At 44.4% G+C, this 104688-nt stretch overlaps 4 protein-coding genes and 2 non-coding genes across 6 annotated transcripts in view; 3 read left to right on the top strand and 3 right to left on the bottom strand.

Moving 5' to 3' along the window:
* LOC119650678 (calcineurin-binding protein cabin-1-like) overlaps positions 1–21517 on the bottom strand; it is a 261076-nt gene extending 239559 nt beyond the window's left edge. Inside the window, exons 1-20 of the mRNA XM_038053631.1 lie at positions 21257–21517; positions 21084–21197; positions 20901–21020; positions 10697–10992; positions 9997–10635; positions 9770–9938; positions 9589–9710; positions 9396–9527; positions 9039–9329; positions 8749–8932; positions 8532–8688; positions 8316–8469; positions 8121–8249; positions 7943–8066; positions 7722–7876; positions 7318–7659; positions 7084–7257; positions 6810–7023; positions 1994–2225; positions 1466–1791 (exon numbers count right to left, since the gene is read on the bottom strand). Coding sequence (XP_037909559.1) covers positions 1466–1791; positions 1994–2225; positions 6810–7023; positions 7084–7257; positions 7318–7659; positions 7722–7876; positions 7943–8066; positions 8121–8249; positions 8316–8469; positions 8532–8688; positions 8749–8932; positions 9039–9329; positions 9396–9527; positions 9589–9710; positions 9770–9938; positions 9997–10635; positions 10697–10992; positions 20901–21020; positions 21084–21197; positions 21257–21346 — 4164 coding nt within the window. The 5' untranslated portion in view covers positions 21347–21517. The remainder of the gene's footprint in view (positions 1–1465; positions 1792–1993; positions 2226–6809; positions 7024–7083; positions 7258–7317; positions 7660–7721; positions 7877–7942; positions 8067–8120; positions 8250–8315; positions 8470–8531; positions 8689–8748; positions 8933–9038; positions 9330–9395; positions 9528–9588; positions 9711–9769; positions 9939–9996; positions 10636–10696; positions 10993–20900; positions 21021–21083; positions 21198–21256) is intronic.
* Positions 21518–29090: 7573 nt separating this feature from the next.
* Positions 29091–69934, top strand: LOC119651171. Its single transcript, XM_038054589.1, has 5 exons — positions 29091–30184; positions 41136–41438; positions 41541–41738; positions 41995–42159; positions 67684–69934. Exons 2-5 carry the CDS (start codon positions 41190–41192, stop codon positions 69424–69426), a joined length of 2355 nt encoding a protein of 784 aa, XP_037910517.1. The 5' UTR covers positions 29091–30184; positions 41136–41189; the 3' UTR covers positions 69427–69934.
* Trnaq-uug lies at positions 52200–52271 on the bottom strand. The gene has a single exon. It is a non-coding gene; the product is annotated as a tRNA-Gln (tRNA).
* On the top strand, positions 58998–59137 carry LOC119653282. Its single transcript, XR_005249678.1, has one exon. It is a non-coding gene; the product is annotated as a U4 spliceosomal RNA (small nuclear RNA).
* A 7265-nt stretch (positions 69935–77199) lies between the features above and the next one.
* LOC119651491 (ATP-dependent RNA helicase DHX33) lies at positions 77200–80219 on the bottom strand. Its single transcript, XM_038055105.1, has 6 exons — positions 79760–80219; positions 79082–79696; positions 78950–79025; positions 78498–78884; positions 78037–78432; positions 77200–77869 (listed from the first exon to the last, which is right to left on the bottom strand). Exons 1-6 carry the CDS (start codon positions 80038–80040, stop codon positions 77459–77461), a joined length of 2166 nt encoding a protein of 721 aa, XP_037911033.1. The 5' UTR covers positions 80041–80219; the 3' UTR covers positions 77200–77458.
* Positions 80220–87268: 7049 nt separating this feature from the next.
* On the top strand, positions 87269–89309 carry LOC119651492. The gene is made up of 4 exons (XM_038055106.1): positions 87269–88045; positions 88111–88245; positions 88296–88427; positions 88494–89309. Exons 1-4 carry the CDS (start codon positions 87873–87875, stop codon positions 89218–89220), a joined length of 1167 nt encoding a protein of 388 aa, XP_037911034.1. The 5' UTR covers positions 87269–87872; the 3' UTR covers positions 89221–89309.
* Positions 89310–104688: the final 15379 nt, after the last annotated feature.

Genomic DNA, 104688 nt, shown 5'->3' on the forward strand with positions numbered 1-104688 from the left:
TCGTCGGATACCAGCCGACTCAGCTGTGAATGAGTACCTGAGTCAAATCAGGGTAAGAATCTCGGCCGAGCGCAATGCTGATCACATTGCCTCCTACAGGGTACTGTAATCCTGTAGTGTGCCGTTACGGTCTTGAAGTGCTCTAACACACTTCAAGGCCCTGATCCAATATGGATTGTTACGCCAACGATTATTATTATTAAGACAGCATGGAATCAATCCGCTGTGATGGAATCAATCCGCTGTCAGGGAGTTCTCTCTCCTCTGTTATGGCTCCTGGTAATGGACACCTTGCTATGGCTCCTGGAGGGTACAAAAGTCTTCGTACAAGCATCTGGGGTCGATCTAGCCGTAATAATTATCGCCAAGTTTGCAGGCACAGTATGTGACCGCCTGAATGCCATACTGCATGTAAACCACAGTTGAGGCCTCCATAATGCACTCACGATCAACGCTAGGAAGACTGCACTACACGCTACCCACCGTAGCAGGGGCGGAATTATCCAGGAACCTATAGATCAATTAGCAACGACTTCGGCATAGCAAACTGAACTACTCTTTTGAATAGTGGAATACGCAGTCTCTTTATCGAATGGGCTCACTTTAAGAACTCATACTCCTCCCGTCATAACAACAGCATCCTCGCACGCCTCCAGGAAACAGAAGAGCTCAAGCGCAATGATCTCGGATCTCCCACGATCTTTATTAGGACCGCAGCCCATAATAGTGTCTGATATAAATCATACATAATATTAAATCGCAACATAATATGGCCTACATATATCTCACGGGACGTCAAAGTATAAAAGAATTCCATCATCTTGGACTAACGTCACCTATTATCAGGTGACATGGACGACAATAAAAAGCGATTTGAAGTAGATGGTTTTAAAGAGCCAATGGAAGAGATTCAGGGCGTCAATCTTCACTAGATATAAATACAAATCAGTACAAATACAAAAAGATAAACTGCATTAACAGCAACTTCCCGAAAAAAACAACGAAAACAGTGTCGATTTTCGTTCTTTCGTTGATAAAAAAACTAATAATCACTGGATAGCAAAATTCATCGTCAACGACAATTCCAACCCTTATTTACGTTCAGAGATAAAAAAAATATTAATAACAAATAAAAATATCTAAAATCTTTTATGTTAAATTGTCGTATAAATACACCAAATTTCTCTATTTTGAAGATTTTTTTTTATAACAGCTTCCCCGATTTCGACCCAAGAGCGCATTACTATTGTCGAAATGCAAGCTCAAATCGTTGACCAAAGGATTCCCGAAAAAAACTAAATTGCAGTAAAGTCCCCAGTAGGTCGTAATATTCAGCTGCCCCGAGTACCATTAGTGCATTATAATAAATATGGACAGTAAATATAAATCGATCTGTTTGATCATTTCTCGACGATCCTCTAACCCCCAATTCACGTAAAATTAGAATAAAGAATCTTCCACTTACTTGTGATCCACGTCTAGATGGACTCTCCGTTTTTCCCTCGTTTCCCTCGCTAGGAGTATGAGGTCGACTCTTTGCTTTCGGTACGTCCGCCCCATTTGAACTAGTTGCTTCGTCCTTATCCTTACTAGTTTCAACACCTTCGACTTTTTGTTGAGGAGGCTGTGATGCTGGTTGCGTTGGTGGAGGCGGTGAAGGTTTTACACAATCACTAGCACTTTTCACTATCACTAACGATGGATTTGTTTCAGACGTTTCAAGTTTTGCATGTTTCGCGGAATTTTCAACTTTTTCAGCAAGTTTTCTTTTGTGGAGGAGAATGCTGGTATCTGAAAGGAGAGAGGAAGGAGAGTCGATTTAACCTTTTAAGCCTTCTATTTCAGAAAATCATGAAAATTTCTTAAATAATGATATACGACCGTTGGAATAAGATCAATACAAGCTGATCCCGTTATCGAACGGCACAAAGATTGAATAGGCAAAAAATGGTTATCATTAAAAATACCAAACTCCTCGGCATCGGATACTTACTATCGATTTTTGCTTGATTGCAGGCAAATGGACTGCTTGCTAGATCCTTCAGGACTTGAAGGAAAAGTCGGCCAACTTCTCTGGATATTTCACTATGTTGCTCCAAATACTTGATGATCGACGATGTGGTGCGATAGAATACCTCAAGGGCCTCTATGGATAGCGTGGATGGGTTGTTATGGTTGATTTTGAATGGATACGCAGCATTGTTCTCATATAAATATTTCGCGGCCTGAAATTAGTTAAAATTAAATTTAAATATATAAAAATTCATAGTTCCTAATAAATAAAATTAACTAAAAATGCTTTTACGTCCAACACGGAGTAGCCACACATTGAAGTGTTCCACATCGTCATACAGGACTGCAGGCGTTAAAAAGTACTATGCATTGCCAAACTACGGAAAAGACAAAGCACACGCTAACCTACCAAGCAGTAGTAAGAGATTCTCGGGAAGCCCCGCCTGGACGACACCAACCAATTCGTTTGATATTCAGCCAACAATTATCCGAATCGTGCCCCGAAGGGGGTGCTAATGCAAGATCCATAAGGAGTTTCGCTTCCTCAAATGAAGGAACGCAAATCAGATAAGAGCTAACTTCGGGGGGGCGGCAGGTAGTGAAAAAACGAATTCCGTAAGTTGGAAGTTGGTTAATGAAACTGAATCCCCCCTCCCTTTAGCATCACCACTGTTCCCAGACTACATGGAAGAGAAAATGGTCTGTGGCTGAAGAGGAAAATTGAAGATGTGCATTGTGTGGTTAGCATCGATATCGGCGAGATCAATTCTGAAATCAGATCTTGTTAAGGATCATCCACGGGGTAAAGGTACATGCTGCGGGCAACTGCAGGCGAATCAACAGACAAATAATACGCAGAGTTTAATTGGGCGACGTAGCAATCAGTCATGTTTTCTGATAACCAATATCACAGACGAGCATCGGCGTTAATTTGTACTTGGGCAATGAATCGTAAAATGATAGAATATTAACACCTTGATGGAACCTTGTCAGACAGAACCAGTTCATTCAGATTTACCTAAAACATCCATTGTAGTGATTCCGAGAAACACCGACTTAACCTGATCAAACCAACAACGGCATTCCTATGAAACCCCATTTTAGCGCGCCTTTTAATGAAAATTGCGTGTGAGAAACGTGCGCCGGTAAAGGTTTGGAATGTTGACGAAACTGTCTCTAGGCTTCGGTGGCATACCGCGGTGACAGCATGCTATTACTAACAAATATTGCTATTGTGGATCTGTTATATTATACCTCACAAAGCTTGCCTTCACTATTCTGAACCGAATTTCGGGGTCGTGGGGATTGAAGTTCCGGGCCCGGATTTCCTATCTACGGTTACGTTAGGTTCAAAGATTAGGGAGGGGGGGGGGGGGGATCGTAGGTGCAACTGCCAGGAGGCATATCTTTTGCTAGGCCCAATCTACTATCCGCCTTTTAAACGACCTCTTCCTTGCGGCGTTAGCAGAGTTTAGCGAATCTGAGAATGTTTTCCTCCGTTGGAGGAAACCGACAGCTGCAGATGGAATGCAGGGCTGCCTCCTCCTCTTTCTCACGTTGGCTACATATAGCCAAGACCATCACCACAATTTTTTCCATGAGGTGATTTAGGGAACATTGTTCCATTAAAAGCCCTACTAAAAAATAGTAAAAATGCCGCTCTAGATACCTCAGGTATCAGGTTTCTCGATTCGGCTTGAGAAGTGTCGATAGTGGATGACTTAACACTAAATGCTGGATCTAGTCCCACCATTATGGAGCCGGACCCTTTGGAAATCTGCCAGCCTGCCTATTACTATCGATTTTCAAGAGGTCTTTTGTCCACATAAGAAATGTTTCGCTTAGTCGGCTACAGCAACTGATGGCAACTCCACACCAACTGGCTTGATATAGCGTTGCTTTTTAATGTTAATAACTCGTCCTCAATATCAGAACAGATTGGTATGGTGCGACCTTTCTACTCTTACCGCAAATGTTTTCCTGCTGACAAAAAAATAGCATATATCTTCTGCTGGAATATGGGTCGTTATATATCCAAAATGCCAGGCTAATTGCATAATCGGATTTTTCGAGAACACTTCTGAGCTCTATAAGTCTTCAATGATTACTCCAAAAGTCTATAATCCCGAAAGACTCGTGGCAATTTGTCGACCATTCTTACTTTTAATGATTACGGTGTCTCCTCAAGGCAAATGCAGAGACTTTGCACGTGACAATGTTACCAAGTCCATATGCGACGTTAAACGTTTTCATTTCACCTCCAAATAAATCGACTCAACCGTTAATGAGTGCCTAATCTAATCTGACCAAATTGCCTCCTATGCGGAACTGTAATCCTGTTGTGTACCTTTACGGCTTCGAATGAAGTGCTTTAACAAACTTCAAGACCTAGATCAAATTGGATTGTTGCACCTATGATTATTATTACAATTAAATTTAAGATAGATTCTAGTGCCACAGTCGATCTTTGAATCTGTGCTATCAACTTTGACACGGGCGAGGAGGTGTCGGTTTTCCAGTGCATTTGTCAACGTCTCCTTAAGGCCGGACTTGTTCTAAACGTTGAAGAATGCAAATTCCTATAGAAGCTGGTGACATTTCTCGGCAACATTATCTACTCTGACGGAAGTCAATCAGACCCCCGCCAACCATGGTGAAGGATCTGCGAAGGGTCTTGGGCTTGGTAAACTTTTGCCCAAAGCCACTCATCACCAAGTGATCCGCAACGCTTACTTATCTGAGCCCAAAACGAAAGACTCTCGCGAAGTTGCGTGGTCTACTAAGGCTGTCCAGGCGTTTAAAACTGTCAAACAACAAGTTGTCGATGCTACACTACTGGTATGTCCTCGGCCAGATGCACCCCTACACGTGTTTTTCGATGCCTCAGACACAGCGGTATGCGCCGCTCTTCACCAATGGATGAACCAAACCTGGCAACCATTGAGCTTCTTTTCGAAACAACTCAACCCAGCTCAACGTAACTACAGCGCCTACGATCGTGAGCCACTCGCCGCGTACCTCTCCATTAAATACTTCCGTTTCTCCCTTGAGGACAGGCCGTTCACCGTGTTGACGGACCACAAGCCCCTTACCTTCACGCTTAAACAAAAGCCCAGCAAAGCGTCCCCTCGCTAACATCGACAATTGAGCTTCATCTGTTTACTTCCGACATCATGTGTCTGGAAAAGACAACGTCGTTGCGGATGCTTTGCCACGAATCTCGGAGGTCACAGTTCCCGCCGCGGTCGATTATACGACAATCACCGTGGCGGAGAAAGACGACACAGAACTTCAGAGCCTGAGGGCAAACTCCCAATACGTGTTCAAGGAGTTTCCTATCTTCTGTTCATCCTCTTTACTCTGCGAGATCTCAGATAAGGGACCCATACCATACCAAGGAAGTATTCCACGCTGTACACGATCTTAAGCATTAAAACATCAGGACGACAAATAGGCTAATTACCGGAAAAAAATTCCGGCCATCCATGAACAAGGACGTAAACTCTTGGACCAAAGAGTGCATCGCGTGCCAGAAGTGTAAGATCAACAAGCATGTAAAAAAAGAAGTAGGCGTATTCCCTCGGTCGATCAAACGCTTCCACATCATCCATTTCGACATCATTGGCTATTTGCGAGACTTGCATGGAAACAAGTATTGCTTCACACTCATCGAAAAGTTTACGCAGTGGCCTGAAGCAATACCTTTCACTGACATTACGGCACAATCATGTGCCGAGACCCACTGTCGAGAATCGATCCCGCGCTTTAGTGTACCAGCAGAAATCATCACGGACCAGGGAATGTAGTTTGAGTCTACTCTTTTCTCGGAGTTAGGCAAGCTCCTGGGTTTCAAACGTCACAGGAGCACTGCATGCATACCATCTGCAGTCCAATGGGATGCTGGAACGTTGACACCGGACACTAACGGCCTCCTTAAAGGCTTGCTTTCGCACAGCCCATCGAGAGAAGTTCGCGGTGAGTCCCGAAGAGATGGTGTACGGGGAGAGTCTGCAACTCCCTGCCGGCCCTGTATTAAATATCAGATCAAGGATAAGCGACTCCAGACTGCTGCGTCTGCCCAGGGACGCGGCTCCGAAATTGCGGCCGACTCCACCTTCTCGAAGGTCCACATTACGGTCCTCGGAGGCCGCTGCCTCTACCATATGAGGGCGCCTTTGAAGTCCTACCGCGACGGGAGCACGGCTTCAATCTCGACGTTCGGGGCGGAATCAAATGGGTCTCTTTTTCGAAGCTAAAGGCCTTCGTCGAACCGGGGGACGCTCCAAAAAAGCGCAAGCGAAGCGTCAAATCCGCCCGGTAACCCCATTGACAGAACCTGTGCGATTTCAGCTGGGAGCAGAGTGATGTGGCGACACATCGGAAGCAAGAACCACAACGTTCTGAACTGCCACCAGCACAACTGGCAGCCTGGCACGTGGCCGGCGCGATGCACTTCCACTTGAAAAGCAGTCATATCACATTTGCGAGTTGGTTCGTCGAATTGGGCGTGTTAACTCCTATCTTATTCAGCTAAACCTCAAAATCGACAGGTAAAAAGTGGTTTACGCTCCCCGGCAAGAAAGAGAAAATGTAAAAGGGCTAAGAAGGTAATATTCGGTTTTCTAAGAGAGTCCAACTTGGCCGACTCATCGCTTTTAAGGACTCTACAGAGCCTTGAAGTCTCTCTTTCACCTTTTAGTTCCTCGCAGTATGCTCTAAAGGAGATTAGCTTCGAACATGTAATGAACCTCGTACGAACCCGTTCGAAAAAAAACAATCTAAAATGTTTCACTTACCTGAACGTAGTGATCAAGATAAACCTTAGGATGTTCCTTGCGCTTTTCGGCGATCTTTCCAAGCATGTAATGATGCAGCCATTTCTCATCATGCGAATCAGTTTCTTCGTGTGATATGTCCTCCTTATGTTGATGCATTATCTTCTCGGCAGTTGTGAAGCATTGGTACGCCACATTCAAATACTCTTCTTTCCGAGCTTCCGCAAATGCAAACCTTGAAATACAAACACAAAATGAAATTCAAGAAATCGATTATGAACAAAATGTATCTTACATTTCCATGGATAACGTGTCGCATGAATGCTTGATGTTTCGGGAACAGAACGAGTGAATCGTGTATGCAAAAGATCCGTATTCTATCCAGAAGAGTGTATGCTCTGGATTCAATTTGATACATTGCTCGAAGCATCGTTGTGCGTTCTCGGAGTGGATCAGAAAATCAGTTATGCTGCAAGAGTATATTCGTTTTTAGTCTTTACAACAAGAAACACCTCCTCATCTGACTTACTCCAAAGGGGTGCATGAATTTAGCTTAGTTTCCAGTTTGCTCGCTTTGGAAAGTGCCAGTCCAGCCCATGAATCAAATCGTGTGGGTTCACAGGCCAAATCCAGCACATAGTACCGTAAAGTTTTCGAAAAATCACGGCTTTTGAAGTAATAATCCGCCAGCAAGTAAAAGATGCATGAAATCCGTTGCGGCAAAAGATCAAAACGTGGTGGCAACTCGCATGTTTTCCCAGCTATAAACTCGCGTATGGGACCCGTAGATGAGTTTGGATCGATTTCTCTGGGAATCAATGGGAGTATCTTTAGGAGAAGTTGCTCCATGTCGGCAGATATCGAATCTCCTCTGGGAAATAAATTGAAAAAAGATATTACAATTGAAAATAAAGGAGTCTTTTTAGCGCTCACTTATAGGAATTGAATTCTGGCAGCGTTTCAGGACGATAAATATCGAATAATTGGATCGCCCTTTTCCAAGTCAACTCTACTGGACTAGCGTCATGCTCCTCGATGTGCCGGGATCTCGGCTTTTTGGGCGGATAACCGTACAGGCAATAAGTTATCTAATTGCAAATGGAAATCATTCATAACTTTTTATCTTTCGAATTGATTTGTTAGTTTTGCTTTACCTGCTCCAAATACTCAAAAACGTAATCCCTATATGCATCCAGAAATGGAGCTCGCAGCTTCGGGACAATGATGTCTAATGTGTAAAGTAGTAGCTGTCCGTTATCTCTAGTGCACCATTGACGTCTGCAGAAAAAGATTTAACAGATTTACTGAAATATGACTTACACTCAGCATTACCTTCCTAGCGATTCGTGGGCAGTGAATAGGATCAACAGCGTATGCGGGATCAATTCTTCAATGTCTTCATTTTCTGGCAGCACGTCCGGGTTGCGAACTTTAATTACAACTGGACTGTTATCCTCGTCTCTGTAAGGGTCGAAGCAAATTTTCTATATGACGAAAGCACGATTATGGAAGCAAACTTCTTTGTACCTTTGTAAAACTTGTTGCAGAACAATCCAAGGTCTTTTGATGTTGATGGGGTGGTATGGGTTGTTGTTTTTATCAAATGGCACATCCAGTTGGTGGGAGAGAATTTTCGTAAGACTCTGAACCAAGCGGCTTTGATACTTTTCAAGACAACATACTGCAAGGGATTCAGACGGATTTTACAAATCTTTCATGTGAATCTGATCATGGGTTACTCACAGATATCATAGCCTTCCTTCAATATCAACTCCTCAATGTAAATTAGAATAAAATTCACAGACTCAGCCCATTCACGATAGCGGTAGGTATCCGTCGGAGCTGAGAGAAGATTGTCCACTGAATACTTTAAACTCCGCTCGGACCAAATTAGGCATTCCTGAAAACAGTTCTTGGTTAAGTGGGAAAAGCCTGTCTAATTCGGGAATAAATATCTCACATTGAGTCTCCCAACGTTCCAGAAAGATTCCAAAAGGACTTCAATTTGTGTTTGGATTTTCATGCAAGTGTTATCTGAATTTTTTATTTCAATACTATTGACCATGCTATCCTTGAGGATTTCAATCAAACTCTCGAAATCGTGACTGTCATAGAGATTCTTGACGTTGTTCAAGCTGATTCGTCTGCAAAGGAACGTATTGTGAAAGAGCGCTCTCCCAAATTCTCCCCAATTGTAGGCTCAAGTCCAATACATAAACAAAAAATAAACAGAACTTCAGAGCTCCAAACCTTTGCAAGTTAATCCTTGTATTACGAACACTTTCCAAGTCAACGAAGCGCCCATCCTTCAAATTAGGGAACTCAATCTTGAAATTTGGCTCCTGTTTTTCAATCAAATACTCCAAATGTGAAAGACATTCAACTGATCGATGCAAGTCATTTTCAAATTTTGCCGAACAGTAGTCGATCCATATCAAGCGAATTATATTCTTCTCATACATGTCGTCGGCCAGCACAAAAGCGAACCCTGAGTGAAACATGAGGTGATAATAAAGCATCTTCCAACGTGCATCGATCTCGCTGTAAAAGTACAACAAATCCCCTCAGTCCACTTCAAATCAAGTAACCAATTTACAGGAAAATTACTTTCTAACTTGTCCTCTAGCTTTTATCAGCTCCTTGTCATGATCCAATTCCAAGAAGAACAACATCATTCGGAACGAGGCATTGAACTCGTCATTGGACAACTGGTTCCATGTCTGCATGTCATAATGATTTCTGCAAAAAGATTTCTTTAATTTCCCCAAATTCTTCTCACCAACCCAAAATGAACTCTTACAAATAAAACTCGAAGATTTCATGATACAATTCCTTCATTTCCTCCGTAATAGGACGATCCCAGTACTTTGAAATGTACTTCAACCACAAAAATATGATCGCAATCAAATCGAAACTCTTAGCCTGAAAATGAAATTTAAAATTCGAAAAACCACTTTGTTACCGCCATCAAAAACCTCAACCTTTAACTCCTTTAAAAACTCTTCAAAATCCGCCTTGGTTTGTGACTGAAATATCTCATACGACGCCTGAATTTCCTTCAGCTCTTCAGCAGGTTTTTCGTGCTTAGAACCGCACTCAGCATCAATTTTCACATCAGCAAGAAAAGGAGATTCTTCGTCGAAATTTTCCCTATCATCCAAACGAAATTAATGAAGACTTCAAAAAAAGGATAACGCCAGAAACTTACTGGAAATACTTCGCTAAAATCCTTCTCAAAAAACCATTAATCGATGTATCAACTTCCGGACGATCCTGTTGACTTTTTTTCCTTGAGGAGTATCGTCGATTCTTGTGCCAGCCCCATTGCTCTAGGAAGCTCAAATCGCTGCATCTACGTCGAGGTTTCGGTTTAGCTGATTCCGCCTCTTTGCTTGTATTATCGGAATCCTCAGCATTTGAATCTGGTTGTGAGGTCTGTCCACTTGGCGGTTCCGATGAAGGAGCGATAAAAACAGTTGAGTCTTCGTTGGTATTCTCCGCTGGTTCTACCACTCCACTTTCAACACCATCCCCTTCTGCTTTCATCTCAATGTCTTCTGGTTTTTCAACGTGTCCATTTTGCGATTCTTCTTCAACTTTTACTTTCAGCATGTCGTCAACGGTGATTATGAAAATTATCGTTTGTTTTGTTTCGGTTAAGTGATTGTACAAGGACGTAATGAACCTCCCGACTGTTAGCCAGTTTAGCTCAGCCACCTTGAAGTCATCCAAATTTGGTGTGATCATACGCTCAGGTTCATTGCTGATGATATCGGCTTCCGGAAACACACTTGGTTTTCTTACCTTCACAGCATCCGCAGGGGTTGTATAGACTTGATTCCAAACCCTATTTAAAACGAAGCAGTCAATCTCCGACCATGAAAAAGTCCATTTAGCGAAATACTCACTTCTCGAAAAACGGCAAAAGATGTCCAAATGTATCATTGATCTCTGTCAAAACGTCAATGGCGCGCTCATATTTCGGATTCTTGTTGTACCATTTCAGGGCCCAACCATATGCCCCCAGGATGTTTTCGTTTTGACACATAACTTGCAGGATACCATCTCCTGCTGGCCAATGGTTTGGGTTTTTTGCTAGACACTTTTCAAAAGCGTATTCCGCCAAATTCACTTGTTTCAGCTTTAAGGCTAGCTGACCCAAACGGTTCATTGTGTAGACATCAGAGTCATCGAGATGCATGGCCTACGATAGCCGTTGATTAGTGATGTTAGGATAAGAAATGATTCGTAGAACGATCTTATTCTAAAAGAACGAACAATTTGAGGAAGCAAACAAATTCTCCAAAAAGCCATACCCCGCTCTTCTTTACATTGGTTACAATTAGCCAAGCCAACCGCCCCGACTTTCCTGACTCTAATAATATTCATGTCAGGGACTAGGTCGCCCTGACCACGCTTCAGGTTAAAGTCGCATAATTCAGCAATTCCTCATCCTCGCGATAAACGCTAGAAACCGTCTTCGGACGGGCCAAAAGTTTGTAGGGCCGGGCTGGGAGTAGGCTCATCCAACTCACGAAGATCGGTTTGTCTGCTAGAAATGTGTTAGGGGCAAGTGGATCTGGCGGAGAGATGAGCCGAAGCGACGGCCCGGGGGTCTTCCTCCCTGTACTGGAGAAGATGCTAATAGGACCCCAAGCCAAGGTGGAACAGCATACGCCGAAGGCTACGTGGCCAATGAGGAACTTGGTCTTTAGTATGCGAACTGTGAATACCTTGGGCACTTTCAGTTTCAATTAAGACTAGATTAAGAATTCCACCAACAAAGTAACGTAGCAGTAATATACAAACGGCGAATTGGTGACCCCGGACGCAGGTTCCCGGACGTCCCACCAAAACTCCATTTATCGTGGAGGACGCACACACGCGAACGCACCATCTTGTTTTGTGCCCCGCAACTTCGCAACTGCGTATTTTGCAAAGCCTAATAACCTTGGCAGAAGACGATTAGTTTTCCGATGCAAAGAGTTTGCCTGCCGACTGACAATTCAATGAGGTTAGCAGCCTTTCTGCATTCCAGTTATCACCGTTTTGGAAAGCGTACCCTGCTTTGTGGTTTGCGCGCGTCGAAGCGCAATTTCGTTCGAACCACGTCGTCAAAGACGACATTATATTCGACAAACTGATTGGTGAAATCGATCCGGGTATCCTGAGTCAGATCACGGATATCATCGAGTTACCATCGGAATCCGACAAATATCTGACCATCAAACGACGAATCATGAACGTCTAAGCAGTCTCGGAAGAGGTAGAAATTAGAAAGCTGCTAAAGAAATTGGAGCTAAGAGACCAGAAGCCTTCGCAACTTCTCCGCAATTTAAGAGGTTAAAGAGTGGAAGCATCCTTAAGTCACTTTGGCTATAGCGCCTGCCGGCCACTGTCCAGGCCATACTGAGCATTTCGCAGACAACCGATCTATCGCGCTTGTCCGAAATGGCAGATAGAATTTTAGAAGTGCGAGAACCATTTCACGTCTCTACCGCTGCTTGGATTGCAAAACTGCATCAAGGAAGACATCGCTAGTTCACCAGCAGAATTAGTTTTCCGAACCACTCTGAGAATTTCTGGAGAATGGTTCATGGACAACGACTCAGCAACTGACCCTCGCATTTTCCTCAATCGTATTCGGCAAGACGTGAGATAGTTGCGTCCTAAACCGTTTATTTATCGCAACAATCGAACAATATTCGTCCACAAGGAAATGAATACATGTCCTCATGTATTTTTGTATGTGGACTCAGTAAACGATCGCTTACTCTACCTTATACCGGTCCGCATCGGATCGTAGAACGAATCAAGCCAACCGTATTTCGAATCAATGTTAATGGAAGACTGGTTAATGTGTCGTCAGACAGACTCAAACCAGCTTTTGTGATTCCCAAGCCTAACGAATCGTTCATGACATCATCAGCATCGCAAAGCCAACCGGAAAGAAGTTATTCGAATCCTATCGATCCTATTACGAAGCCAAGCGCATCATCGGAAGACGAGCTGCTGGCATCCAGTCAGGAAACAGTAACCGTCGAGAGCAGTACAATCGATACCACCGCTGTGCTGAAACTCCGGGGCAAGGCGGCAGGCGGAGTAGTGGTTTCCAGCCTGGAATCCACTGCCCTCGAGCTGGGTTTAGCAAGTACCAGACATAGTACTCCTAACCTGAAACCCTCGACGTCGGAGATCCTTTTAAAGTAAAAAACGACAAGAACGTCGATCACTCGAAACCGATTAAGAAGCGAAGGTCCACTGGTGTCCTGTTCAAGAGTTAGTAACAGAAGGCCATGCATATTCTCAGCAAGATTGCTAGGAATGAGGAGGCCGGTATTGTCGACGAGAGAAAAAGACCTCGCTAAATACCATGCGATTGTTGAGGAATATAACAGCAAGCAGTGCTCTGCTACTTGGAAGAAGACCTTCTGAAAAGGTTCGCCTGCCTGAGTGGAGGGAGGAGGTTCGCCAATACATAAAACTGGCCTCCCTATGTATGAGCGAAAGCTAGCTCACCATCAGGGATAGCTTCTACAAGGTGACCTCAAGAGTTGCAATGATGAAAAAAATAGAAGATAGGATGGAAAAAGAGGGAATAATCCCTCCTTTTTTGGGTAAGATATGTAGATGATGTCCTTGCCGTTGTCAAGAGACAAGACACAACCTCCTGGTAAGTCTGAACAACATCCACAGAATGATTATATTCACAATCGTGACGAATGTGAACCACAGCCTGCCTTTCCTGGATATCAAAATAATAAACAGAGACGGGAAGGTGGAGTTTGACATCCACAGAAAAACCACCCACACCCAACAAACCATCCCGATAACATCTAACCATTGATGGGAGCAAAAAATAGTCCCCTTCAACTCCATGACCCATCGAAAGTACACGATCCTCCAAAGTGAAGAACGCTTCAAGAAGGAGAAAAATACATTCTCATCATCGGTGAGATGAACGACCACAAGAAGAAAACGATGAAATGTATAATGAGACGAAAGTAAAGGCAACTGAAAAGGAGGGAATTGACGCACCTAAGTGTACAATAACAAGAAAACTCAGGGGACAGAAATAGATTCCCCTGCATCAAGGCCAACGCGTATCATTAAAAAATTAACGGAGAAGACAAATATGGTGCCGATACCTACAAGCAGGAAACAGCAGCTAAGACAAAAACTGGGTTCCCTAAAATATTGCCCGCAAAAGAATGAGAGGGGTAGGATCTACAAAATCGATTGTCCGAAATGTAATCAAGTCTACGTTGGATAAACCAAGACTGGCGGTCACCAGGATCAGAGAACATATAGGGGAAGCACGGGTTGCATTGAAGAAAGGACGAGCAGCGAGCGAAATAAATTCCTCAGTAGCCAAGCATATGGTAAGCAGAAGCCGTAACATCACCATGGATAACTACGAGATGCTGCACACGGTAAGAGGAACACGGTCATTGGACATCCTACAAAATAGGATGAACTCTGAACTTGGGCATTGTCTCTAATAAAAAAAAATCAATCTTTTCATTTCATTGAAACAGGAACAGTTCAATGCTACAAAAATACAATGCGTTCTGGAACGAAGATGGTTGTTCAACTTATGTTTTCCAGTAAAAATTATCCATTATTTTCGAAAGCTTGATCGACAGAACCAGCCTACTCTGGTTTCCCCTCCGAATCTTCCGTGTTAGTGTTCTTTCTATATTGCTATATTGGTTTAGCACATGGAAAGTGACCACCATTGTCCCTCGAAGGCTCCAAACCTTCATCAACACCTGTTTGCGTCGTATCATCGGAGTACGCTGGTCTGATACTATAACAAACGACCACACAGGCCTGTTACCCGCAGGCGCTGTGATCAGAAGCCAAAAGTAGCACTTGATAGATCACACATTAAGGAGGGGCGACAATTGCATTGCTGGCTACGCCATGCAGTGGAACCTACTCTCGCCAGACTGCCAATGGGTGGAGCGCCCCAAGAGCACTTGGCACAGAACCGTAGAGGAAAAGTGCCGATGCCTCGGGAAGTCCTGGGGGAGCTGAAGCACATTTCAGGTAACCACGAATGATGACGAATGAGATAACGGAAATTTGCACCAGTTTTTAAACGGTAACACCTCAACGTGACTAAAACCTCAACATTTTTTTAGATGATCATTTATACCTAAGAGTCTACAAGACATATTCATGGTCTGTCCCACTTGCCCCACGTTGAGAGATGAAGACCAAATTATTTGGTCTAGGGACTATTTACATTGTGCAAATTTCCAGCGACACAACAGGCTAAATCCTAATCACATTGATCAGCCTGACAACCATGTTGATCACATCAACATTCTTCTTTTTCTTCAGTCTTTGTCTCGTTCACAAACGGGGTCGTGTCGTGATCTGTTCCCCCCATTTTATTTTATCAAATGCAATCGCGAGGGTTTTAAATCCCCATCCAGTGGAACAAGCCACCGTTGGGTTGTTTTGGCAGGCTTTTTGGTCGCTTACCATCGACTTCGATGTTCAGATGAATCTTGGCGTGTGAATCCTCGTTAGCGCGAATTACGTGACCATACCATCGAAGACGGCTATCTTGCAATTTTTCCACGATCTGTGCAACCCCATATCGATCGCGGATATCCTCATTTCAGATGTGATCAAAACGTCTCACGCCAATGGTCCAACATCTTCATCTCCATTATCGCAAGATGCCGTTCATTGTCTTTTATAGTCGGCCAACACTCAAAACCATAGAGGGCGACAGGACGGACGACATTGCGGTAAATTTTAGATTTGAGACGTTCGTTGATATGTCGATCACAAAGAATACCAGTTGTGGGACGCCACTTCATCCAGGTTGAAGGAGAGTGAAACAATTTCATAACGCAGTTCTCCATTAGCTGATAGCGTTGACCCGATGTATTTAAATCGCTCAGTTCTGGGCAGATCACTGCCGCTGACAGTGATTGTGCCTGTTTCATGGGGATCGGTCGTCAAAAATTCAGTTTTGTTTAGATTCAATCTGAGACGGTGTTGTATGAGGCGATCATTCCATTTTTGGACAAGTTGCTCGAGATAATTTTTACTATCAGATGCTAGGAAAACATCATCTGCATAAAGCAGTGTGTAGGGCGCTGGACGTTGGATGTCCCATATGACGATGTCGATAACAAGAACAAAGAGGAGTGGTGAGAGGGCGCTTCCTTGATGAACACCAACAGAGACACGAAGCAGTTTTGATACACCCGCCATATTTCGAACTTTACTTTTTGGATCGCGGTAGAGCATGAGCTCTTCTGGCACTAAGTGTTGTCGTAGAGCATAGCATAGTTCGTGTGGCACACGATCAAACGCTTTCTCCAGATTCTGAAATGCAGCGTAAAAAGAGGGATGCTTCTCACGATGTTTCTCCGGAGCATGTATTACGTCAGTTGTTCCGAAGTTCTTGACAAATCCGAGTTCATTCACGGTTATTTCAACGATTTCGCGAATACGGTTGTCAAGAATGCGTTCAAAAATCTTCATGGTATGGGATAGTAACCGGATCGGATGGTAATTTGGACATTCTGCTGGACTACCTTTCTTTTTCCACATTGGAACTATGGTACTTTCGTGCCAGTTAGATGGTGTTCTTCCTTCCTGAATAACCCGATTAAAGAATTCACTGAGCCACAGTGTTGGATCTCAGCTCTTCGCTTTCCAGAACTCAGATAAGAGGTCGTCCTGTGACTTTCCCCCATTTCATTCGTTTTATTGCCTCCTCGACTTCATTTGGGCTGACAGTTAAGTCCTTGAGGGTTTTATGTGAGCACCTGTTTGGAAGACTTAATCCCACGGTCTTCTTAGGACACGGATTGATTTTGTGACCACAATCAGAGCCCCGCTGAAACAAGCGCAACGGTACCAGTCTATACCAAGTGCATGGCTTAGCATTCATACTGGTGGATGCAAGAATTACCTAAATCTCTACCGAACTATGGAGTGCGGCACCCGTGTTGATACGCAACACCACGTCGAGGACCGAAGGTCTCTTCTCGCTCGAGTACAACCACAGCCCCCATGAAACTCCCACTAGGGGGCCAACCGCAACCAACCGAGCTGTACTCAAATACGACAGGAATTCTCCTGAAGTATAAGAGTCCAGGGGCTACCTCGGTTCCCATGGTACCAGTATACCCCTGGTAAGGTTTCGTGACCGAAGCCACTTCAGATGAGTCCCCGTGCAGACTCGGGTCTGATCGCCCTAGCTAGGCCTTGGAGCATTCGCCTACTGCATCACGACCGGCAAGCCAATGCCATGTGGAGCTTCTCCTCGGCCACTTGGTTTTGATTCAGCCGACAGGGTTGCCGCCCCGTTGTGGAAGTGGAGGATGAGCAAATTCTTCAGTTGAAATCTGTTCGAAGTATTCTCGCCATCTATCCGTTGCGGCTCGACGGTTGGTAACCAAAGTACTACTGTTCTTGTCATTAACCCACCAGAAGTGTTCGATATTCTGTGTACGCTCCTTTCGGCAAGTCAATACAGATCTCTCTCGCCATCCCGAGTGTCCAGTTTATCGTGAAGATTTTTGTAGTCGTTCGCTCGGGTGACAGCGACTGCTTTCTTTGCTTCCCGGTTGGCATTTTTAGAAATTTGCCAGTTGGCTCGCGTTTTATCGTCGAGAAACTTGTGGTAAAGGCGTTTCTTTTCACGGACCTTCATTTCAACATCATCATTCCAAAGCCAATTATCTCGGTTGATGTAGCGCCTACCTGGCTTGATGACTCCAAGGTTGCAGAGGCCACTTTGTGGATCGTGTCTTTCATTTGGTTCCACGATTCTTCCACATTCGTAATGGTAATCGCGAAAGTAACATCATTTCTTCTTTCTTCTCACAAAACCGCTACCATTTAATGCGTGGCGGGCTAGTGCATTCCTCACGCTGTTTTATCGGTGGCTTGATTCGCAGGACGGCAATCAACGGCCGATTTTGAAGTGCGCTGGTCTAATAAGGAACGACTTTGCAATCATGGTGGGTGTCCACAAAACCGATTATACGCTCGCCACCCTCATTGCCCACTCCAAACCTGTTACCGTCTGCCTTTTCATCCACAAGATCATTAAGGCCGCCGGCAATGATGATATAGTTATCAGCAGGCACGTTGCAAGTCTTTGCATCAAGAAGTTGCCCGAAGTCATCTTTCTCGGCATCAGGTCGACCTGTATGTGGTACGTACGCGGTGAAGAAGTGAATAGTGCGATCAGCTGATATAATGGTGAGCTTCATTACCCGATCATCAAATCATTCGACTTCTTTAATGGTATTTATTTATTTAATTTAATTAACGGGCAACAAACAGAAAGAATTCCAATTAATTATTGTCCTCAGGAGGAGGAGAAAGCAAAAAACTTATCCTACATTTAAAACTACTTAAAGTAGGGAAGTTAAAAGGACCAAGCTGTTTTGCATTATAATTTCGGCAAAGCCTGGGAATCGGGGGATGAAAATAGACTTCGAGCTCCGCGAAAGGCACATTGAAAATATCTGCGTTACATGTGTTATAAGACGCAGGACGGCAGGTGATCTCGTCAGCGGCGGAGCAGTCCATCAGGCCCGAGGAAAGTTTAAAGAATGTGCATAGATCCAGATAGGATCTACGCTGTTGTAGGAAGGGAAGGTTTAGAAAGCGGAGACGGGAGGGGTAATCCACACGAGGGAAGCTTTTCTTAAAGAAGAGAGAACGGGTGAATTTACGTTGTACATTTTCAAGGGCAAGACAATCACAGTTACGAGTGGGTGACCAGATCACGGAGCAATACTCGAGGGTATTTCTCACGAGGGAATTGAAGAGAGCTAAGGAGGGTTGGATGGAGTCAAAATCAGAGGAGGAGCGAAGAATAAAGCCTGACAATTTTGCTGCCCGATTGATGACATCGAGGGGGAGCTTATTGTCGAAAGTGACTCCGAGGTCTTGAGTGGAATTTAAGCAGGATAAGGAATGTCCGTTAAGCGAGTAGGAGAAAGAAGTGGGTGAGGATTTTAGGGAGTAGCACATAGAGTGACACTTTCTGACTTTTAGCGCTAAACCATTAGTCGAGCACCAACGAACCCGAGTGTCCAGGTTATTCTGAAGGGAAACACAGTCCATAGGCGACGATATAGCGGAAAACAGCTTAAGGTCGTCTGCATAGAGCAAACAGGGACAAGTAAGGAGGGAAGGAAGGTCGTTAATAAAAAATAAAAATAGCAAAGGTCCCAGAATAGACCCCTGTGGGACGCCAGAAGAGGGGGAGAAGGAGCGGGAAGTACAGCCGTCAAAAGAGACCCGGCAGGATCGATTGGGAAGGTAAGAGGCAAGCCATAAAAAAAGTGGTATGGGAACGTTTAGGGACGAGAGTTTGGATAGAAGTATCTTGTGATTTACAGTGTCGAAGGCTTTCGCGAAGTCAGTGTAAATGGTATGCACTTCTTGCCGTGAATTTAGACATTTGGCGACAAAGTTGGTAAAATCAAGCAGGTTGGAGGCAGTAGACCTACGTTTAACGAGGCCGTGTTGTTCTTTCACTATGTGTTGGCCAAAGTGGGCGGACAACCAGTCGCTGACATATCTTTCCAGGATTTTGGAACAGGAGGAGAGGAGGGAAATGGGACGGTAATTCTCGGCAAGCGAACGATCGCCACTTTTGTGAATGGGGATAATGAGAGCCTCTTTCCACAAGCTGGGAAAATGATATCACGGAAACCCTCTGAGATGGCAATACCAACGCCGTATTGAGTATGTGGGCTACCAAAATAGAGAAGTTTATAACCATTTTTACCGCTTTCACGTTCTATGTGGAAGCTTTTGGCACCAGACCATCGGGTTTCTTGCAGAGCGCAAATATTAATGCGCTCTTGCGAGTTCCTTGGTCTTTCCACTTAGGGTGCCAACAATTGCAGACACGTATTTTGTTTTGTTTGTTTTGTTCGGACTAACTTGCTTACGTCCTGATGCCCATTTCTCGACAGGACCGGGGCTCGCCCTGTTGCGTCGACTGAGATGAACGCCCTAGCATTTCTCCGACGCTTGTTACTCGATCCGATCATGTTATTTCTAACGACATTGGATGCATTTTTTTGGTCAGCCTGTCGCGGGACTAGCCACCAAGAGAATTCAGGTAGGGTCTAGTCGAATAGCTCCAACTATACTTTATTAATCGCTTTCCCTGATCTCAACATTTTATTTTTGGTTCACTGCACGATGTAGCTTCATATCTGAACCACTGAACGAAAGTAACATTTTCGTCTCCATTTTCACAAGGCAGCGTTCATTATTCTTGGTATTCGAGCAGCACTAAGAACCATGAAGGACATTAGAGCAAATTACACTGCTCTGATCGCAAAGGGCGACAAGCCGCGACGGTGTGTGAACAATTCATAACCGTTGGTTCATAGCTTTAGCAGGAACACAGAAACCGTTGGAATTTAGGAGAATTTGAGTGTTAGAAGAAGAACGTGGTTCTATGCCTGCACGGCAAGTGCTTATGTAAAACTCTTTGGATGGTCATGTCACTTCAAAAACGGCAGCAATCACTGCAACTTACATCGAGAAATTTTTCGAATGTTTAGTTTTCGTAAGAATTATAAGGCACGAATCAGTCGTAGGAAACTGTAAGCTCCTCGGAAAGTCCTGAAGAAAGATGGAACATGTTGCCATAACCCGGCAAAAATAGCCTATCGACGTGGTTGTTCGCTATATCCCAGATATTGGCTCACTACAATTACACCAACTTCCATAAAACCCTCCAAAGTCAAGAAAATGTAGGTGAAGGTGAGTCCAAGTCCAGGAACTGTTCCAGAAAAGTCCTCCAATGGCCAATATGACCAATACAGCAGGATTCGGAATGACAACTAACGTGCTCTTTGCATATTACACTCTTGGCGCGCAAAATAGTCCCACCAGGCTCCTAAAAAGATCCTAGTACCCCCGTTCCTGTTTGAGGCCAACTTCCTTTAATACTGGCTCCAATTTCTTCTAGAAAAATCTCTTGGCGGATAAGAAAACATTTTCTACACGGCCCCATATAGGATGCGAACCCTGCATATGCACGGTAGGAAGGATGTCACACCAAGCAAAAACTCCTCTTCTGGAAATCACAAACTTTACCTCCATAAAATGCTCCAGAGCCTTCTCCTCCTCGCCTTTATCCTCATAAATCAACGCCAGATTCTTATGGCAGTTGTAGCGTATCGAGAACAACTTGTCGTCCTTATCATCGAAGGAGATCTGCAAAGAAACAACCACCGGTTCCCGTCTTCCATCCATTCCAGTTACCAGTTCCCGACCTACCTCATTCAACACTCTAGTCTCCAACAGTTCCCTGAAAAGGGTCTGCGCGTCCGCGTCCCTGCCCTTCTGCTTGAACGACAGCGCTCGCATGTACTCCGAAACAGCGATCGTTTCCTAAAAAAAAACAACCACAATCAGGAGAGTGTCCCCAGTTTCCCGCCATCGATACCAACCTCTGCTTCCTTGGTCACCTGGATTCCATCCTCGTTCTCGTCCGTGTCCGCCTCATTCTGCACCTCATTGAGGGCCACGATTCGCATCATCTTTACCAGCTTCCCTCGACGTTACCGGGCCAGTTCCAAGTTTTGTTTACTTCCCGGGTCAGCACGCGGACAGCATCCCACTCGCGGTGCAATGTCAAACGCGGTCCAAGTGTGCTGCAAAGATGCAAAATGCCGCTTGGCCGTGGCCTTTCTCCGGGGAGGAGCGCGGGAGAGGGGGCAATGTGTACAATCCGAGAACTGTCAAAACATTCCAGTCCGCTTCCAGTGAATCAGATGTTTGTGTTTAGAAAGTGGTAGGGGTTGATTAAGAGGGGATTCACCTGGGTGTATGCGTGATTTTGGTAGAGACTGTGGAAGCGGGAAAAAAATTTGAAATTAGGAGGTTTTTGATAGGTTATATGTTTAAGATGATAGATTTCGAAAAAAAATTAATGAAAATTGAAAATTATATTCGTAATTGTGGGAAGAGTAGATGCCTTACAAATTGCTAAGTAAGCAAAGAATAGACAGCGATGTGTACAAGAGAAACTTTTTTCGTAAAAATTCTTTAAAGTTATAAGAATGGAAACGTTTTATTTGTCCAGATAATAAAAGTGCTATGAAGTCAGACAAAAGTAGACAGAAGAGCAACCCTGCCAACGGACTCCACACTAAGAGGCCAAAGAAAACCTCTACATATTCGTAGCTCTCAGGAGGATTTCCGGGGCATGTGTTCTCGGTTCGGTTATTTGGGGGTCGACCTCCTAGTGGGAGTTTCATGGGGAGTTCGCTTGTGTCCGCCAAGCGAATGGCTCGTGCTGCCAATTGTTCTCGCTCGTGCTTGCATCGGGCTTTTGTGCTGTTACCAAGTTTGCAAACATTGTTATTCAATTGTTTAGCTGATTTAACGATAAAGCAGTGTCAGTTAGAGATTTCAGTCACTGCCTTCTCGATAACAAAGTGAAACCGGAACAAGTCTCGCGCGCAAGTGCAGTACATATCCTTACTCGAGGGTCACTAAACCACAACGTGTAAAGGACGCGAAACCAGCTTTCACTATCGAAGCCCGTGGCTAGATCAATTCTAATATCTCCACACAACTCCTGCATTCGGTCGCCAAGACCGTTACGGCCGAAGAAATAATTAACAACGACTGCCCTGCCATAATCATCGCGGACGACCAGAGCTTCCGTTCAGGGGGCTATCCTGGTGCTCAGAACGGTGAAGGAAATTCCTCTGTCAATTACATTCAAGGAATCCAAGAAAAATTCAAACTTGCTTCAGGAAAGTCTGTCTCCAAGCGACGACAAACGGATTCGGGCATCTCGGACACCAAGACCCCAGAGAACAAAAACTGCTTCCATCTTCTCTCTGACAACAAGCATCGCCCTGAAGCGATGCACGGATGTCCCGGAACTTCGAAATCTGTCGACACGGCAAACCCAACGGTAGTTAAAGATAAAAATAGAATTAGCTTTCTCCCGCCGATTTCTCTGTATGACTTGATTGCCAGGGCACTGGGCCTTGTTATCAAGAGAATTGACGAAAATGCTAAATTTGAGATTATCAACCTACCGGCCGACAGGCTCATTAGCCCCAATATCCTCCACCTAATCAAATCACCAAACTGGAAGGTCATCCTTCACACTAAAGGAGAAGAGAAAGCCAACTGTCATCCTCAAAGGAATCTTCCCTCATGAATTCACTCCCGAAGACGTGGCTTCGGAAATTAAAAAGTTAACGCAGGTCACACCGATCCGCGTATCAAGGCTTTCCACCCCGCTGTCACGAGCCAGCGACACCAACCTGAGCCTCTTCCGTGTGACGCTCAACTTTGAGGCAAATATCAACATAGTCCATAAACAAATTATCTTACTTCATCAGTGGATTAGCTAGGAGAAACCCAGAAAAGGGGATGACACCCAACAATTTAGCCACGTTTCTTCAAAATACGGATATGAACCCAGATGTGTCAAGTACGCAGGCCCACGTACATCTAGGGACTGCCCCCGCTCGACTGAACAAGACAACGCCGACAAGGAGTCGGCAGCGCCCCTTAAATGCGCAAACTGGGTCACCCAGGCAACTTCTCGAAATGCCCGTAGATAAGAATTAATCTAACGTAAAGAGAGAGCTCTGCTTCGTCCGTCCCCCCTTGCCTAGACAATCTTTCCGCTGCTCATGTCTCTGAGCCTAGCTCTCTGCCTCATTCCAACTGAACCACCCCTCCCTTACTCCCTTACTTCTTTCGCGCAGTGGCCAGAGGTCGAATAAGACCCGAAACCTTAACTCTTCAACGCCAGTTCCCTATTCAACATGTCATTCTTCTCCCTGTGGAATACAATCTCTGACTTCTACCACGTCTACCTCCGTTTCCTTCCTTAAGACCAACCCGAAGCGTACTAACAATTGCTCTTCAAATTGCTAGACAACCAAAATGAAGGTGTTCACACTCAACACTAATTCGCTCATTTCTGATGACAAACGTTTCCAAAAGCTCCTCAAGGATTCCGATCGTAACCTCGGTTTTCTAAACGAAACCAGACTGGGGGAAGCCTCCAACGTAAAACTATATGCTCCCGGTTACACTACTTTCCGCAACGACGCGGGCAGAGGCACAATCATCCTATTCAAAGCAAGACTAAGGACAAATAGCATCCTATTGAATGCATTGGCATCAAACTCCCTGTTAGCAGTATTCAGACTTCCTGTCGTCCTCCGAATCCCAATCGGCTCTCTCTACTTCCCAGGCAGCACAGGTCGTCGCCTCACTAGCATTCTTTCCGAACTCTGGGAAATCGTGGCCAGTTTCGATGCCTTCATCCTTGGGGGTGACAGTCAACATTGAACAACGAAAACGGCAAAGTGCTCTTCGATTGGCTCCAGTCAGGCCCATTCCTTAACGCGGACATCATTAACGCTGGAGTGCCATCTTTCCCTAGTGGCTCCTCTTTCCTAGACGGCTTTATAATCTGGTCCAATCTTTCAGCATGTGTCACTAGCTGTTCCTCTTTGGCAGCCCATTCCAACCACCATGCCCTCAGCCTCTCTCTCCATCAACAGAAAATTCTTCCTTCCCTCCACCATTCGCATAAATGCGGATCCTTCATTCTGACAAACTGGGACGATTTCCAACGCGACTTATCCAGGCCCCTGGGTCCTCCCCTGGACAAATTGCGCATTCACTCTAATGATAAGCTAAATACTTACATCTGGAAATTCAAGTCTACCTTCGAAACTACAATCGACAAACAGGTTCTACAAATACGGGTGCCTTTCCCTCCCAACCCTGCTCTTAGTCCGTAATTGAAACAGACTACTGCAGCGCAGGAAATGAGGCTACGGAACAGATACAACGCGACCTACCGTCTCCTCTCCGAGATCATTAAAAACCTGTCCAGCAAAATCAGTGGAGTTGTTCGGTCCGAACTGAATTCATCCTACAAGAAACTCATCAAATCCCTCAAACTGGCCCACAAATTTTCAGCTCGTTCGCCTCCTTCTTTAACTCCCTAGAAGAAGTCGAACTTGCAATCACCCGACCCGACAATAAAAAATCATCGGGCCTCGACGGTATTTCTAACTTTGTCCTGCGGAAGTGTGCGCCTGTCATCAGTGAGCGGCTCGCCAACTTCTTCAATAATTGCCTGAACAACGGACACTTCCCAGTATCATGGAAATCAGCCCTCCTTATACCTATTCCCAGCAAAGGGTGCTCAGGCGATCTTAAAGATATAGGGCCTATCTCTTTCCTTTCCCCTATTGGAAAAATCTTCGAACGTATCCTGCTAAGTCACCTCAATAGACACTACTCTCCTATCATTCCACTTCGGCTTCGAAAACTTCAGATGCACGGAGCAACCAATCCTATATCTGCAAGACGGCTTCGCACCATAGCCTGCGCCTTAGACCTTGAAGAGGCTTTTGATTCTGTTTGGAAAGAGGACTTGCTCTGCAAACTAATTCAGACCAATTGTCCCCTCCCCTAATTCAGAATCCTCGGAGATTTCCACTGGACGCTCCATCGACTTCCCGATAAAATCAGAAGTCCCTCAGGGATCTATTCGAAGCCCCAAACCTTTTAACATCTTCCTACACGATATTCCCCTCCCTTCTTTAAACTTATCGTCCACGCCGCGGCAACTCAAGCAGCCCGGTTATGAAAGGAGGAGGGATGAATAATTTCAGTCTGAATAGCTGTATATCACCGCAGCATCTCAGGGGGTAGATGAGCAAAATGCAGGAACTTTGCAGTCTTGCAGATAACTCACTGAGGAAGCTATCACTGCACCTGGCAGCTAGGAATAAAATGCACCACCAAAAATGAGAAGAAGAAGAAATTTGATGTCCGGTACGGATAATCGGCGGGAGTCGTCTGACTTGGTTACTGGGTCGGGCTCCCGTAATGGACAGGACGGTGTCGAAACCGGTTAGACGACGACCAGGAGCATTGTTACGCTTGCTGCAGCTGTTTCGCCACAATCTGTGGCGAGCACTTCTGCAGGTACACGTAGGCAGCGGATGAATTGGATTGAAGAAATGAACCTCTTTATCATCCGCTCCTACTATGAAATAACGGCGCAGGCGGGTACAACATCCTACCGCCTCTTGTTGCACCAGAGATTCGTCGAGCGTTTTCTGCAATTCGCGCACGTGACTGTGCACCGAGTCGCAGACCAGCACCGCTTTATAACTCGCAACGACACAATCCCGCCATCATTAGGGAGCGTGTTCGACTTGATATCATCGCTGAAAGTGGTGACCGAGAGTCGTTGGAGGCAGAGGTGGCGGCATCAACAACACCACGCCGCACTGGAAGCAACAGTTTCAGTACTCGCCGAAGCACTCTTCTCCAGCGTCCAGCTGAAGTTTCCGCTGAGTTTGGGGACGAATTCCAAAAAGCGTGTATAGAATTCTCGGGAATGGATCCTTTGCATAGGTCAGGTATTCCCAGGCTTTATGCATCTCCGAAAATTGCTAGACTGATTAAGTTCAGCACTGGCAGTGGCAGCAGACGGATAAGAAATAAAGTGCAGAGGGTTTACGGAAGCTATGCCATCCCCAGTGAGACACCCGTAGTTGAAATTTTGGACACACTAAAACAGAAACTCTCTGTCATATGCAGTCGGTTACGACGGAATGGCGAAAGTCATTCAAGACGTGTCCAGAATGCAATATACGCGAAGAACCAGGGGAGCTTTTTCAGATCTCTCAACGAATCCCAACAGAGCGTCCAAACAGTGCAGTTTTCGGTAATGGAGGCGAAAGAATACTGGGGTGGACTTTGGGGGTTACCCGTCCAGCATGCTGAGTAGATCACCACCGAAGGCACCCGCCATGGCACCATGTCTAGCATGAATTTTGCGGATGTTACCGAAGAAGAAGTTCGACGAGCCATAAACAGCTCGAAGAACTGTAGGGGCCCAGGTCTGGATCGGGTGCAGAATTTCAGGTACAACAATTTCACCAGTATACATGATCAGTTCGCACACAGCATAAATCAGGTCATTAGTCGGCCGGAGGAAGTTCCACCCTTCCTCACTGCGGGGATTACCTATCTTATCCCTAAGAAGGATACAGTACAGGACCTCTCAGACACAAGACCGATTACTTGCTCACCAACCCTCTACAAATTCATAACGTCCATTATTAGTGGAAGAGTCAGTGTGCACCTCGAGACCAACAATATTTTGTGCGAGAAGCAGAAGGGCTGTAGGGTCAAGGAGTTGCAAAGAGCAACTCATTATCGGCTCGGTAGTCGTAGGACGAGCAACTAGAGGCCAAAGAAGCCTCTTTAGTTGCTATATCAATTATGCCAAGGCTTTAGATAGCACCCCGCATACCTGACTAATCGATGTCCTACATTTGTATCGCATTGATCTGCACCTAATAAAGTTCTTGGCGACAGTCATGGAAGGATGGCATACCATCTTATCACTGCGCACAGTCAAGTTCAGGGGGTATCCTATCCTTTTGTTCGTGGGCCGCCTATGTATTTGGTACATAACCGGATCATCGGCAGAATACACAAACCCTTCGGGAGGAATTGAGCCTGTCGTGAGAGTTTTGTGGAAATACAGATCATTTGGGTAGAACGGCTTGGAAACCCAAGGATTCTCGCTATGCAAAATGGATCGAACTATATGATTCCGAATCAATCTAACGAAGATAGGAAATAACCTTAACATTAAGGCTAAGAGGTGGAGTATAAAAGAGTCTTCGAAGAGACATGAATGCTTTGCGAGCGCTTTCTAGCGCAATTTTAATGTGCTCGTTAAATTGGGGACGCTCGTTAAGACGCACAACTTTAATGTGCTCGTTAAATTGAGGACGCTCGTCAAGACGCGAACCCAGGTATGTAACGCACTTCTTATGAGGAATGCGCTCAAAACTATCCTCGTTCGCGACAGTCTTCACATTTTTGCGCGTTGATTCTCGTCCTCCAGCTGTTCGTGAAGAACTTAATATCATCGAGCATCTTCTGAAGTTCAACTCGCACCTCAGTTACCTTTTTGTGTGCGGTGTAAGCTAGCAGATTGTCAGGAAAGGCATTCAATGACTTTTTAGGAAATACTGAGAAAAGTGCGGGCGCAATCACTGTTCCTTGCTGGAATCCATTCAGAATATCAAATTCTTTACTAGTAGTGAGACTTCCGTCCGTGATGACAAAGCATTTGCCATACAGCATACTACACATCATCGCTGCGAGGGGGCTGGCAAGCTTGTTCTTCAGGAGCTTGAAAATTAAGCCATCCAACCAGACGGTATCAAAAGCCTTCTCCATGTCTATAAGGCAAGTGCCTACATACTCACCATTGTTAATCCGCCAGCAAATATCAGACGTTACCTTCATTATTGCATGTCCAGATCGCAGTCCGAATTGTGCACTCGACAATAATTCCTTCCTCTTGATATGCCCGTTCAAACCTCAAACACCTTGTGATGTTAGCCAGGAAACTTATTGGGCGGTAGATCTTAGGATTGGATGAATCCTTCCCTCTCTTTAAGATCGGGAACACTCGGGCTTTCTTCGAAGGAATGGTTCAATAAATTATTGAACAAGATGCAATAATTACGAATGGCAATGTCTGGTAGATGCCTGAGGACCGCGTTGGGAATGCCATGCATACCGGATGATCTCTTATCGTTTACCCTTCTAAATATGGAGCGAGATAAGATTCCGCGCCATCGTAAGTAATGATTTGAACTCAACTAATATGGGATGATGATAGTCCCGATATCTTCGATGGATTCTCTTAACGCGAGTGAGCGGAAGGCTTTTCACTTTTTTGAGCCGTTTTATGGCTGCAGTTTCATATCCTTCCATATTATTGCGAGGTTTAATCTTAGGGACGACTTGTTCAATTGTATCCAGCGTCATGTTCTAAAGCTTGAGAAGATACTGAAGTACCATAATTCCTCGTTGCTTAAGTTCCTGTCACCTGGCGCAATTATATTATCGCTTTCCTCATCAAAAAGTTGGCATTCCTCTCGATATTCCCGAATAAACCTCTCTTGGAATTTCTTCCAAAAGTTCAGCCTGTGCACGCCATCAACCATCGACTATTTCCGGCTCTGTGAGCATATTTAATAACAAATCCAAGAATCCAGCAAAGAATCTTTCTTTATCGATGAGTAATACTTGAATTCCGTTATCAACTAATCAGTTAATTTTTTTTCTATTTCAACAACAAATTTCGAACACACCCTACCACCATTCAATCTTCGCTTCATTTCGACCAGTCACGACTAATCGCAGCCATTTTATCATCCATCAACTATTCTCGCTCACCCACCCGCACTCAAAGCTGTCCGCCTCTACCGCCATCTCCCTCCCACAGTCCCAATTCGCTCGGTCGGCTCTTCTCTTGACAAATTCCTCTTCCCATCGTTGCATAGAAATCTGATTTCCACGGCGACGGCGATTTCAACTCGGCGAAAAAGTCCGAACGCGATAGCTGCAAAAAGAAAAATCAAAAACGGGAAAAGGACGACGCGACCGAAGAAAAATTCCCGAAAAAAACCCAAGTTCGTGAATCGGGCCGACGGGACGGGAGATACGTTGGATTCCTAAACGCCGCGCTCGGCAAATAAACAAAACTCCTTGGCAGGCAAAAAGAAGGCTGCGAGTGGTTTTTTTGCAGGCGAACGAACGGGCGAGATATTTTCTACGTCTTCGTTGGGCGGTCGGACGAGTGAAGTTCCTCCAGCCCGCCGTCCACCAGTGCCGCGGAAGGAAATGAGATTTCGGGCGCGCATTCGATCGCAAGTGGAGCAACTGTGCCTTGAGCTTGTCCGCTGAACGGGCGGGCGCCGAGAAATGCTGTGCGAGTGCCGTGGATCGATCGAGCGATCGGCCGCCCTGTGAAAGCCCCGCACGGACGAGGACGCTGCTGGCCGTGTCGTGGGGACTGTTGTCCGCGGACTATCAGGACTCCTGGTGTGTGTGCTGTGTTGCGGGGGACTGGGTCGGGGAGAAATCGTACTGCACGACGGGGACGTGGGTCGCGGGCGCCCATGCCGCGACTTGGAGCGCGGCGGAGAAATCTAGGCGAAAGTCCATTGCGCGCATTTTGACGTCGGCGGGCCCCCCTGCGTGACCACTGCTCGCGTAGAAACAGCAAAGGATCCAGCCCGACCACTGGCCTCTACCCGGACAGTACTGGACAGCGGCACTTCCAAAATCGCCATTAAAAGTGATTTGCGCGCGACTTGCTGACCACGACGACACGGAATAGGAGCGAGGCGACGACGGCGACCAGTTTGCATTTAGCGCCGTCCAGCGAGGGAGAAAATTCACGTCGAACGAGGAAAGTTTCCAGCGACTGATTGGACAGGCTCGCCAGGGAGCGATCGCAGGCTGAACCGCGCGGACCAGGGAGCTGCAGGCCGAATGCGGTACGCGTTTTTCATTTTCCCCAAACTTTTAACACCAAATTCCGTTTTTATGTAATCCGTGAGCGGTGTGAAGGCCGCACACGCTTTTCTCGCGGTCGCCCATTTTGAGGTCAATGGGAGTCAAGTGAAGCACCGTCAGCGTTTGGAGCGTACACAGGGCGCCGTTCTTGCCACAGGATCGGGCGGAGCGCCTGCGAGGCTCCTGGGACATTTGCACGCAATCCAATGGGTGTCGAGGTGCGTTTCTAGCAGTTCTGCGTCATCAAAATTGCGACACATTTTTGGCGTTGCGTTCCCATCGATTCGAGCGAATGCCGCATGTTATCATGTCGCCGTCGATTGAATTGTTTACTCCGAAGCTGTTCATGGCCGGCGCTTCGTTTGCACACGGTATTGGGGCAGATTTCCAGCGATAAATTGCAGTCGGACGCATTCTAATTGCGGACGACTGACAGCATGCCGAGATGTCTCGCTCTTGGGCACGTGCCCCGGATAAGTCTGTCTCTTTTCGACCAATGGAGTTTTGAAAAGTTGATTTTCGTCGATTTTGCTAGTTCTAATGTAAATTTTGATGGGATTTCTATTGAAATTGGCCGTAGATATGTTGTTTCATGAATACACAAGAGTATGTCTATGATTGGAGGTGATTTTGGGGTTGTGAATTGTGGCGCCAAGGGTCCATGGATGACGTTACTCAGCTGACTAAGATGCAATGAACGCGAGAGGACGGATGCGTCAGGTGTTGTGTCATTGGAAATGTTCTCACCTTGTTAGGGGCAATTGGGTGCGTTTCTGATTGTTGATAGCAAAAAACAGTCAAATATCCTCGCCGATAATCGAAATCAAACCGTGGTTTTGGTTGGTCCATCATATTTTACTTCAAATATTCGGATGGGTTGATCCTCACCTTGTTATAATAAATTGAGGAACTGTCCGTCCTCCTTAAACACTGCCCATATTTCCAATAACTGTTAGAACTCACCTTCTGTTGCCACTTTTCCAAAATAACCTATGAATACGCCAGTGAAAATCAGATCATGGTCCCATTACACTTGATCCAATCATTATTTTCGACCGTGATTCCAATTCCAGGCTCAGCGGTCATCACACTTTCCACATGATCTATTGCATGTGACCGTATGCCGATGGCTAGACGTTCCGGTTCAAATAGGTGACTCAACGTTTTGTCATATTCATTGGACTGTTCTTCGTTCTTCGGTTGATGGTTCGGCGTGGAAACAGTTGCAGTTACAGGTCCGTCCCCGATATCACCCCCATCAACGCACCTAATACAGTCTGGTGCTGGACCGCGCTGAACAATTCAGTCTCTGAAGGTCGCCATATTATTATCTCATTTTCAATTAAAAATGTCAAACTTGTCCGCAAAATTACAATCGGCCTGAGGTAGCTGCAGTCTCTTTTTGAAAAGCGCACCCTCAACCTTCCTATGACAATCTCGTTAAGGCCATTCAACGCTGTATTCTCAAAGTATCTTTCTCTGTTGGCAACCACACCTTAAGCTCCTTTTCTTAGCAAAAATAGCTCCTTTGAAACTCTTAGGGCCTACCCCAACTGGATCACCCATAGTCGACTCAAGGAGGCTCAACGGAATTGGTTGGAAGCTGTGATTGCCGAAAAGAAGAAGCTCTGTGAAGCTACTCTCGTACTCCGACGCCAAAGACTTCTGGTTCAAATCGGCTCACGACGACAACAAGGGACTTGTGGTCTGGGACAATCAAAGCAACAAACCATATCTGGGCATGCTATCCAAAAAATATCCAAATCCTCAAACCGCCATCGAAGTCTACTTTTTATCCCCTTTGTTCAGCAACCCCTTTCTTCTGAAAAACTCCACTCAGTACTCCAAAGCATAAAGGCCGTTCGGTTCCTGGGGTGGACCAGATCAAATATCAATATGTGGCCTGGCTTATTTTTGGGGTCAAATCGACTGTCTCAACTTTTGCTGGCTTTGCCTCACATTTCCGAAGGATTGGTCCGTTATTAAAATCATCCCTATGCCAAAAAAGGGTAGAAATATAAACAACTTAGACAGTTTCAGACCATTTTCTCTCATTTTTGTGTTTGCCAAAATTGTTAATTTCATCGTCAAGGACAGGCTGATGAGATGATCTTTCTTGAGGATCGATAGCTGCTATCACCCAACTCCTACACTTACCGAGGGTGCTTATCCATCGCCTCTTGCATCAACGATTCTCTTCTCAATATCTCCGTCGCCAAGGCCAAAGGTCTTTATGTACAAGCCGTTTCCTTCGACATAAAAAATGCCTATGAAAGGGTTGATCAGTCCATCCTGGAAAACACCATTAGAGATTTTCAAGTCCCTATTGATCTGTCTGTCTGGGTTATCAGGTTCCTCTCACGCACGCACTACCTCTCAACTTGGACAAATCCAAAATCATTTCCTTTAAAAAAATGCATATCAAGTCTCTAAATCTCAGGGTCAATAACAACTTTTCTGAGTACATTAACTCCATTAAATTCCTAATGAGCATCAGAAGCAGTTCGCTTGCCCTCAAGGATCACACGGATGAGGTGTCTTGCAAGGTAAAAAAAGCCCCTGATGCTCTCAGATTTATCTTGAGCCGCTCAGGAGGTCGTCCACCCAGGCAGAGTCTAAGGATCTATCCTCTCTTCCCCACCCCCCATGTTGCTTTTGCCTTGGCGGGTGAACCGCTGCCCCAGGAAAGAAATTTGCTGCTGGTCGCAAATTAACTTATTAGACTCAAAGCCAAATGCCCAAATACTTTCCTTACGGTCCAGGAAAAAAAAAGTCTTTCAAAAGTTTACAAAAATGTTCTTCCTTGATGGGCTGAAGGTCAACGTACTGCCAAACCTTTCCCCTAAATTACTCATTCAAACCAATTACGATCTTGATCCCAATTCTCCCAGACGGATGATAGCTAGGGCATGTGAACTCCATTCATCATCCCTCCGTAGGCAAAGTTTCTCTCTTGTTGCCTCTGACGCTGCCTATCTTCGTCTTCAAACTTCCTGCGCCTGCACCTCTCTGGACCTTATCCTTAACAGTCGCTTCATTCTCAACAATCTGTCTACCATCACAGCGGAATTATTTGCCATTCCTCAAGCCATCACCTAAGCACATTAAAGAGAGATTAGCAAACTTGCCATAATCACTGATCCAAATGTGCAAAGCACCACGCTAAATGTTCCTTATGTGCCTGCACCTACTAGCCGCCGTCAAGAAATCTATCTATGTAAACTGGAACAGTTACTTTCAGGTAAGCTCTCGGTCCAAGGGTAGATTCTTTGCGGGCCTATTTCCCCACCCTACCAGTTTTGATTAGTGAACTCACCAACCCCCCTTCGGGAGCTGAGGAGAAAACCCTACATCGGCTTAGGTCTGGTACAGCAAACTTTTCGTAAACCTCATGAAAATTATAGAATAGCGATGAATGCAGGATTGCTGAATCCAGTGAACATTTAATCTTTCGTTGTCCCAAATACGCCCAGGTCAGAGCCAAATATCGTTGGAGAAAGTTTTTTTCGTCTCTTCATATGCTCCTGGAAAACGGGGACCAACAGCAGCCTCAGATCTGGGGGTCAACCAGTAGCGAACACACTATGCCCCACGCATCGTAAGGAATTGTCCTTCATCTATCGAGCACGCTGGCAATATAGGCTCAGTCCTAGCCATCAGTCCACTTGGGGTCTTTTCAGGCTTGGGTGATAACTCAAAATCATACATAGACATAGGTTAAACTGAGTATGACAACGAAATGCTGGACACGTTAGAGTTTTAGCAGACCAATGCTTTCGGGAAGGATAGATCTCTCATATTTTTGTGATGTTCTTTTGGCTTTCATAGACGATGTAATCTGCTACGGAGCCTTCCCTGGATTTGGAATTGATTGTAGTTGTTGCAACGTCAATAGTGGCCTTTGGATTAACGACCCGGATTGGTTCTGGTTCGACCGCACGCACCACTTGGTTCCAGTAATCTATGAGGACATCTTTGTAGCAGGTAGCATTTACTTAAGTGAAGGGCCACCATTTCGGGATCCCTAGCAGCTGTTTGGCGTCTACATTATCTACATTATCGGCCGTCAGCCACGTTTTCTTTTTTTTTTAAACATAGATATTGCTGTCCCACTTCATGAAGATTTTTGACAACCATTACAGTTGAGACACACGGTTTGATGCCGTTTACATATTCCACTTCATCTACTGACACATATTCTGACGATTAGTTACTTCAATTCAGACAGATGACTCACGACGGGCTTCCGGCATCCCTGGCTGGAGTTACTTCCACGAAAAGTGGGAAGGTCGAACCTACAGTTTCGGCACCGGCCACAGAGTTGCCTAACAATTTCAATCCCAAAAGAGCTAAACTGTCAAACGGCCTAATAAGGGGGGGGGGGACAAAATCACAAAGAAAACTAACGCGCACGGAATGACCGGGGAAGGACCAGCATTTAGCCGATCCTGTCACCTACGCGATGAGTGGCCCCCGTCTTTCTTTCATGACATGGTGGCCCTATATATGCCTACCCCAACCTAAACTTTTACCCCCTGTCGCTTCAAATATAATGGGAGGAATACAAGTACATGAGAGACCTGACGTCTTCTTCTCTCCTCTCATCCAGCAGAAAAAATTCTCCAGCCGTTTTGCGCGGCAAAGCGGTGCAATGCACCCATAACGAGAAATTTCCATTCCATGGCCGAAGTTTGGTATCCGAAATTTAAATTTTCAAACCTCGCATGCGGGCAAGAAAATTACATCGATGTAACAACCTTTTAGAACCATTTCCAAAGCCTGGTCTCAAGAAAAATCTCGATGTTTAGATGCCACACAAACTGGCGCAAAAGAACCCTTTGGACCGAAGTGATGTCTACGCAAAATCTACCCATTTTCGAAGTGAAAAAAAAAAACGATAAAAAGTGGTTGACGTGCGTAAACAGCATCCGAGATATTGGGTGAAAATATAGTCCAAACTTGACACCAAGAAATTATTATTTTTCCAAACATTTACGGAAAATGGCCCTCAAAAGCGACTTGTCAAAATGAGCTGATCAGGTTTTTCTTTTTCTTCGGCCTTTGTCCCGTTCACAAACGGGGTCGGCTCGTCGTGATCAATTTCGCCATTTGGCAATATCAAATGCCTGATCTGGATGCAATCGCAAGGCTTTTAAATCTCCCCCATTACCATCGACTCCGATGTTCAGACCAATCTTGGCAAGTGAATTCTCGTTGGCGCGAATTGCGTGACCATACCAGTCCGGATAGCTGAGTGGTTAGAGCGCAAGGCTGTCGTATGGAAGGTCGCGGTTCAAATCTCACTGATGGCAGTGGAATTTGTATCGTGATTTGACGTCAGATACCAGTCGACTCAGCTGTGAATGAGTACCTGAGTCAGATAATAATCTCGGGCGAGCGCAATGCTGACCACATTGCCTCCTACAGTTCACTGTAGTGTACCGTTACGGTCTTGAATGAAGTGCTCTAACACACTTCAAGGCCCTGATCCAACATGGATTGTTGCGCCAACGATTACTATACCATTTAAGACGCCTATCTCGCAGTTTTTCCATGATCGGTGCAGCCCCATGTCGATCACGGATATCCTCATTTCGGATGTGATCAAAACGTGTCACACCGCTAGTCCAACATACATCTTCATCTCCATTACCGCAAGACGCCTTTCATTGTGTTTTATAGTTGGCCAGCACTCAGAACCATATAGAGCGACAGGACAGACGACATTGCGGTAAATTTTAGATTTGCGACGTTCGTTGATAAGTCGATCACAAAGAACACCATTTGTGTAACATCACTTCATCCAGATTGCGTTAATGCGTGAAGCAATTTCATAACGCAGTTCTCCATTGGCTGATAGCTTTAATCCGAAATATTTAAATCGCTTAGTTCTGGGCAGGTCACTGCCGCTGGCAGTGATTGTGCGAGTTTCATGGGGATCGGTCGCCAAAATTTCAGTTTTATTCAGATTCAATCTGAGACCGTGTTGCATGATGCGATCATTCCATTTTTGGACAAGTTGCTCGAGACCATTCTTGCTATTAGACGCTAGGAAAACATCTGCATAAAGCAGTGTATAGGGCGCTGGACGTTGGATATCCTGTGTGACAGTGTCCACAACAAGAACAAAGAGTGGTGAGAGGGCGCTTCCTTGATCAACACCAACAGAGACGCGAAGCGTTTTTGATACACCCGCCACACTTCGAAATTTAGTTTTCGGATCGTGGTAGAGCAATTGAACCAAGTGCACGAGTACTTCTAGCACTAAGTGTTTTCACAGAGCATACCAGATGAGTTCGTGTGCCACACGGTCAAATGCTTTCTCAAAATTCAGAAATGCAATGTAAAGAGGGCGATGCTTCTCACGGTGTTTCTCCATGAGTAGCCGCGCAGCGTGTATGGGGTCAGTAGTTCCACCGTTCTTGACAAATCCAAGTGTCTCGGGTGATGAACCACTTACCTGGCTTGGTGACTCCGGGGGTTGCAGAGGCCGCTTTGTGGATCGTGTCTTTCATTTGATTCCACATTCGTAATGGTTGGTAATCGCAGAAGTGAGATCATTTCTTCTCACGAAATCGCCACCATTTATTCGTTCCTCACGCTGTTTTATCGTTGGCTTAATTCCTAGGACGGGAATCAACGGTCGATGTTGAGGTGCAATGGTATCATAGGGAACGGCTCTGCAATCAGTGGCGGTGGCAAAATGTTGGCGTCTTATGAGAATATAGTCGATAAGCGTTTTACTGTTCCCACTATAATATGTGGGAAGATGAGACAATCGTTTGATGAACCAGGTACAAGGATTATACAGTCACCACCCTCATTGTGCGCTCCAAACGCCTTTCCCCTGGAACCTTTTATCGTCTGCTTTTTAATCCACATGACCATTAAGGTCACCGGCAATGATGATATAGTCATCAGCAGGCACGTTACAAGTCTTTTAATCGAGAAGTTACCCGAAGGCATCTTTCTCGGCATCAGGTCGAAGGCGTACGCGGTGAAGAAGTGAATAGTGCGATCAGCTGATATAATGGTGAGCTTCATCAGCCGATTATCAAATCGTTCGGCTTCTTTAATAGCATCACGGAAACCCTCTGAGATGGCAATGCCAACACTGTATTGAGTGTGTGGGCTACCAAAATAGAGAAGATTATAGCCATTTTTACCGCGTTCAATGTCTCAGCTTTTGGCATCAGACCATCGGGTTTCTTGCAGAGCACAGATTTCAATGTACTTTTTCCGAAGGGCTCTTGCGAGTTCTTTGGTCTTTCCAGTTAGGGTACCAACGTTGAGCGTGCAGACACGTATTTGTTTTGTTCCGACTAACCTGCTTACGTCCTGACGCCGTCCGTGCGTCAAGAACCCTTGCCCTATACGACCCTCAGAGTCACCAAGCCTGTTAACTGGTTGATCAACCGAAATATTTGACTTAGAAAATGACGTCTAAATAAAGGTGAAAGGAAACGCCTTTCTTATAAGTTCCTCGTCGACAAAACCCTGACCAATTGGTAAATTTTACAAGATTTCGAACCGAGAAGCAAAGAAATTGATTGGTGGCCATTACAAAGATCTTAATGATAAATTGGACACTCGGGACAGTGAGACCAACTTGTCAAAAACCAACACCAACGCACACAGAATATAGAACACGTCTATCGCGTTAATGACAAGAACGGTACTCTGCTTACCGGTTATCTGGTACCATGGAACCGGGGATGTATTCCTCGGAGACCCGGGTTTTCAGCAAAGAAATTGCGAACTCTTGGCCGCGTTCGAGAGAAGATTCCTCCGAAGAATTTTTGGCCCCTACATGAGGGTGGACGAAAACCTGGCCTAAATAATAACGAAATCTATGGGCGATACCACGACCGTCTGGTTGAGCGATGGCATAGGTAAAAAAGCCACACAGATTTTAGGGATATCAAATTGATGGACCTCGGCGTAAAACTGGAGTTCCTTACTAAGGCAGGCCTAAACCGGATACCGGTTGGTGCGCCGTTGATAATGATGATAGATACCAAGATAGCTTCCCGGGTGTACATATCTCATGAGGATTCCTGGGGAACGTGTTCTCGGTCGGGTTCTTTGCGATTGACCCCTCTGTGAGGGTTGTAGTTGTACCCATATTGCGGGCAGAGCTCTTTGCTTGTGCGTCGTGCAACTGGTTCAGAGGTTTTAGGTAGAGCTCGCATCTACCGCATGCACTCAATATAAACCGGTACCGCTGTGCCAATCACAGCAGGGACCTAGTTGTGTTCTCTAAATCAATTCCTGTCCGAAGTTGTTAGGCCTACACGGCCGATACTCTTGTAAAACCACCAGGACTTAAATGTCAGCTCCAAAAGTTGAGGAAGCAATCAAACGAATGAAATGGGGGCAAACGAAAGCGAGAACTGGGAGCTCTAACTGCCGTTGACAGGAACTCACTTGCTAAGAATTGAAGTTTTAACTTCTCAATTTAATTAAAATAAAATTTTATTGAAGCCTTACGAGGTTAGACAATTAAGTAATGAGACTGATTCCATAAAAACCGTATATTTAAAAATTATTCTACAACTCTGCCATCCCCTTCAAAGTAGTCCCCTTGGGCAGCTAGACAGCGATTCCAGTGCACTTTTCACTCTCACTCAAAATGGGTTCCTTTGACCACCGATTTTGTTGTAGGGAACAAAAGAAAGTCACATCGGGCGAATAAGTCGGCTGTTGCAACACGGCGATCCCATTAGAGGCTAAATACTGGGACACGCTGAGGGCGGTGTGACACGGCTCGTTGTCGTGATGAAGGATCCAGTTACGAGCGATGTCTGGGCGCACCCCGTTGACTCGTTTTCGCAATCTTTCAAGCAATTGGCGATAGTAGACTTGATCTACGGTACGCCCCGGTAGAACAAATTCTTTGTGGACGATTCCACGGCTATCAAAAAAGGTAATAATCATTGGGTTCACCTTCGACTTGTTCATGCGAGCTTTTCTCGGGCGGGGTGCGTGTGGAGACAACCATTGTAAGCTTTGACGTTTAGTTTCCGGATCGTATTGGAAAAACCAACTCTCATCGCCTATAATAACTCGATCAAGCAGCGTGGGATCGTTTTCCACTTGTTCCAAACAGTCTTCTGCGACGTTCATTCGATGCTGCTTTTGCTCCTCAGATAGGTTCTTTGGAACCATCTTTGCGCACAACTTTTTCATCGCGAAATCGCCTGTTAAAATTTATCTGATTGTTTCACGGTTCATACCCAGTTCCGTGGTCAACATTCGAACTGCTAAACATTGATTTTCACGGATTAGGGCGCGCATTCGCGTCAGTCTGCACCTCGACTGGTTTCCCACTTCGCGCCTCGTCATCCACGCTTTCACGTCCCTCCTGAAACTCTTTATGCCATCGAAACACCTGGGCACGACTAAGAGCGCTATCACCATGCACTTTTACCGGGTGTACTCTTCATTAATTTCCGGTTTTTTTGTGAATAAAACATATAATTCCAAGGGAACTGTAATAGTTATTTTATTTGAAATATTTTCCATCGCTTTCTACACATTTCTCCCACCTTTCTGGTAATTTGTGAATACCACGCCAGTAGAATTGACTGTCTTTGGAGTTGAACCATCCAGTGAGCCATTTCCGCAATGTTCGGAGGAGTCGAAGTGCTTCTCAGAAAGTCCGTGGCCCAATGAGGCAAAGAGGTGGTAATCCTATGGGGCCAGGTCTGGTGAGTAAGCCGCATGGTCAAGCACCTCCCACTTGAGCTTTTCCAGCAAACCACTTTCGACTTACGCGGTGGTGCATTGTCATGGAGGAAAATCACCTTCTTCTGTCTTTTTCGATATTTTGGTCGATTCTCCGCAATCGCCCGGTTTAAATCTTTCATTTATTGTTTATAGCGAACGGTGTTTACAATTTCAGTAGGTTTCAGCAGTTCAAAGTAGATCACACCGGTCTGGTCCCACCACATATACAGCATGACCTTCCGACCGCAACGATTTGGTCGTGCCGTCGATGTCGATGCTTCACCTGGACTCACCCACGATTTGTTGCGTTTAGGGTTCTTCAAGACAATCCACTTTTCGTCGCCCGTAACAATTCGATGTAGAAAAGACTTTCTTTTGTACCGTTGAAGCAGCATTTCACACGTAACTTTTCGGTTCTCCATTCGTCTCTCGGTCAGTTCAGTCGGCACCCACTTTCCATACTTCTGAATTTTTCCCATGGCTCGCAGACGTTTCCAAATTGCTTGCTGTTGAACTCCCAACGTATCTGCAAACTGTCGTTGCGTTTGCGGGCTGTCTTCATCCAATAATGCTTGCAATTCGGCGTCATCAAACTATTTTCGTTTGCCGGAGCGTGCGGCGTCGTTCACGTCGAAATCTCCATTTTTGAATTGTCGAAAGCACGTTTCACATGTTCGAAGTGCTAATGCACGATCGCCATAAACTTCCACAAGTGCACAGTGGCTCTCGGACACTTTTTTTCCTTGATTGAACATGAAAAGCAATGCATGGCGCATATGCTCGAAATTCGGTACGTACGCCGAAATATTTGACGCGCAATAAAAACTTGCTTTACGTTTAGGCACCCGACAACAACTAAAAAAATGACACAAAATTAATTAGGAGTACACCTGGTACAATTTTAGCGTACGTTTCCGAAGCTGTTTCGTTCAATCTAGCGCAGAATTTTATTGCGACGTGTTGTTCTAGATTTCGTTTCTCCATTTTCGTGACGAACACCACCAACACAACTAAACAAGCTAGAGGGATGGTGCATATACCAATCGAAAGGGGAAGGATGCCGGAGAATTTGAAGATTGCAGGTTTACCACAAGCGCGGCAATAAAATCAGTCTCATTACTTAATTGTCTAACTCCGTATTTCTACAGCTTATCTTGTAAATCTTTCAGCTTCATTCACAGTTCGATTTTTCTCCCCTTCCAGGATAACCTTTTTTAAACTATTCGAAAACTAAGGCCATCAACTTATACCCCCACAATGGAGGAACCCGACGAAGCGCAACAACAAAATATGGTTTCAAATTTACCACTTTTATTTGCAAACGGTTATCCAACATCACTGGATAAAATATCAGAGAAGGCTCTAGAAACATTCATTCCTTTTATGGTTCAATGTTCACTAGGAAATATCAATATACAAGGACGCAGCGATATAAGCGAACCAGAATGGTGGCCTGAGGATGTACCGTTCTCGATACCACTTGTGAAACCGAAAAAATTTGAAGGCGTAAGTTGAATTTTCAGTATTTTATCGAAAAATGTCCTGTCATGCATTTTCTCTTGAATGAGATGAAACACGGATTTAATATGTTTCTCTTTTTTGTTTCAGAATTGGTTGGACAAAATGAAGGAGATAGTCGTGATTTGTTATCAATTTCATAAGAGCATCTTTTTGCTAAGATTCTGTTATGATCTTGCTGCCTATGAACCGACGCGATTACGCTTCATGAATAATTACAATTCGACCACGTCATTGTACGATAGACGCTGCAACAAATTGTTGGTCACATTCCGCAATGAAAATATGGTAAAAACACATTTACAAAGTTAATATTCCTTTCCGATGCTCCTTTCTTCGATTAATTGTCGATTTTGGTTTTGAATTCATCAATTCTAGTTTTTGTTTGATATTTTTCATCTGTTTTTCGGTTTTCACACTCCATCTTTGTATTTCGCAAATGCTCGCTCGGCTCTTGGAGGCTATTTTTTTTTTAATTTTTCACGCTTTTTTTCACTCTTTTGAAAAGATAGTTCTTTATGTGATTATTTTTCGAACATTCTAGTCTTATGATCAGCCACAAAGAAATCGTAAAACGTTGCTGCAAAAATCCAGATCTCAAACAAGTGAAAATAACAATAACACACAACAAATGGTTGAGCCGGCTCTTTTTGATATCTACTTGTGCGATCATTGTGATGCTGAACTGTATTCATTAGAGGCAATAACGGTAAGTTTACATAAGATAGTTCCTCTTTTAGTCTTGATAAGAATATATAAAATTAGAGCTCATTCAAAATTCATGCTTAGGAGGCTAAATCCAGCCTCGAGGGTGAAAAATATGACTCCCACAGCAGTTCAAAAAGCTAATCGAAACGCCTGACACCTGAAACTTGGAATCATGCCAATAAAACCGTAGAATTTCGATTACTTAACTTGTAATTAAATTAAATGTTTCAATCATGCAAGCATTATTACCCGCATTCGCTACTTGCCTGCATAAAAGACTATCGAAAAGATACAATGCGAAATTTGTGTACCGATAAAACAGAAACAAAGGAATCTGCTCGCATTCAATTTTTATTAAGTCTTTCGCGTGTTTCAATAAACCTGGCGATAAATTCTTTGAATGTATATCGACTGCAATAGTAATTGTTATGTCGATAGTTCACGATGCAACGAGATTGTAAGCGTTATCGCTTGAAATGTGTTTATTAAAAGCTGAGTATCAATTGTGTTTACATCAAACGTGCTGCATGATTCGGGTTTGGTGTGAGGGTCTTTGTTTTAAGTGGGTTCATGGATTTATTTGTTTAGCTTTGTATATTCCTGACAAACAGAATTTATTTGGAAAATTATGAGAATTGAGAGGCGGTAGTTAATTCTCTAAGAATTAAACTAAGAGACAAATTAATGAACATCTCTAGATCTTTGGGGCTATATTTTCAGCAATTAAACTTTGCCAATTACATGGTCCTGTCACCTTGTGCCTCTATATACTGTGGAAGCTACATTTAGCACAGTTTCTCTTTGGATTTCTTTCACTTCTGTTGGCGTACCCTCAACCTGTATCTTTGGATTGGAGATTGATACATTCCATCTAAGTGAGAAGCTGAATTTACGTACAGAAATCTCCCGACGCTGATAGCGCGACCTGTAGCGCCAGCATTATCGGCATGTTTAATTTTCTGCGGTTAGTTCACGAATTCCTTATCTATTCCACACCTAAGGCGCCATAAATCTTAATTCGAAATGCCACTTGACAAACTACAACTACAATTCCCTACTTTTGATATCAATTTTGAGGTCGTGTATTGTTTCACCGTGATAATTTTCGAGGCATTGTTAGTTGTGATTACCATTACAGAATGATTCAAAACGTCTGTTTATTCTCGTTTTATTGAGTTCTGATTATCTGACTCCATTTCTTTTTTCGTGAATAATAAAATACAAAATAGATGAACATGAAAATAGTGAAGCAATCAATTAAGTTTTCGATAAATTATTCCCTTCCTCACTTATCCCGGTGTAGAAAAATATTACCAAACCAAATATGATCGATAATAAAACATATGTAGACGCCACGATGAGGAAACTAAAAAAGAATGAAAAAAATACGACCGACTTGGCGTGTGAAGCCGAATATCTCTACTAGGATAGCACAATCACACGATATAAAGTCAAATCGTACGGAATTGCATGCCTACTTGACACTGCCCTCAACCTGGGATTCAATGCTGCGCTGCCTTCTGGGTTCGAATCCCTTCTAATCAATCGCTATAGCTTTAGGGCCTTTTAGGGCTGACCAAATGCAACAGGCGCTATCATTATCAGTAGCAGTGACTCGCCCAAAACTGAGCAATTTGAATATCTCGGATCCAGGCTATTGACCAAAGGGGAACTGCGTTAGGAAATTATTTCACGCATTAGCGCATTCTGGATGAAGTGGCTCCCCAGAACTGGCGTTTTTTGTGATCCACGTACCAACGGACGTCTCAAATCCAATCCCTCTATCGTTCTGATTGTTGGCCGACTATAAAAGATAATGAACGGCGCCCCGCGGTAATGGAGACGAAGACGTTGTGTTGGGCGAGTGGCGTAACGCACCATGATCGCATCACAAATGGAGATATTCCCGATCGATATAGGGTTGCATCGATCGTGGGAAAAATGCGTGAGAGGCGTCTTTGATTGTATGGTGACGTAATCTGCGCTAATGAGAATTCACTCGCTTGATCTGACCATCGAAGTGGATGGGAAATGACCAAAAAGCAGGCCTAAGCTATGATGGCTTGATATGCTGGATCGTGATTTGAAAGCCTCTCAACTGAATCTAGATCAGGCCTTTGACAGAGCCAAATTGCGCAAAGATCAAGACCAGTCATCCCCTGTCTGAATTGAACAAAGGCTGAAGAAGAAGAAGTAGAGCCGACATAACCTTGAGATTGGGGAGTGAAAGCTGTCAAGTATCACGGTGAACTTCAAAACGTCTCCGCTACTTGTGCTCCCGGGAGCAATGCGGAAGATAATATCCGAGTAGGTACCAGGCAATAGCAAGCCAATACAAAGTTTACACATGTCAACAAAGGTTCAGCGTTTTTGAAAGTAAGGGAGATTAAAAGTGTGGGGTCGGGAAGGGTAGTCCACACGGGGAAAGATCTTTTTTAAAAAAGAAGAATCGGGTGAATTTGCGTTTTAAATATCTCGGGTCAATGCCCGTGCAATGGAGAGCTGCTAAATGAAATTACTTCGCACATTAGCGCAACCTGAGTGAAGTGCCGTTGTCCGCCATGCCGCTATAGCTCTGAGTGTTGGTCGACTATAAAAGACAATGAATAGCGTCTGGCGTAATGACGAAAGTTTTGCGTTAGACGCGTGGCGGAACACTTCTTCATCACATACGGCATTCGCGGTAATGAAGACGAAGATGGTGTATTGGACGAGTGGCGTAACGCACCATAATCACATCACAAATCCCCGATCGATATGGGGTTGCACCGGTCGTGGAAAAGATGCGAGAAGGGCGTTATCGATGGTATGGTCACGTAATTTGCGCTAACGAGTATTGATTTGCCAAGATTGTTCTGAACATCGAAGTTGATGAGAGACGACCAATGGCCAGCCGAAACAACGGTAGCTTGATACGCTGGATGGGGATTTGAAAGAATCGCAACTGCCTCCAGATCAGGCAAATGACAGAACAAAATAGCGCAACCAATTATGGCGAACCGATCCCGCTTGTGAACGGGGCAAAGTCTAAAAAAGAAGAATAGTGAATTTGTGTTGTACGGTTCCAAGAGGGAGGCAGTCACAGTTGCCAGAAGGAGCCCAAATTGCAGAGCAATAGACAAGAATGTTTCGGACGGCATAGTTGAAACTAATTAACGAGGTAAAGTCGAAGGAGGAATGCAGGATAAAATCGAGACATTTTGGAAGCACGGTTGATGTCGATGAAGCGAGAACTGAAACGAAACTTGTCGTTGAAAATTTAACCTAGGTTTTGAAAGAAACTCAGAATTGATAGAATATATCTACCAAGAGATGTCGAACGGCGGATGAGGTAAAAAGTAAGTGGGGAAGAATTGAATGGTTTACCGGAATTACGAGTGTGGAGCCAAAACAGCTTGAAATCACCCCGAGCTCAGGCGAAGCTATTTTAATCTAATTTCACGCATAACCCTGAAATGAGCGTTGTCATGGAAATTCTTGGAAGGCTGAAACTTCTTGCGTCTTTCAGCCGCATGTAACAATGGATTTCTGTGGTGAACCAAGTTTGATAAGAGCGCAGACATGTGAGAGAAGAGGAGACGTTACAGAAGAGAATATCAGTAAGAATGCTGTAAAAATTACTCAGAGCTTGATCGCAAGTTAAATTGAGAGTACCGAGGTTAGTTTTGCGGAAATTGAATTTAGTTGATTCTCGCACAGAGTTTGCTTCGAAAAGAGAGGCTTCCGACTAGTGTGTTAATTGCGATGGACGAGTTAACGAACATCTTATATCCAAAATATACTGCAATGATGTCCTGGTTCTCTTTATGGTTCTGAAAGCTGGCCAACTAGCAAAGAAAACAGCGTGGATGTTGTGTTGAATCAGCAAAATAATACATGATATATATATGGTTGCCATTCACCTTTGAATGGGGCATAGCGTGTCAACCACGCCTACCCGCCGTCATCCACGGTTTGCGGAAATGTATTTCAGCTCCCTCCAGGGCTTCTCGAGGCACTTGCACTCTTCCAATATTTGGCGTCATGTGCTTCCGCGGGCGAACCACCAGTCGGTAATCTTGGGATAGTGGATTCCACTGCACGGCATAACCAGCAATGAACTTGTCCTTTAATATGTTATCTATCCAATGTCACTTGCGCCGTCTCGGCAACACCTCTACGGGTGATTTGCCTGTGTAACGAAGTCTTTCGTTCGATATTGTATCAGGCCAGAATACCTCGATGACTTCTGGAGCGATGACTGCTTGGAGCTTTTTAGTAACGGTTGAGGTTACCTTTCATGTGCTACTCTCATATAGCAACACAGAAAAAATATTAGCGGAAACTAGTCTCAACTTGATGTTATTGTCAAGATAATCACAAAGGACAAAGCAGCAAAAAAGGATCTAGTATTACTAATGCGTCGAGCGATATCAAGTTCGGTGCCGCCGTCGACAGAAACGACGATTCCGAGATATAAAAATTGATCAACGCCTTCGATGTTCTGTCCGTTAATGCAGATATGAAGAGTGGAATGAATCTTCAGAAAAAGAACTTTGGTTTTGGTGGTGTTTATCCTCGGAATATCCATGAATCGGTCAGAGAACAAGCAGATGTGAGCACATAGTCAAGGTATTTTAAGAAAGATGTTATGGCCCATTGAAATCCTCCACGTCCTCCGGGTAAGGCAACACGAGAAACGTCACCGAAAACAAGAGGAAGTAATATCGATGAAAAGATGGAACCCTGGTGTTTCTCTGCTTTAGACCTCAAATTCCTCTGAGATCTCCATGCAGTACGTAACATTTTGCGCTATTGTATGTCGCTCTAATAATATTTATTAGTTTTTTCATATTGCTCTTCCTATAGAGGCCACTCGCAGACACTTTCCCTGTCGACCTTGTCGAAAGCCTTCTCGAAATCGATGATGAGTAGTTGCAACAGAGACCTGCGCTACGATCACGCTTTCGGAACGAGAACTTCTGCGATCGACGTGGGGTTGCACCAATCGTGAAAAAATTCACACTGACGCCAAATCACTAGCTACGACAAACGACCAACAATTCAGCCGAAACATAGATGATGATTTGAAAGCCTCTCGATTCCACTCAGACCAAGCTTGTGATGTGTGACTTTGCTACTGAACGAGACAGACTATTTTTTCTTCTGTTTATTTTTGAACAATGCAAGTGTACGCTACAGTAGTAAATTGAGCTCTTTTTCTCGCCACCCTTCTTTTTGTCGGTTTCCCCACCTTGTATACCTTGATTTTCCGTCGATTCTTCTGCAGATTCTCGTAAATCGGGAAAATGGCTGTCTAGTTTTAGGAGCTAATCCTCTTATTTTCTTCAAAATTTTACAGAAATATAGGGAAATAATTATTTTAGACGGAAATTGGGGACAACGAGAAAAAAAAACTGATATTCTCTACTGTTTCTAACACAAATTGCAATCACAACGTGTGCTCTGGGGCAAACTTTTTTCTAATTTACTGCAACGTACGTTCAACTTGGAGAGGGCTAGAACTACTATCCGTACTGTCTATGGTCAATCATAAGGGCGTAGCTATCACAGAAACCTAAAGAAAAGTGACGTGCATACCTCTGCGCTTGCCAGGATTGGGCATATATGTACAGGCCTTTTAGACACCTTAGTCCCTCTCACGGCATTCATATAATTTTCCACGTGAATCTGGAATGTTTAATGGAAGAATATGGCAATTTCTGAAAAGTCATTATCTGTGTGCCGCGAACGATCATAGAAGATTCACGACGGATGACATCCACATGTAATCTCTCTTCTCTGATCTCCATCTCTTCCCAAATCGTGGCATTTCTCGATCATTAATTATGGAGATGTCCCCTTATGTGGTGTGAATTTCAAGGGGAGTTAACACAATAATGACAATAAACACTCAAACAGTTCGACATGCTGTGCAGGTAGGTAGGTAGGTATCAGTGGCTCAATTAGCGCTGTAATCCGCCGTTTTGATGCTAGGAATTTCTAAGACCATGACTGCGGTTATGAGAACAGGGAGGCACAGTTCAGTCGGCTCAGATCTTCATAGTTAGTTCGTAGCATTCACGAAGGAAAGCAGCTCTCCCACCCTGCAGCTAAAAATCTTTCTGAGGTCCCCAAAGAATGGTTTACCCAGTGTCCATAGCTTGACTCTAGCTAGAGGTGACCAATTGCAAAGGAAATGCCTGAGGGTTTCCTCCTCTTCTTGGCAGCTTTGGCAATGCTTAACTTGTCACAGATGGTGAGCCTTCGCCATCTGAGGTCCGCCGCTGCTAAGTAGTGCGAGTAGATTCAGCCCTTGGCAGTCGCCAGCAGTAACCGACTGTATCCGTCGGAGGACTGCCAAGAGCAGAGTCTCGCCTGGTCAATCCATCAACCCGCTCGATCCCCTCTATGTTCCTATGACGGGGAACCCCGAGGAAGGTGACCTTAAGCGTGTCACCAAGACTGTTCAGCGCGTTTTTGCACTGTCCCATCAGTCTGGAAGATGTCGACGTTGAGTACAAGGCCTTAATGACCGCTTGCATGTCGATCAGAATGGTTATGTTATGCTTAGGGCTCGGATCATGCCCCAACCAACATCCGGCTTCCAGTATCGTATTGTGGTATAGCGAGAAATGTTAGGCCGCCGAAACTGCTAATATTGCGCACGGAGTGTATATAACCATACCCCACTTCCGTCAGACTTTCAGGTTCCGAAGGTCAGTAGCGCGTGAACGACAACACGATAAAGCTCGGTAATTAAGAAAAAAAAATCGCGATTATTGCGTTGCATCAATGTGGGAATACGCCAAAAAAGATTTATAGTTTCAGAGTGAAATTATGCGGTGTTTCCAACGATTAATTAATGGAAGTAATGAAAACTTGTTGTTTCGTTTCCGTTGGTGTAGGTATTTTATTCTTGCAAATACCGATATTTCGGCTCCCGCTCTATACATCGCCCGAATGTCATGCATGTTGTGCGTGAGTGTGTTCGTTTTAACTCATATGAGCCCTATTTTACGAGAAGATCTTGGCCTCGGTATTTTAGTCACGTTAAAGCCAAAACTGAAGGAAATACGGCGAACTTGGTGTTCTTGGTGTTGCTCTTCTGCAACGATTTTCCGGTAAAAAATATCGCAAAATTCTATTTTCTGATGAAAAAATGTTGACCATCGTTGAAAAATTCATCTGACAAAATGATCGAGTATACGAGGTTAGACAATTAAGTAATGAGACTGATTCCTTAAAAACCGTACATTTAAAAATTATTCTACAACTCCGCCATCCCCCTTCAAAGTAGTCCTCTTGGGTAGCTATACAACGATTCCAGTGCGTTTTTCACTCTTCGTAACATTTCTGGAACGCTTCGAATGGGATGTCCGCAAGTACCCTCGTCACGACCGTTTGGATGTCGGTAATTCACTCAAAATGAGTTCCTTTGATCACCGATTTTGTTCTAGGGAGCAAAAAAAGTCACAGGGTGAATAAGGCGGCTATTGCAACACGGCAATCCCTTTAGAGGGTAAATATTGGGACACGCTGAGGGCGGTGTGGCACAGCGCGTAGTCGTGATGAAGGATCCAGTTACGAGCGATGTCTGGGCGCACTCTGTTCACTCGTTTTCCAATCTTTCGAGCACTTAGCGATAGTCGACTTGGTTTACGGTTTGCCCGGTGGAACAAATTCTTTGTGAACGATTCCACGGCTATCAAAAAAGGTAATAATCATCGTTTTCACCTTCGACATGCTCATGCGAGCTTTTTTCAAGCGGGGGGCGTGCGGAGGCAAGCATTATGAGGTTTGGCGTTTGGTTTCCGGGTCGTATTGGAAAAACCAGCTCTCATCGACTGTAATAATTCGATCAAGCAGCGTGGAATCGTTTTCAACTTGTTCCAAACAGTCTTCTGCGACGGTCATTCGATGCTGCTTTTGCTCCTCAGAAAGTTTCTGTGGAACCATATTCGTGCACAACTTTTTCATCGCGAAATCGCCTGTTAAAATTTGTCTAACTGCTTCACGGTTCATACCCAATTCCGAGGCCAACATTCGAACTGCTACACGTCGATCTTCACGGATTAGGGCGCGCATTCGCGTCAGTCCGCACCTCGACTGGTCTCCCACCCCGCGTCTCGTCTTCCACGCTTTCACACCCCTCCTTAAACTCTTTATGCCATCAAAACACCTGGGCACGACTAAGAGCACCAGATCACCATGCACTTTTACAATTTTAGCGAACGCTTCCGAAGCTGTTTCGCTCAATCTGGCGCAAAATTTTATCGCGGCGCGTTGTGCTAGATTTCGTTTCTCCATTTTCGTGACGAGCAGCACCAACACACGTTTACTCAAGACGACACAGCAGGCGAATGAATATATCAATGGAGAGGAGAAGGATGCCGGGGAAGGGAATTTGAAGGTTTCAGGTTTACCCCAAGCGCGGCAATAAAATCAGTTTCATTACTTAATTGTCTAACCTCGTATGCTCATAATTGTTATGAAGTCAAAGAAAATGATCCGCGAGTCCAATGCCGTCCATCCATCTGACTTCCGTCATGGTATGGTGGAGCCTCTCATATCACGGAGTAATTGAAATGAATATTCTGCGAGGCCGGCGTCAAAACCAATGCGAGCGTGTACGAAAAGTTGTTAGAGGATGTAGTCCAGCCAATGAGTGAATTTCTATTCGCTGGAGCCGTGGTGCTTCGAACAGGACTCGGCCCCCGCTTACAAAGCCAAGATAATTCAGCAGTGGTTAGCGGCGTATGTTTCTGACTTCATAATCGTGGATGAATGGGCCTCAAGCAGCTCAGATTTAAATCCTCTGGACTACAGCCTTTGGGCTAGAGAGAGGAGACTGCCTGCAATCGAACTTACACCGATTTGGAGAGTTTGAAGGCCAGCATCGTGCGTGTAGCTCGATAAATGCCGTGATGCGGTCGATGCATGGTCACACATTCCGGGCCTGTATAGCTGTTAGCGGCGGCCATTATGAATATTTTTTTTTTCGTTTGAAAACTCTATGTTTGTCTTCGAATGGTGTACTTTTTGAATTATTTGATTTATTACTTCGTGGGAATTAAAGATTTGTTTGATTGACAGAACTTATGGCTATACTATGTATAGAGTGAAATGAAAATTAATAAAAGAAAGGAACAAGACTATCGAGCAAGGGATAAAAATTTTATCCGGATGGTTGTTATCACATATTTTCGAAGCTACAATATAATCGTAAGAAGGCTGCTGTTTTTTAGCGATTAGCTGAGAAGTTAAGCCGGAACTATAGTCAGCAATGTGGCAACGTACCTGAAATCCTTTGATGAGAATTAAATGTGACTGTTTATATTGGACGTTCGTCATGAAATGTTCCCCTCCGAGAGTTTCGTTAAGCTTCCGTTAAACACAGAAAATTCGGTAACAACCGAATTCAGCATAGGAAATGTCAAACAGATGTTAAAGAAACAGTGTAAGCAGGTGAGAAGTGAGATGTTCGAAACATCCGCTCGTAGTATTCAAAAGAATCAATGCGATTATGGGCGAGAATGAGTTTTGACAGATCTCTAATTTACGTTCGTTAAAATTTTGATGTTATGATATGACCATTATAGTCCCGGCTTTAAGCAATCATGTGAAAAACAACATTGAATAGAAAGCGACAATGCGAAAATAGTTTATTCTTTCGCTCTTTTTTCGAGGAATTTATGAAATATCTAGACAGCTTTCCGGTTAAATATTTAAATAAGTTTATGAAACGCTTAGCAAGTGATTTCTCATATCCATTTATCACTAGACATGCACAAAAACAAAGTATGTGCACGTGAATCAGAAAGTATTCATCATTCATTATCACGGATCACGATTTTCAACCCACGCCAAAACTAAATCCAGTTCCGCTGTCTCCCAATTGCCAATAACCCAAATCTAATCTAATCTTGTGTGCATTTTAATGCTGATTACAAAAATAGATTTATGCACATTGTATCCACAATTTTACGAATTCCTATAATTCCAATTTCATCTTTTTTCTAAAAATTTATTTGAAATTTTCAAAAAAGTTTTGCGCTAGGCAGGTTCCACCGAGAATTGAACTCGGATCTCAGGATTCAAAGTCCTATGTGCTAACCATTACACCATGGAACCACATGGTATACCGTTTGAAAAGAGGCCTGATCAGTAGGCGGCGAAAGCGAACAAAGTATCGATGCTTTCTGTGGACGGTTTTGTCGTAGTTCGTATTCAGATTTCGTTTGTAATCTGAGATTTATTTAGTGTTGGGGAAAATTGTTGAGGTTGCATTTTAGTGGAATTAATGGGGAATACTAAGGGAACTTGGAAACAGTGCGATCATATAGGTCATGTGCATATGATGTTAATGTGCAAAGAATGCATTATCCATGTAAATTAATTAAATAATTACTGACATGGAGAAGGTAAATTAATGAAATTATGCTTAGCTTCTTGAAAATGTTGATGAATAACATGGATCCGCAGTGAAGATCAAGATATGCCACTCCCAAAAAATAGCCCAAGGTCGATCCGAAATCATGAGGGCCTAAAATATCTCACAATAATTACATGAAACCTATGAGAAACTTATGAATCTTCTACACCGAAAAATAAATGAAAATCTTTGAAACAACGAAGGCAACGCAAAAATCTATCATAGAAAAAAAAAATTCGCCAAAGTATGTGATCGTTGTTTGGTATTTATTCATATGACTTAGATGTTGAGTTGTAATTACAGGCAATCGTCTTTTTAGTGCACTATTGTAGATTAGACGGTAATGTGCCTCCTCTAGATAGATCACTTAATGAATTTCCAATTAAATACAAAATAGGGTAAAAAAAATTCTTTTCTTTGGCTGGGGAACTTTCCAAAACTTTATTTTGTTAGCGCAATATTGCATATGAGATAATACAACAACAGAAATAGTTAAAATGGAATTTTTTCCTAATTCATGTTTAAAAATTGATTAATAACTATACTCCATTCACAACAGTGACTCTCCGAATCGATCGTCTCGAAATTTTATGAGAACACGTGGTCTGTGTGCCCCTTTATATGCAGCGATTGGCACCATTTTGTGCTGGGTTTGAAGGGGGGCTTCCCATACGTGCGAAACATTTTTCACAGTATATCATGTAGGGTATCAAATGAAAGCGCTCGATTAATGCTTTCCGAAACTTTTTCTGATATTAGATGAAACATAGAGGAGTGAGGGTTCAAAATGTGTGCCCCAAAAAGTGTAAACAGGTATCGGTCTCAGAACCTATCCAACTTGAAAAAAAATGACAGTGACGCATCTATGGAAAATCTAGGCCTCAGAAGGCATCTGCACAAATAAAGTTAGTAAAATTATATTGACATGTTTTAGAAATTTACCCGAAAACCCCCCTTAAGTTGATCCTAGAAGTAGAAAATTCGGCAACAGTGTAGCTGATAATGTAGGACAATTCTGGAATATTCGAACGCAATCGAACTATTATTAACAAAGTTATTCGAAGTCAAATTATTGCATTTCATGTAAATTTATTGCATCCTAGGACGTGTCATCATCATATGTATAAAGTGAGCTTATATGAAAGGCTGGGTTCATGGAGATACTTTCGCTTTTCTTTTTTGGGTTTTTTTTCAGTTATTTGAATATCTGTATCAATTATTGGACACAGTCATGTGTGTGTATATGCTAATGAAATTTGCAGGTAGTGTTGAATAAGATGAACGTCTGTATACGTATGAATGCTTTCGTGCACAGAGTAAAGTGCGTTAGATCAATTTTCCGCACAATATTTATGTCTTTAATATGAATGTATATATGCATATTTTGTTTGGAAATATATGATGGAATATGTTGCACTCTTGTATGTATGTATGAATGGGAAAACGTCCATAGAGAGTTACTCACATAAAATGAACACAAAACCTCTATATCTGAAGCACCAGCTTCCGGAATTCCGACTTGTTTGAAACTTGCTATGCAGTTTTTTCTATAAAAAAGCTTTTCTTATGCAATTTTGTTATTCTCGTCCTTTCTTCTGTCTGACGATGCGAGGTGAGTTGGTTAATCATCCGCCTTTCGATCTTGTTGTCCCGGGATCGAATCCCGGTTCCTCGTGGATGTTTGTGTTTGACTTAGTGCTATCTCGTTGCTATCGGTTTATTATTTGTACAAACTATATAAGAACATTGCCTTTTTGATCACGGAATCATTTGATAAACATGATATTTGTTTTCCCATCGAATGCGATTCCTACCCTTATGACTACATCGCCACTTCTTTTTCGTTTAATCAATAATAGTGGCTCTTCCCTCACACCAAAGTAATATCGGAGACTGATCGATTTTATTTAACAATTTGAATATTATCGGTCGGATTCATCAATCTATCATGCATTGCCACCAACGGTCAGTTTGCTATAATTTTGTCACCCTGACTGAAGCTAAACTGATGAAAAATTGACTATGTGAAGTCAGTCTAAGAATTAAATTACAGAGTTTCAAACGTTTCCAAGTTTGCCTTTCTCCGATACTTCCATTGAAGTAATTTTCTGACGTAGGGGCCTAAAACTTTTACTCTCAGACTCCGTGAGTTCGCAAAAGCGATACGGCCAGTAATATTTTGGATGAAGTACCGCGCGAATCCTGGGCATTTCCATCGAATTACACCATATGCAAGCTGAGCTTCAAATGGAAATCTACTGTAGACTTTTTAAGGAGGGCAGACTGAAAGACCCGCAATACATTGTAGGGTTACGATATGGTATTCTTTACAGACGGTGTAGGGTATGATTTACGACGTCAAAGTGGAAGTGTATTCTGGAATACACACAGTATAGTCAAGTAGTACAGCCTTTCAGGATACGTTAGATTATTCCAACCGGAGGTACTGACGATAAACTGGTGGGGCAATGCAAAGACGCGTTGAACTCTCTGGGTGACACGTTCAAAGTCACCCTCTAGGTTCCCATGCACATAGATGAAAATAAGCGAGCCGATGGACTGACCAAGCGTTCCGCGGTCTGCGTCCTACTGTGTATTGTGACAGTTGATTCTACATGACGAAAATTCACTATGTATGCTGAGCAAAACAAGATGTGGCCTGAGTACAACAAAACCCGAGCACAACAGCCTTGGAGGCAGACGTGCGCATTGGCCCATATGGGACCATGCCAGCATGATACTCGGTTTCATGGATTTATATCTGTTGACTGTGCGGGTCATTCTATTGATGTGATGTCCTTTTTAATCTTTCTATTCCGCGCGTAGTCGGCTGTGTTCCCGAGGAAACCTTGTGCTCGGATTTTTGTCAAAATGTTTACAGGTAAACGCCGGTAAACACTTCTAAATTCCTTCTATCCTTTCTCCGTTCAGAGTGATAGTAAACATAGAAGCGAACAAGGTCAAAAAGATGATTCCTCAGTAAAAACTGCTGATTTTCGAACGTTGCTCAGGCTAACCGAGATTCCTTTTCGCCCTACCGTTGTAAAATAATTTTGCTAGAATATTCAAACGATTATTTAAAAATTGAATAGAGTTAATAAAGATATAATTCAGCAAAGTTTAATAACTCGAACGAATTCATACACTAACAACAAAAGGTTACAACTCAGCATTTTAATACTTTTTTTGGTCAATTTGATATTGACATCAATAATTTTTCTGTATGCAACTGGGAAAATTTACTCCATTCTTCTTAGATAGCATTTTTCAAATTTTCTGCTTGCGTTCTTTATATTTTAGTTGTGTAGCTACTTTCTACACACATGTTCCATATTACCGATGCCATTCGAGATGAAAAAATTGTATCTTTACTTATCTGTGAAAATTACACATGTCCAGGAGTTACAGTTCTTTCGCAAAATTCAAATGCCTATTCCTATTAGCTGAGGGGGCAGAGAATTAAATGGACGGAGGGGATAGGTGGGCAGGACAGCGGGAGTTGCGGTGGGACCTCAACACTGTTCAAATATTCGTTTCTGGACTTACGTATTAAAGATTTGACCGAGGAATGCAGAGTTTTGAAAAAAAACTAAGTCAGATAGTCTGAGTGAAATTATGCGGTGTTTCCAACGATTAATTAATTGAAATAATAAAACTTGTTGTTTCTTTTTCGTTAGTGTGGAGTTTCAAGCTTGTTAGCACTGATGAAGGGAACAAGTGGTTCCCGAAATATCGGTATTTGCAAGAATAAATATCCACATCAACGAAAAAGAAACAACAAAGTTTTATTATTTCAATTAAGTTAGATAGGTTCTAGAAGACAGGAGCTTCTTCCTCGCGGTGTGTTTTTGAAGAAGTTTTTTTGCGGATTTCAGTGGTGAAATGGTCTAGAAGATGTTGAGTGCTTGGTCACACGTTAATGGAGAGAAGAGGGAAATCTAGTGGATTGCCGCTAGACCTGAGTTCGGACTTTTGACGTTCGCTTTACGAAAGTTGAACTTGGTAGGCTTGAGCGCGACAGGAAAGTGGAGTCATGATATCTAAACATCGAACTCGAAAGCAAGATGATGAGTGTTAGCGGCAACGTAAGACGGGGCATGAGAGGATTGGGAAAGGCAACACACAGGAAGGTTAGAGAGGACAAGGTCAAGACTGCGATCTAAGTGGTTTCTAGAAAGGTTAAATTGGAGGGCCGCACAGGTGTACATAAATGTGGATAAAGGAAGGGAAAGGTGGGTGAAGAGGAGGCCAGGAGAGCATGGGAAGATTAATGTCACCACAGAAGATAAAAGAAAGGGAGGGGATCAAAACGATTAGGATCTGTCATAATCTATCGAAGAAATCCTCGTATAGAGAAAGCGGGCTAAGACAAGGAGAATATACACACGATATGATAAAGGGGCATACGTTTGGCGGAAAGACTCGTATGGTGAATCGAAGGTAAAGGAGGAAAATATGGCTTCGACACGGAAAGGGGGCTTACGGTTGTCTTCCCAAGCGCAGCGCAATCCCTGTCGCAACGAAAGATAGAGTAACTTTTGAGGAGCTCGGAGCTTTAGTGCCCAGCAGACGATATCGAAGGAAACCACTTTATTCAAATATTGCTGCAAAATGTCAGCTTTCCCCGGTTAAAATTGCTCAGTCTATTTCCCAGCATATTATTTGGTTTGTATTTTTCAACGACATATTTGCTTTGAGTTCGATGGTATTGGATTCCTTTTGAATTTTGTCAACGTCGTCCAATAGAGACTTAGCATTAGCCATAATTACAGCTGCCTACCGAAATTAATAGTAGATGTTCCATTTTTTTTAAGAACGGAGGATCGACTCCAACTTAACTTTGTAACAGTAACAGATGTTCCTTTTCATTTTTTCCTTATATTTTGAAATTGTACGCATAGTTGATTTCGACAATTTAAACTCACGACCAACTTTTGTAGCAGCAACTATAGCCTCTTAACAGGTTTTCAAGATTTTTCTGTGAGCACCTGTTTGAATTATAGTCTGCAAGTAATATATCAATGGATTAAGCAACTTTTCAGGAGTAAGAAAAAAATTTACTAATAATTTTTTACAAAATGGCGGCTGTAGGACTGTACAAACGCGACGAGCAGTAGAACTCTCGTGGATCTAGAATCCTACCAAAATTTTTTTCATGAACTACATAAGTGTAGCAAGTGAAGTATACGCGTATACAATTTTAGAATCTTTTTTTGCAAAATGACGGGGCTTAGAAACAAATTCGGTTTTTCGACAAAAAAAAATTGACTTAAAAAAATTATTAAAAGAAATTCTCTTTGTTAAATGCTAAATCGTGTTTACTCCATTATATAATCAAATGACTAAGTTACAATTAAATTTTCACGTTGATCGGGTGAAAACACTTCGAGTTATACTGCTCGCCAATTTTCAAAAACGTGTTTTCGATAAAAACGCGTTTTAAGTTTAAAAATGATATAACTTTTCGAAATATGGTTCATATGTGTACATTTTTTTTTTAATTTCGCTCTGCTATCCTAATATCATAGAATTGCCCTTCCACAACCATATTTTGCCCTTATATTTCTTTTCTGAGTGCTGCAATAATTCTCCCAGATTTTTCGCCATATTGAAAAGTGAGTGTTTTGTGGTTTAAATGAGGGTTTCTTCTCAGGAGTTACTTACTTCAGAGAAACTAATTTTATAATAATTAAGAAGGGATTTTATATTTGCTCCAGAAAATGAATACGCACATCAGACCATCAACTGGTTATTTGGTTTTGTTTTTTGCTTTTAAAATCATTTTATTTTCAAGAAATAGGTAACAATAATATATAGATTGGAAAAATGAATGAAAAACAATCTTATAAAGTAACAAACATGACTTAAATCCGACGGCCATTGTGAGTTGTTTGGCGTTTCATTACATTGTGATATATTGAAATGGTAGACTCTTCTTCTTCCCACATGTGGGGATAATCTCATTAACGAGATTTTTTATTAAGATGAAATGTTGTTTTTTAAAAAAAAAAAGATTTGCATAATTCCCTCAAACACTTCTTATCTTTTACTATAATCCTAACTTTCATTTATTGCCTAATTTTCTAGTTCGTTTACAAATTTACCGCTAAATTATGAAAAGAACTTCTTATCGCCTCTTTTTCACTTTAACGCTTTTAACATTTTTTTTTTTATTGCATGCCATGTGAAAATTGCATCCAATGCAACATGCATCGAATCAAGAGCATACAATTATGCACCCCACAAACAATTATTGCCATGGCAAATACGCTGTACTTAGGGTTTGCTCTGTGCGCTTGAAAATATACCGGTTTCTAGTGGAAAACTCTTCATAGGATTTCCATATGAAAATTTCACTTCGATATAATTCATACCCATGTCGTGTTTCTTGGGCTATATAAGCTGAACGCTGGCTGTGACTCATCAGCTTTGCGCAGAGGCGATATCGTAACCAATGAGGTTCAACCGAGGTGCGATTATTGCTAGTTGAAAACTTTAACCAATACCCCGCCATGAGCACGTGAAATACCGTGCGCTACGGCAATTTTTGGAGGCCCGAGAGGGCCAATAAATTATCCTTAAAAGAAAAACTTGGGAAGGAGGAGTGGAAGGACAACGGCATGGATACGGAGGTTTTCCATGTTCGTTGGCACGGTAGAATCCGTGCGGATGGAATGTCCAAGTGCGTGTTCATCGAGGGCTTTTCCACCGCTTGCGTGAGGAATGTCCTTTGTGCGTATTGTCGTAGTTTGGGGGTGATTTTTTAATGGAAGGAATGAGGTATGAGCCTGTGGATGTTGTGAAGGGAAATATGAACTGAGTCCGGAAGCAAGTAGTGATATTTGCATTGAACCTTTGTCCTTGTTGCCGGTGATTCAGGTGATTTCAAGGTGAAAAAGGATTGCAGAGTATTATTAATTTCAGGATAGTCTTTCAATTTGATATGCATTGAAAGGACTCTTCAATTTACAGACTCAAACAATTTTTCGCAAGTTTGATTGCTTTATATAATATGAAACCCCAAACGTAACATAGTCAATATGATTTTTTTGTTAATTTTAGGGGAAGAGGGGGGAAGGCCTGTAATAATCAATATTGAAGATAACTTACTTGTTACGATGTTTGAGATGCAAAGGTTGAATTGATTTGTCGTTAATATAATTAATATCCCTTTTTGCCCACTGCAGCGTATATACAGGATGCGGCAGCATAACTTCCTTTTTTAAAATGCGCGCCACTCAGTTAGTTGATGTCATAGCGGAGCTCTAGTGGTCCCGACACTGTTCAGTCGCCATTATGCGTTGGAATAGTGAGGAGCGTGCCTTTGCCGTTGAGGTTTACTTTTTAAGCGGATGTTCGGTTATTGCAACACAGCGTGCATTTCGGAATCGCTTTAATTTAGCCCCGTTGGCTCCCGTCCCACACCGCAAATCAATTGTTACATGGGTCACTACATTCAGACAAACTGCAAGTGCGACAAAAGGAAGAACTGGAGTCCCTCGGCCCGTTCGATCACCTGAGAACGTTGAAGCAGTGAGAGCGTCAATGTTGCGATCGCCACGGCGTTCTGCGCGCAAACACGCATCTGCCCTTGGACTATCCGATCGTTCTGTGAGAAGAATTTTTCGTGATGATCTTCATTTTCATCCCTATAAGATGGCGATAGTGCAGGAACTTTCAGAACGTGCCTTCAATTCTCGGATGAACGCGTGTGAGCTTCTTCTTGATGTCGTTCCCGAGGGTGCTATTGTTTTTTTTTAGCGATGAAGCCCATTTTCATTTGTGTGGGTCGGTTAACAAACAAAACATGCGCTACTGGGCTGACACCAACCCTTGAGAATTGCATCAAAAGCCTTTGCATTCACCCAAAGTCACAGTGTGGTGTGCAATTTCCTCAGCTAGAATTATTGGTCCCTGGTTTTTTGAGGAAAATGAGGTTACAGTGACAGTGAATTCGGACCGGTATGTAAACATGCTACAGAATTTTTTTTCCCACGGCTAGAAAATTTGGATTTGGGGGACATTTGGTTCCAACAAGACGGTGCAACAGCACACACTTCAAAAGCATCGATGGCTGTTTTGATGGAACACTTTCCAGAGCGCCTTATCTCAATTAGAGGCGATTTGGAATGGCCGGCACGCTCTCCCGATCTGTCCCCTTGTGATTTTTTTCTATGGGGTTTTTTGAAATCCCGTGTTTATGTGAACCGTCCAAGAACCCTACAAGATTTGAAGACCAACATCCAAGAAGAAATTGCCAACATAACACTTGCTATGCTAACAAGAGTCATGACAAACGCCAGAAATCGGTTTACGCAATGTATGGAGAATGGGGGACGTCACCTAACAGATTTGATCTTCAAAACAATGTAAATAAAAACTTTAGACATGTACCTACATTATAAAAAATAAAAAATATTTTCCGATGCATACAATAGTTTTTATTGAGTTTTGAAAAAAGGAAGTTATGCTGCCGCACCCTGTATAATATGGAACCCCAAACGCGTAGTCGATGATATAATTTTTTGTTAATTTTAGGGGGAGAAGGCATGTTCATAGGAGTCCCGCCTGATTAATTCAATATTGAAGATAACTTAATTGTTGCGATGTTTAGGTTGCAAAGGTTGCATTGATTTTTCGTTAATATTAATTTACCTCTCTGACACAATGATTGAAGGTCAATTTTCGATTTCCAAGGTTGTTTGAACTTTGGTAGTTGATTTTTTCGAAACGCATTCCTACATCTTACCCGCTGGGCTGAAAAGTTCATAGGCTAGTATAGAAAATTTTTTTTTAATAAGATTTGATTTTATTATTTAATATAGTTGCCTTCGAAGGCGATGCAACGATTATAGCGGTCAAACAATTTTTGATATCATTTTTATAGTTTCGGCGATTACCTCTTCATCGACGCTAAACTTCTTTCCAGCGAGCATTCTCTTCAGGTCTGAGAACAGGAAAAAGTCTCTGGGGGTCAGATCTGGAGAAAACGGTGAATGTGGAAGAAATTTGAATCTCAATTCATGCAATTTTGCCATCATTTTCATTGATTTGTGACACGGTGCATTTTCTTGATGAGATAACACTTTCTTTTTCTTCAAATGGCGCCGTTTTCCGCGATTTCATCCTTCAAACGCTCCAATAACGCTTTGTAGTAGTTGCTGTTGATAGTTTTCCCCATCTCAAGATAGTCAATGAATATCATACAATGTCATCCTAAAATACTGATGTCGCAGCCTTGCCAGCCGACACCACGTGCAGTTCACTCAGATGACGGTCGTTTTGATTCTGGTGCGAAATAATGGAGCCGTGTTTCGTCCTTTGTCACATATCGATGCATCAATACGGGTTTTCTATGGAGGAAGAGCTTCAAACACTGTTCAGAATCGTCAACTTATTATTTTTGGTCGATTGTGAGCTCGCGCGGCATCCACTTTGAACAGTGCTTTCGCATACCGAAACATTTATGCACGATTTGTCCAACACGTTCCTTTATTAATATCTTTCGAGCCTCAGCTATTTCGATCAACTTAACTTTGCGGATCCACTGCGCGCATCATCCTCAATGCTCATTTCGCCTGGTTTAAACTTAGCAAATTACTTCTTAACGGCTGATTTTCCTGGTGCAAAATCCGAATGTTTGTCAAGCCAACACTTGGCTTCAACAGTATTTTTTTTTTCGTCAAAAGCAATGCTTTATTAACACATTTTTTATCCATTTTTTCAAACTAACAAAAGTTGCTTCATTCAAAAATGCTCTGTCCCACAAACTAATGGTGCTATAGCTGCCAACTACTGGCAGGCTAGGGATAACTAAAAATCATATGGATTTGTAGTAAAGTATGCAATAACGACGCCAGGCGGTTGAATGGACTCAAGATAGCAGGTAACTGGTGCTGGGTCAAGTGTTCTGCGACATCGGGTTGTGCAGGTTGTATACCAGGAAGGCTGGTGTCAGCCTTTTGGCGGAAGCATTTACCTGCCGCCCGTTAAGATCCACCTTGAACAGTACGGGCGAAATGCGATGGAGGACGCGATGAGGTCCAGTGAATGGTTTTTCCAACGATCTTTTTACGGTATCCAGTCTAATAGGGCTCATACACTGTCAAACAAATTGGGCAACGGAGCGATGCGCAACGTTGCGTTGTGCAATTGTAATTCCCATACACTTAGTGAAATTTGTTCAAACATTAGTTGGAAACGGAACGAGTAACATGCCATTAAAATGCTATCGCATCTCTCTGTATTGTTATCGGGAGGGGTAGAATGGTGGGGGTGACCCCCTCTGTAGCCCCCCTTCCACATTGGGACGATAATTACTCGACCTTATTTATGATTTGAAAATAGCTCCTTTCGGAGTGCCATAATTTTGACAGAAGTGGAAAGGGGGGACATTTTTTTTCCTTCTATATATCCTCTTTACACTCTTACTCTCCGGGGGTATGGTAAGCAGACTCAACTGATGATAACAAAATACCCCCCATTAGACAGAGGGAATTCAAAATTAAACCCTATCTTTTAAAGGGATTATGACCGCGGCTGTCCTTTAACGGGGTTAGAAGAAGAGAACCTTTCTTTCCTCTACCTATCCTCCCCATTATGTCCTCCTCATTGGGATAGGTTTGAAAATTCAAGTTGGCCATGCTGATGTAAAAGGAACCCCACTTTGAATGGCCATAATTTTATAAGAGCGATGGGCGCATTGAGTTTTGACCGGGTTTGAACAGGAGCCACCATCCCCTTCCTCCATAAACTTTCCACTCCCTCCGGGGGGGTTTGAAATTCGCCAAACATTTGCGCAACGCATCAAACGCGCCCATACATTAGCAAATTATTGCGCAATAGCCTGCGCAATTTGTTTGATAGTGTATGGGCCCTATAACGAAGACGTGTGCGCAGGACTTTAATTTCTTGTGCACAAATGGTATTCGGTTGTTGCGGTGGCGATGGTCGTTGGGCGAACCTGTCTGAGGTTCTGAGAAATACATTGGGATAACTCTCGACTTCCGAATCCAGGAACCATTAACTTGGCAACCGTAATGGGGTGCCGGATAATAACTCTGCTGATGACGCGTTCAGGTCTTGTTTGACACTTGCTCGAAGGCCAAGGAGAACCATAGGCAAGACCCAGCGATGATTGTTTCCAATCACCTCGAGGCGGCCTTGAGAGAAAGATGCCTCCGTTGGATCGCGCCATTTTATGCCGAATGATATGGGGATGTCCTGGTCCGCTTGCATATCGTCCCAGAGTTTTGGCTAAGGCAGTGAAAAGCAACGATTCACACTGAGTGCCCTGATCCGTGGTTATAACCCTAGGCGCCCCGTAGCGCGACACCGACCTCGCGACGAATGCTTCAGCAACGGAATCGGCAGACTGGCCTGCCAGTTGTGTAGCTTCCGGCCAATGGAAGAATCTGTCCAGCATCGTCAAACAACACCCGTACCTGCGTGAAGAGGGAAGGGGATCACAATGTCCAAGTGAACCTACTGGAATGTTCCGTCGGGACCTCGAATGGCTGGTATGGGTTTTTGTGCGCTAGCCGACTTTGGCGCGTTGACAACGTAGGCAGTTAAGAGTCCATTGCATTACGGTCTTTCGCACCGTGCACTATGTCGAATATGCGTCTTCGAAGCCCGGTCGGAGCGAAAGGTCGGATGTACCAGTGTGAAGTGTCACCGTCCCGACGTCCACGGTTCCACCTTGAGTGTTCTTGAATTGTTGGAGCTGCTGGTCCTTCTACTGTCCCGCTATCGCCTCGTCAGTATCGAACGTTGTTGGTAGAGAAATAGCATCAACGCGCGAGAGTCGGTCAGCTACCACGTTGGCTTCCCTTATTGACGTGAAAGATGTTGGTTGAAAATTCGGCTATATACGTCAAAGAGCGTACCTGGCGAGTCGATGCTTTATCCAAAAAAAGTGCCGAACGCTGCAATAGATGGCTATTGGAAGCCAGCTGTCGCCGTATTGTTATTCCAAGACGGCACCTACGGCCACGTCCGATGCATCACAAAAGTAGACAAAGGTTTCGTCTCGGATGGAGGCTGCCTCGACTCGGCCCTGAGAGTAGCGTGACGGAAGTGGTTCCTGTAAGTTCACTACGTTCGCGCTGCTCGGAGGGCAGAGGTGAGGTAGCGTCTTATGAGTTGCCTCTGTCTTGGGCGACACCATAGACTATTTTTGCACAAGTCTGGGTTCTTGTCCAGAAGGAAAAACAGTCGAAACAAGTCTGCTTTCAATTGGTCCGGCCCGCGATGGGGGACTCAGGACTACCTCAATCTCTAAACACAAGATTATGGAACATATTTACGTCAGAGCATCCTGAACAAAGGACATAACTGTCCCTTGGAGTTGATAGTATCCCATTGAATTGCTGAAAAGATGTACAAATTTTCTCCTCTAGACATCGAGTAATGAATTGCTTATGGCTTGGCCAAAACGGTAGCCAATTTTTTTTTTTGAGCGCTTTGACATTGGCTGTGTAAAGTCTCATTTTCGATGCACATAATGTAACCTTGCTTAACACAAGGAGGACCGCGAAATTGTTTACCTAAGCCATTACGCTACGAGGGTGGTCCGATATGTATCGCCTTATCGCCCGTTGCCGCCACTATCGAAAGAGAAATTTACTATCGTGCAGTATATTCTCGTTAGAGCCCACTGTCAAAATTCCAGCCTAATCGGGGCAGTAGTTTTGTTTTGACCGCGTATAGAAGCGGGTGTGTCTGCGAATTTTAGAAAAATGGAAAAAGACCAATATCGGTCGATGATTCGATTCATGTTTTTGGAAGAGAAATCGCGCAGCGAAATTAAAGAGTGTTGGATTCTGTGTACGGTAACTCTGTTCCTATGGCGACCGTAAAAAATTGGCTTTACGAGTTGCAATGTGATTGCACGTCGGTTTTTGATGAACGATGTCCAGGCGTTCCGAAAATAGCTACCACGGAGGATAACGTGATAAAAATTCAGGATGTCGTATTGACACATAGAAGAATTTTGCGATTAAAAGTGCGCGAGGTAGCTGAGACAGTAGGCACCTCAAAAGACCGGGTGCCGCGTTTGCTCACTCCCGACAACAAGCGCGACCGCGAAACCAATTCAGAGCATCGTCTGGCGCTGTTTAAGCCCGATTCGGAGGAGGTTCTGCGTGGTTTTATGACCGTCGACGAAACATGGGTCTACTGATACACCAGAGACCAATGAACAGTGGACACAGTGGACTTCACTCGACGAATGTGCTCCGAAAAAGGCGAAGACTGCCCTATCGGCCGGAAAAGTGATGGCCACCGTTTTCTGGGATTCACAAGGTGTAGTCTGAATCGACAACCTGTAGCAGGACAAAAGGGTGGCAGGACTCTACTCTGCCGAATTATTTGGCCGAGTAGACGCCGAATTGCAGAAAAAAGCCCCATGACTTCACCATGGTCGAATGATCCACACCATGGTCGAATTGAACTAGGAACTGCTACCCTATCCACCGTATTCGCGATATTTGGCCCCCTTGTTTCTAAAATTTAAAAAGTCACTCGCCGCGCAAAAATTTGAGTCTAATGAGAAGGTGATCACCTCCACGGAGGTCTACTTTGCACACCTCGAGGAAACTTACTTTTCAATCGAGTTAAAGAAGTTGGAGCATCGCTGGGTCAAGTGTATCGAGCTAAGGGGGGACTATGTTGAGAAATAAATCTCCATTTTTCAAAAATATTCGTTTTTCTTTTGAAGGCTAAGTACTTATCGAATCGCCCTCGTACAGTGTAGTGTTAAACACCTATGCAGAATTGAAGCTTTGCAGTCCTGTCCAGCAGCTGCCCTCATTGTATCTTTAGACCTCTTTTTCCTAGACCTTCGTATTGAATATGGTGTCTCATGCAATTCTGTAGGATAACGTGAGTTAAGTTCCTAGGCTGCGGAGCCTTACGGCCATATTAAAATTGTAGACGAAGTGCTCCGGGAACCATAGCCATTTCAAAAGGACTGTCCTACATGAAAGTTGAGCTTCAAGAGGAATTTTGCGGTGGGACTTACAAATAAGAGCCAGAAGTAGAAGAATGCCGATGTGTTGCGCGCTTACGACAGGAAATGCTTTCCTGACAGATCAAAGATAGTCTGCGAAGTTAGAGCGGGAGTATTCTAAAAAATGTAGAGTGTAGTGAGTCGTACAGTCTTTCAGAACACGCTAGTGTACTATAAAGGAAGGAGATGGCGACATTGAAGGGCTGTCTGGCCGACAGCAATCATTAAGATCTTGTACTCAGTAGTGACATTCTCCATACAGTGATGACAGTCAGACGGGCTGGCCAGGCTAGGGTTTTGCTCTTGGCAGTTCCTCCATACACGTGATCTGTATCCCATTTGCTGCTATCAAGGCTACTCGTACTACTTTACGATTAGGTTCATTATCTGTATTAATTTAAGGAAGATCTGGCCCTCCCACCACTTACCACTTGGTGACGAAAGCTATTGAACCAGAAAGGTGTAGGATTACGGCGGTTTGCTTGGGCTCGGCATTTCCAACAATTCGAATTGTCCAAAATGCAGAGAGGAGGGAGAGGTCCTCCGGCATTTTTTTGGCTAAGAACAACAATTTTTTGACGATCTCAAAGGGATGTCTAGTTAGAGGGTGGGGGAGCTGCTACACTTCGTGAACGTTGCAGGCTGGTTCTTGAAGATATGGGTCGGCTAGACTCTGCTATTTTTGCCCTTCCCACAGTTAGTTAGTGCTGGGAGTTAGTGGCATCTAACTAGGAGAGATGATGGTGTCAGCAAAGTCATATTGATCAGAATGTTGGGGGAAAGGGAACACATACACAGCATTACATTACAAATTTGCAGCGAAAAGCACCTAATAAGGAGTTGCAGATAGAAAGCTTGGATGATATCTTATATGAATGTCATTTGTAGCTTTATTTAAGGATCAACGTAGAAGGGACAAACGCTCTTTAAGTTCGGAAAAGCTCAACGAAAAAAAGCCCAAAACTCGAACTTTCAAACCACAAGTTCCTCCCTCCTTCGAAACCAACTCTGTAATATATATATAGTTATTTTCCATTTCTTTTTATCCAATCCTAGCAGCATAGTTATTCATAAAGACGTTTATCTCCCTTTTTTTCCAGGAACACGAAAAAACCTGCATACAAGATGATGATGTGATAATTTGTGAATCACCGTCACCCGAAGATGACGATCGGATTGCTGAACAAAACGTTACAAATCTTCTAGACAAATCTAATGACGAGAGACGAGAAGCATTTCTTCTAAATTTCGCTCTACAAAGTCGTAACATTCCACCTCCTGAGAAATCAATAAAATTAGATAGTAGTCAAAACCAATCAATAAAATCTGAAGAAAAAATAACAACAATAGCCTCAAAAACAGCGACAAGTCGAAACAACGGTGACAGATTCAAATGCGTTAGCATCGCGAGCAGGAGAAGTGGTCGTAACGCTTCCAATGATGGCAAAACCGAGCGATCGCCAGAGAAATTGGAGAAGCTTAAACGCCTGCCCAGACGTAACAGAGCTGTGTATGCATTATCACGCTGTCCGACGGTGCCCTTATCATCGCCGGCTGGTCAGCTGATGATTAAATCATCGAAAACCTTAATGACTAACGACTACCTCTACGAGCGACTGGACCGTATGGAGAGATTTTGTCATACGCCCATCCTATCGCCCGGTGTCATACGGCCGAAGTTCATGTCCCGTAAATTTGTTCTGCCGCATACACCGGTCACACATAAGAAACCAGTAGGACCGCCTATTGTGCGCTTATATTCATTTCCACGACGACAATTTTTCAATCGGTATCGAGTAGAGAGCTTCTTGTTCCTAAATTCGTTGCTATTGAAACAGTGTCGTCCAGTTTCGATACGACTGAAAAAGCTAAACGAAGCTTGTTACGATAGAAGAGGAAGTTCGTATTTTTTGAGCAAGTCTTTAGGTTTGTCACGTTGTAGCAATAGAAGTAATAGTTCGGCAAGTAGCGATTGTTTGAGCATTAAAAGTTCCCATGTTGTGGAAAGCCGCAGTGCGGGGGTGAAGCGTACTCCTGAGGTTGTAGTCGATACGATTGATCTATGTTCATCGGATGAAGACGACCACGACAATGATGGTGCTGGCAAGGAAGTAACTATACCTGAAGTGCATCAAAAGGACGATGCTATTAAGATTGTTGCAGTCACTTCACAAGCACAAATATTCAGTTCCGAAATAACCTTAACCCCACTTAGTAAGAGTCTAGAGAAGGAAATCGAAGACATTCGAAATAAGAGCAAATTTGAAGGAAACTTCCTGGTATCACAATCAACCGCAACACAACCACCTAAACCGCTGCAACCTTCTGTTTTCCTGTTCTCCAACTACACAACGGAGAACATACATTTGCGGCACAGCACCGGTGGGATTAACACCGGCAATACGACGAGCTACAATAACTCAACTGGGGAAAGTATCATAGCCAACGGTTGCCACCAGTCAACGCCACCGCCACAACTGGATAAGCGATCGAGTCAGCCGGTGTTCCAGTTTAAGTCGATAGCGAAGGATTTCAGCAACAGCCTGCAGAATCAGGAGAATGTCGAACGTAACACAACGGCCCCCATTCGCTCCACCCCGACCACGACCATAATCAAGAGTTCAAGTCTGAATACTCTGCAAAATGGTGGCAATGATTGGTTACCAAACCTGAATGTGAATCATCGTACTGATCGTTGTAGCAACCCTACGACAACTAGTAATGGTAGTAGTAATAAGATAATACAAATATTGAAATGTTCATCAGAGGATAGTGATGTAGTTTTAAATAAAATCAATTCGCCGCCGCCAAATCGGACTATATCGATAGACCTGACTATTTAATAGATTTAATGTAAAATTAATGAGGGAACTCAACATTATGCTACGCTCGTGTACATTGAGACAGAGAGGGAAAATGTAATTAAAAAAAAAATGTTAAAACAGAAAAACAATAAAAACAATTGAATATAAAAACAGAGAAAAAACTGAACAAAAAAACCAACACACTTAGTTGTATTAAAATTGTGTTTCTAATTTACAACACGTATTTGCATAAGTCGCATATGAATAGTTTGTTGTAACTGTAAGTCGCTTCTTATCACGTTTAGTTTCCTTTTTTTTTTATCTTTTAGTGAACATATTTCATATTGTATTTAATTTTCAATGTCGGTCCTAGAAGATAGCATAACAATTATTTCAATAGATGAAACAAAGTGAAATTAATAAGGCAAGTGATTATTTTTTAATATTGATAGAAAGGTAAACAAAATAAGGAACTGAAAAAAAAATACGGTATATGTGAGAAATTGAAGAAATACAAGAGAATTTTCAAGTATGAAAACTGAAAAAAGGTCTTTTAATATGGCCGCGAAGTTTGGAAATGGTGACGGAGGGAGTTTGAGGTGTTAGAAGGACATGTGTTCTTGAGAAAATACGTGCTCAGCAGGCTACAATTCTGTTATGCGGAAATGTCTACTCAAATTTGTTTCGTTGACACTTATTTCCGTGCAGGAAGGAATGGAAGCTCCTAAAAAGAATGTGGCCTTGGTAGGTTCAAAGAAAACTGCTGAGGTGAGGCTTCACATAATAGGTCCGGAAGAAACTGATAGACGACTTACTTCAGTCTGTATCTAGCTCTTGACGAAGTCGGACGTGGCCCAGACGACGTTGGAGACACGGCGTCCGAGACGATGCTCTCAAACGACTGCGAGTTCGATTTCCAGTTCGGATCTGACCACACGCCCAGAAGCTCGGCTTCGGTAGGCGCGATCCGCGAGACGGTTGGCCTTCGAAATATAATAATAATAACAATCGTTGGCGCAACAATCCATATTGGATCAGGGCCTTGAAGTGTGTTAGAGCACTTCTTTCAAGACCGTAACGGTACACAACACTATACTGTAGGAGGCAATGTGGTCATCATTGCGTCTTCGAAAGGAAAATAAAATGTTGATAAAGGAACTCGAGGAAGTCCTCGAGAACAACTGCCGGCAAGAAGACCGGATCAAGGAACTAACTGCCATGATCGCGTCGATAGAGGCCCCGATCATGCATACTTCTCTCCCTGGATGCCGACCAAGCAAAAGGAGGATGTGGACGCAACCGTTCACGTCTAGCAGGCACCAGTTGCCCTCCCAATTGAGCGAAGAAGCTGCGTCACGCTAGCACGCCCAGCAACTTTCACCTCAGCATCATCAACCGAGGCAAGCAACCGCTTCGAACAACAACCCAGCGCCAACAAATAAACAGCAGGGAAGTCGAAAAATCCCTCCACGCGAGGTCATAGAGAACCCAGAGATTTTTAAATTAATTAAGCAAATTATTTCCCGCACCTTCCCAAACTACTGCCCGACAAAGAAATCAGATAGGTCCCACCAAATTTTAACAAAAACATCGGAAGATTACTCTACCGCCAAGCAGATCCTTGTGGAGAACCATAGCAAGTTCTTCACGTATACTCTCCCGTCCCAGAAGACTACCAACCTCATTCTCCGAGGTTTAGATGCGACGTTCTCTCCTCAGGAGATCGTCCACCAATTAATGGCTCGGAGAGTCTCCAGCATCCTCAGCGCTAAACCCTTTGCCACGACCTGGACAAAGAACAATATCAACCTCGAGTTACGATTGGCCACTTTTGACGCGACTTTCAGCTAGGAACAGTTCCGCAACGTCAAAGCAATGCAGCACTTGATCGTTTGCTTGGAGCAAATTAAGAACAAGCAAGTGCTGCAATGTAAGGATTGCCAGCGCAAAGGACATGCGGCAACCACCTGCCATCTCGTGTACAAATGCGTAAAGTATGACCAGCTACATAGTCCAGGCGAATGCGCCAAAACGGTTGAACAGGCACCCAAATGCGCTAACTGCGGGGCAACGATCACCCCGCAAATTATCGGAAACGCCCTCAGTTTGTCCAGGTGATGGCAAGGAGAAACGCACAAAAACGTGTGCTTTCCACTCACCCTCTCCCTACTGCCTCCCGTCCCTCTGCTCGCCCAATTATGAATCCCGCCTTCATTCATCCGTCTGTGTCCTTTGCAGATGCCGCCCGTATAAACCGCCCCACCACCATCTTCAATCAAGACTTCCTTGAGTTCGCCAGGAAATCGCAAGGATTTTTGCAGATGTTCAACTCGATGGTCGGTTAAAATAATGGAGTTGAACATCAACTCCACCATCGGCCGAGCTGCAGACACGAGTTCGACCTATTTTTCGGCGAGCACAAACCCCAAATAGTTCTATATGAAACTAGGTTGAACTATAGAAACAATCCTTCCTTTCCCAATTTCAACCTCTTCCGAACTGGCCGACCACAGCCAACCCTCAGGGGACGCCGGACCAGCGGTGGAACGAACGGCCGTCTTCGTCTCCTTCGAATCCCAATCAAATTCTTCGGTCTTCGTCGCGCCCGTTTACTGCCTTAACCAAGCCTTGGCATCCTCAAGCCATTCTATTGGAGAATGCCTCTTGACACGGGGGAACCTCAAGGGCCGTGCCTCATAGCACATTTGAGGTAGGAGAAGCATCAATTAAGGATGCGATCCGTCGTCCGGACCCTAGTCCCTTTGATCGCGGCACTAGGGTCCGAGCTTTTAGGGCTCCACGCGCGCGTTTGAGCCATTATTTTTTTTGTTGTATTCCAATTCCGATTTAGTTTTAGGAGCGCGCGAAGTCTCTTGTTGGTTTGTTATTTTTCAGGATCCGGTGCGGCCCCCACATCGGTTAAAACGACACGTGAATTTTTGAATAATAAAATGAATGCGGTAAATTCCGCTTATTGGGTAAAGTTGGTATTTCCAATCTTATTCCAGAGGTGAAGGGGGGGGGGGCAAATTATTGAACCCCCATGAAAAGTTCTGGCGCTCACCCCCTCCTTCCATTAAAAAGTTGTGGTGCTCCAAAGTGGGGAGAAATTTGAAGTATTAATTAGCATGTAACCGTGGGGGGGGGGGGGGGGCATGCAGAAGCAATAGGAAGGTCCCATCCTAATCTCGTGGAAGAATTGCAACAGTCACTGCAAATTTCCTTAAAAAGTTATGGCGCCTCAAAATACACCAACACAATAGGGTTTAATTTTTATTTGCTGGACGGGCTGAGAAAAGTATGAAGAGACGAACGGGTAGAAATTTGCAGCTCTGGAATTGTCTACCACATCGCCTGGAAATCGGGATGATTTTTTCGACTACGAACTTTTGCTTTCGTCAACGCTTTATCATTGGATTTTGGAATATACGAACGCTCCTCAGTAGCCGATGAGCTCCGATGGCCGATGGCTACCAGTAAATGAAGGACGACATCTATTGAAGCACACTTCCTCTTCAGCACACGGAGTCAGTGCTGCTCCACCGCCAAAGTGCGATGTAGCAGCTTTGCTCAGCAAATAGAGTGCCAACTTTAGTCAACTGTATCGAGCTCTTGGCGATCTAAGCTGGAGTGATTACAACCTCGCCTCAGGCTCCCCAGTGACCATGACACCACAGCAGTCACCAATACTTTCGCCCCTACAGGGAAGCTGCTTAAGATGTCTCTGCCCAAATTTGACGCCAACTATCTGCAGTGGAGATAGTTTCACGGAGTTGGTGCACAATCAGCCCGTCTCCTCTCTTAGTGCCTCGAGTTCCTCTAGGAGTTCCCTCCGTTGGTTGTTTTCGTAATTAATGTTGTTGCCCCTGTTCGGTAAAATTTTTTCTGAGCTTGTCGGTTGTAGAAACAATCAGCAAATAACAGCATCTCTATTGAACTTAGACAATAAAAGACAGTAATATTAATTTTTCTTGTGCGCGACTCCAAAAAAAAAACTAAGTTCGCTGGGGCCGCGGCGACGTCTACCCGAAGTGCAGCAATACGTCGCCTTACAGTATACGACCCCCTTAGTGGTCACAATTATCTAGTAGACACAGGCTCGAAAGTCTCGGTCCTTCCCGTCTTCAGACCCAACAAACTATTTCCCCAGCAGCTAAAATTAGCGACAGCAAATTCCACGCCCATTGCAACTTACAGATACAGGGAAGTAGACGGTAAGTCTTGGCAGTTGAGCATGATGTCCAGCATCACATCAACATTACCAGCATCATATCAACACATTTTCTCGAAGGTGCGTCCTGTACTATCCCAGAAGCTGGCCGCTGCGCGGAGGGAGTTTAAACAATTACTTAAGCAATATAGCAGTGTAGGTATATGCAGATCTTCCAACAGCAGTTGGTCATCTCCACTTCATTTGGTTCCCAAGCCCAATGCCGAATGGCCACCTTGTGGCCAGGCCATTCCAGACCGGTACTCCATCCTACTCATTCAAGGCTTTGCGCATTATTTGACAAACTGTCGTGTTTTCTCAACCTTGGATCTCGCCAAGGCCTACCATCAAATCCCTATAGCTCCCGAAGCTATTCCAAGCAATTTCCACACCTTTTATACTTTTTGAGTGCATATGGATATTTTTGACCTGTGCAATGCGGAGCAAACCTTTCAGAGAATCATCCACTCTGTTCTACGAAACTTGGACTTCGGTTTCGTCTACTTGGATGACGTCCTGGTCTCTTCTTCCAACGAGTCTAATCATTTGGCACATCTCGAGTGCATTTTTCAACGCTTCCTTGAAAATGGCTTAATTCTCAACGTTTTCAAATGCAAGTTTCTCAGGCAGCAGGTGAAATTTCTAGGCCATTTCTACACCCCTGGCGACATTCAACCCGACCCAGTCAAAGTGCACCAAAGATGACCAAAGACCTTGGCAGGTTCTTCCATCGTTTCCTGCCCAAAGCAGCTCAGGCATTACTTAACGCCTTCCGGTCTGGTCCTAAGGCCAAGGATTCGCGAGTGGTTGTGTGGTTTCCAGAAACGGTCCAAGCGTTTGAAATCACCAAGCAGGAGTTGGTAGGTGCTACTCTTTTGGCATTCCCTCAACAAGATGCACTTCTAACCGTGTTCGTCGATGCCCCACACAGAGCAATAGGCTTTGCTCTTCATCAAAGGGTGAATCAAAGCTAGCGACCGTTGGGTTTTTTTCTCAAAACAATTGAACTCCGCTCAACGGAATTACAATGCCTATGATCGTGAATTACTAGTCGCGTGTTTGAGTATTAAGCACTTCCGATATTTCCTAGAAGGCAGGCCGTTGATCTTGTTACGGCACCATAAGCCTATGACTTTTGACTTACGGTAAAAATCCGACAAAGTGTCCCTTCGCCAACTTCGGCACTTAATTTACATCAGCCAGTTTACATCAGACATTCAACATGGGTCCGGTAAAGACAATTTTGGCGCTAAAGTTTTGTCCCGAATCTCCGAGATCAACATCCCAGCCGCAGTCAATTTTTCGACAATCGTTGTAGCCCAGAAGAATGCAATCGGACCCAAATACAAGTTCAAGGAGTTCTTTATCGTCGGTTCACATTCCTTTCCCGAGAGTTCCGGAGACAAAAGGCTTTAACCTGGACACGAAGGGGTTCCTGCCGGCGAGGTCAAACCTAAAGAAGTGCTCCCCTCTGTTCAGCATTTCATATGGTCCCTCATATGGTGGTTGCGGGTGCTTCCGGGAAGCATCCACGCGGACCAAGATGTGTGTGCAGACATCTAGGTCTCTGGGGGTGTCAGCCTTCGTCGAAAAATGACGGGATGGCGGGGGTGATTTAGAAGCAAACGCAAAAAACCCAGTGGTGGAAAAGGCCGACCTAGTATCGAACACAGGATCGCTGAGGAGTCTCAAATTCACCCCGTATACCAACTCGGCGGAACTCGCGGCAAACTCATCGCGATGGGCTGTACGTAGGCCAAGTAAAACGAAAGGCAGGACTTGCGACCTCGAGGAGTTATCGTGTGCCATTATAGTGGCCTTCAGTACCATCCGAACACAAAGACCCAACTGTTGCCGCTAGTTTGGAGACGGTAGCCGCGGGGTTTGCCACCGTCTACAGCTACAGCACTCAACAATTTGGCCCGTGGCTTCCCGCGGCATTTCATTGGCGAAGAGGTGCGCGTGCACCTTATGGATTCTGTCAGCAGTGTTTGCTAACACCTCCAACGATCCAGAGTCAGCACAGGCCAAGATGGCCTGAGTGTTTTCCAGAAGTCACTGCAACCACAACGCAGATGGAGATGAACACACTGGAACTTGGCCGATGTCGACGACGCCGATGCTTGCTGCTCCAGGAACTGTTGTTGTTGTCGTTGTGATAACGTAGACCAAATATTGTAGGGGCATTCCGAGTGGCTCGAAACCCTTATTAACATGGACTAAATGGAAATCTATAAGTACCTTGAATGCGGATGCTGTTGTTTCAGTTTCTAATTTTTCTGTGTCAAACTTGAGCGGATGACGGAGATTGTGGCCTTGAATTTCTGTTTCTTGCTTCTAATTCTACACAAACAAGTGCTGTTGACGGTGATGGAGATGCCGTTGATGTTGAAATTGTGTTTGTTGTTGACAATGCACCCGTGGTGATTTCATTAGCTGAGATTAGACAAGACCGAAGGAAAACCCGCGGAAGCACTTGTTACTGGGCGCAACGGAATTCGATGTTCATTGAGTCCACTTGAGGTCACTAATTGTGAAGTTCACAAATAGTTTTTTTGGCTACTTTTGTCCAGTAATTGAAATCATTTATTATTCATAAAACATAATTATAAAAAAATACATGGTGGCCTGAGGCAATATCTCTGAAGGACATAACAGCACAGTCATGTGTTAAGGCTCTCTGTCAAGAGTGGATTCCGCGTTTTGGTGTTCCCACCATCGTCATCACAGACCAGGGAATGCATTTTGAATCTACTCTCTTCTCGGAACTTGGAAAGCTTCTAGGATTCAAACATCAACTGCATACCATCCTCAGTCCGTTGGGATGCTAGAGCGTTGGCACTGGAGACGCGAGCCATCCTGGTTCCGGGTTTTCCCTTTCGTTCTGCTTGGCCTCCGCACAGCAGTCTGCGAAGAGTTTGCTGCCAGCTCTGCTGAGATGGTGTACGGGGAGAAACTTTGACTCCCTGGCGACTTGGTCCGCGATAAAAAAGATGGTCTTGGAGAGACCGGATTGTTGCGCCTGCCATGAGAGGTCGTGCCCAAATTAAAGTCATCTCTACCATCTCGTCACACGCAGCTGGAGTTCCACCCCCCTGGGGAATTTGAAATTTGTACCCACGTTCTGGTGAGGACTGATGCCCTCTGGAATTCGCAACAGCCGCCATACGAGGGCCCTTATAAGGTATTCGAGCGTGGGAAACTCTCATCCAGTCTGGACATCCGTCGGTGGCAAGCCCTGGAGGGGGTTCTCTCGCCAAAACCCCTAGATTTCAGCTGGTTTTCATTGTGGCTGGTCGTCGTACTCTTCTTATTCGCATTAATAGGCAGAATATCCAAGGTGTCGAGGCGTTTTGTATACATGTTGATCATAAAGCGGCAAAGGATAAGTCTCACATTAAGGAGGGGTAAGAACCTATCATCCCAGCATGACCGACGAGTGGGTCGGCTTAGAACTACGTGGCGAAGGAAATTGGTGTGTCAAATTTGTTGAGAAGTCCTGAGGGAACTTTAAGCGCAATTAGTAATGATGACGCAGTGGATGCGCTATGCCTCATATACGGGTTTTGTGGCAACCATATAACAGCAACCAAACATTTAAATATAATTCGACATTTTAGTTTATTTACATCGTAAAAATTCAGTACCATTTAAGGCAATTATAATCTTAAAACTAAACGCAATATATACAGTATCTTATCATTGGAAAAAATATAAAAATGAATCTTACAAAACTGACATAAATCACACAAAATTAATTGTGACAAAATTTCCAGATTTTCCTCCAACAACGAACTTTCCGTTTACGTTCACTTACAAATTTCAAAATTCTAAATTGCTCCTAGCAATTGCCTATCAAACCTAAGTAGTATTTGTATTATTGCATTGAATGCGACTTAAATGCGGATAATGGGGCACAACTTCCCCAATCCACTCCGGCTCAATGGCGGTAACCGCCCTCAGGAAGTTCCTTTCCGTCGAAACCAATTCCGTGAATATCACATACGACCACCTTGATTTCCCGCACAAAACACTCGATGGGTGGATTTTAGCACGCTGACGACTCGTAAGAGTTAAGTAGAAGCTATCACGCTGCAGCTCGGCAATGTTGTTAAAAAGACCGGCGATAAGGCACTTTCTAACGCTATCGTATTTGGTTCCGCACGAGGTTGATTGTATGCCGCATTTTGTACAAATTTCCTGGAGCTGATTGCGAACGTCTCGGGCGTAGAGGAGGTTGCGGGAATTGAGGAAGTTGTCGTGACACCATAGCTAGAAGTGGAAGAGATTTGTTGGGGTTAGAGTGATGGGAAGGGACTAGTTTTCGTGATGCAGAATAGAACTCTCCTTTCAAGGGAGTTTTGGGTGTCAAAAGATTCTTCCCAACCCAAACTAGCTACAAACGTGGAATCAAATGAAAAGCTGACATCAAGACTTACCTTAAACTTTTCCGTCTTCTGAAAAGCTTTGTAAACATTTAATATCGTCAAATGATCTCCGTATTTCGACTCGAACTTGGCATGCGCTAACGCTGCTTGTTCCCTCTTCTCCGCACTTGTGCAGAATATATTCTCGCCGGATAGTAACGCTACTATGCTCAGGATCTCATCAACACAGCTGTATTCGGGCGAAATTAGGAGGAGCTTACTGTACCGCGGATCCAGAGGGAACAAGGCCATTCGACGACCCAAGGCAGTTAGTTCCGGCGACTTTGCCGATTTGATGGCTCCAAGCTGTTGCAGCTGTTGATAGGCGTTCTCGATGGAAGTCGCTGAAGGCTTGTCGAGAAAGTCAAAGGTTTTGCAGTCGATCCCAAGAGCGAGTAGTTGCAGGACCTTGAAAGGGGATGAGGATCGAATTAATTTCATCTTTTTCGGGAATTTCTTATTTCAATACTCACCACTGACGTGATATTACTCCGCAGAATTTCCGGTGTTGGCATCTTCCGTAGTCCTTCCATTTCGCTGCGAGTATACGTCCTATAACAGCAGCCATCAGCTTCACGACCTGCCCGACCGCATCTTTGCCAACTTTGAGCCTGTGATATCCGCACAACTTTCAAGGACTCCATGCCCGTTTGAGGATCGTACACGCGACGCTTCACGAAGCCACCATCAACTACATAGCGGATACCGGGGATTGTAATTGACGTTTCGGCAATATTTGTGGCCAGAATTACCTTGCGGGAATTCGGTGCCGACGGAATGAAGCACTCGAGCTGTTTGTTCTGCGGAAGTTGCGAGTACAGGGGGAAGACTCGCAGTGTGGGCGCATTGAGGTTGTTAGCCTGGAAAGTAAAGCGTAAGAAAGGTTAGTTCACGGGCAGGAGAGGCAGAGAGTCAACGGATGTACCTTTTCAATCATTCGGATCTGCTGGACCATTGCATCAATTTCCTCTTGACCCGTCAGGAAGACTAGAATGTCGTGGCTGCAAGGAACTCAGGTTAGTGTCACACCACACCAAATGCACTGAAAAAAACTCACTTTGCCGGGGCATTCCGGTGGATATCGAAAATCGTCACCAGACACGCATGCAAATAATCACTTTGTGGCTCCTTCGCATGGAACACCTTCACCGGATACGTTCTACCCTCCAAATACATCCCCCGCACCCCAAAATACTTCCCGAAATGATCAATATCCATCGTAGCCGACGTCACAATGATCTTCAAGGGAGTCATGTTGGTCTGTTTGCGCTGTCGCTGGGCATCGCGAACAATCCCAAACAAGACGTCGGTATTTATCGTCCGCTCGTGGACCTCATCGAGGAGGACCACGCTATAGTTCTTCAACAATCGATCGGAAATAGCCTCGCGAAGCAGGCAACCGTCTGTTATGAAGCGGATCTTCGTGGCCTTGGACGTGCAATCCTCGAAACGCACGGTGAAACCGACAGTGTCGCCTAGTGTGCAGCCCATCTCTTGTGAGACACGTTTTGCTACGGTTATGGCTGCAACTCGACGTGGTTGCGTGACGGCGATCATCCCCCTGTTCGCATAACCTGCTTCGTACAGAAACTGAGGCATTTGCGTGGTCTTGCCGGAGCCAGTTTCGCCCATGATGAGGAGAGTGTCTGACCTGCGGATTTCCTGGAGGATCCTGCAAAATATATATGCCACGATTGAATTCCCCAAGGCAAAATCCAATTGCGCACTTGCTCACCTGTGACGACATTGATACGCGGGCAAGGTCTGGCGCTGCTCCTGAATGGACAACGAATTCCACTGGCCTCGTTGGCTGCTCTCCCCATTCTTCTGTCCGTTCATCTTCTCCGCGTCCTTTGGAGTCAGGTTGAAGCTGATCCTGTTCTTCTTCGCTGATTTTTCGGAAGTTCCATTGCCACTGCCGCCTGGGTCTTTGCGTTTTGCAGGGAAACCATTCGCCAGCCCGTTTCCGTTGCTGACGGCCGGTGACATCGACAAAAGTGAATACTTTGAGTCCATTTTTCGCCTGTGCAACACGAGTTTTCCGATTACATGTCTCCGTCGCGGTTTTTGTAAACAATTTCGCGCAACTCACGATCTATTTCCGAGCACCGTGTGTGTACCACAGACACATATGGTCGCGGAGGTTAAGCTGGCGGTGGCTGAGCTGCGTATTTTGACATTTCGCTTGCAAATTTTGAGCTGTCAAAGAATTGGTCGAAAGAAGTTGTGGACGGGGTTGTCGTCTTGAGTGGAATATTTTGAAGAGAAAAGGTACTCCTACGCGACGGTGAAAGAAAACCGTTGGCTAAGATGTAGAGCAACCTCAGCTTTCTCTTGTTACCTTGAAAAGTTAGATATTAATCTTTCAACGCAATTTATTGACATTGCTGTTTGTTGAAAATATAAAAACACAGAAAAAATCTCAGATTTTGTATTAAATTCCGTTGTTTCAGACGCTGCCCTGGGAGCAAATGCTAACTTGTAATCACTTCGGTCACGCTGCTCGCAGGGCAGAGGTGAGGCAGCTTCTGATGAGTATTCTTTTCCCTAGACGAAACCGCAAGTCATATGAGGGATGAGGAGTTCTGTGGCTCACAACCGGAAAACAGACTATGATCGGCTTCTGGAAATTGCACACGCTTCTCCAGAACGGTAGCGAGGGTCCTCAGAATGCTCGCTTTCTGCAACTTTAGTGGGAATTCCAAGGATATAAACTGAAGATTTCGTGCCTCAGCGAAGTAAGGTGACGGGACTCTGGAGAATACTCTTCTCCCTCTTGCGGCAGGGTGTTTTTGTACTCTAGAAAGCCTAGCCTAGTAGCAGACGCGAATCCGGTGTCGGGTTGTTTTAACGGCTACCGCAAGGCGCGCTATTTTTGACAGACTTCTAACTGCTAAATTTCGGTCCAGGTTAAGGAGCATCAATTGTACAGTGTTACTCACCAGCGGGGACTTCCGATATAGTGGAGAAGGATGTTTTCTACGAGTAGGGGAAGCTATCAAAAGGTGACATTGCGATCGTGATGGCTGATCTGAATGCCAAGGTGGGATCAGACAAAACCTTGCTCGTATATATGATGGGGAGACACGGTCTTGGTGCTGACGTCGGCTTTGAAAGGTACATCATCTGATGGTGGCTTACGTTTGCTTGCGTGTTGCGTCCACTACTTTTCGCAGGATTGAGGAGCTGCAACTTCCTAAGTTCAACATCGACTGCTTGTATGACCCAGCTGCTTGATAGTGGGAGAGCTATCTTGCAGATGGAATGGTAGATATACTGAGTAACTCTCCTGAGAATATCGATGAGCATTGTGTGGCCATCAAAAATGCTCTTTTCTTCAGGTTTACATGGGTCGTCGGCCACGTCCCGAAGGGGTGCCATAAGATCTGGCTGACTGCGGATCGGATGAAGGGGTTGAAGGCTCTACTGACCGTTGCGGATGATGGCGGGCGTGACGCGCTCGAACTCCGATATCGAGCGGAATCCCAAGAAGTTCAGTGTAGTGTACGCCGTGACAAGAGAGAATTTGTTATTGCGTCGATCAGGGAAGCGGAAGATGCCGCAGATCGCAATGATTTCATGAATGTATACTGCATCACGAAAGAGCTTGTATGTGGTCCCAAATCTTGTATGTAGTCCAAATCGCTGATGACATCTGCTTGCTCTCTCACCGGGTCATGAACCTTGGCCAAATGGTTCTTGATCTGGAAAGAGAGTTGAACTGAAGATAAATACCAACAAATAAGGCACTCAGTCTGACGGGTCATTGCATTCTTCCTGTCTACATTAATGGGCAGAGCATCGAAAGCATCGATCAATTTGTATATCTAGGAAGCGTGGTTTCTACCGACAGTGGCACTGAATTGGATGTTGCCCGATGTATTAACAGCGCAAGATCCGCTTTCGCTGCCCTATCTAAAATCTGGAAATGCACTTATCTCAATACCAAGATCAAGTTGAGACTGTTCTTTCTGTCTTGCTATATGGAAGTAACATATGAAAGGTCGAGCCGACCCCGCTTGTGAACGGGACAAAGGCTGAAGAAAAAGAGGAAATACCATATGAAAGGTCGATTCCTCCTAACAGGTCATCAAGCCAGGTAAGCGGTACATCAGCCCAGATACGTGGTTTTGGAATGACGATGTTGAAATGAAGGTTCTCGACTATAAAATGCTCACCAATTGACAAATTTATAAAATGCCAATCGGGAAGCAAAGACAGCGATCACTATCACCCAAGCGGTTCATTACAAAGATTTTTACGATAAACTGGACACTCAGAATGGCGAAAGAGATTTGTTTCGGCTTAGCAAAAGCCAATACGCCCGCAGGATATAGAACACTTCTGTAGGGTTTATAACAAGAAAGGTACTTTGCTTACCAACCGTCAAGCCACGACGGATAGATGACGAAAATTTTTCGAGTAGATTTTTTTACTAAAGAATTTGCTCACACAATCACTGTCGACATTTCCGGAGAAGCAACAGGACATCTCATCTGAGCCTTGGAAAGTGAAGAGCTGGGACCCGACACTGTGGCTCAGTGAATTCTTTAATCGGGTTATTCAGGAGATGTCTAACGAGTCTTCATCCCAGCCACTATTGCCCCATCCATTGAATTAACCATTGTCTCCATCACCATATCTTCCTCCATTATATTCCTAGGTAGATTCTACTGCCGCGATCAAACCCTTAATCCTGCTGACATCTCCAACTTAGCGCAACACCTCAAATCCCTCCCAATTAGCCAACACAAAAGTTTTTCCCTCCTACTAGGGGGTGACCTAAATTCCAAACATAATACATGGTACAACACCACCAGAAACGTCAATTGCAATAGCACAGCACTACCACCCTCCCTCCCACCAACCAACCCACCTTCCACAGGCAAATGTCCACTCCTTCATCGATCTATTCCTGGTAAGCAACCACCTCCTCGTCCATCCCAGCTCTCCTAACTCCCCCCAGGACCTACCCACCATCCCAGGCGTGAGCGACCATGACGAAGTTTTTCTCCACTTCGACATCACTGATCGCCTCCCCAAACCTCAAACTAAATTTTTTCCCAACTACCCTGCTACCAACTGGTAATGCCTCAACTACAACCTAGCCGACAAACTGTCGACTATCTGCCTCCCGTCCAATCCGTCTCCTGTTGAAATTGACTCCGCCGTGCAAAAGCTCATGGAAATAACACAAAGAGCCTGTAACGAAACGATCCTTCTCAGACCACTAAACTACTAGGACCTGATCACCCTTCCACTCTACAGCCTTGACCTCATTAAGCAAAAAACCACTCTACGACGCCAACTCCACCAATACAAATAGGCTCCCCAATTCAATTTCCTAAAAGCACGAATTAACTCTCTAATACATCTCATCCAATCCCATATCCAGCCACTATGCGCTGACCACTACACTGTGAAGCATGCGAGAATCTCGCTTAATCAGCAAACCTGCATCCAACCCCGTGGTGCTTGTCCTCGCCTACCGAAAACACGCACAACCAGCGTCCCCCCCCAAAATACTTCTCTCAAAACCCGCGCCAACCTGATTGCTAATAGTTTTCTGGCCGCCCATCACACCACCTGACATTTGTCCGACCCACCCATAGAAACTGCGGTGCGCGAACACATCCACAACCTTACCTCCACCCCATTCATTTACACCCCGATCGCACTACCCCAATCTACAACCCCCCGCTGCTCACCTATACAAGTGGTCACACCCCTTACAGTAGAATCCATCATCCTTTCCCGAAATAATAAAAAATCAACTGGCCCTGACCACATCCATATAATCATCCTGAAAAAATGCGGAAAACCCTAAGCCCTTTCCTCTCCCAACTTTTCAACCTATGCTTCCTCTCAGCACATTTTCCCACTCCATGGGAAGAATCCCTCATCGTTGCCATTCTAAAAAAGGAACAATCTTCAACTTCCCCGGGCAGCTTCGAACACGTCCTTCACGACATCATGTTCCAACACATCACCGAGCACGTTATTATTCCTCCATTCCAGTTTGCCAACAGGCGTGTCCACGGCACCGCACACGTCCTCAAAACTCGACAATGACCTCATCCAGTTTTATTCCCACATACACAGCGACAACACGAGTCCCTCCTACCGCCACCATTACCTCCTTACAGATCTCCTTACCCTCCACTTAGAACAGCAGCTATCGTGACGGTAGGATCATTATAGTCAACCGCCCCTACGTTGGCACCGCTCTGGCCATGAAGTCGGGTCTTGTTTCGGTATTGCTCGCTAATTAGCACTAGGTCAGCATTTACTTCCGCAGCGAATTGTGCTAGCAACTGGTGAGCGGTTGCATTCCGGGGCATGTTAATTTGTAAAATGCGGAACATGCCGTTTGCACCCTAGCCCTTTCCAATTCCGCCCTGAAGATTGGACACCGTCCCGAGCCTGCAGTGTTTGCAACGCTCTCATCAGACGCGCCATGATCCCTGCAGAGAACGCAACTCTGGCTTTCATTGCAGGTCTTCGCTTGATGACCCACTTGACCGCATCGCCGGCATGTTGTTCTCCTGTCCAGTCCCTTGCAAGCTGTTGACATGTGTCCATAGTCCAGACATCTGTAGCACTTGGTGGGGACTGTCCGTATTCGCACCTTACATACTACCCATCCAATTTTGATTCTTCCGTTGCTAAGGAGTTTCCTTGCATATTGCTCGGGGACTTTCACCACAGCGAGCTTTTGGCCTCGAACATTTACAGAGGTGATACCTATTCGGACATTAGTTACCTCTGGACATTCACGCTTTATCGCTTCCTCCACTTCGACCTTTTTTGTGAGGCAGTCAAGATTCCAAATTTCTAGAGAGCACATGGGTTCTAGGCTGGAAACAAGAGCTTTCTCCCTCAAAAACCCCTTGACCGCTTCGCAGAAAGTACTCTTGCTAGGCGTCTTTGGACCCAGTTCGACGAGAACTTCGCCACTCCTCGTTTTCCGTATGGAAGACACTTCTACACCGTTGTCTTCGGGTTTCATCCTGCAGCAAGGATTTCCGCAAATGTCTTGCCTTCCGTCGGCTTAATGAGCAAAGCCGACGGTCTAGTCCTTCTTCGTTTCCTCGTCTTTTCTGCTCCTGGATTTTTGTTGGCAGCCTCCTTGTCTTTTGACAGATGTGTCTCTATCGGCGTAGTCAGTTGTTTCCTTTTTTCCTTCTTCGCTTTCTTTTTTTGGGCCCTGGAATTTATTTCGATAAAATCGCCTTCAGGCACGACGTCCTCTTCCCGCCTTTTCCCCAGTTTGCTTTGCAGTGGGCTATCTGCGGTCTGTTTGACGCAATTATCGTTCTCAGTGGTTAGTGCGGCTATTTTTGCTCTCCAATCGTCTTCCGCTGCTCTCCACGTTCGCCTATAGAAGGAGAAGCGGTCCAATAGTTCCTCCAGTTCTATCAGCCCGTTATTGACGCCTTTGCTGACGTTTCTCTGGAGGAACGTTGCTGACCGCATACGCTTCACTATTGCTGCGCATTTCCTGATGAGCCTTTGCTCTTATGCTCTAGCTAGGACGGTCGACTGCATTTGCACTCGGTCCGAATCCATCTGCTCAGGACTAGCAATTCTGACTGGACTTTCTTTCGGAAAAGGGGCACTATTGGAGTTGTCATCTCTGCACCGTTAGTCGCGCCATTTCATAAGGCTTCATCTTTATTTGGGCGCCCCGGTGTCACATCTGGTATGTCGCTGATCGCTGCGGTGAACGACGCATTTTTGTGCTGCGACCAAACGCACTGAGCTCTTCCTCCTTTCCTTTTGTTTTGTCGATATTTTTTATTAATTTATGTGTATTTTCCATGGAAAACTAACCAGCGCATCGTGTGCAAGGGAGCGGGTCCCGATAGTCAGGAACGGGTGTACACTCGGGGGCACAGCTCCTACCCCAGTTCCTTGAGGCCTGACCTAGGGTTAGCTGTCCTGGAATTCAGGGACGAATCAGTGTTGGCTCGGTGCAACGTGGTCTACTAACACCGGTTCAATGCATACTATCCGACCTGGGTCCTGAAGGGTCACAACTACCACTTTAGCGGAGTTACGCTTACATCACCCCATCGACAGAGAGTTGTCGACGGCTCCGGAGCCTCCCAGTGTGTCCCGACGTGTACCGGTCATTTGCGGTTCGCTCTTCACCGAGAAGCTTTCTCGAGGCTACTACCTAGGACGCAGGTATACTGCCAGTTAGAGTGTCAGAACTACTTACTCGGGCACCTTGAGGACGTCACACCCCGTATCGTAAGTGACAAGTTAAAGGTCGCGCTGACCCCTCATCCTTAAGGGTAATCGTCCTCTACAACCATTGAGGACATCACTTCTACCTAAGTTGTGCAAACTGGAGTGATCGCCTATTAGGTATCAGTAGCTTCCATTCCCCAAATCTGAGACTATCTCGGCGTTAAAATGTTCGGTCTTTGGTCCCTTAGACTCCTTTTTCTATAGCAATTTTAAGCGTACTCGTAGGGTTGATTCGAAGGGTTGACTTCTCCCTCCTTCTGAGCAATACATTTGAAAAATGGACCAAATAATATTGCATTAATGTCGGTGGTGTATCACCGGAAATTCAAACCTATCCCTCCCTTTTCTTTTTGGGTTTTCTTAGAATAGGGTCTCGTTCAACTAAGTATGAGCTGCTTTCCCACACGTTCTTTAATTAGATGAACCTAATGAGCAATTTAGATAGCTTCAGCGGAAACCAAAATAGAACTCATGAAATTTCCTCCACTTTCACCACCCTAAGCTAATAATGTCCAAATCCACTAAACATGAACCATACATGCGGGCCTAATTACCAACTAATTAGTACTTAAAACTTCTTCAACTTGCCCTGAGTCATTGCGGGCGTCATTTGAGAAGTATCTTCATTGACTATCAAAACCGAATCAGACAAGCTATCAACGGAACTTGTTTTCATTAAGTCAACCACATACGTACGTGCGCATAAAGCAGAAGTAATGAGGAGAGATCCCTGGCAATCTTGCGATGCTGGGCTGAACGACATCAAGCAAGTCGACAGCCTCATTGATGCGACCGATCAAATTGATCGGTTAAAATTCACGTCATGTACCCAACCAGATTCCGCGGAGCAGTATCAAAAAGCGCAGATTAATAAGGAAGAGTATGCGCGAAGAAAGCAATGGCAATCTGGTTGTATTCCATGCAGTTTTCCCATTCAAAGTAGCAGATCTTGTCTCAGTGCTGGCACGGCCCAAACGAAAACCACTGTGACCTCAAAACGGGCGGAGATTTGACCAAAAAATCAACCCACTGAGCCACTCGTACCGTTTCGAACGTTCTTTATTTGAACTGCTAAATTTCTTCTGACAATATTTACTTGACTTACATATATTGTAAAATCGATGATCACAGCGGAGCTGACTCTCAAGAGGCGGTAAACAGTCGTTGGCTAAGAAGAAATTCCAAGATCGTCCGAAGAAGTTGACTCCGAGACGTTGTGGTGCCGCCAGAGGTCTTGCTGGGACAGCTCAGCACCAGAGTCTATAATAACTAATTAAAATATTCACCAAGCAAGTGTTCGTCGCGTCGATTTCAGTAGGTGCCTGAGGACATGGGACGCTTTTCTCAGACCTACCTAAAAGGTATTTTCAGTGTTAATTGCAACATCAGTTTTATCTGAAGATACCACGGCATGAAGAAAATGCCAAGCGAACGTCGGTCTCCGCACTACCGTCGCCAGGCGATTAGTAGCTATTCGAAAAGTAGACCTAGAAGCACTTAATGCGTCTACCAGCGCTCCGTACTTAGTTATAGTCGTGTATCTGAGTGTTTAGTGTGTATCTGTATCTGTATTGCTTAAGATCTTTGCCGAGATGATCAGATTGGCGATCTATAAAAAAATTGTTATAACTCTTGTACTAGTAGCGATTGCAGTAGTGCATAAAGTGGATTGTGGTCCGGATCATAGTGATGTCGTGATAGACGAGAAAGCACCAAGTGGTGATGTAACCCGCAGTGGTGGTGGCTCGGAGGAGTCGAGACAAATGTTGGTAAATACTATCGGGTTACCGATTTCACTCTTTCTGATCAGAGGATTCCTCTTGTCTACAGGACAGAGTTCTTTGCCAAAGATGATGTCCGGAAGTTGCTGATAACTCTGCGTACCTTTCTGATGGGGGTGCGGAATTTCGCTGAGGCTCTGGGAGGATTTGTTCCAAGTAACCAGCATATGATCAGTGAGAAAAAGTACGTTTAGATTCTTGGTGTTACTTGAGTACTTACTTATGTATTTTTAGTGCCGCGATATCAAAGTATGGTGGCATATTCAATACTGTTAGGATAGTGTCGAATGCAGCTCAGTATGTTGCCAAATTTCTAGAAGACCTTCTTGTGAGAGAGATCGAGGATAGTAGTGACGCGAGGCAAACGTAAGTACTCCAACTCTCTCGAAGCATCTCCGCTAACCTTCTTGATTTCTTTAAACAAAAAAACAGGTCAACATCCTCTGAAGTACTTGAATCAACATTCAGAGTAATGCGGAGCATGGCCGCAGCAGCTATCAATGCGTACAACTACTATAGTCCCGAAATAGCCTATACGAGATGTGTAACCGACTATATGCAACGTAAATATCCTGATGTACTCCCACAAGTCAACCTCTCAAACACGGTTCGTGCGCTGAGTTCTACTTACCAGCTGGCCTCAACTTACTTCAACGCCTTACTGACGGATCGAGGTCTACGAAATCCCTTAGCCGCACTATCAAACATTCAAATATTCGATGACAACAGCTTGAACAATGAAGTCCTTGGAAACGTCCGACAGCTGGGAGCGTGGTTTAATCGACAACGATTGCTTCCTTCCCAGAAACAAGGACTCTCCTATAAGGATCTGCAGAAAAGAACTAGTCGTCTCCCGAATAAAAGGAACAGGGACACGATTTCATATGGAGGACCAAGACAATTGGGAGGGTTGGATTCCACCGGCTTCAATCAGTTCACCACGCCTAGTTCTATATTTAACTTTGACGATGCAGTGGCAGAGCAGTTGGGAATGCAACGACCTAACGTGACTGGAACCAGCACTGAAGAAATGCCAACATTCACTAGATGCACTCAAAATTATTCATTACAAGTCCTTTGGAGGTTTGTTCAGGGCATGATTTTGAGTGAGGATTGGCAGCTGAAATGGAAGGATGGTCTTTTTAGTTTTTTGAAGTGATGGCTTTATGTTAAAGTTAATATAGTGTGTAAACGTTGTAATTTAAGACAATATTTATTGAGTCAGAATATATATATAAATATATAGTAAGTGGAAGAAAGGACTTCTTTTTATCAGAAGAGCAGAGAGCTTAAGTGTTTGTCATACGAGTTGAAAAAATTTACATACCTGGATTGAAACCCTTTCTCCTTTATCTCGATAAATATCTTGGAGTTGGATTGAATCCCCCATCCATACAGGATAGTTTAGGCTAGATCCAATCCACTGTCGTATCCTTGAATACAAAGTAAAAAGGCCTCATCTCTTCTGGATGAATTGCTAGAAGATTACATGACTTGCGGTTTCGTCGAGGGTAGAGGCAACTCATCAGACGCTGCCTCACCTCTGCCCTGGGAGCAGCGGGACCGAAGTGATTACAAGGTGGTATTTGCTAGAAGATTATGGGCGTGGGCGAAATAATCTTTACTAAAGTTTGGCATTGGTAGTTGAGGTTGTTTTTAGGGGCGGGATAAGTAAATGCATTTACGTATAGAGAGTAGGACCACGGTACGTCATCACACTACCAACTAAATACCACCCGATCGTCAGATAGCTATCCTGAAACCTTTTGTCACATTACTTCGGGCTAGCTCCCAAACTCTCCCACTTTGTGGAGCCTTCAAATCAGGGAATTCCTTTCACAAACGGGAGGGGAGAGGAGGAAAGGAACTGTCAGTTCAAGGAACCCCTTGCCACCCTGCTCCTCCACCGGTCGAGTTCTATCTTCTTTGCAACGAGAAGGACCCAAACGTAACGGGCAACACAGCTCCACCTGCCAGCGCTCCCCAGCATCTCCTCGACAATGTTGTTTGGAGTGTCTCCACTGTGTTGAAATAGAACTGCTGACGAAGCCCATTCCACCTTCCACAAGAAAAAAAAGTGTGATGGGCGTCGCCCAAAACTCCATTGCAAAACACCTCCATAAGAACTGAGTGCGGAAATAGTTAGTCTCAGCATGCTTCCGATTCAGCTACACACATAAGTTGCTAATGAGTCGCGTAGTTCATCTGCCTCTAGTTTTATTTTGCCAAGAGAGTTACCACTGATCTAGGGTGCGTTGCCGGTCTTCACGAGCAACCACCTCCCTTAGCTCTTTTCCCTTCAACTTGTATATGGCTTGACGCTTCCTAGCAAGAAGGGCAACGGGTATCACTCGCGCGATCACCATCATGGCCGCTTTAGAGACAGTGCGGTACGTAGATGTCACCTTAAAGCTCTCCGTCTCTGTACTTACACGAGACGCTTACGATATACATCCTTGCCAACCGCGTCAGCCCATACTGCAGCACCGTAAAACGGGACAGACTCCGTTGAACACACTTAACGCCGAAACTCCAGCAGCACCTTGTTCGCTGCTGCTTTGGTTTGCTCAAAAAAACTCATCTTTGGGTCAAGAGTCAGCCTAAGGTACTTTACCGCTGGTTTTGATTCGATTATCGACTCGCCGAATGATATAGGATGCAGGATGCTTTTTAGTCAGGATGATTACTTCGGTTTTTTCCAGGGCAAGGTTGAAACCATGAGTAGTCATCCATCCACTTATCCGTCGCATCAATCTGATAAGTCTGTTTTGTGCCTGTTCGACAGTGCAATAAGGACAGCGACATCATCTGCATAACCGATCAGACGCGACTCTTCTGGCATGTCGAGTTTAAGTAGACTATCATAGGTAGCGTTCCAGAGGTCCGACCTCAGGATGGATCTCTGCGCTACCCCCGATGTGACCTCTTTCCGCTTCTGACCCTTTAGTGTTTCGTAGAGCGGAGAGCAGTTCCTCACGTGGGAATTATTGTCTAGTGTGCCTAGAATGTCTTTTCATCTTACGGAATTAAAAGCGTTTTTGACGTCGAGGAGCACTACTCGTCGAGTTCGGCGGCTATGTGTCTCCGCTCGTCGAACAGTATCCACGATTTGCATGACAGCATCAACTGTTGATCTCCTCCCGCGCCGTGGAGATAAATCTCCGGTAATGCGTATCGCTTCAGCGAGTCTTTTCGAGCACTTTTTCAGCAGTGTCAAACATACAGAGAAGGTGGTATGAAGACAGCAACTCAGGATCGCCTCTCTTTGCTGATCACTGCAAGCCTCGCCACCTTCCAACGAGAAGGGAAAATGTCCTCTTTTAGGCAAGCGTTGAATGCGCCTAGCAGTAGGTCTGGGCGATGTTGGAATAGCAGTCTGTATACTTCTGCTGGAATACCATCGGGTCCTGGCGCCTTCTTGCTTTTCATAGGGAGGACTTCCTGTTCTAATTCTTTTATAGACGTCCGACGTCATCATTCCATACGGAGTGGGCAGGGAATAGTGCCGTATTATGCAGTCCATCTGTTCGGCCTTAAGTGAACAGGGTTCACACGCTTTGCTCCTGTTTATTGTGCTGCGGAGTCTCCTGTTGGTTGATCTGCACTCTGTCATTGTAGTACATGCCTCCTCCCGGTCGTCTAGATGTTGTGTTAAGTGGTGGAGCCTGTGACACTCTTTCCGGAGCTTTGCAAATTTCCACCGTTCACCAATACATCAAAAGTCTGCCACAATTCGATGTCTCCTGGGCACGGAGGCTCACAGGCGGTCGCTATAAGGTTCATAACTGAATTTACAACAGTGTCAGCTGTAGCGCCACAATCCCAGGAGTACCCACCAGCGCGCCGCACCTGCACCCGCAACGTTCCATGCACAGAAAGGTCGCCCGGGTGGCACACATCGAGAGATTGTGTCCACCACTTCGAAGGCAATGTATTGATAGTGGCTTGCTGCGAAGTCTTCCAGAACTCGCCACCAGCGACTTCGACGGGGAGGTTATATCCGGAATGTTTCCTTCGCAGCCTGGGTGCCGGAACGTTGGGATGGATCCGATGTTTAGAAATACCAGTCCTGTTCTCGCCGCCATTTCGAGAATTTGTTTCCCTCTGGAGTATGAGTGAAGCACGCCCCATTTAAGTGCCCTAGTATTAAAGTCACCCCCGACTAGGATCCACCATCTGCGTCGAAGATAGCGTCCTCCAAAGCATCAAAGCATCGTCTCATTCGGCGTAAGATAGATACTGTAAAACGTTATCCCTAAACACTGAATCCAGACAAAGTCGTGGCCTTTAGGAGGGTGCCGTCCTGAACCCAGATGGCAGCGGTGCCTGATATGTCAGGATGCCATGAAACTGGGTCCTTGTTTCGGTACTGCTCACTGATGAGCACTAAATCAACTTTGGTCTTCGCAGCAAACTGCGATGGTAACTGGTGAGCGGTTGCACTCCGGCGCATATTGATTTGTAGGATGGGAATCACGCTGACCGCGTCCTAGCTCTTTCCAGTTCTACTTTGAATACCGGACAGCACTCCGAGCCTGCAGTGTGCCCAACGTTCTCATCAGACGCGCCACGGTCCCTCCACAGGACGCAGCTTTTCTTTTCGTTGCAGGTGTTCGCTTTATGGCCTGCCTGACCGCTCTGGCACTGTCACTAAGGCTGTCAACCAACTAAACTCCCCTAACAGGTATGCCAGTCGCAAACAATGACTGCGCGAGAAAACATATGGAACTGGACGACACGTGCTGAAGCTAATCCGAATGCTAGCAGTTCCGCGTTCACCACTGGCAAACTTGTATGGAAAATTTGATTGGTTGACAGCCTTGGTGACCGTGTTGGTACCAAGGTGATACAACGCGGCATTCTCACGGCAACAGGGTTGGCGCCCAACGTGGGGCCACAGTTGTTGCGTACGTGACAAGCGTCAAATCAACGCCCATCTCTGAGGAAAATGCGTGTGATAGACAGACAGTATACCAGTTTAAATAAAGCTTTGTTTTACACAAAAAATTAAAAAAAAATGTATTTTAAAATTAAGCATTTAGCATTCTGTATGTCATTTATACTTACAGTTTTAAGACGATCGGTGTATAGATTGGACGTTTCTGACAGTTTTCGGAATGATGGTTGGTGGTCGCATTGCTGTTAAGGAATTTTCTTCGATTCCTAAGGAATTCTGCATCAACATGAAGCCTCTCAGGGTCAGACAGTCAAATCTTGTTTGACCACCATGTTGCGCCATTTCCAGAAAAAAATGGCCGCAAAGAAACATCAGCGAAATTTGACTGCATCATGCAAATGCGAGACCATCCAAACTGCATACCACCTACTCTAAAGTCCGAGTCCAGCTCTTTGTAATTTTTGGCTGTTCTCCGAAATAAAGTTTCCCCTAAGCTGTGGAGCGCAATGTAAGGAGCTTGCTGAAATTTCCCTCCCTTTGTATAAATGAAATCTATTCCACTTTCCCAGGGACGTTCTGCAAGACAACCTCAAGTGTTGCAATAAGCCACTCCCTTTCATTCCTGCTTAGCGAATTATTACATACCTAAACCTATGACGAGAAGACCTGAAAAACAATAAAAGATACCCTTGCAACTATTTAAGGGCAGCACGGAGCGCCGAAAAATTAGTGTTCAAAACCAACCTAGCGCCGATCCCTTCAAGTAGGAAACAACAGTGCTAACAAAGATTGGGTTCCTCAAAAGACTGCCTGCAAAAAAAAAACGGAAGAAGTGGGGATCTACAGAATTGATTGCCTACAATATTCTAAATCTAGAGAAGGCGTTTGTCCACCGACGTGCCACATGAACTTATCTGGTATACTTTGCGGGAGCACCTAATACCAAAAGAACTCGTACGCTGGGTTAAATTGCTTTACCACGATCTGAAAAGTAAAGTTCGAATTGTGGCGTCCATATTAACACGAAGTTTTAATCTAATTTCTGTCGGTGTTCATCGCTCACCACTCTTCTTTATTGGACACTGTTACATCAGACATTCAACATCCAGCGATCTATACAGCGCTTAATACAGATGATGTTGTCCTAGCGTCTAATAGCGAAGCTTATCTTGAGTAATTTGTTCAAAAATGGAATGATTGTCACATGCAACATGATCTCAAATTGTATCTGAATAAAACAGGACCTACCACTGTCAGTGGCAGTGACCTACCCAGAACTGAGCGATTTAAAAATTACGGATTAATGCTATCAGCCAATGGTGAACTGCGTTATAAAATAGCTTCACGCATTAGCACAGCCTGGATAAAGTCGAGATGTTTGTGATCGACAGAGTGTCATCCGTCCTGTCATCCTCTATGATTCTGATTGTTGGGCGACTATAAAAGACAATGAATGACGCCTCCCGCTAATGGATTAGTGGCGTCGTGATCATATCCCCGATCGATATGGGGTTCGCCGATTGTCGAAAAACTGGGGGAGTGGCGTATTCATCGATATGATCACATAATTCGCGCTAACGAGAGAGAGAGAGATTTGTATGAACACCGAAGTCGATGAGGAATGACCAGAAAGTCGCCGAAACTACGGTGGCTCGATACGCTGGATGGTGAGCCTCGCGAGTGCATCTGGATCATGCCTTCAGCAAAATAGCGCTGCCGATCAAAACGAGTAGACCGCTGCTTCTGAACGGAATAAATGCTAAAGAAGAAGAAGACGATGGCATAGCATGATCGGTTCCTAAGAGCCTAATAATTAAAGCGAGGAGAACATCCCCAACATGAAAGATAAGATAGGAATCAACATGCTAACATCTGATAACCTGAAACATGTGGGCATTGTGATAGTGCCTCTGTGAGCTGATTACGTACGACGAAAGGACAACAAGCGACCACTTAAAAGCGGATTTGAAAATATTAGGTTGTTGCAAATAAAATGGCTGTTTTTGTACTAAAACTTGGAGCGACTCTAAAGCTTACAAAAATTTATTTATTTAATCAGAATAGGTGCCAGTCGATTGAAAACACTTCTCCCAGCGAGATTCAAGAGCATTTATGCAGGTTTCGTAGAAGTCCAACTGTCGGGTGTTGATAAATTAGTCGGAGGCAATTTTGACAGCCTCTTCGTTCCTAAATTGTTTTTCCGCCAAAAAATGATCCAATTGCTTAGAAAAATGGTAGTCGGTTGACGAAAGGTCCGGTGAATATGGTGGATGAGGCAGAGTCTCATACTGCAATTCGTTCAACTTTTGAACCGTTGTTCTGGAAACATGAGGTCGTGCATTTTCGTGAAGGAGTATCACACCATCCCTGTTGACCAATCTCGGCCGTTGAATACTCAATTTTTGGTCCATTTCCTCGAGTTAGGCATAGTATTTCTGTGCATTTATCGCTTCTCCAGGTGCCAAAAAAAGAATAGTGGATAACTCCAGCTGTAGACCACCAAACAGTCACCAATACCGTCTTCGGATGGAGGCTCGGTTTCGGCATATGCTTTGGTGGCTCATTAGCATTTAGCCATTGTGCTGATTGGCAACGATTGTCGTATAATATCTACCTTTTATCACATGTCACTGTTCTGTGCAAAAAGGGATCGGTTCTGTTGCGGGTGAGTAGAGAACTGCAAACTTCCATTCGAACCGTCATGTTTTGCTCCGTGAGGGCATGCGGAACCCATTTATCGAGCTTTTTCACTTTTCCAAGTTGTTGCAAGTGCCGGGAAACTGTCGAATGGTGTACACGCAGTTTCTCTGCAATGAACCTCACAGACTGACATGTGTCGGATTTGGCTAGTAAACGCAGCTCGTCGTTGTCAATCGATGGTCCTGGATGTCCACGTGGCTCACTTTAAAGGTTTACGTCGCCTGATCGGAATTTTTCGAACCATCGCCGTGTGGTTCGTTCGCTTACCGTATCAGCTCCAAATGCGCTGTTAATGTTCTTGGTCGCCTCCGCCACTTTATGACCGAGTTTGAACTCATACAGAAAAAGTATACGTTCTTGGCTCTTTTCCATCCTTTCTTTCCTTTCTATTCCCTGTTATCCCAACAATGGTCAAAACTGAAATGACTCCTTGATTAAAAGTAGGAGTATTTATACTTCAATATTCAACACCAAGAGCGCCAACTGGTGGTGGTTTGATACACCAAAATCGCAAATAACTTCACTTGATTGCCAAAACGGCCATTTCATATGCAACGATCTAATGCAACGACCAGCAGAAAGCCAGCCAAGCTACTATGCATGGAATTCACCAGATAACTAGGTGTTTCAGGCCATTCAGACTGCAGTAACTGAACCATCCTCCTTTTTAAAACGGGCTTGGGACGAGTAGGGGGTAATTTGGATATTCTAGTCTGCAGCAGTTTCCATTTATTTACTTTAAGTATGCAACTCTACGAAAATCGATCTTTTCGTTTATCCATTCCACACCAACCCTACAATAACCAAAAGATACTTCATTGATCCATTTCAGACGAATATGAAATAGTACTTAGGGAAATCAATAAACGTTATCAAAACCATTTAGCGAAAAAGCTATTACGTTGGTATTCGCAAACCGCTCCTTTTGGTTTTTCGATAAAACTATCTTTTTTGTTTATTTTCAGATTAAGAAACTGAAGGAGGCACCATAATTACTATTCACTTTTGCATAAAGGAGTTGCGTTGATCATGATTCCCCTTTGACGAATTGCCGTAATTGTTTCGATAGATGGGTTCGTTGTAGATGGAAGAGTGAGTAATTGATTTTTGCTGCCCTCATTGTTTGATGGATGTTATATCACGAGCCTTTTCGGTGGTTAAACCTGATAATCTCGTTACCATTGTGTTCAACAAATGTATTCAAAAGAAAGTTGGTCTGAAGCTGGCAAATATCTAAATTTCTAATGTTCGTTATGCTTGGGTGTGATAAATCACTCAATACACTTTGCGGTCTTGTCCACTCAATTAATATTTTAATTTCATTCAGATATGTGTAGAGGAAATCTGAAAGATGTGTGGTAATCAAATTTGAAAAGATCTGTAAATACTTGTCACTAATATCACGCGACGCTGTATATTATTTTTTTACGAAATATCTCCACTAATCAAGATACAGAGACCATAATGTTCGTACATTAAGATAACTTCACGTTAATATCCGTATCTATTACCGGCAATAGTATAAATCCGTATATTGAGATTTCTTGTTTATTTCTCTACCACTTAATCTATCACCGTGTCTTCCTTCCATACTATTTTCTGTGTACAAACATAAATTTTAATGAAGTGTATCTTTTTAAAATGAATCTAAATTAATCTGTTTCGCACTGCGCAGCAAGTGACGATTTAAATTCGCGAATAGGTCATTTCACTTTAGTATGTAGATTGGGTCGGTTGTGTGGTTGCAGTCATTGATTTTGCACAGAAAGAGGTATGAACTGCTTCTGACCAGGTAATGTTCTTTGTAGTGGAGGTGAATACGTGAAATTGCTGATTTTATAGAGAGGGGCTCATATTGGGGAAATATAGACCAAGAAGGTATGGCTTAATCAGTGATCAGTGATCAGTGATCAGTCTCTCTAAGAGGGTGAGACTTGATACGTTCTTCTGGAATTGATAGAGGGTTTGAAGAGGGTGCAAAGATCAAGCACGATTCCACGTTATTGGAGGCAAGGGAGACCAAAAGTACGGAGGCGGTCGGGATAGTCAACACGGGGGAGGTTCATCTTGAAGAAGAGCGAGCGGGTAAATTTTTGCTGTATCTTCTCTAGGCCAAGACAATCACCATTACGGAAGGGGGACCAAATCATGGAACAATACTCAAGGATACTTCTCAAGAGGAAGTCAAAAAGCATTATGGAGGGTTGGACCGACGTGAAATCAATACAGGAACGCAGTATGAAACGTGACTGACTGCTCTTCAGTACAACCATCCCACAAATCATCTAAATCTCACTCTCGATCTAGCCCTCTCCAATATGCCAGAATGACTCCTTTCTCAATCTTCTTTTGCTGTTCTCTATGTTGCTCCTGATGCCCATCATCCTGTTCTCGAGTTCGAGGTACAACTGCCACGCCTCAACTCCCATACTTTGCAGAAGCCCTCTAAATTCAACTTTCTTAAGGGCAACTTTGAAGGTTTGAACTTTAGCTCTGGCGTCAATCAACTGTGGGTGAGAACCCATTTTCTCACCATTAACCTGCAGCCAAGCCCTCCTCTCGTTTTATTCCATTCTGTCTGATCTCCTTCCTAGTTACGTTCCTTCCTCCCCCAAATCCCTGAGATCCTACCCATTAGGGGTTACCATTGAAATCCATAAAGCTGTCAAAACTTAGTTTATCGTCGAAAGTTACGCCCAGGTCGAGGAGAGAGTTCAGATAGGATAGAGAGCAATCACCAAAAGAGTAGAAGAAAGGAATGGGAGACGTTTTAAGCGGATAACACATCGAGTGGCATTTGGTGACATTAACTTTGCATCATAGATTAAAGTATCCAAATTTGCCTGCAGGGAAGGGCAATCCATTGGGGACGAAATAGAGGGAAACAGTTGAGGTCACCGGCGTATAACAAGCAAGGACAAGTGATGATAGAGGGGAGGTTGTTAATAAAGAATAAAAATAAAAGAGGTCCTAGAATGGATCCTTGTGGCACACCAGAGAAGGGGAAAAAGGGCCAGAAGTGCAACCATCAAAGAAAACGCTACAGGGTCGGAAGGAAAGGTAGGAGACAAGCCATGCAATAAGTAATGGAGGAATGTTGAGAGAAACGAGTTTGGATAATAGTATCTCGTGGTTAACGGAATCGAAGGCTTTAGAAAAGCCCGTGTAAATGACGTGGACTTCCTGCCGAGAGTTGAAGGATTTCGCCACAAAGTTGGTGAAGTCCAGAAGTTTGGTAGCAGTGGATCGACGTGCTGCTGTGCTGCTCTTTAGTTATAAGGTGGCCGAAGTTGGTGGTGAACCAGTCATTGACGCACCTCTCGAGGTACTTGGAGCAGGATGAGAATAGCGAAATAGGCCGGTCATTCTGAGCATCTCTCTTTGATTACCGCTTTTGTGTATGGGAAAAATAAAGGCTTCTTTCCACAGGCTAGGAAAATGACACTCTTCGAGGCTCTTATTGAAAGTAACGTAGAGAGGACGGGAAATCGGGGAGAGGTTGGGAAGACCATTGAAGCCGGGTCCGACATTGGCATCCAGGTTGTCAATGAGGTACTCCACCAAAGAGTGAGTAAAGAAGGGAATGGTGGGAGATTCGGAGGAAGCTGCTCTTAGAAGGAGGACAGAGGAAGAAGAGGGAAAAGAGTTATGCACCGAGGTGAATTAACTGCAAAGTAAATTACAAGATAGTTGAGGAGTGGTAGCAGTGGAGGCTGAGAATTTGATGAAAGTGGGAGGGGACTGAGAGGCATTGTGGGCATTACGGATGTGAGACCAGAAAGGCTTCTAATCACCACGCATCAATTCGACTTAACAATCAGCGACTTATCTGAAATCGCAGAGCGCTGAAATGGTCAAGGTTTTCATGGCTTCAGATTTACTAAAATTTTTTCCTCGCAGCTTACTTCAGACGAAGTTTTTTATAGATCTCAGTGGTGAATCTACAGTACATCAAATAAGTAGTATTCACACTAAATGAACCGGACTTGCAAATGCACTGGGAAAGCTTATCCGTACATTTTATAAGCACTAAACTATTTGTAGATTCTGCTAGATGTTGAGGGCCTATGATGTGTACGAATAAGCTTTTCTAATCCATTCGCAAGTCCGGTCCATTTAGTGTGGGTACTGCGTGGGTGAACCATAATGGGTAGGAGCTCAGGGATTTAGGGGAGGAAGGAACGTAACTAGGAAGGAGGTCAGACAGAATGGAGGGCTTGGTCGTTAATGGGGAGAGAATTAGATCCATCTGACCTTCAAAGTTGCCCTTACAAAAGTTGAGCTTAGGAAGCTTGCCCGTAGTATGCAAGTTGAGGCGTAGCAGTAATACCTCCTGACTTCGCAGACAATAGCAACATCGATTTCCTCTTCATACATTTTCTGTGATAGCTGGTTCTTGGAGGCTTGGCAGTGATTTAGATTCAGTTGGATGACTCTCATTTGCGTAGGGTACTTAAAGCGTTCCTGTAGGCTGGATACCAGGTGTCGCTCATTATGTGGTTGCAATCGCGATCTTCGACTTCCCTGCATATAAGACAATGAGAGTTTTTACTGCAGTCCTTCGCCAAATGATTTTCCTCTCTACATCTTCGACACAGTTAGATCTATCAGAGGTGCTAGTGCAATGAATCCGAGGCATTTAAAATACTTTTTTAGTGGAATTTGATCGCGTAGTCTGTATACGACTCAACCGATGCGGATTTTACCCGCAGATAGTGCGTTTGTAGCTGAAGTCACAGACATAGTTAGGGCCGCTGTCTGCGTTCCACCATACGCTCTCTTTAGGCTCTAGAAGTCCGTTCTCTGCATGTGCACCAGTTTCAATTGGAGTTTGAGCGCTGCCCAAATTTCCTCCTTGGTAGTGACCTCGTCAAGATCTTTACACTCTATCGTAACCATTGGCTGACTTACGCAGATGGTCGCTTGCTCGCCGAGTGCAGCCTCGATATTCCTTTGCAGGTCATCGTGATCGGTCTTTTCCTTCGATAGTTCCAACAGCAATCCTCCTTTTTGTGTTCGTCTAATTCGCTTTACATTGTCAATGAGCTCTTTCAGCGTAGGATCTGCCTTCAACCTTCGTAAAATATCAGCGTAGGACATAGCGTCTTTTCCTGTCATTACCAGCACTCCTTGACGGTTTCGTTTTGTAACCATTTTCCCTGCTTTAACCCGCTCCATCCTTGACTTAACCAAAGTCCAACTTGAGCTCGGATTCCTTTGGCTGTTGGCTCCTTTCACTCCAGCATTGTCCGATATTTTGGCGAGGGATCCTTCCTTTTTTTTCTTTTGTACCTCTTGTTGTATGGTTGAATCGTCAACGGTTTCCCTGACTCGCTTTTGTGTTTCGGGACTTGGCTGTGAAACAAACTTGCGAAGCCTGGTTTCGACCAGATCTTTTCTGTGGAGCAGCATCGTTGGGGATGTTTCTGTTACTCTATCTGCCGTCGTCTCCTTTGGTTGTATTAACCAACCATTGTCGAGTTCCTCACGAGCTTTGGTATAAGAAGTCCGTATGGCCCGTACCTAATTTTTAATGGCGTGGTGGACATTGTTCCTTGGGCTGAATATTCCATACGCTCTATGATTAGTAAACTCAGCTTGGTGAACTAATCCATTTTGGTTGAGTTCGCGCTGGTATTGGTTACGTTGTCGTATGGTGGCCGAGTTGTTTCTTCTTTCCTGGTGTCGGTCGGGTTTTGTGGGTTGCCTTATATTCGCACTCTTTTTGCCCCTGATCGACTCTATCTACCGACCTCTGAGCCACTCTTCTGGTTCGGTGGCAGGCTGGTCGAAGGTCGGTCAATTCATCATTCCCCCAGTAGTTTGGTTTTCTACTGGGGAATAAACCCCTACTAGGCCTGGACGCATCACATGCTTTGGCGATGCATTGAAAAAAATGGACGACTCTTTCCGTAGAAGCGCCTGCTTTATCAGATTGATCTAACAACATCTCTACGAAGGTCTGCTAATCCAAAGATTTTGCAGATCAGCCCGAAATTTTTTTCAGTTTCGGGTGTGATAGCTCTTTGTCTTGTGGCTCGACGCATGTCTCAAAGAAGATTGCCTGGTGATCGCTGTGGGTGTAGTGTTCGCTGACGCACCAGGCCATACCACGCACCAGCGCAGGGCTGGCAAAGGTCAGGTATACAACCGAGCCTGAACCCCGTTTCTGAAAGGTGTTTACAGCACCTTCGTTAGCCAAAACTGTGTCCATCTGCGCAAAAGCTTCTAATAAACTGCGCCCTCTAGCATTGGATTCTCTGCTACCCCACTCTAGGGTCCAAGCACTGAAATCACCAGCAATAACGTTTGGAGTTCGTCCCCTTGTGTCGAGAACAAGATTATCAAGCATTTCCTCGAATTCAAGCAATGTCAAACTGTATACATATACCCCACTTATTTTCGCCCACGCAAAGCCATTGGCAGCCTGACTTCCAGTACATTGTATGGCCTGTCGACCGCAAGCCCATATCGCCGCTCCATCAGTCGAAACTGTGACCCATATGCCACCGTGACGGTTTCTATACGGTTCACTTATGATGGCAATTTCCATCTCAGATTCGAACGTGGTCTGCTCAAGTAAATCCTGAGCGATCCTGCAATGATTGAAGTTTATTTGAATAAACCTCATTTTCTCATTGCAGTGAGCGCCTTCCTAAATTCCGGACATTTACCACATCCGGCAATATGCCGATTATCCTGTCCTTCTTTCACTTCGCAAAATTGGCATTTGGGGTCCCTATTACACTCCCTAGCAATATGGTGTTTCTCACCACACCTTCTGCATCGATCGGATCAATCAATGCTGCTGATCCATGCCTTCGCGAAGTGCCCAAACATGAGGCATTTAAAGCATCTCTTTAGTGAAGTTTGTTCTCTTAAAAGGCAGACAACCCATCCAATCCGAACCCTTCCGGCAGTTAACAACATCTGCGCTGTCTCCGCTGGTACTCATATTGTGGTTGTTTGAGTACAACCATAGGCTTTTTGTAAGCCCACCACAGATTCCCCGGTAAGTTCTTCTTGCAACCTGAATTGCTCCTTCAGAGCAGTACAAATTTCTCCTTTTGATGTCACTTCATCGAGATCCTTGCATTGTATATAGATCACATGTTTTTGGGCACGCACTGCGGCATTCTCCCCAAGTGAGTTTTTCACTACAGTGCGAAAGTCATCAGTTTTGTCTACGCTGGATCTGTTCAGCTCGAACATAGGATCCCCTTTCTGGGTTCTTCGGATTCTGTTCACATCTCCGCTCAGATCTTTTAGGTCGGGATCACCTTTGACCTTTTTGAGTATCTTCGCGTAGGACAGATTGCCCTTACTAGAGATAACAATCGCATCTGGACGAGTTCGCATTTTTGCTTTTTGTTTCGCCTTTTTGTTGGTGATTTTAGTCCGTCCATCGTTTTCGTTCGTCTTGGGGTTCCCAATGCTGGTCGAGTTTCATCCTTCTCAGCTTTTGGTGCTGGCTTTCAGAATGTCCTGTCCGCCTTTGTTTCTCTTAGGCGCCTGCTGATTATTTAGAGGATCCTCCTCTTTTTCACGTACTAGTTTATTACGCCGTGATTCGATGGTAGTACGGTAAGACGTCACTTGGGTCACTTGTGACACTGATGGCATAGCGGGGTTCCGTGTATCCTTATTATTCTTTTCTTCCATCTGCGATCTATTATAAAGGACTCTAATAGCCCTAACCATATTCTTTATGGCTTGGTGCACGTTGTACTTGTTCTTGATAAACTTGGACAGCTTAAATATTTTTGACCCAAGCTGGATGAAGGGTAATTCCTCCGGATCGGGACTCTGCTCCCTATATGCCCCGGCAGAATTACTCCTTTTTTACGCGTCTTCACTTTTGGCGTTTATTGTCTTTGCGTGTATCTTATCCCTCATCGTCTTTGGCATTGGTGGAGACCTCAAAGCTGACGAGCTTCTTTTGAATGGATCCCTTCCTTGTTCCTGGAGCACGTCCTGTTGTCGTATATCTTGAACATATGCGGTGGGTGTTATTACGGGTTTTGTTGTCCAACGATCAGCCTCCACTTCATCTTTGTTTGGCCTTGTTACTGGTGTTCTTGGTAAGGTCCTACTTCGCTTGAACACCCCCTTCTCCAGATCCAAATCACTTGTAACATTATATGCCAAGGCGGCCAAGTTGTCCACCACCGAGGCATTGCGGTTGAGGGATATCGAAGACCGGGAGCCCGCTTGCTCACTCCCAAAAGCCCCCGGTACTGGGGTTCCGAGCCCCTGCACTGTAAGTTTCCTTCTTCTTTCGTCTTCCATGGTGGTTTTATGTTCTAGGTATCCTTCCCATAGACATGTTGGTCCACGCATCAGAGATGAGCAAATACTAGCCCATGCACAGTCAGAAAAGAAAAGTGCATGAACACATATTTACACGTCAATAGGTATGCCCCAATCCGCCAGCTGGGGTCGCGCCTGATGGGAGATTTGGCCAGTCCTCACAGGTCTCTGTCGATCTATCTGTCTGTCACACGCATTTTTCTCGGGAACGGTTACAGCGATTGATATCAAATTCGGTGGAAAGGTGGGAACTATGAACGCTCGCTCACGCATACACTGAGTTATATCATTCTGGGTCGAATTTAGAGGGGGGGGGGTGGTTCTCCATACATGCAAAAGGGAGTGTAAATATTTTTTTCACCAAATATAGTTATGTGGGGTATCAAATGAAAGGTCTCGGTTAATACTTTTCGAAGCCGGCCTTAGTTTTGACATTTGCTGGCACCATTACTAACAAAGTTATAGTAGGTTCTCTGCAAATTCAAGACGTTTAATGTCAGTATCACGCGAAGGTGGATATTATCACAGGTACTAATGGGACAAATGTCCACCCAAATGTTTTTATAAAAGAAATACACAAAACCTTTCATACCTGCAGAGTCCAGCATCCGGTTTCCCGACTTGTTCTATTAATACATATTTTTCCAAACAGTACTTTTCCTTCATAAATAATCTGAATTTTTTGGATAAATTCAAAAGCCTAAAAATGATCCCTTTTTG

The sequence above is a fragment of the Hermetia illucens genome, chromosome 3 (genome assembly GCF_905115235.1).
Source record: "Hermetia illucens chromosome 3, iHerIll2.2.curated.20191125, whole genome shotgun sequence".
NCBI lineage: Eukaryota > Metazoa > Arthropoda > Insecta > Diptera > Stratiomyidae > Hermetia > Hermetia illucens.

Excerpts from the sequence above, each read along its gene's own strand:
- LOC119651491 (XM_038055105.1), bottom strand. The coding sequence starts at position 80,040 with ATGGACTCAAAGTATTCACTTTTGTCGATGTCACCGGCCGTCAGCAAC. Across the intron at positions 79,697-79,759 it reads GCGTATCAATGTCGTCACAG|GATCCTCCAGGAAATCCGCA; the intron begins GTGAGCAAGTGC and ends TATATTTTGCAG. Across the intron at positions 78,433-78,497 it reads GGAGTAATATCACGTCAGTG|GTCCTGCAACTACTCGCTCT; the intron begins GTGAGTATTGAA and ends TCCCCTTTCAAG.
- LOC119651171 (XM_038054589.1), top strand. The coding sequence starts at position 41,190 with ATGGAGGAACCCGACGAAGCGCAACAACAAAATATGGTTTCAAATTTA. Across the intron at positions 41,439-41,540 it reads AACCGAAAAAATTTGAAGGC|AATTGGTTGGACAAAATGAA; the intron begins GTAAGTTGAATT and ends TTTTTGTTTCAG. Across the intron at positions 41,739-41,994 it reads CATTCCGCAATGAAAATATG|TCTTATGATCAGCCACAAAG; the intron begins GTAAAAACACAT and ends CGAACATTCTAG.
- LOC119651492 (XM_038055106.1), top strand. The coding sequence starts at position 87,873 with ATGATCAGATTGGCGATCTATAAAAAAATTGTTATAACTCTTGTACTA. Across the intron at positions 88,046-88,110 it reads TCGGAGGAGTCGAGACAAAT|GACAGAGTTCTTTGCCAAAG; the intron begins GTTGGTAAATAC and ends TCTTGTCTACAG. Across the intron at positions 88,246-88,295 it reads CATATGATCAGTGAGAAAAA|TGCCGCGATATCAAAGTATG; the intron begins GTACGTTTAGAT and ends ATGTATTTTTAG.